We start from the raw sequence: 121,279 nt of genomic DNA, 5'->3' as shown, positions 1-121,279 counted from the left end.
TTCTTAAATTTATTATCTTTACTGTAGTCCTGATAAGAATGTTAAACTAATCAACGTTTTATCTATTAAAAAAAAGATACTGGTCAGTTCAGCGTTTTATATATATAAATTTCTTCAACTTAATCTTTCAGCAGTTAAGCGTTTTTATTAGGGCTATCATAAATTAGACTTTATTCGATAATAAATTTAAGAGACCGACCGTTTCAAAAAAAAATAGTATAAAATAAGTTTAAGATAGATCATTCTAATAAATTAGACCATATTTAGTAATAAATTTGAGGAACATACTATTTTAGTTTAAAAAAAATAAAAAATGTGTCTAATTCGGTCAAAAACTCTATTTTTTTGGCTCAAACTTCCAAAGTAAAATAAGATTATGTACTATTATTCAAAATATATATATATATATATATATATATGTTAACAAAGAAAGTGATTTAAATAAACTTATTTTTTTTAAATGAAAATTGTATTGACTTTCTTAGATTGTGGCTAGTGGTTTCTTTTCACAAATATACAACATTTTTCCAAAAATAATTAGAGGAATGAGAGTTTTCTCAAACTATTTTGATTAATAGATGAGTTATGACCTATGACTTGTCAGTATATCATCATTAAAAAAATATATCCTAGTTTATATTAAATAAGTGTATAAAATATACATAGGAAAAACCTCATAGCTTTATTAATTTATCGATTGAGATAGTAGTTAGCTACTTGTTATATTACACCAAACTTCCAGCCAAGTGGCCTTTTATTTTTATTAAATTATTAAAATTATTTATCTTTTAATTCAAGAGCAATTTGCGTTTACAGCTCAGAGTCTAAAAATAAAGTTATCCAAAGAGGTCGATAGATGTAATTTTATTTTCGCAGGGGGTATATTGTAAGAATATAAGATAAGTTTATTTGTATTACTTAACCCTCTTGTAGTTCTAACTTAATTATAACTAATTTATTTTATTTTAAATGTTTTAAGATGAGATAATATAAGATGTAAAATGGTTGAATGTATAGCAATTTTAATAGAAGATGATCGTTATCGGTAGTTTTATCAGAAAAAATAATAGAGCTATTAACGGACACAAATGAAAGTTGGAGGGGCCCGGTGGAATGTCACCTAACTTTAAGGAAAGTAAAATATATTTTCTACTTATGAAAGTTTTGGGTATTTGTTATGAATCAGATCTAGACTGTATCGGATGTAAGAAAATTATAAAAGTTTAGATGGAGATAGCCTTGTGAGGTAGGGTTCTAATGGCTCTGGTTTTACCTAAATCGAAGGCCGGGATGAAAAGATAAAAATAAAATAGTGGAGATAGGTCAGAGAGGGTTGAACGATAATTTTTGACGTTGTGACGGTCGTTGGAGGGTGGTGGACGACCAAAGTTGGCGGTGGGTGGGTGTGTAATAGGGTGGATGCTGGAGGTAGGAGATGGCTAGGGTTTGGATGCTTGAAAGGGATCTACGGCTACTATGAAGATAAAGATAATCTAACGACTAAGGTAAAAAAATAAAGAGGAAAATACTAACCGGCTAAACTCATATTTCTCCCAATGATCATTATCAACACACATGTACACCCCTATTTATAGGAGTAAAATCCTATTTATTTAAAATTAAAAATAATAAAATAAATCTAAATAACTAACTTGACTTGACTTAATACATATGATCGAATCATAACAATACCATTGTGAATTTCATAATATTCCACATACAAAAGATGAAGATTAGATAATAATTGTAGAAAAGAAACTAGAGGGAAGATACATATGCATGTGTAAATAGATTTGAAAAGATGGAAGGTAGTTGAAAGTGATTTTACCTAATTTTTCATATCTATATTTCTTCCTCATCAATAGAATTGTATACTAATGCTCAAAAGTTTAATACAACTACTTAGATAAAAAGTAATTTTAATTTGTAAAAGAACCTCAAACAACATCCTCCTCTTCTTCCAATACCTCCTTGCCACTAGAAGTTTCCCTTCTCTCTCCTCTCCTTCCTTGCATTGCAGTTTACTACTAAGTTCTCATGGGGCCTAGCCTTTTCAAGATGAACATGATGGCCAAATGCTCAAAGGGAGCTTCTGTTCCTCGGCAACCTCTAGCTTGAGCATGTCTAGGATGTGTCTAAGAGATTATCGTATACTTAAGAGTGCCTCAAACCTCCTGAAGAATGGCATTTCGACATTTATAAGTAAGTTTCTTGTGAGCCTAATCCCCCGGTTTATATATATATATAATGGATAATGATTATTTTACATATAATTAATGATTAGTTAAACAAAAGCAAGAATCACCGAATAATTATTAATTAGATTTTGTTTATAAATCATATATGTAGCACCGCTGTATATTTTATATAGAAAAAAAGATTAAGTATTATATGCATACTCTATAATTAATAAACTAGGATTCTTAATAAATGAATATAATTTGTAATAATAGCATATTAATATTATTATAATTAAATATATCATATGAATCTAGTTAATTTTAAACCTAATAAACTATTATATTTTGCACAAACGAATTCTAATTGGAAAAACAATACTATTTAAATATTTTCATATGACCTTCTTTATTTGAGATCTTATGAACCTTGCTAACAATGAGTTGATCCTTGATTGACAAACGTAATGATGTGCATTTGTGTATTCTTATTAGACTATGAATACGCTTACCCCTAGACAATTCTCTTATATTATGATATATTATATAATTATATGATTACGGATTGTCATATTTTTATCATGCATTTATTAGAAAGATATTAGATATGAGTATACATATGATATATGAAGATGATTAAAGATGAATATATAATCTATATTTCTTTGTCAAGTTAATTTTTAGCACAAGTATACATATGATAAATACATGATTGAAGACTATATTGCATTTTTTTTTGACTTTCTTACCAACTAAATTTTTCAGTTGCATAATCTTTTATAATACTAAATAAATACATATGATTTATTATTTAGAAAAAATATATAAAATCTCATCGATATAATAGTTGATAGAAAGCATAAAAATACCCCAAGTAAGCGTAAGGATTAGGGCACACTTGGTGATTTATATATTAATCATTAGAGATGCAATCTTGTGAACTTACGTTCAACAGCAATAGTCAGTTTGTGTAGTAAACATTCAGCCATATGTCATTCGCTAGGGTATATATAGCTAGTTATACATATATGATTTCCATCAATTAAAAGTGTATTCAGTCTAAATGAATGTTGTCACACTTAGCAGATGAAAATGTATGATTATGATTAAAATCTCTTTTGTAGATAGTAGGGTATGCTTTGAATCTTCGGACATGATGAGATCGAGTGTTGAGTTTTGACCGCATAAGGTGATTTAGTATGATGATATTATTTATAATTGATATTGATGATTGAGAAATTCATTAATCCTCTCATATATTGACATATATGATCATCAAGTAGTCGTCATGCATCACTTGCTGATATATTTGACAAAATATAGTATGATTGTATCATTAAAGACATATATGGTTGATATATATGCTTATTTATGACATAACTTATTATTTATTTATATATTATTAAAGATATATTTATATGTACATTCATGACAAGATGTTCTTTCTAATTCATATAATCAAATACATTATTTACTTTCTATTTGACATTACTGATTCGGGATAAAGTCTATTTATTGAGCTTTTAGTTCATAATTTTATTTATTTTTTAACCCTCTCAGATATAAGGTACTTGATAGCGACTTGATATATTCTGAAGGGATAATTTAGAGCGAATATGAGGTGAGTTAGATGTGAGATAGTATCGAAGATAACTTATGTAGAAATTGAGTTGTGGTAATATTGTATATATTTGTATTACATTGTATTAGACAGTGATTTACATATTATAAGGTGTATTATATTTTACTTATATAATAGTTATATTAGTTGTATCTTGATTGTTTCTTGTAATCTGTGTAGATCTCATCAGATTATTTAATGGACGTTAAGAAAGAATGAGACCTCTTTGTTTTCATTAGACTTGTCACAATGTCAAATGTCATGTACAAACCAATTCCAAATAGACATTTATGATTTATACTCAATACATATTAATTAGTAGATAATAGCACTAAAAGAGCATCACACCATTACAACACAAGATTTACGTGGTTCACCCAAATTCGAGTTACATACGTGGTCTACCAACAAGCATATTCACTATCAATGGAAGAAAGCTTATAAAAAGGGGTATTTGAGGTTACCTCCATGGAGATTACAAAAATGAGAAGAGATTCCTCACTAAATGAGAAGATGCCACTATCTCTTCAATAGCGAAGCAATACCTTGAGCACTAATGATCTCTCTCTAACCCAAGTTCTCTTGCCATCTTTCTTTCTCTCTTGTGAAAACTCAAAAGCCCTAGAAGAGAAAAACCTCCCTCTTGAAGGAATGGGTTAGAAATCCCTATTACACTCTTTTGAGAATGGCCAAAGAGCCCTTAATGATGAATTATCTTGAGTACATGTTTATATCCATGTAACAACTTAGCTTATTATGTCACATGTGTTGCATGTACTGTGTGAACGCATGGGTGTACACGTTGTCACAGAGTTAACGTTTTTGAGCGTTTTGACAAGTTTGCGCAGCACTCTAACTTCTTTGCAAGATGAAATAAGCCTTAAACTAAAGTCAGTATAAAAGTAAAAAAAAGAAAAGACCTTCACTAACATTTAGAGAAAAGCTATTTCGATGAAATTTCAGTAATTTTATTTACTCAAACTTTATATATCTTACAGGTAGTGGGCTCAAGCTCTTATATAAGAAAAAAAAAAAACTTAGCTACTAAGTTACTCTAACAAATATCTTTTATAAATATTCAGAAGAAAATGGATAAGATCAAAGAAGTGTCACCTTTTGCCCTTACCGATTCAGTAGTAAATAAGCTTGAGACTTGTTCAGCAATAGATAAGATCGAGTCTAGCCTAAATACTGTAATGTTATTTAAGTTAGGCTTTGCTACTGCATTGCTGATGCCCTTAGACTGTCTTGATACTTCAGTTTCGACCAAAATTTAAACGAGGTGTCCCAACGTACCCACAGGGCAAAGTGCATTTCACTTACACCATTAAGGAGGCCTTACTCTCCCTCCGCAACTAGATAGGTCCCCTCTACCATGTCCACTGAGATTCCTCCCCACACCTTGGACTGTGCTCACTACTATTGTAGACATTACTCTCTTGCTCTTGTCATCTCCTTTGACACATTTTTCATTGGGTGCTAAAATACACATAAAGAAGAAAGAAAGATATCAATAATAGATTAGGATGTCACCTGTTAGAATCTTATTTACATCTAATTAATTACGTCTTAATTAAACAAAAAGAAAAACCTCTAATTAAACTGTGTTTGTATTATGAACGACTCATTTATGTTAACATAGTAAATCGTGTGGAATAATGCAGATTCATTGATTTTGTTTCGTGCTGCCTAACTTACAGACTTAAATGAATAAATTCCATTTGGGTAATAGATTCAAATTGAAATAAATAAATGCGCATATGTTTCATATAATTATGAGATCCTTGTTGTTCAGAAATTTTATATTGTAAGGAAAATAAATTATTGAATTGAAGATAGCTAAAGAGGAGTATTGCCTATGTCTGATATTACCTATGAATTCGAAAGGTTAATACATGAAATCTTCATCAATTCAACGTCTAGTCTTCTAGGGAAAAAAAACTGAATTGGTTCAACAAGAGTGACTTGGTAAGTGTAGAAGTCTCTTGAGAGTCTTAGTTATAATTGTGACTCAATCTTGAGATTGTGACATGAATTATTTCACCTCACTGACTTAGATACGAGATATGCTAACCGCTACTCAATCATCTTGCCGTATTGCATCGCTCGGTAACCCTAACTAGGGGTGGCAAAAGTTGACCTCATTCAGTAACTTGACATGAAGACTCGATTTTTTTTTAAATGAGTTTAAATTTTAATCTAATCAAACTATGTCATAAATTATCTGATTGAATTATAAAATAGACCATGTTCAATTTTACCATCTTAACCTGATTAATCTGTTTATGATCCGACCCGTTAACTCGTTTATGACCTGACTAATTTGTTTGTGACCCGATTAAATTATTTATAATATAACAATAATATGTTTATAACATAAATAAACTCATTTACAACTCAAATAAATATATTTATAGTTAGAATAACTTATAAAAACTTAAATAACTCGACACTCAATAAACATTTTATGATCGATGTAACTCATTTAATAAACGGATCGTATTCCTATGTAAAAATTCTACCACGTTTAATAAATAGATCAATAAATAGATCGTATTCATATTTACATTATTACGACCCGACCTTAGCCCAAGAAATCTAAGGCAAGATTGCCACCACCCCTAACTCCAACTCATGGATGCATTAAAGTTTTTGGAAGTGAACTCTCATAGATAACTTACAACAGATGGATTAATCCAATCTTAGATCTAAGATATGGGCCTCCTAGTTTATTAATCAAGCTCAAACTTGGATAGAATTAAATATACATATAATATATATGAACATATAAAATTGCAAATATAACATAATTTTTGTTTATGTTTTTTAAACAAAGAGTTTTTATCACAATAGATACACATAGGGTTGTTCGGTGGTGGATAAAATAGTAGTTTATTCCAAGAAAGTGTTATCCTAAATCTTAATCTTTTTTGTGGGGAGTTATTTGATTGGAAAAATAATAATATATTAGAGTTATTTAAGATTATATTGGAATAATAATAATATATTGGATAAAATAAAAAAGATATTTATAATTTATTTTACATATAAAACATTATTACACTATTTATTCATAGTTAGTTTTGGAATTAATCCAGCCTAAAATAATGTCTGGATTCACTATAATTTATATCATATATATACTGTCATAGAGAATTCATATCAAACTATTTTCCTTTATTATAAAATAGTATTATTAAGTATATTATAGTGTTATAATATTATAATATTTCAACATCATGCCTCCAAAATGTAGCCACACAAATAATATATAAATAAATAGAGAATAGCTCACCTATTTATCTCATTTTTGTTCTTATTTATTATATATTTAAGAATATTTGCGTATAACACCCTATATTTTAAGAAATAATACGATTTGTAAAAAATTTACGTAAATGGTACTAACTAAAATAAATATTTTTGGAGGACTAATTTGGTAAATAAATAAAAGAGGGCTTAAAATATTACCCCATTTATCCCGGCAACTAGACAACGCCGTACTCCTTTTTCTGTTAATAATATATAATATAAAAAAGTTGGAGAAAAATCCTCCCATTGGGCAGACAGTGGAAAAGAAAGCTATAAACTCTTTAACCAGAATTATATATAGGAGAGATTAATGGCGTCCGGGGCCCACCTCCCAGCACGAATCAAAATCCGGGCTTCCACCGCCCCTCACCTGCCGCCGGGCCCACACGGACCCTTCTAGAAGAAAGATCGTATCGATTCGTTTTACCCGAACTAACCCTCGCAGGGAACCCTCAGAACCCTACGCTCGCGGGGGGGCGTTTTCGTCATCCGAAATTAACGCCCGGTGACGTCCGTCGCCTTCTGGAACCATCGGAAGACGTAGTATGGAAGATATCAGCGGGCTCCAAAAGACGTACCCCAAAACTCTGTACGTCATTACGATTCCGTAATATTATAAGGATGAAACTGTAAATAGGAGCTTAAAAAATTTATAATACACATATGTGACGTGGCAATTTATCATTGGGCGGCGTTCACTTTGGTAGTTCGTCGTCGCGATGCTGATCAGCCAAATCCGTTGGTCGGGAGAATCCTGATAGGCTGGGCGGCGGTGAGCCGGTGACCAAACCTTGATCTGGTGTCCCGCGATACACTCTACGCCTAATCTAGTCGACGGCAGTCTGCTAGTGGGGGGCAAAAGTGTAAATATACTTAATAATGGAAGGGAGTGGGGGATGGTTAGGATTAGGACTTTGGAGATGAAATTTAAAATGCAAACTATGGTTAAATCTCTGTAACAAATATATTAAAAAATTAATTTGGAAAATTCATATAATATCCAGTACCTTTGTTTGAAAAATATGGAAGGTAGTGGAGTGGGGATGGGTAGTCTAGTAGTAACTTCTCCCTCTGTTTCTAAATTCATGTTGAATTATAAGCATTTGTCTTTTTCTTGTGAAGGTGCTCAATTGTTTGTGTTATTACTCATAAATTAGAATAATTTCTTTAAAGAGTTGATTGGAGAAAGAACTCCCTACAAATACTAGACTCCACCATTTATGCCAAGTGGGAGGAATCAATTAATCTGTTTTTGAATTTAGAATTGATTTAATTTGAAGTTAATAATTAAAGGAATTTAAAAGTCAAACATTATAAGAATTTTAAAAGTTTTGTAACGGGCATAATGATTATAAGAATTTATTTGGAGGTTATAAGTCTCTGAGAAATTTAAAAAGCATCTAACACTTATAAATATCTTTTTTGTTTATGAAAAAATATCATCATAAAATTCTAATTTGAATATAAAGTTTAGCTACTTTTTTTTTCAATTTTTTTTCTTATACATTATTTTCATCGGATTAGAGAAGTACTATTCTCACAAAGAAGCTGAATGTTTGTACTATCTAGTGACACAGAAATAAAGTTTTAAATTATGCATTGGAGAAAAGATAGGTAGATAAATTTGCATGGAGGATGTCACTTTTTTTATAGCAGTTATTTTTTAATGTGCCTACTAAGGTAGAGTTTTTTAAAATTAAATTTATTCTGTACATAAATTATTTTATGTTAATTTAGTAATAAAAAACTAACGATCATCTCCTCTTTTGGTGTCAAAGAGCTACTGAGTTTTGTAATAAGCTAGCACATCGTGCATAGTTGAGCTCTAACTATCATAAATCTTGGTTGGATAGAGATTGGATAAAAGAAAATTTTAAAAAAAAACTAGCTAAAAATGCTACGAGACTGATTAAAATTATAGTTGCCTCTTATATGTGGCACTTTGTAAGACTAGAGATGAGTTGCTCTTTTAGCAAACACATATTTTCAACAAACATATTATGCATAAGACATTTGTCTATGCCATGAAAATTTACTAAAACTCTCAAATTAACTCATAAAAGCTTAACGCTTAATAAATACACCTACAGTTGGCAGGCGCCCCCAATTGGGTTTGTGGAAGTTAACTTTGATATTGAATTTTCTCCTCTGGATAAGCTTTATTGTTCAAAATTTGGATGGTCCACCTATCGTCATAAGGTCTCGCCATCTTTGACTTTTGATCTTTGCATTTTGAAGCAGAAGTTTTCAAATTTATTTTATTTATCATCTAAAATCTCAACATGTCTAATATTGGTTGAGTTTTACTTCGGAATCTCGATTAAGTTGTCTTGTAATAAGAACGTAAGACATTAGAATTGATGGCATACAACTCTTGTCATTTATTATCATTTATTTTTTATTTATTTTGTTTTGTTTTCTCATTATTTTAGAGGCTAACTACATTATTGCTTAGTTGGCTCACCTAGAATAGGCCCAAAGTTTCTTTTCAATTTGTGTCAATTCCGTCTCTACTCTTATTTTAGATTTACTAAAATAAGAACAAATTGGGGGTTATCTTAAATATCTGATGTATTTTTCTAAGAATATAATTACATGTTTAACAAGAAAAACTAAATGATAGTTTATATCATATACTTACTATAAAAATAAAAATTATAATTTAGAAAGAAACAAACAATATATATATGTTTATGGCTTCGTTAGTGTTATCCAACTATAGATTTAAGTTAATATTTTTAGGAAATTAACCTCGAAAAGTTTAAATCATGCGCATGCAGTGGTTTGATATAAAATCTATTAGAAGAAGTTCGGTTATAGAATAATTTTTAAACTAGTTAGGATATTACAAGGCAACCAAGACAGTGATTTGATAATTACAACTAACGGGACATAAAAATAATAAATTTACAAAATAATTTAACAAATTACTAAAATATATTTTACAGTGGTGAACATAAAAATATTAGATGAAAGAAGAAAGGAGAGATAAATATGTACCAGTAAACTAGCATTGTCAAAGTTAATATTTAATTACTATACTAATATAGATCTCATTATGTTAGAATACACTTAGTATTATTACATGACAAAATGGGCCCTTAAATATTGATCCGAAACGACCATAGTAATCAAATATATGATCTCATAGTGAATGTTAGTTTAGTTAAAAGTATAATATAGAATAATAATGTCTGACACTATATAGTAGACATGGCAATTTGCATGAAAAGAACATTTTATTTATGGTGTTGGAAGTTTTGGGCTCCTCAATTTTAACCTATTTGATCTCTTTAATCAATTTAGTCCTAACAAAAATAATTATTATATTCTAAAACTAGGTAAAGATTTAAATTTAATAAAAATAACAATAAAATAAGAATAATTATTTCTAAAATAAAGGCCTTATTTTGAAAATAATAAAAACCAATAACTATAAGTGCCCATTTGCAAAAAAATCCCAATTAGCAATTTTACTGGGAAACATTGTCGATATATCCGCTCGGACAGGCGTAAGTGGACCACATTTGCTCCCGCTGATCCGCGGTCTTCGTTGCTGCCGTGCTGTACTATACTTTTCTACGACTAAACTACCCTCGGTCTCCCCCCATGACCTAACGTGGGTCGGCCGAGATTTCTATAACCGGGCAAGGGTAAATACGTAATGTCGGCCAATTTGGTGGTGGAATCGACAACGAAAAGATTGAAACGCCCCGTCGGAAATGTCAAGGATCGGAAAAGGATATGGGGATTATTTAATGCTTGATATTCTCACCCCTACCCCACTCCTAAATTATACCCTCGCGGCCGGCTTCACCCGGTCACCGCGGACGCGACGGCCGTTATAACGGTCCTCGTTCGGGTCAAAGTTAGGCTGCTAGGGTTTCTTAACTTCTTTTTCCTTAATGGTTTATTTTTTTTACACCGGATTTGACATGGCTATAGGCCCCATTTGATAGCTGCCCGAGAGTCCGGTAGCGCACTGGATTCGCGGACTTCACTTCGGATTCCAATCGAGTGCAATTCCCGAGACACGAGGGCCGCACCTCGCCTCCCGTCGTTATCCGGTCACCGACCGCCAATAGCATTTTAAGTCGTTTTTCTACTTTTTACATTTTCAGTCAGAAAAAGTGATTTTTTTTGCATTTCAAATCCGACCTACTTTGTTGTCTTATCCCGTTTAATATCTATATTCGTACTGCTTGCAAATTAAAAAAATGCTTAGAGAATGGCATGATTTTTAAATTATAAATTATATATATAATAATTAATAGTGGTAATTTATTTTTAATATTGTTAGTGTGTATAGGTTTAAGATAAATTGGAGCCATAGATAGGGTGTAAAATGATATATTTCCCATTAAAATAAACCCACCTATTCCCGCTTCTCTACCGGCTTAACCGGTCACTGGAGAGTTTTGAATTTGGGACTGGGATTTGGGGGTGAATCTCGAGTACATTTCATTTCGACAGCGTGGTAGAAAAAGTAGAACCCTTGCAGACTCCCAGGGTTAAATTTACCGTCATTTGTCTCTCATTTGGCAAGTTTCATTTCATTTCTACTTTGGAGAAGGCGTTAGAATCTAGAAGCCCACCGCCCCTTTCCTCTCCTTCTCCTCCTCCTCCTCCTCGCCGTCCTCCCCGGTCTCCGATTCTTCCAGATCGCTGATCTGCTCACCCGTCGCTGGCGGATGCTCTGATGGGTCCTCGTCTTCTCCTCTCCGATCGTCGATCTTTCGATGGGATCGAGTCGTCTTCCTCTCGCTGGTGAAGAAGGTCGGGGCTTTTTGACCTGATTTGAGCTGCTCTAATGGCGATTCTTCTCATTTGTTAGCTTGTGTTTCTCGATGAGCTTCCTAAAGTTGGTAAGCCAGTTTGATCTCTTCTGCCTTTTCTCCTTCTGGCATTTTAACAAGTAGTTTCTCGAGCTTTTCTAGAGGTCGTTCGTTCGATTCTCCTCTCAAAGCCGAAGTTTGATGGGTTTGAAATGGATAAATCTGTCGACTGGTTTAGGTTTTTCTTGTAATTATTGCAAAAGTCGTCGCCTCGGAGGAAAAACCCAGGGGATATTGTGATCTTCATGTTTTCTTTGTTGACCCCTGTTGGGGATTCTTTTAGTAGATATTGATAGTTTTAACATTTTTTTCCTTCATATTGCTGCTTTCGACGTGCTTCCTTGAGCCGGTTAGCCAGTTTGATCTTTTCCCTTTCTTTTCATTTAGACATTTTAATCAATGCTTTTGAGCTATTACTACAAGTCGTTCCGTTGCTTCTCTTCCTAAATCTCGAAGCTTGATGATTTACTAGGGACAATCTCTCAAGCCTTAATGTTTTTTTTATCACCAAAATCTCGGCCTTGGTAGAAACACGGAGAACTAATTGTGAAATCGATCTTCCCTGTGACCTCTGATATAGGAGATTTGTGTTAGATTTGAATTAATTTCTGCAAATTACACCTTTAATTTTTTTTCTTCGATCCCTTGCTTATATTCGTTTTGACATTCCAACGAATGCTTTTGGAGCGTTTTAGGCGCCGTTTGCTCCTCTCTAAAGAAGCTTGATGGTTTTAAAGTGGATAAATCTTCAAGTACTTGGATTTCCTTTTCTTTTGGCTGAGATTATTTCCGAAGATGCGACCTCAGCCAAAAAAAAGAAAAAAAAAAGAAAGAAAAAAAAAGAAGAAAATCCGAGAAAAAAAATCGTGATCCCAATCTTAATTGTTTCTCCGGTAATGAAGGTTGTATTGATACGAAACTGTAAAATTTGCTGTTTCTGTTTTCTTCAGGGCAAATTCCACCTATCCAAAGCATGTAATGCTTGAAACCCTAGTAAGAAAGCCATCAAATCTCCAGCATCTAAGAAGCAATGAATAGCCACCTTAGCATCGAAACTGATGACTCCTTTGCTAGCCTGCTTGAGCTAGCTGCAAATGATGATGTAGATGGATTCCGTCACTTTCTTGAGCAGGACCCTGCGGCTGCTGATGAGGTTGGCCTCTGGTACGGTCGCAAGAAGGTGTTTGAACAACGTACCCCCCTCATGGTTGCTGCCACTTATGGCAGCCTTGAAGTGCTAGGCTTAATCTTATCCTTACCATCTGTTGATGTCAACCGATGCGGCAATGATGGCACCACTGCACTCCATTGTGCTGCTTCTGGTGGTTCCACAGATGCTGTCAATGCTGTTAAGATGCTTCTTGCTGCCGGTGCGGATATTGATGTCACAGATGTGAATGGGCATCGTCCGACCGACGTGATTGTTGTCCCGCCGATGCTGCCCAACTCAAAAATTGCTCTCCAAGAGCTTCTTGGTAGCTCAAGCATTTCTGGTGGCCGCATCCTTCGTGTGACTACCAGCTCATCAAACTCCAATTCACCACCTTTGTCTTCATCTCCTAATGAGGATGGATCACCTTCCTCAGATTCTACTTCGTCACCGATGATGACGACTGTAAAGGTTGCTGAAAAGAAAGAGTATCCAGTTGACCCATCGCTGCCGGATATTAAGAATAGTATCTATGCAACTGATGAGTTCCGCATGTTCTCATTCAAGGTCCGGCCTTGCTCACGGGCATACTCACATGATTGGACTGAGTGCCCATTTGTCCACCCAGGTGAGAATGCCCGACGCCGGGATCCAAGGAAGTACCACTATAGCTGTGTCCCCTGTCCGGACTTCCGGAAGGGTGCATGTAGGAGGGGAGATATGTGTGAATATGCGCATGGGGTGTTTGAGTGCTGGCTCCACCCGGCGCAGTACCGCACAAGGCTCTGCAAGGATGGGACAAGCTGTGCACGTAGGATATGCTTCTTTGCCCACACAAATGAGGAGCTCCGCCCGCTGTATGTATCCACTGGCTCGGCGGTGCCATCGCCGCGGTCGGCCACCTCTGCAGCAATGGAGATGGCTGCCGCTGTTGGTCTGATGCCTGGTTCCCCCTCATCAGTTTCAGCAGTCATGTCGCCTTTCACACCACCAATGTCTCCTTCAGCTAATGGGATGGGCCACTCTGGTGTGGGATGGCCACAGCCTAATGTGCCAATGCTGCATCTTCCAGGGAGCAATCTCCAGTCGAGCAGGTTGCGCACCTCGCTCAGTGCAAGGGATATGCCAGTTGATGACTTCTCCTTGTTGCCAGATTTTGATGTCCAGATGCTCAATGATCTGTTATACTCCCGACTGGGCTCATCAGCTGGGAATCGTTCTGCTCGGACCAAGACTCTGACCCCTTCTAACCTTGATGATCTTTTCTCAGCTGAGATTGCCTCTTCTCCAAGGTACAACTCTGACCAAGGGGCTATCTTCTCGCCTTCCCATAGAAATGCCATCCTCAACCAGTTCCAGCAGCAGCAGCAAAGCTTGCTTTCGCCGATCAACACTAATGTGTTCTCACCAAAAACGATGGATTCCCAGCAGCTGCCTGGACACTCATCTCTTTTGCAGGCTTCACTTGGGGTGTCCTCACCTGGCAGGATGTCACCCCGAGGGGTGGAGCCGGTTTCTCCCATGAGCTCTCGCATGGCTGCCCTCGCCCAGAGGGAGAAACAGCAGCAGACACTGCGGAGCCTTAGTTCTCGGGATCTTGGTTCCAATACCTCATTAATGGTGGGCTCTCCTGTGAACTCATTTTCTAAGTGGGAGTCACCCTCAGGCACAGTGGACTGGGGTGTGAATTCTGAAGAATTGGGCCAACTCAGGCGGTCATCGTCCTTTGAGCTACGATCCGGTGGCGAAGAACCTGACTTATCTTGGGTCCATTCACTGGTGAAGGAATCCCCTCCTGAGAAGTTAATGGGCACAGCAGCAGCAATAACTTCTGCTGGACCATCACCACTGATGCCTACTGGTGGTGGAGATGCCGATGGTCTGAATTCGAATTCTCAGATGGAACTGCGCGATCAACTTGGGGCATGGCTTGAGAAGATGAAGATGGACCAGATATTACATTAGTATCTGAAAGGAGAGAGAGCAAGAATTCTACTGAGCCTCAGGAAGAGGTATAACTAGTAGCTCGTGACTCGTAGTAAATAATTTTATTCTTGGTTAGGTAAGGAGGGAGGAATAGCTGAAAGGTGGCGATATTCGGAGATTCATTTCTTTAGAAATTTATTATTACGTCAAGAGGAGTTCAGATAGTTAAAAAGGAAAAAAAAAAGGAAAAAAAAAGAAAGTAGAGTGGATTGATCTGGGTTATTCCAAGGCAAACCCAGGTAAATTTGCTCATGTAGCTTGGATTCTTTCTTTCTTGTTGAGCTCTAGCTTCTTCCTGTTGTCCTTTACTTCAAACAATCTCTGTTTGTTAATGATGATACTCTTATCCTGCTTTTGCCAAAGTGGTATTGAATAGAAATATTAAGAGCGAGGAGAACCTTGAAGAGCAATCTTCTTTGACCTGGTCTCTTACATGAGCTTATGTGCTGAAGACTATCATCTTTTAAAAGTTTTGCTGACTTGCCCCCAGTTTGGGATTTGAACAGGTTGTCTAATTTAGGTGGGACCTTAATTCTGGATCAGATGGTGCCTTGGTCCCTAAGGTCTCTGTATGATGTAACGCTGTATTAAACTTTAATAATTGCTGTTATCCCAAATTTTATTAATATATTCTTTCATGCACTTTTGTTACCATCTTTTATCTGTTGGGGTTACATTTGTTTTATTGCTTGCCATATGATTTCTTTTGTTTATCATTGTCTTGTGCTCTGAACAAGTGGTGGTGGTGGATCTCAATGCAATTTAAGAGTTGTTTGCGGGTATTGTGATTATTTATTGCAACAGGGTACACATGATCTGTAATATATTAGACCCTCATGTCTTGTTCTTCAGTTCTTATGCTACTCTTTGAGAATCTTGTGCACAATTATGGGTTGGATTAGGAGACCTACCCGAGTACTTAATTACTTCCTTGACCAACAGATAACAGCAGGAAGTATTATGTGTATTATATATATATATATATTGTGTTTAGATTATAAATATATGGATAGGATTCATGCTTTAATCTTTTACCTTCAAGGATAAGTCTGTCTATACCATTCCTTTTTGTGCACTTAGTTTTATATGCAAAATCAAAACATTAAATATAATTAAATCATGAAAGTTTTTTTAAATATTATTTTTGTTTTGATTTTTTTCTTTCCTCCTGTCTAAATTTTTGTAGTTGATTGAATTAACTTATCATATTACAAAACATCATTATCCTCTTAGAACAATGAGCTAATTTTATAATTGGGTGACTTATCCATAGATCTGATGACTAAGGTAGGGAAAAATTCTCTGGAACCTTTTTATCTCCAAGATCTTGTTCCTGATTTTGTTCCTCAACCATGGCGAAGTAGAACACTAACCCAAGATGCTCTATTCTCTGAAGAGAAACTTATAGAAGAAATGCAACATTTAGAAGAAAAATACATGATGGTAAATAATCCACTAGATGACTATTTAGATTGATGAAGAATCTTTAAGCCTATTTTATCTATAGAGAATATTGCATGGTGGGCCATGCAACTTTGTTCAACCAAATTACTACAGAATAATTTCTAAAAGATGCCATTTGAAAACAATCCAAAAAATGAGACTTTTAAATATAATTTTCTTCCTTTTTTTTATAATATTGTTTATATTGAAATTGATTGGGAGTGGAGAAAGCATCGAATTAGCCTACAGTTTGCATGTTATGGACCTAACCTACTTAAATTAAAGAGATTTTTATACAATTGTCACTAAATTTTTTTAAAATATTAAGTGCCATTCCATTAATTAAATCTAACTAAGTATAATAAAACACAACTTAGCTTAGAAAAGTTATATTAAACTCCCATAAATCTAATATAAATAATACCATACCACACTATAATATATCTTATTTTATGTAAAATAAAAAATTGACAAATAATTTTCACTAGGCATCTCTTAGTTATTTATATATGTTTGGTAATTCTAAAAGAGTCAAAAGATTAGTGACAATGCTGATATTTTAAATAATGTGGCGATAATTATGGTATTTTAAAAGTTTTTAGTAGGAATAATGTGAAATCCAATTAAATAAGACTACATACTTTTTAATAGGAGGTGGGTGTTTGCCTAAATTTATTTTGACATTGAACTGTGTGTCTGTTTGGTGGACAAAGAAGTCAAGGACCAGAAATTGCAAAGCAGTTGGAAAACATTGGGCCATTTCAACTAACTTGCCAAAATTAAGCCTTTGGTTGCAACTACAAACTATGTAGGTCTTTTATGAGCTTTCGTAATTTAATTAAAATAACTAAAATATTCTTAGTATGATTTGTTTGAGAGTATTATTGTAATTTTATCAGTATAGTTAATTTAACCTAAAAGTTGAGTTAAGTTTAACTACCGGACCTAACAGCAAGATGTTACCTTTTTTAACTTTATACCTATGACTAAATATGCTATAGTCTTGGCCTCTTGGGTGACAAGAAGGCTTAGATATGAAAATTATACTAAAAACAAGAAGAGATCTTATCTGAAAGTTTGGTGATGAGATGTTAAACATAAAATTGTTGGGTACCATTAAAAGATGTTCTTAAAGAAAAAGGAGACAAAAAATAACAATGAGGATGAGGATTTTATTCTGAAAGTGCAATGAGAAGATAAAAAGAACAAGTTCGATGCGATCTCTTGTTGCAAAGCTTGTTTTCTACGATGAGGTGACAAAAGTGGCACATCTTTTTCATTTATTTGTTCTTTATTTTTCTTTCTCTTGATAAAAGAAGGCATAGCGTGACAAAAGGTTATAACATGAAGATGATTCCAGCGTTGAGCACTCCGATTGAAATGAAAGGACCCAAAACTCTTATCTATGCGTTATCACAGCTAATTGTTTAGCAGCAGTAGCAAACTTTCAGTATGAGTATGAACAAAATAAATAATGCCATGAATTATAAGAGGACAAACAGAATGTCTCAGACGATCAAATATTAAATAGCTCTTCACGAAGAGCTCGGAGTAGTTAATATATGGTAAGCCTGGAGGAGTCACTGTACGATGAAGCATTTGCCTCTCGAGTCCTCACCATGAGCAAAAGAACCATTAGAGGTTACTTTGAGAGAACCCAATGGAAGGGGGAGCCATCTAATCAGTGAATCAAGCAACTCAGACTATTGGGGGGTGAGACCTGCCTACCACAAGAGTAGAGAGAGCCCCAATAGAAGATGACAGTTAAGAAGGGATTTTCCTATCGAAAGCAAGAAGCATTGCAACTTTTCTATAGTTAGGTACTCTTTACTCTTGCTCATTAGGAAGACCTTTCCCTTCGAGAATCCATGAGGATGAGAGCTAGTCACCCTTCAAGAAGGACAAACAAGTACCTAAAGCTGACATGAATAAATCTCAAAAAGCACGAGTTGGCAGACATGAAATGTTGATAAGTCGAGCTACCGATCGACTTAGAGCCTCGTTGAATTTCTATGTTGAGAAAAGTGGGCTTCAGGCTCAAGTAAGTGCTGAAGACCTAAAGGGGCCGTGCAGGATGGTAATGAGCTTGTCCTTCAGAGACTACCGAGTGTAATAGGAGCATCCGTCGACAAAAGGATAACCCTAAGATGATCATCTCATGGCTATTGAGAACGAATCAAATCAAATCAAATCAAATGGTTATATTTCTCAATCTTTCTGACTTGCTCCTACAGAACCGAGGTCGAAAGGATTGAAAAATTCAGTCATTCACAACCACCGACGAAGGATTTCTCGAAAAGTTAAGAATTAGTAATCCTTTTTAGACATTGAATGGATTCGGTCTTATACATACGCGGGAAAAGAAAAAAAAGAGATGAGTTCTTTCTTTCATCACTTAGGATCGACAATACATTTGGTGAACCCACTTTAAAGAGAGGCATAGAGTAAAGAATATATGTTTATACTTGGGAGAGTCTCCTTGACAGTCTCTTGGGCCGCTAGAGATGTAGATGCCCACAATTCTTGATCATAAAGGTGGCCTACCGGGACTAGTCTAATTTGAAAAGATGAAGGAGCTTGCGGCCCATGACGGTGAGTCTTGCATAATGCATTTCTCTTACGTCCAGAATCTACCAAATATCAACCGGAGATAATTCAAACTTTAAAGTATCTATAAACTCTATCATAGACCAAACGGATTCAACCATTGTATTAAGGCTTAGCAAACTATATCAATCGGTTTTCATGTCTTATGATTTTCTTATAAGACTACCTAATTGTTCGTTCTAGGGACTGACGACTTACCTATTTAATGACTTTGCCGCTGGACGTTCTCAGAACGGGTACTATCAGGTCGAGTAAATTAGAGAATACACAGCCGTCTGTTGGCATTTCTTCCCTTTTAGGGCCTGTCCTAGAGAGAATCAAGTTAAAATCAACAGATTGATAGATGGAAAACAGTTAAAAGAAGAAAAAAGGGTATTGCCAACATAATAATTACTAGTTGATTTGGCTTGAAAACTAGTACAAAAGTACACACATTCTTTTCTTCTGTAGCCATATTGGGCCACCTCTTTGTGCACCAGGAAATGGGCCACATTTCATCTACCTAAAGATTAAAAAAAAAGTAGCAAAAAAGTCTCTTTCAAACAAGTCCAGGTCAGAGTTTTTTTTTTTGAGAAAACTAACCCTCTTTTAAACTTTTTTTTATACCAAATTAGATCATTTCTCCAACTTCGCTATGGCCGTCAGTAAAATACTAAAATTATTATTATATATTTTATTTAAAAAGAAAAAAATATTGATAGCCGTCTTCGAAACTGATCAGTATTTTATGTGTGAAAATAATAATAATAATATCTAAAAAAGTATAAATAAATAGCTGATAAGTTTAGTATTTCACACATAAAAGAATGATTTATCTACATTTGACTAGCAATTACATAGTTAAAAAAGATTCAATTTTGTATTAAGTTTGGTGCGGTCTATTTTAGTAAAAAAAAGCTTGGACAAGGCTAGTTTGGTCAAAAACTCGTCCAGGAAGTGGCCCACAACTCCCCCTCTCGTTATAATGATAGTGCTCACTTGTTGAGTTAGTCAGGACCACTACAATTGGGTTGTTTCCATCGACACTTTTGGAAACTCATCAGTGGAACCAAAAGTGGTGTTCTTGGCAAATAACTACCTACGTTTTAACCTTATTCTAAATACACCATTGCCAATCTACTTCTCGTTTGCCTATATATATATATATATATATATATATATATGAAATTAAGGGAATTTTTAAACAATACCCTACATTTTTATTATTTTTTACTAACCCTTTGTCTTTGAGGATGTTATAACCTAGGCCTCTCTTTTTTTTCCCTATAATTATAATATAATACCCTACTATCATTAAATCTAATCTATGGTTTATGTAACTCTATTAATTAAATTATTAAATTACCCTTAGAAAATTTCTAATCTTAACCTACCCCTTTTAAGCAATATCTCACTCTGGCCCACCACAGCAAAATAAATTAGGTATTAAGAATTATAAAATATTTCTTAGTTGATACTTTGTCTCTGTAAAGATACGTTTCCATTTGAAAATAGTTAGGTTTTAGTTAACTTAGGGTGCCATATAAAAATTATAGAAAAATATGAGGGTTAAGTTATAAAAATTTTAAAGACAAGAGTCAGCGAGAAAATAAATGAAAAGTAGGGTGTTATTTGAAAATTTCCCATGAAAATAATTAATACTTTCCTCCCTCACCCGGCAAATAAAACCTCTCGATGAACATTTTCATTTTTTTTTTTGAAAAACACCCCTAAAGAGGTGTTCTTTTACAAATATACCCATCAGATGGGAGGAGGCTTTTTCTCAATAAATTCAAAATGTAGGTGATTATTCGCAAAAAGAGCCATATATATATATATATATATGCATAACCTAACATTCCCACGGATAGTATGAGGGAGACGAAGGCATCAATCGAGCTTTTAGTGCTCATTTCCAGTAGTGGGTTTAAAGCGAGATAAGAGGTCTTAAAAACTTTCTCTAGGCTCTCATTGCCCACTTCTCCTACGTACAAAACTTGCCCATTTGGATCCAACTGATGCCATGGCAACTACTCATTGGTGGGCTCCCTACGACCCCCACAGAGGTAACCACCCACGGCACGACACGTCATCGAGCAGCACTTTGGGCCACAGCTAGACTCTTACGTACGTGGATCTTCTTTGGGGTGGGTGCTTATAAAGTCCCGAGAGGAAGGTGGCGAGATATTTCATTAATAAGAGTGGAGAAAGGAAGAAGAAGAAGAAGAAGAAGAAGAAGAAGAAGAAGAAGAAGTCTACAGTCTACAGTCTACAGTCTACAGTCTACAGTCTACACCTGGAGGAAATTAGAGGTATGCTGTTCGTTCCCTGGAGATGAGCATATATACCTCTCTAATTCACCTCATTGGTGGCTAAAGATCTCATGCATTAGTAGTTATAGTCAATGTTGAAGTTATTTATATATATAAAAAAAGGGTCTTTGGACCGTTTTGCAGGTTAAGTGTCAGAAAGAAAGATGTTATGAATTTTAGACTAGCTAGCTACACATAGGAGATATATATCACTATATTTTTTAATCAGAAAAAATGTTTTAACTTAGTGTGTATGTTTCAAAAGATAGAGAGACTTATCAATTCGTAATAGGAGGTTAGTGAATTAATTTCTATTTGTAACTTTTATAATTTAATATTATTTATTTTAGGGAGAGAGAAGGGTTAGTCTATCTGATTAGCTTAATTGCTCCTTATCAATGAAAAGAAAGAGAGAAAACTAGGGTAGAGAGATGCACTATATATACTAAGTTTGGTAGACTTTGGTCTCATATTTTAGTGCAGGCATCGTGGACGTGCATGCATGCATGCGTCAAAGGGGGGCGATGTCATCCACTACTTTTAGATAGCCACCTTTTCTTTTTCTTAGTGTAGAGGTTTAATGTGGCGAAGAGGTGAGTGGAGTTAAATTAATTAGCATCTCTGTAAGTTGGATGCATGATGAGCACTATGAGTGTAGATGGATTGGTGATGATACAAGTGGAGAGCATATGGAAAATGGATTCAAATATTGAAAGTGAAATCATTAATTTTTTAATTAAATAACATTAAAATAATTAAAATATTTTAATCGTGTTTGTTATATAAGACAGGTAAATTTTTTTTGTTTTATATACTTCTTTTTTGGTTGTATTTATTATTTTTATTGTGAAGAAAATATTCTTATGCGGTTCATAAAAATAACCTCGTCGGCTCATCGTCCTCTTTCCCTTTTCGGAAGAGAGGAGAGGTGGGCCGAAAAATAAAAGACGGTCTTTTATGTCCTATTTCCATTCATCTTCGTCGATCCATTTCGTACCTCCCTCCCTTCTTCTCGGCTCATCAAATTGGAACTATGGAGCCCTTCTTCTCGCAAAGCTACAGTTTTTTCGACGTTTATCTGGATCGAATCCAGGAACCCACCTCTCGTTTCGCGCCGCTACGCGTTGTATCAGTACATCTCGTCGTAGCTCGCTCGAAGGAAGTGGAGAGATGCGATCTTGGGTTCCAAACCCATCTACCACCTCGCGCTCTCATCTGGGGAAGGTGGCTTTGTTCTGTTTCGTCATCAGATTCCGAAAAGAAGGCGGCATGAGTCTTCCTTTTGCCGTTGAGGCCTCGTGGGAACTGCTAGCTCTTGTCTCGTCCTTTGGACTCGCGTTCAAATTCTTTATGTATTCTGGTCTTCCGCGAACTTTGTTTTCCATCCCTTTTGGAACCTAATTGTTGTACTTTATAATTCTCTCACACGACGACGACATGGGCAGATGGCAAATGTAATAGAGAATGGAGATGGCACGATAAGTGCGGTCAGTTAGCGTTACCTGGGGAGGTGGATTTAAGGAAGGCCTCATGGAATCATTGTGGAGTAGGCCATGGGCCCATGAAGTTCTCTAGGTAGTATTACTTCAAAGCTACCGTCTTTTACTACGCTCTACTCTAGGCGGGCAGTTCTGCATTTAAACTAGCTCTCAGGAGCTTCACTTGTACATTTTTGGCTCTCTTCTCTCTTCTCTCTCTCAGCCAACTACAGTTGCTGGGATTGATTTGTTTTTGTTTAGATTCCTTTCTGCTTGCTCTTGCTCATTTCAGGTGAAGCATTTGCTGGTATTGGAGTGCTGTTTCATGTGTAGACGGCAAAACAACTTTATACTGATCAATTTTGTCCTGCACATTCAATGTGTCAAACTTGCAGGATTCGCTGGATTCTCATTGCATGTTTCTCTGATACACGTCTGCTTTGGGGAGGCATTTTAAGTTGGGTGCCGTTGTTGCTACCTAGATAGGTGATAGGCGATAGGTTCTTGTTTCTATCAATGGAAGTGTCTTCTCATGCTTCTGAGGAGCAAACCAGTAACTTAGACCCTTTGAAGAAAGATATGAGTTTCATAGATGTACCAAAGCAGGGAATGGCTGGTGAAGGGACAAACCAAGAGGAGGACTTGTCGCTGCCGGTGACTGGGACACCGCAGAAGACAGGCCTTCATATATTTATTATGAACATCAGGTGAAATTTGTGTTTTGGGAAATTGATAAATGTAATATGTATTCTTCAAGTTAAACTGGTAGAAGCTAATACTATGATTGATTGATCAGGCATGTTTTCAAGCTTGATGATCTTGGATCAGAGACTTTGCGCATCGCTTTCCCTGCTGCATTGGCCTTAGCAGCTGATCCACTTGCTTCTCTTGTTGACACAGCATTCATCGGTCGGCTAGGTATTTCCATTTCTTTCTGGTTTCTTTTGCAGGATCATTTCCACCTTCTGGTTCCTCTAATTTATGTTCATCATGCTTATGAGCTTACCTGTCTAGGTTCCACCAAAAGGTGCTACTTGTGGATCAATGAGTTCCATAAATTCTTATAGATTACAATTGGTTTCATCAGGGGCTCCTTTACATATACCTTTAGTAGGAGCATCAATCACTTTTTAGCCATTTCATCTCTTATGGTGTTTGAGCAGGTGGTTCTTAAAAGACATAGCTACTAATCATACAAAACAAAAGTAGCCAATTCTAGGTAGTAATTAGTTGGTCAATAAATCTGTATAGCTCTGTTTACATTATGCATCCACCACATGTTTCCATGGTTCATTACACAAGTTTACAAGTTCTAATGGTATCTTGATATGCATACTTATGTAATCTTTCTTTCAGGCACTGATGAGTTAAATTTTGTTGTTTTGATCCCTGGAGTACAGGTTCAGTGGAAATTGCTGCTGTGGGGGTTTCTATTGCTATATTCAATCAAGTCTCAAAAGTTTGCATCTATCCTCTTGTTAGTGTTACAACATCTTTTGTGGCTGAGGAAGATGCTATTATTAGCAAGTGTATTAAAGAAGAAAAATGTGAAGACTTGGAAAAGGCTTCTCCTGTAGATGACCAAATGAACCAGTTGCCTTCTTGCAGTGGTATGCATTCCTGAGACATGCAAACTTTTATTTTTTTTTAAAATTTATAGTTCTTATACAGATCATTCTATTTCCCTTCCCTGGTTAACTTTTTACAGATTCTAAGAAGACAGGGTGTGAGGCATCATATCTTGCTAATGAATGTAGAAATGTATCCATATATGGATGTAAGAGAAAGTATATTCCATCAGTTTCATCAGCACTGATTGTTGGTGGAATTCTTGGAGTTCTTCAGACGATATTCCTGATTTTTGCAGCAAAACTGGTCCTAAGCATTATGGGTGTGAAGTCTGTGAGTATGAGAAGCTTGAATATGCTCTGATCTTATCCTTCTTTTCTTTTTCACGATTTGAGGATACTCATGTTCCTACATAGTTCATTATATCAAAAGATCCATATTTTCTAATAAAACAAGATAAACCATAACATAGAATATTACATGACATAAAGAAAAAAACTTTCTCCTTTTGCATGATGTATGGAATTTCATAAGTATGGCAGGCAGCCATGTACCTCTTAGTCTTCTATGTTCTAGCCAATTTATTCTTTTTTCTCTTTTGGGCAAAAAGATGATTTGGTTATCTAATATTCACTGAAGTAAAAGTTCAAAAGTCATTAAAAGAAGTGTTTGAGCTTTTGAATCATTGACACTGTTAGGTTTTCTCTTACTATCTATTTTATTTCTGTAAAACATAGGGTTCTCCTATGCTTAAACCAGCATTGCAATATTTGACATTGAGATCTCTTGGTGCTCCTGCTGTTCTCTTGTCTTTGGCCATGCAAGGTGTTTTTCGAGGATTTAAGGATACAAGAACTCCTTTATATGCTACGGGTGAGTATATATCTATTTGACTAGCATAGTTGCATGGTCACATTCATTTCTAGTTGTTAAGTGCTTTAAGACTATCACAATTTCTCATTTTCAGCAGACAGTTTGCTAATTTGAATTCGATATAATAATAGTTAGAGCTTAGAATTTAGAAAACCCTATATATATATATATGCACGTGCGCGTGACATTGGAACATGCAGAATATTCTGGGTAAGCATACACAATGCTGATAACTTAGTAACAGTTTTATTCAGAACTTTCCTTTTTTCACTGGAGTACCAGCGTGAACATGATGCAGAACTGTGTGAATTCTTTTGATGTACCATGGCAAGTACAAAAGTTGAGATGTACGCCTTCCATGTAAATACTACCAATTTACCATACACAAAAGGATACTTACTGAACAAGCGTGATTCTCAATTAAATGCATGTTCATCACCTTGTATTACAAGCGAGTCTTGAGGCATTTGGACAGTCTCACCTCAAGGCTTGAGGAAAGGTGATGATAAAACTAGTCTTTTTGGTTCTCAAATTTCTTTGACATCGTCAAAAATGCACCAAAACACTTTCTCAGGCAAAATCAGGAAAGATAGGTGTGGATATAGAAATTGTAATCCAGCTGGTGGCTGTAGTTGCCTACCTTTGTCAATAAAGTTTTTGCAAATGCAAGGAAGGAGCAACCCTCTCAATTTTCCCATAGGCATAAAGAGTATCGACGAATCAAGATATGACAACATTTGATAGAGGAAGTTCTCTTGCTTTGCAAGGCAATAAACAGGCAAAGAGACAATAAAAATATTAACAGTAAGTAGAAAATTTGCTATTAAATGATTTTCCCATGGATCAAACATCAATACATACAAAAATTCACAGAGGATTCCTTGATAAAACAATGTGAATTACATATGACTTATCTGTTGATGGTTGATTGAGTTGATTTAATTATTGGTACTTGGCCTTTTATGGTCTTCTATCTTTCTGATGTCTGGATTATTCTTTTTTTTTTTTCCTTTCCACATTACAGTGGCTGGAGACGTAACAAACATTATATTGGACCCAATTCTGATATTTGTATTTCGTATGGGTGTTAGTGGTGCAGCAATTGCCCATATTATTTCTCAGTAAGTTTCATCTTCTTCTTTCCTAGCTCCGTTGTTATGCTGCTATCTTATACTTCAGATGCCTTTGTTTGCATATTCACATGACACACTCTACTGCAGGTACCTTATAACATTGATATTGCTATGTAGACTTGTGCAGCAAGTTGATGTTGTGCCGCCTAGTATCAAAGCTCTGAAATTTAGTCGATTTCTTCGATGTGGTAAAATATTCATTCCTGAAAAAGTCAAAGATTTGCATCAGATTCTATGGAAATGGATTGTGTGGTAGAATTTATTTATTTTGTTCTGATGAAACAATAAATTTTCTACCTTATATTTATTCAATTTGAAGTTATGCATTATTGAAAAAGGTTAGGTTCTTAGGTATCACCTAAAAAATCTCTGAAACTATTTGGTGTCAGTTTGAGGCTTTGAGCTTAGTTTGGCTAGTTTAAATTGATTCTAGTCATTAGCTCTATGTTTTGATCTTATAATAACAGCTGACTGAGTTCAGTTGTGGCCTATGTGGGTGCGCCATATAGTAGTTTTACGAATTAGATATATGTTAGTTCTGGACGTCTGGTAAGAATTAGAATTGGCTTGTTATCAGTCATTTAGATGTATATATTTGATAGATATTACTTATAACTCTTCTGCTTTAAATCACTAAAGGATAAGAATTGGCTGACCTGCCTGCCTGCACCTAATTACTCCATGTCCATAATGTACTAGAGTAGGCCTCAGAGAGTTCTTAATTGCTGCAATAGGCAAAGTACATCAGGCTGGCCTAGAACTGCCTCATTTCAGTGAAAGGAAGTTGTGGAGAAAGTTAATAGAAGCTCAAGTATTGAGAAACCATAACATACAATTAGCTGACTGCTTCCCCTATTATCATGTCATGTCATTCATTTGGGAGCTGTTTTTTTCCTTTTTATTTATTACTTCTTGTTCAGCATGTTGCAAAGTATAGATGTTCTCTCCTGTTTGGGTTTTTTAATGTAGTTGCAACTAGTATTCCAGTATTTGTTTTTCTTAAATGCGTGAATATTTCTTGTTCTCATTGACATTGCTTTTATTATTCAATCTGGAAATTAGGATTCCTGCTACTGGCAAGGGTGATAGCAGTAACATTCTGTGTTACTCTAGCCACATCATTGGCTGCTCACCATGGACCAACCATTATGGCGGGTTTCCAGATCTGCTTGCAGCTTTGGTTGGCGACATCTCTTCTTGCTGATGGTCTGGCTGTTGCTGGACAGGTTAGTATCTAGTACCAAGAGAGGATTTCTTGCTTGCATGTTTGGTTTGTTACTGTGTTAAAATGATTCTAACTTTTTAACCTTAGATTGTATTATAATAAGATAAGCCAGAACCATATGAAATTCTATTTGATGTCTGATGTTACATTATCTTTATCCTGTCATGTTCGTAGCCTCATAGTTCAAAGTTTTTGTCCCTGAAAAATGAAACATTTCAGTGTTTTGGTCTGTTTTGGAGTTTCATTTTTTTTTTTTTTTTGGTTTCAGTCTTTTTTCAATAGTAAAAATTAAAATACTCTAGGAAATTCTAAAACCAATTTAGAAGAAAACTAAAGAAAAATATTAATTTTTTAAAGAAAATTACAGGAATTAAGACATAATGAAAAAGATATATTACTCACATGTTATAAAGAAACAAATCATGACTGACAGAGAAGGGCTACAGTTTGGAGAGAGAAAGAGAGTGGGAGAGAGAGAGAGAGAGAGAGGGGGAGAGAGAAACCATCAGTTCAGAGAGCTCTCAATCTCTTTCATGAGAATTGAGAGGTTTTAATGGCTCTAAAAGCTCTCTATAGTTCATGGGAAAGGAGGGAGATGATGGGAATTGGAAAGGACTCAAAGAAGGAGATGATGGGAATTGATAATCAATGAAAAAGACAGAGCCCACATCTTTTATGCTGGCAGTCATAAGAATTCAAGTCAATTGAATTTGGGCTAGTGGGTTATGGTTGCAAAAGCAGAGACCCACATTGTGCATTGTGATTTTTTTTTCATTTTTTCATTACCATGAAAACTGCATGGTTGGCAGATTCTGCTATAAGTTATTTTTCGAAAAAATTGACTATGAATATCTGTAGGCAATACTTGCCAGTGCATTTGCTAAGAAGGATTATCACAAGGTTGTTACTGCCACTGCTCGTGTATTGCAGGTATCTGACATTCTAAGTAGAATTCTTCCCTTGCATTTCTCAATCAAATTTTAAGAACTTGAATTCTCATGTTGCAGTTAAGCATTGTTTTGGGGATAGGTCTCACAGTTTTACTTGGAGTTGGAATGCAGTTTGGGTCTGGTATTTTTACAAAGGAGGTCGATGTGATAAAAATAATTCACAAAGGCATTCCGGTAATATTATCTTGGTATCGAGTCTTGCTGATAGCATAACATCATATTTCACCTCTCATGAATTTGAAAGTGATATCTGTTTTTTTAACTTAGTTTGTCTCTGGTACGCAAGCAATCAACTCCTTGGCCTTTGTTTTTGATGGCGTCAACTTTGGAGCATCTGATTACACATTTGCTGCATATTCAATGGCAAGTGCTCTATTCATAACGTACTTCTGAATTTAGAAAACAACTTCTTTTTTATCTAATATAAATCCCATCTGATACTCTAATTGATCAAAGGATTATCAAGCTGATGAATTTTATTATTCATTCTTCAGGTCGCAGTGGCTGTTGTTAGCGTTCCTAGCCTGATATATCTCTCCTCACATCTCGGATTTATTGGAATATGGATCGCCTTGACAGTCTACATGACCTTAAGGACTACTGCTAGCATTTGGAGGTAGGATTACTGATTTGCATCTCTGTGGTAATGCCATTCTTTTAGTTCCTTTTAATTGTCTTCTAAAGTTAAAGTCTAGTATTATTGTGATGTGACCAAAGTCTCTATGATATGAAAAGAAAGGCCAAAAACTACTAGAGGCCTGAAGATAAAGAACATTGTGATCATAAAGTTAATTGACTTAACATCTGAAATCTCTCTCTCTCTCTCTCTCTCTCTCTCTCTCTCTCTCTCTCTCTCTCTCTCTCTCTCTCTCTCTCTCTCTCTGTACCAATGTTGAGCAAAACACCTTAACAATGACAGTAAATCTATCTCTGGACAAACACCACGTCCGTTTGATTTGAGGAAAACCAACCATTAGTTCGTTTGTCCCCTCTTGTTCCCCAAACTTTTCTTTTTCTTTGGATAAATATAAAACTCATCTTCTTCTCTTTTATTCAATCAAATTTTCAGTAACTTTCGCGTGAAAAAACTTGATACTCTTAATTTCTTCGAAACTTGTTTGTGAACCAAATGACTGATATTATTCTCTTGGACACTGAGTGGTTACAATCCTCTTTCCTTTTATTTCTTTGGCAGGATGGGAGCAGCAAGAGGGCCCTGGGCATTTCTGCAGAGATGAATTTTGACCTTCTGAACTTATCGTTCGAATCGAATAGTGGGCAGTTATATATATTATATATATAGAAATGTAATAAACTCATTAGCATTACATTTACATTAATTTGGTATTAAACTACTGTAGAGAATGCTAGTGGACTCTTGCTTCTCATAATGCCATTTACCTACTCCTCTTTTTATAGTGAATCAAGAGAACAACATTACTTCTGATGTTACCATAATTTGATGAAGAAAGTGGCCCTGATCAATCCAAACAGCCATACTAGCATGAAATATATGAACAGATGCCTTCACCCTCTTCAGAAAGTAAGAGCATGATTGATTGATCTGTAGATAGAGAGAATTCTCAGTGATTAATCTTCATGCCAGCTTAGCTAAAAGGTTTCCTTCTCTCCAGTAGACTTGTGGGGTTTCCTGGCTTACCTGTCTCTGATCCACAGGATATGATAGATATGGAGATGAGATAGAACTAAAATAATTAACAATAATCTTTGGGTTAACTACATTTAGATCTTCCTTGAATTATTTTTTCTTTTGTGACATATAAATTTAATGAACTATTAAAAATATCTCATCAAACACTCTTTCCGTTAGATTTTTATTATCTTATTCATCCCTAAGCTGTCACTTGCAAGTTAAGAAAACAACTATATGATATATTTATTTATATTTTGTAGGAAAAAAAGAGAGAGGGAGAAATAAGTATCTACCAAAATACCCTCATCTTCTTAAGGGGTATTTTAGTCTTTCACTTTTTCCATCTAAGGATATTAGGAGGCGAGAAGTTTTCAATCTTTCAGGAGATTTATGTGTCGGGAAAATAAAATTTAGGGCGGGTATATAGAAAAGAGTAATAGTTCAGGAGGTCTAAGTATAATTATCTCGTAATACACTTTCATTCTCAACCAAATACTTACCATAACAAGAAAAAATAAAATAAAAGTAATTTACATTTTGCCTTATCATTAACACCCCCATCTTATCTTATGGATGTATGATTAGACCTTGCGTTTTAATGCCTCGAAGCATCATGATGGCAGTTTGTTAATGCCTCAAAACCTTATGATGCTAGATGATTAAATTAGATGCAAAATGACTTTAATACCTCTGAGAAAATTTATTAAGGTTAACGTAAAAATAGAAAAGGGGTCCAGTCATATAATTTTTATTCTAGTTTCACAATTAAAATATCCTCTATTTTGTTACTCATTGTTAGATTAAATTTAACTCGAGATATTTTTAAGTTATTAAAAGCTAAATAGAGAGGGTCGAATGATAAATACCATCAAGGCGGTTCTAATAATTATCCCTAACAACAATTATAAAAATATAGGAAAAGATTTTGACAATGTAAATAGATGATTAAATGATCAAATTTCTTTTAGTTGTATATGTAAGACATATGATAACAGTAGTGCTTCCAAGTAGTGATTATCACTAAAACAGTGGAACAAATAAGATGGCAGAAGCTACCAATCTCTGGTTCTAGAACTATGATTTGGTGATGAAATAACTAGTAGTTGTCTTGTTTAGGAAAACCCCTTTTCATGAGCCATCAACATAGCTTACATTTGAAGACAGTTGAAATTGCTAATGATAAGCGATAGAATGTGACAGGCAATAAATAGTGTCTTAGATTCTCTACTGTATCTTAGTATCTAGAATTGATATTGCCTGGACATTGTTAATGTCCAGAAACAATATTGCCAAACAAGGTTTATTGTATTTAGGGGTATTGATGAGAGACGAACATGAGCGAGTTAGGTTTTGCTCGTGTGAGCTTGAAATTAAATTCAGCGAACTCGAATGCAAGACAAGCTAGCTAAGTCAAGCTCATTTATAGCTTCGCTTAACTCTGGTTAGGGTTAAACTAATAAACTTATGGAACTAAAGATCTAACCATTAATTATCAATCTAATGGCTCAAATCAATTTTCAACCGTTATTATATATATATATATATATATAGAGTGAGCTACTACTCGTTTATATTTTGAGCTCAAATTTTCGAACAAAATTTTGAGTTGAACATGGATTGTTCGCTAACATGAGCTGAGCTAGATTGACAGCGCAACCTATACTGTGATCCAGTATCACGTTACATCCCAAAGAGTAAAAGCGTATAATTTATTCTGATACTATCTTAAATATTACATAATGCACCCTTTATAAGGTTATAGATTGCATTTTAAATAGTTTAGAAATAAATATTTATTTATTGAATTTTAGAGAAGTGATAATTTAATAATATTTTAGATGGTGTAAGTAAGATTTGCATTCGAAAATACTCGTAGAGTTCTATCCAATTAGCAATTGTATGTTTTTATTCTTCATAATATATATATATTCTATGTCTTAGAAAGCCTATTTTTGTCCATCAAGTAGTAGTGATAAGCAAATACACAAACACACACACACAAAGGATCGATACCATGTTAGACGGCCAATTATGGAAATTTTTATACCGTTAGGTAACGAACCGACAACTTATATGGTACCTTTTAACACAAGTATCATGGCTGTAGGAGATTACTACAGTAGTGGCTGCATAAAATTGCCCCCATCACAACTTACATGGGAATCAAATATTATATAAATGGCATCACCTAGATGATTGAAAAAAGAAGAAGACATCACTTATGGCTCAAGGCTCGACTCCGTTCAGCTTAGCGGCTCGACGATGTGTTAGCTTAGAGCAATAATTTGGTGGGCATTAACTTGGAGCAAGATGGCTTAGCCGTGTTCGATTTGGAGTAATGGCTCTATGATGTATCGGCTTGGAGCTTAGATTGGATGGCTTGATCGATATTTTGACTAAGCTTGATTAGCATACTTATGACTGGATTATTAGGAGGCTTGGCCCAGCTGTTCAACCCACTGTCTAATATGCTACAGAGCTTAATGCTTTATATTACTGATGCTGAGGGTGGCTTTTTGTCCAACTTATATACTTATATTGAAAAAAGAGAAAAAGAAATTGTTGTATAAATGAGGCACAAATATGATATGTGTAAGGATATCCATGCTTACACTACATGCAAAGGCTTGCATACTTATTACAAACATATATACTCTTCGTCTACAAACATATGATGGCAAGGGAGATTAAGAGAGGAGATTATGTGAACTCCAAGCAAATTAACAGACTTAGCTTCTTCATAAAACAATCTCTTCCTCTAGATCTCTTTCATCTTCTTACTCCTCCTCTCTCTCTTTCTCTTTCTCTCTCAGCCATGGCTCCTTGTGACTTGGGAGTGAAGAAAAATGCATCGAAAAGGACAAGAACTGGAGTCAAAGTCAAGAAGACTACCCTACTACTACTACTACTACTACTTCCTTCTCTCTCTATGTCTACTCTCTCTCTCTCTCTCTCTCTCTCTATCTACGTCTACGTATTTCTTTCTCTCTCTATACTACGTGGACACATCTAAGGTCCCCCTCCAAACCGTTTGCTGCTTGACCCAACAACAAACACAAGACATAGAAACTTCGCTACATCTCTCTCTCTCCAACTACTTCTCCAGTTTCTAAGCAAAGCTCACACCCATCACCATCATCATCATATCATCTTCTTCACCTTTTCTTTTCTTTTCTTATTTTTTTAAAGTTCAAATCGGTGTAACTGTATATATATATATATATATATATACATATTTCAGTTTGTTCCTCTGATCAAACCACTTGTAGAAGAGATCTATAGCCACCTAGCTCACAAGATCACAATGAGGAAGCCAGAGAGCAACTCAAGTGATCATAGCGGTATTAATGGGATGACAAACAAGCTAAGGAAAGGGTTGTGGTCTCCGGAGGAGGACGACAAGCTGATGAACTACATGCTCAGCAATGGTCAGGGGTGTTGGAGTGACGTCGCCAGGAACGCCGGCTTGCAGAGGTGCGGCAAGAGCTGCCGCCTTCGATGGATCAATTACCTGAGGCCTGATCTCAAGAGAGGTCCTTTCTCCCCTCAAGAAGAGGAGCTTATCATACACTTGCACTCCATTCTTGGCAACAGGTCTCTCTCTCTCTCTCTCTCTCTCTCTCTCTCTCTCTCTCTCTCTTTCCTCTTTTCTCTTCTAATTATATCACTTGGAAATGCATGCATATATACATACATATCTTTGTTTTTTTTTTTTGCTTACTGATTATCATGTTCAAATAGTTGATGGAAGGTTCAATCATATCGCTCAAGTATGGTGTGCATTTTAATTCTTAATCAGAAAAGAGAAGAGAAGAAAAGAAAACGTTGATTGAGCGAGCTTTTTACTAATCTTTCTAATATTAAACGATCATAGTCGACTATATGTATCGGTATCATCAGATGATTCACCAGCATGAAGAAATTTCTCGCAATGACAATGACATTAGTCATTTTCCTCCACCATACTAGTCCATGTTCATGCCCCAAAGCATGGTGTCGAAATCTTGACAGCCATCTTAATTGATAGCTAGCTAGCGTATTGTGTACTGCTACCCACTAATTATTCGATTTGATCTAATTGAAGTTGTATTAATTTAATCTGTTTACTGGTCTAGATGGTCGCAGATTGCCGCGCGTCTTCCTGGGCGCACCGACAACGAGATAAAGAATTTTTGGAACTCTACAATCAAAAAGAGGCTGAAGAACTCATCGTCGTCATCGTCTTCTCTCAACGACAGTGGATCTCCTGATTCTAAATCAGCGGTCGTCGAAGGGATCATGAAGGCAATGCACATGGACTCATCGTCTTCGTCATCGTCATTGTCATCAACAACAACGATGAGCAAAAGCTATGATTTATTTCCGTTGCCCGACGCCGTGGCCCGTGGGACGACGAGCTCGCTAACGCAACTCGCTAGTTTAGATGTCGGTTATAATTATTATGGGAGTCAAGGCATGATCATGGGTGGAAGTTTGATAGGAGGATCTCATGAGCTCTTTGTTCCACCCTTGGAGAGTATAAGTCTAGAAGAACATACTACTAGTAATAATCCAAGTACTACAAAGATGATTAGTGATCACAACTGCTACAAGAACAATAACAACAACAACAACAGTGGCAATGTTGGTGGAGAAGGGGTATATTGGGAGGGTGAAAACACTAGGATGGGGGAGTGGGACTTGGAGGACTTGATGAAGGATGTGTCTTCTTTCCCTTTCCTTGATTTCCAAGTTGAATGATTGGCCATTCCAAGGATATCAAACACGAGCTAGATCTCATGATTCCTTTCACCCACATCAACCTTTCACTACTTTAGCTTATAGCTCTTTTTATTACTCAGCAACTTGTTCAAGGACTTAGGCTCTTCAACTATTCTTTTTGGACATCTCCATCTTCTTCTTGATAGTGCATGTAATTAACTTGAAATAACCAAATTTAAAAGTGTAATCTCTCTCTCTCTCTCTCTCTCTCTCTCTCTTGTACTTGTCATGTATTGATGTAGATAGAATAAGTGCATGCCATGGTTGTAATTTTTTCCTGAGAAATTAAGGAACGAACGGGTTGGTTGGAAAAGCAAGCTCCTTGGTTCCTTCAAGTTGGGGTTAAATAGTAGTGGTCTAATTGGTTGTGGCATCTTTTTCCCATGATAATTTAGTTGCTACTTGTTAGCCATGATTCTTTTTTCAAATTATTAGAACATGCAAGATAACAATGGAGATGGAAAGTATCATGAGGGATTGGTTGGACTAGAAAGTGGTAATGGGGGTGGGCCTATAGATCTTGCTTTTGATACTTTTATTGATGGCAACGATCATTGTTCATTGAAAAGCTAGTAACGGCAGCATTAGGAAAGATCATTCTTTTTTTCCTTTGCTAAATATCTAAGGCTTGACCATGTAATGCTACCAAAACGAAAGATGGGACCACTTGTTAGAACATAATAATATTTATATTCTAAAACACTCTCTCGCTACTGGTAAGAAATTGACTTGATTTAAATGAGTAAAACATTGTATTTTAAATGACAGATAGCTCTAATAAAATATTAGTTATATCACATCCACCGACTGCTCTAAAAACTTAAACTTTTAGCAAATAATAGTTTTTTTATATTTTATATTCTACACTGAGAATCCATTTGTGGTTATTAATTTATAATTAATGTAGGATATGTTCTTTTGTTCATAAGTATATATATTCATCACATCTTCTAGTAATTATTAACTTAAAATTGGGCACCCTACTTTTAAGTAGAGTGAGTTGGGCTAGGTCGAGTTCGGACAGTGCCAAAATAGTCTAGCTTGTTACCGTCTACAAACCTGTGAGAGAGAGGGCTCAGGCTAGGCGGCCCCGGCTGAGCTTAACAAGCAGGTGGAGCGAGATGTTGAACAGGCCAATCCCTTCCCTTCCAAATTCAACCCACCTATCCTATCCCCACCACTCTCTTCTTCCCTCATGGTGCCTCATCTAACAACATCACTAGCTTTGACTTACGGAAACGCAGAGGTTATCGACGACATCTCCTCTGTCATTGATGCTACCACCTAGTCCACCACCTTTGCCAATCTCTTCGCCTCTACCATTGGTAACCCGTGACTCTAACTTCTATCTCCGATTTCTTCCCAATTACCCTCACCTCCACCTCTAGCCTCTTCTCCGCCACCGCCAATAACCCTATCGCCCTCACCTCCACCTTCACCTTCACCACCTCTTCCAACAAAACCATCAGCCTCCTCCCCACCGCCACTGGTGACTCCATCCCCAATTCCTCTGCCTTCGTTCTCTTCTCCACCACCACCATCGCCCTCAATGCCATCTGCGGGCTCTAGCTTCCCTATTGCCATCGATGAACCTATTGACTTTGCCTCCTCCACCTCACAGATCATCTTTCCCTCCAGGGGATCCTTCCACCTCAATGCTTTAGCCATGTCCTCATCGAAGCTAGTGGCATTAGATATGCTGGTGGCGAAGAAGCTCAGTGGTCATTATGTGGGGATGAGTCTACTACCATAGGGCATTTCACATTGGCTGTTAATGAATCGGGTTGGGCTCACAGACCTGGCTATAGTTAGGAAGATCTAGTTGAGCTTTCAGGTCGGGCTTCCAAGTCGAAAGGTTCAGCTTGTGCCGCCTATTGCTAGTTTGGACTTGGGTCATATTGGGTCCAAATTTGGTATGAGTTGGGTTTAGCCCAGTCTAGTTAGCCAATTGATCACTTCTACGTGTGAACTTTTAAGCTTTTGAACGGAAAAATGGGAAAGGGCTCTTCAATGTTGATAGTGTTCCAAACCGACACAGAGCCTTAATCTTTTTTCTTCTCTTTTTTTATCATTGTTTAGCTATGGCAAATCGAAAAACGTTGCAACAACATTCCCTTCAACAATCTGTGCGAATTCGATTATGTTATTTGGGACGTTCAACAACCCCTTGCTTATGAATACGGTAAAACAACCGTATCACAACCTTTATCGCATCCCTTGCTCCTCCAACCTTCTACTCATTCGTTGAAACTCCCCTACGTCGGTACATGTGATGATGAGCTAAGTGAGGCTGGGTTTCTACTTCGTTCCTCTCCTCTAGTGGTGCAACGATCCTACTTACTATACTTAGTTCGATTCCTAGCTATAGCTGAAATGATATATAATATAAGGTAAATATAGCTCGAATAGCAAATATAAGTAGTATATTAGACATGCATGCACGACTGAAACAATGAAGAATGCCAATTCACCCATTGGAATTCGCCCAAATCCAAACCCACCTCATCAAATCCCCTAAACCCCACCATATCGTCCTCAACTCCCTTCTCGGGAGAAACCTCTCCAGCTCCCAATGCCCGCAAAAATCCCTCCAAATCTACGCTCACATGGTCGGATCCCTAATCCCACAAGACCACTTCACCTACACCTACGTCCTCACGTCCTGCGCCGCCCTTCTCCACCGACCCCTCGGATTTCAAGTCCACGCCCGCCTCCTCAAGTCTGGCCACGTTTCCGACCTCTTCGCGCAGAACTCTCTCTTGAGATTCTACTCCGCCGCCGGCGATATCGCGGCAGCTCGCCGTGTCTTCGCTGGGATTTACAATCCCGACGTCGTCTCCTGGACCTCCCTCGTATCTGCTCTTGTAAGGAACGGTCGGGAGTGGGATGCCGTCGTCGCATTTGCTTCGATGGAGGTGAAATCGAATGAAATGACCCTTGTAAGCGTTCTTGGTGCTTGCTGTTGTGTGAATGCTCTCGACTTGGGGCGATCCCTTCATGGAATTTGCGTTAGGAGGTTTGGTGGTAATGTTATTCTGGACAATGCGATGCTTAATATGTATGTGAGATGTGGGGATATGGTTTCTGCCCGTCAGATGTTTGATGAAATCCCTCGCAGAGATGTGATTTCTTGGACTACTTTGATATCTGGGTATGCACGAAACGGGGAGTCTGAAGAGGCTGTGGAGGTGTTTCGAGAAATGCTGGTCAATGGAGAGGTCATGCCCAATGAGGCGACTGTGGTGAGCGTGCTGTGTGCATTAGCTTCGTTGGGGGCATTGGGTTTGGGGAAGTTGGTGCACTCATACATGATTAAGAGTCAGACTGGGGAAGATGGTATTGTGGGTAATGCTTTGATTAATATGTATGCTAAGTGTGGCGATGTTGGAGTAGCTTTTGAGGTTTTTAAAGGGCTTTCTTGCAAGGATTTGGTTTCTTGGTGCTCCATCGTCGGCGGAATGGCCATCAATGGAAGAGCTAAGCAAGCTCTGCAGCTTTTCTCTTTGATGATATGCCAGGGGGTTGTGCCAGATGGTGTTGCGTTTCTTGCCTTGCTCTCAGCTTGTTGTCACGCAGGATTGGTAGATCAAGCATCTGTGATATTTGATGCCATGAGTAAAGTCTACGGTATTATGCCAAAAAAGGAGCACTACACGTGCATGCTTGATGCCTATTGTCGAGCAGGACAATTTGAGAGAACCGAAAAGTTTGTGAAATCCATGCCTGATGATTGTAGCAGGTATGAATTGGGAGCCTTGCTAAGAGCTTCGAATGTGCATGGTGGTAACGAAACTATATGCAAGCACATTAAGGAATGGATTCTTGGAGGAGAGGTGGATGCTGGAGGGGGGGCATTTGCATTGTTGTCAAACATTCTTGCTGCTGCTGGGAGATGGGAGGATGCTGACACTGTTAGGGATCAAATGACAGCAAGGAAGATTGATAAGACTGTTGCAAGTAGTTGGATAAAATCATAGAAGTCTAAGGATCTGGAAAAGATTAGTAGATTACTATTCAGTCTATTTGGACAAACAGCTGGTTTTAGCTTGCAAATGGCTAAAGAGGATCTTGTAAAGACTAGACGAATAAAAATATCATAAATTATGATAGTGAAACAGGCCCATTTCAAGATTGTAATAGTGACAGTATGGCCCTGCCCTTTGAGAATGGACAACTCTTACATTCATATCATCTCACCTTCCAGTAGAGTGCCATGCACTGCATCTACCTCAGCTGGTGATAAGGTATTCTGTCTTGTTCTCACCTCCTCCAAAGTCAAGCTTATGTTTATAAATTGGATATTTTACCTACCTTCTGCAATCTTTGTGAGAAGAATGTTTCATAATTTTGATAGATAAAAATAACTTTCTTGATCTCCACCAACTTTGAGCCTAAACGTATTATGATATTGTTAATTGAACACTCCTATGTCTACAAACACTTTACAAATATTCTATAAAAAGATCATGTGGCATCTTATAGACCCTTGATTTTTCTCTATCCACAACGATTATCATGATCAATACACAGGATGATGATACATTGATTTCACAGTTGTACAAAATTGCTTGGTTTCAGTTAAGCTGAAGTATATGCAACTAATGTGGATGTTCTAGTTAGACTAAAAGCAAGCTATTCATATCAATGATCAGGAGCCATGGAATCACTTCCCAAGCACATAAATTTTCTACTCAAACAATTGCAGTTTCACCATTTTTCTTGTTGAAATGTGCAACTGACGATTAACTCCATCGCTTCTTTTTCACATATTTTATGCAACATTTTGAAATTTGAACATGACAATATTTGGTATTGATGCATGTACCTTGTTGTTTCATAATCCGGTTGAGTTGCTTTGGGGTCCTAATGTTGACTGATTTGCAGACAGCAATTTATACCTTTCTACTCAAAGTTAATTTAGGCCCAGCAAATGTCACCAAGCAGGAGAAGGATCAGCTCTTGCTGTTCTTGGACCACAGAAAGAGATCATACGTGCAGTAAAGTAGTCTATATCTGTCAAAACAGGTGAAAAAGCTACCATCCAACCATGCAAAAGAAATAGAAACCAATTATTGAGAAAGCACTGAGATTTGGTAATTATGTTCCTTAATTTCCACTTTCCTCTTAATAACTCTTTTGAGTGCCTAGTTTAACATCTTACGAATCCAAGTGAAAACTCATTCCATGCCAGGTAAATGCAATCTTCCACCTGGAAGAATTGATGTGGTTCAAGGCTTTTGATATTTTAGTGAGTGCTAAATTTATCCAACAAGGGCATTGCTAGTCTAATTACCTGTCAGGCTCAATTTACGAGCGCATGGAGGTCCAGCAATCCAGTCATTTCCAATACAATGAAGTAGTAAAGAAGCAGCAGATAGCATATGCTTATCTTTTAATCTGCTCAACCTCCTTCCACATATATGTTCATTGGTGATCTCTTATACATCCCTACAGGGTATGTAGCTTAGCCACTGAATCATATGCAGAAAGGAAAGATCCATCTCTAGTAGGGAAGCTGATTCCAAGTTCACAGCAATCAAAGGCTTTATTCTTTTTATTTATGTTTTTTATGGCATGACTTGTTATTAGAGCTCTTAATTTCCTTTGGGATTCCTTCTGGCATAACTACTTACTCTTTGGTCAGATATTGATTCATAAAATGAATGTCTATATCTAAGTCTGTAATGTATATAAGCTCCCAAATGTTGCTGCTTGTCGATTTAATTTATGGGTTACTTGATCACGCGACAATTGTATGACATTTTTAACTAGAAATATTAAACGGAAACATTTTAAATGTTTTATGTAGTATATATATATATTTTTTATAATAATCTCTTTGGATAGATAGAGGTTTTAGTTTCACATAGTTAAGAGAGTCAACTGTAGTATAAAAATTAAATTGAGGGTGTCTGTCAAGATATATGCAAGTTTAGGTATAACCCTAATGTATTCATACAAGGAATTAAAGATCTTGTATTCCAAGTGTTAGTATATTTAATTGGTTGGAGATATTTTTTGATCAAGCCAGCTAGTAAAATTCTGGGATAAATCCAGTAGTTTGAGAAAATATCATGACTTTCTCAAAAGTTTTTATATAGCTTAAATTACATATCGACATCCCATTAATAATAGCATAATAATATACTGACCTCTTGACCTAAAACTGGCAGGCAAAATAACATTTTAACCCATGATTATGTGGTACTGACTAATGTGATTAGCTATTGACTAATAAACATGTGCTTGTTTGAAGGGCCTTTTAATCAAATTAATTTTAATTAAAATAAGAAAGAAGGATAGTAGTGTCATGAAATATAAAAGACAAGGTCACGTGCTAAGCAAGTGAACAATTTTGGTCAAAATGCCTCACGACATTCTATCAGAAAATCTTTTTTAATTATTATTATTTTTTGGTTTAAGAGGTTATTATGCTCTATCATTCAGAGGGTGTCATTGTAATTTTCCCTTCTATATATACTAATATACATGAATTTTTTTTTGGCATTTATACTCCTAAAATTTTCTAATTTGTTTTATATATTCCTCAAAACCATCTTATTTGCAAGTCTATCAGTGATCCTCCATTAAATTTCTTAATCACAGCCTCATAGGTCATCTTATTCCTAGACTTTCTAAACCGTTGCCTATATTTTTTTTAAAAAAATTCGTTAAAAATAACATGCACATAATCAATTAAACTACTATTTAACTCTTATTCTAGATGACATAAAGAGAGTAACTACATTATTATTATTATTATTATTATTATTATTATTTTTATCACATCACCGACATCCTCGTCTTCTTCTACATCTCGAATCTACGCCGTTTAGTTTCTCCGACATCTCGAATCTTAACGTTGACGACGTGCTCTATCTTCTCTCACACTGTTGCAACTCTCTAGTATATATCCTCTAATGCAAATAAGATGGGTTTTGAGGGGCACTTAGAGTTAAAGCTTGTAAACGTATGTATGAATTAGATGTCAAGTAAAAGGTAAGGAAAGTAGTACGCTCGCTTACCACCGCAATTTTTGGTTCTCGTTTTGGTTTCGGATCCCTCTGGAAGGGTGTGATTAGGTTCGCGGGTCCATTTCACCACTTAAAAGACTTTCCGCTATCAAATCCACAAACACCATACGAAGCCTTCTCGTGTAGTCGTGCGTTGATTTCCATCCATCGAAGCCCCCCTCCCGTGTCTTCTCTACCTCTCTCACCTTGGAAGGAAAGAAAGAAAGAAGATTAGAAAGAGGAAGGAAGGAAGGAAGGATCCTTAGTTTGATTAGATTGGGATTCGGAGGAAGATCGAAGGAGGGGAGTTGGGATACTCGATGCTGGATTTGCTATTCGCGGTAGCGTTCTCGGCGGCGCCGTTGACGCTGTACCTGCCGCCGATGCGGAGCCTGAATCTATTCGTGGAGGCGATCGAGATGCTGGTGAGGGAGGCCGGCCCCTACCCGCGTCGGATCTACCTGCGGTTCCATCTCGGATTCAGCCGGATACTCGCCGCCCTTGCTCGATCCATTAGGTAGGAAGGGTAGAGAGACGGACAGAGAGAGAAAGAGAGAGAGGGGCAGTTTTAATGGAGGATAGAGAGGGATGTGTCGGAAAGGAAGGAGAAAGCGGTGGAGTTCGACGATAACTCTTTTTCTTTTCTTTTTTTCAAGTTTCCTTTTATTTTAAGCTACTTTTGTGCTACACTTTGTTTCAGGAACTTGGTAATAGAATGGGAAACTTTACTTTTGGACAGTTTGATTTCCTGAATGGGTGGTTTAAGGAAACACCAGGTAGGATAATTTGCTCCTGCTATTGTTAATAAACACAGGGAAGAATGATGCTTGGGGGTTTTCTCAATCACACGAGGTCTTGTTAATGATTATTATTCCAAATATAATCAAAGATTAAACTACTAAATGTGCCATAAATGTTAATCATCAACAACATTATTTGTTACGTAACTGATATATGAAGTACAATTTTGGTAGGAATTCTTTTGAAGATCTCGAAGCCAGAAGTAGACGAAATTAGCAACAAAATGTGCCTATATTTCTTGGTCTAAACAAAACGATAGAGCTTAATTTAGACCTTAGCAGAAGAGCTTGATGATGCTTTTAGAAAGAAAAGAAAGAGCTGAAAGGGAAATGTAATAGAAATTTTATGTACATACCAGACTCGATTGAAGCTTAAAACAAGGAGCTAAACAAAAATGGTAAGAGAGATGAAAAGCTACCTGCATCTCACTACATAAGAAGAATGATACTTACATAGATTCTAAGCTTGAATTTGATTTTAGGAGTACCGCAGAATTAGGAAGAAAAGTACTTTCAGTTCTTTTAGTCTGTGTCAGACTGTAGGGCAGGATCACTTAAGCAGCTGCTGCTGAATTCTGAAGTTTCAAAATAAGCTCGGTACTGAGTAGGTTTGCAAGTCCAACAAATGTAATAGTTTTGTGCCATGGAACAGCGAAAAATCTGGCAACAAGAAACTTTTCTAACCCATGCATCGAATTGGCATATCTACTTCAACCAGTAACTCTTCTCGAGCCAACGCCATAAACATGCTCCATCTCAATCAGTTGAAGTTGATGTATCTCTCATTTTAACTTATCAAAAACAACTCAATGAAGTTCGGATAAAATAATAGAATTCTCTGCACTCTAAGAGACAAGGATGACTTTTTGACATCCACATGTGCCTCTGTAAAGTACTCCTCTGCCTCCACCCGATGTTCAAACTTTCATGGAGCTTTCGCCATGTTCATTATCTTTCCAGATTCATTATCTTAACTGGCTTTCCAAGTTTTGACTTGTCCTCTAATTTAGCAATTTCTAAAGCTTTTGCACAGACAGGGAAGCTCATCTTGTCCCAGGAGTCCAGAATTATTCCTGATCCTATGCAGGTCTCATCACGGTAGAAGGCAGCAAACTGACCAGCAGCTAATCCCTGATCATCCTCAGACAGATGTACCACTAAGCAATGTCCATGAACATCTTCACTTAGAACTTCAGTTATAATGCATTCATAGAAACCAGGGCCATGGCGAACCTAAAACGAAGTATCTCTTAGTCATTAATGTGGGGCCAGTTAGCATAGAAAATTGTTATTATTTCCCTTTCTTTACCTTGCACTGAAGTTGATCATTCTTTGCAGGAGGTGAACCATCAAACCAACTTAGTGATCCAACAGAGAATGTGCGCCTCCTCTTATCCAATGAAAAGTAATTTCTTGATACAAACACAACATTATTCTCAACATCCTTTTCAACAACGTACCTGCATAATATAGGCAAGAAATTCTGTTTCAACGAACTACTTAATCAACTGACAATTGAAGGAGATGCCAACATGAAGCAGAAAATATGACCTTAGAAACAACATTTTGAAAAGTAAACATCTGTAAAGGACCTGAAATTGCATCCTATAATACTGACTCAACTGTAAGATTGACAAAATAGGAGCTAGATGTGTATTTAAAAAAAGAGAGTAAATACCAGGGTCCTCCAGGAAGGCGCAGGCCTTGGCGCTGACCAATAGTATAGAACCAAAAGCCACGATGCTTTCCTAGGTAATCTCCTGTCTCAGCTTCCAATAGTACTCCCTCCATCTCTCCTATATGCTCCGCAACAAACTCACTGAACTTGACCTATAAGTAAAGCTTGCTTAGCTCTGTTATATTGATTTGGAAGCAAATCTAGAGAAAGATGGCATTAACGACAAAATAATAACTATCAATAGAGGAAGCAACACTAAAAGGAACATTGATGAACACATATCAATGTATCATTTATCATATGATAATTAGAGGTACCATTATATTAGAGTTAAAAATATATTCAGGACACATCTAGAAAGCATCATTTGTGAAGATATGCAATATAAATTCATGAACGACATCCTGCATAATGCCATAACAAGAAAATAAGGAAAACAAAAAATATATCTGCCATCATTACAACTTAGGTTTACTTGGGCCACCGGAGAGCGGAGATAGAACTTTACCAAGAAAGAATTCAGAATGGAGATAGAGAATCACCATCTGATGCCCGCTGCATGAAGGGAAAAACCTAAATGTGTCTGTTTCCTAGCATAGTCAACAAAATGTAGAACAAACATTACAGAACCTAGTCACATACACATACAAATTAAATAGCCCATTACGTATTGCTTTCTTTTCTTCCTTCCATAAAAGTTTTCAAATAACAACATAATAAGAAACCACCATGTTGGTACACTTAACACTCTGCATAAAGCATGATGAATGTTGCTAATTCACTATCTACTCTAAAAGCTGAAACTAATAGAGAGAGCAATGCTTTATTATGTTATACTCTAACACTTCATTTTTGAGCTCGAGAGCTGGACTTGACTTAAATGAATGGAGCTTTATATTTAAAACAATAAATGAGTCTCGGCAAGATTTGAACTCAAGACCTTTTTGATACCCTGTTAACTCACCAATTAACAACTACTCTAAAAAACTTGAACTAATAGAGAACAAGAGTTTTATTATGTTATACTCCAACAGATTCTCTATGCAAAAAACATATTGAGCGTCCAGAATCAAAATGATAATCAGTAAGATGCTATTAATAAGAATTAGTTAAATAATATACCTTTCCAAGGAAGCATATTCCTTGAGAATCCTTCCTATCTTTGTTTGGAAGTTCCATTATAGTTGCTAGCCGACGCACTTCATCCTGCAGAGATTAGTTCAACCAAATTAAATTATATGTAATCAACAATAGTAAAGGTAATTTTCTTTCTAACCACTGATTAGAGTGTTATGCATAATTCCATCTAAAGAACCCAAAATGTCATTAACAGTACAGTGCAAAAAAAAAAAAAAAAAAGAAGTTAGCAGGATATAGCGATTATGTCAATAAAAACTCTCTTGCCAAACCTTTGGTAAACAACCAAGAGGGAAAAGAAGCCTTTTAAGCTGCAACTGCGATAAATGTGAGAGAAAATATGTTTGATCCTTGACCTGAAACAGTACAGTCAGAACAATTAATGCATGACATGAATATTTGATGGCTAATAATGTATGAAATGTTCCAAGATTTAACTTGGTTAATAGAAAATAAATAAATACATAAATAGAAAGTATGGCATTTAACATCTGCATTTCACTTTCTTAAATTTAACAAATAGATACATAGCATGGTGCCTGTAATTACTCTTATATATCACTGTTAGCCATTGAAATTGGAAGTCAAATCACAGGAACTTAGAAGATATAATTGGCCAGAGCAACTTAGAAGGGATATTTAGCAAATAAGTAAGTTGGCCAAAGTAAATATTTTTTTGCATGCAAATATCCACGTTCACTTACATAGTCCAGTATTTAGCAAATAGATACATAGCGTGGTGCCTGTAATTACTCTTATATATCACTGTTAGCCATTGAAATTGGAAGTCAAATCACAAGAACTTAGAAGATATAATTGGCCAGAGCAACTTAGAAGTGATATCTAGCAAATAAGTAAGTTGGCCAAAGTGATTTTTTTTTTTTGCATGCAAATATCCACGTTCACTTACATAGTCCAGTATTTAGCAAATAGATACATAGCGTGGTGTCTGTAATTACTCTTATATATCACTGTTAGCCATTGAAATTGGACGTCAAATCACAGGAACTTAGAAGATATAATTGGCCAGAGCAACTTAGAAGTGATATTTAGCAACTTGGAAGTGATATTTAGCAAATAAGTAAGTTGGCCAAAGTGATTATTTTTTTGCATGCAAATATCCACGTTCACTTACATAGTCCAGTATTTAGCAAATAGATACATAGCGTGGTGCCTGTAATTACTCTTATATATCACTGTTAGCCATTGAAATTGGAAGTCAAATCACAGGAACTTAGAAGATATAATTGACCAGAGCAATTTAGAAGTGATATTTAGCAAATAAGTAAGTTGGCCAAAGTGATTATTTTTTTTGCATGCAAATATCCACGTTCACTTACATAGTCCAGTATTGGCATGCAAGGTTTTAGGTTTCAGTCAAAAGGTATTGGCTTCAATCAAAACTAATCTTAAACTGCCTGAATTTCCAAAGTTTCAACAGTTTAGATGGTTACGATTTTCAATATTTATGCAGATGTTGCAAAATTTCAGCCAGTTTTACCAGAAATTTATGAGTTTCAATAGATTAAAGACAGATTCTATTTTGTATTTGAGTTATTGGGGAACTCTTAATGGACCCACACATTTGGGCTTCTCTTTATATATATAAGTCATAAAAAGAAGAGCACAGCCAAGAAATTTCTCATTTTCTATAATGAGAAGAATGACTCACAGCATGTATGTTCTCAATGATGTTTATACTTCAGAGTAGAATAATCCACTTGAGAAAGTTTTCAGACAGAAGGAACACATTAACAAGAGGAACATGTTCAGCATGTATCTCAACTCTACATGTTGTAGAAGTTGGTACTGGTTAGTAATCTAAACAAGCTGTCACATAGTAAGTTAATCTATGCATAATTCTCATTCATATATGCTTTATTTTTTTATGACTTAAAATTTGAAGAATCTAAAAGGAACCAAAGGAAATGAGTGAAAGATGAACAAATTAGTTACCGCATCTTTTGATAGTTTTAGCATGGATGGCCCATCTGCTTGCTCTAAAGGTGAGTGTACAACACGCGCATAGTGTCCGGAAGCAACATAATCGAACTCCATACAGTCGATGGCTTGCAAAAAAGCACCTAAAGCAGGAAAAAAAGGAAACAATTACACAAGCAAAAACTAAGCGGAAACAATATCATCTATCAGATAATATCATTTAACGTACCAAACTTGATTCTCGTATTACAGAGAACATCAGGATTTGGAGTCCGCCCACTACGATACTCACTAATAATATGAGATACCTAAGAAATCATATTAAAGAAGATCTGTTGAATAGGTTTACTGTTAGTGGAATAACAAGTTTGTGAAGATTTTTTTTCCCACTCCATTTAGGATTCCCTTAGAAGAGAATATACTAATCAGCAAGGTTATGATAAAAACTTATTAGAGATTCTTACCACATTTTTCCAGTATTCATCTGATAGATGGACAACCTCCAAAGGCACATCAATCTATAAAAAAGAAAACATTACATAAATCAATTATAGTTCATCCTCACTTTATTCAATGGACTATGGTAATAGGAAACTCTATCAGTCTTGCATGATTTTATTATTATAAGTTTAAGAAAAGTAATTCAATTGACACAGAAAATAAATGGACAAACAAATAGAGCAAGACAAGTACATACATAAGAAAATTGAACGGAATTCTCCAAAAGTTACACAATATAAAAGTCTAATGCCCAATGTAACGAAGCTAACTACATGGGTCAATAATCAGTGATTTGTCACATATAACTGTATCATTGTAATTATCCAAGTAAACAAAAAGACTCAAGTGATCTAGAAATTTCCCAAGTAGACAACCAATTCCCTTTATGTAGTGTCCAATAAAGGAGTTCAAACAAGCAGAACTCAGCTAAACTTAAAACTGCAAGGATCATAACTCAAGATCAACTGAGGATCCAGATGAGCTGAACCAAGCTGGCTTGAGCTCAGTTCCAAACAAGCTGAATGCAAGCTGGCTCGATCTTGGTTCTATATAATACCGAGCCAGCTCAAGTTTGGTTGGTTAAAAAATTGCAGAATGAAGGGTTTGAAGTAACCAATAACTGCCCAACTCAAAGAGCTTTGAGGTCTCTTACCAAGTTGAGTAACTACCACTTTTAGTTATAAGGAAATTCGCTTAAAGAAAAGAAGCTAGTGTGTTGATAGATATAGAATATAAATGTATATAATGAGCTAATTCAATGAGAGCTCGAGTGAGCCAAATTATGTTTGAGTTCAACATGTGGGAAACTAGTTGAGCTGAAAGCTGATGAGTTTGTTAAACACCCAATACCAAAACATGCAAATCCATCACATAGGAGGAAAGAAAATAACCAGCTTATGTCAGATAATCTAATCAATATGATTAGATTACATCAAAGCAAGCTCAGAACAAAGAAAAGTAGATAATTCATTAATTTAGTATTTTACTGCTATTTCTACTTTAAACAGGTTCAAATTTGAAAGACATGCATAAACATCTACGAATTAAATTAACTCAATATACTTACACTGGAGCAGGCTCTGGTCATTGGGGCTGATTGTGAAAACATATTATAGCATATCTCAAATTATTTTCATGAAAATAGGAAAAGACAAAATTAATAGATGAATTTGGACTGATTGTATCATTGTATGCGATTGCTTATCTAAGTAGGAGACACTATCCTTCATAGGGGGCATCACTGGTTTGTGTCCTGCTGAAGCAAGTTGTGAGCAGAATCTCACATTAAAGGGAAAAAAAGAAAATAATTTCCATTATGTTAAATGACAAGATATTGATGAATCTGCACTCTCATTGGGTACTGTTTCACCTCTTCTCAAGTTGCTGCTATAAGTTGTGAGGAGGATAAATAAACCAAAAGAAAGTGAAGAAGTAATAAAAGCCAATTAAATGTCAAACTTGCTCTAAAAGGCCTCACACCCATTTGATTTCATAGTCCGAGGTGTTTCTATATATTTGGATTCCAACATTATTCAAGAGGAGTTTCACCTGCTGGAGGGTGACTTTGCCTATCTTTATTCCGATCCACTTCTTTCTGTTCAATCCATTGTTTGTGATATTTTAGTACCGAGAGAAGAGTGGCAAGGAAATATGATACCTAATGCAAAGTTGACTCATGTAGCACGAATGTTATATCTTATCTGTCTCCATAATGTTACACCGAAGACTTAACACTCTAGTGTAAATCATGATCGGGCATTTCTTCTGCACGCTATGTTTACTGATGTCTCTATTGACATTGCATCAGTTATGTATGACAGTATTGAGTCTGCAACATTAAAAGAGGCTCCTCGTGAGGGTTTACCTTTGAAATCTTCATTACCAAATTATGCATGCAGAGTGGTGTTAGGTTGATCCAACTGAACCGTGTCAAATCGTAGAAACTTTTGGATCAGATAACCGTGAAGAAGAGTCAAACTCATGATTCTCTATTTCTGCTAAAAGCAAGTTCTTCAGCCACTGAACCAAGTGCCTTCCATGAAATTTCTTCTGAGGTGAGTTCCGATGATGACTCTTATGAACCGAAGGGAGAGTTTCAGTTTATGTACGAGCGTTTTGATCAACTCAACGACCAAATCAATTATGTGAAATCGGAAGTGGTTGGGTTTTCTAACATTGCGGCAGAGATACGAGCTGAGCAAGCTCATCAGGATACTGTGCTTGACAATGTTCTCTCCTTTCTCCATCGCAACATTCCTCCTCTTGCATAGTCTTTGTCAATTTGCGCCAAAAATGGAGAGAGTGATTTAGAGGGTCTTTAGAGAGTCGAGTCTTAGGAGCTAGAAGTTTAAGGGGAGTGAATCTTATTTGCTTTGTTGATATATTAAATACTAAACTGTGTTTGAATGATCTATATCTCCAGTATGCTGTTTGAAGTGATACTTATTGATATTTAGTTCATATATGATCATTTTAACTTCATGATACCTTTATTTGATCTTGGATTGGTATATTACTTTTGCAGACTTGAGTTTTACATACTTCAGACTTATTGAATGCTCATTTACTATTCTTTATAATTTTTGTAAATCTAGATATTTTGTCACAAATTACTAAAGGAAGAGATTGTTAGATTTTTTATTTTGGCAATTGTGTATAAAATAATCTAAGTGTTTTTACACATATACATGAGCATTCATACAAGTTTCGAAAGTATTCGAACTGAAAATTTTCAAGATCTTGAGGTGACAAGTCAAGGCGTTCGCACCACATTTGCATCGCGCTCGAACGTAGACTCAGGCGTTCACACATATAGAGAACGTATTTTGGTCGTTCGAACGCGGAATCAAGCGTTTACACATACAGAGAATACACTTTGGCCGTTCAAACACAACCTGTATGTGTTCACAGCGCGTTGGCACATAAAAAGATGGAGTATTGGCCGTTCGAAGGCATCCTGCATGTGTTCATAGGGCGTTCACAGCGCATGGAAAAATAAGTCATCGCGTTCAAACACATTTATGTAATTTGAACTTTCAAGAGTTCTATTTTGACTTGGATTTAGCTTTATCTTGTTAATTTATATAAGAGTTGAAATGCTCTAATCCTATGGAGGTTGGTGATTACTTTTAAAAAGAAATACTTGGAGTTACAACGTTCTTCCACTAACATGGTCCATTTTTTTCTTCTACGCTTTAAGTTTTCGTCTTAAAAGTCATTTAGATGAAAAATCAATCTCGAGAGCTACTGAGATTAGAGATCAATTACGGAAAGCGGTGAATCACGGGTCTTAGCGAGCAAAACTAAGAAAAACAAAATCATGAAGATTGACAGGTTGCTTTGTAAGTTAGTCTTATAACTGTTACAAATTTAGTAATTAGTTTTGATCTGCGTTTGGATCCGTAGTTTTTTCTCATTTTAGTTTTTCTACGTAAAAATTTTAGTGTTCATTTTTTATTTACTTTTTTATATTTATTTCTCATTTATTTAAGCAAAGAGTTGATATCATTGCTTAAGATTTAAATACATACGCGTGTCTAAGTTTTTTCATTTTCTTTTTTCCCAATTCATGAGAAGAGAAATCATTCTCCGGACAAGCCACTCCAGGTGGAATTCATACTACTTCCATGTACAAAATACTCCAAACTAGAAGCTCTTAGTGCAAACATATCCTACTTCAGTCAGTCCAATACATACGGAACATATCAAACCCAATAGACTGAGCTTAAGAAACAGCAAACACTAAATTAACTGTCTACATTACATACCTCAGGACAAATAGTTTGCTTCCAGTATTTCAGATCAAATATATCATTATATCTATGTATCAATAAGAGGACCATCCAGCCAAGTATGCATTCTTTCTCTGCTGAGGTGATGATGATATGTCTGGAATCCAACTCGATCTCAAATAATGTGACGCTTATATCTTAAAGATCATATGAAAGACAGAATCAACCAAGTCTTTCATATCAGAGGCCTTCTACAAATTCAAGAGCACCAAGTTTATCCTTCCCTTGGCCATTTTTCTATTTCATGCCCTCCAATTTCCACCGTCTATGCTTTGTCTACCTTATTGATAAAGGTGAATAGGATTATAGATATTTGATGTCGTCAACATATGTAAGAACAAAACATAACATTTCTAGGGGCCAAAATGAGTCATATGACTGTAGAGAATAGAAGCCAACCAAGTGAATTGAAAAATTAATCTACCAATTTGAGCACTCCATTAGGAAACAATGTCCAAATATATTTCTTAAAACCCAAAACTAGATCAATTGCACATGCAATCTACATTTAGTGTTGAAAGGACATGGCTCAAACTGGCATTACAATTTAAGATAGTTAAAAATAGATAACAAGCATTAAACCTGATCGCAGACAGCTTTGGCATATTTCAAATCTTCATCCCATGGGCATTCCGACCAGAAGTTTCTAAAGTCTTCCTACAAGGGTTCAATTAAGTAGCAGTCGTTATGTATCTATCAAGTCAAAGCACTGATCAAAATACAGAAAATGAAAAGGAAAAGTAGAAGTTAAGTAAAAGAAGAAAAGATCCACTCGTGATTTTGGCATGTTAACATCTCATACGTCCTTTATAGCAACATACTTAAGGCACACTCCAGTTTTAGATTTATAGAAAATACATAGACGAACTTGATAGGAAAGTCTCTGAAGCACTATTGCATCACAGAGCTGAAAATAATATAAGAGATGAGTCACTAGATTGTGCGAGCTCTCAAAATCTGCACACATAGACTTTCTGGAATTCAAATTGTTGGGAGGAAAAAAATAACAGGAAGTGAAACATTAGTTTCTGCCTGAACAACCAAAACCTATCAACAATCCCAAGTTTCAGGTTATCAGATTAAACTCCAGCAGATAAACAAACCTATACGGCTAAAAAATAAAATGAACAAAACTACATTTTTCCTGAAGCAAACATATATCTAAGATATCTGAAAGAAATTCATCACACTACTTAGTGACTAGTTCTACAATAAAAATCAAACAACATCGATGAGAAAAACTTTAAATTTAGGCAATGAGAAAAGAAAAATCAACACTCCTACGCAACAGAAACACAAAAGGCTTTCAAGAGATAAAGACCTGGAACCAAATCTTAAGGTAAAAGGCGGTGCAATCGTGGCCGGCTGCGTGGAGGAGGCGAAGGGCGACGCTGCTATCGACTCCGCCGCTGAGGAGGATGGCAACCTTGAGGCGCCTCCCAGGCATCGAGCAGCCGAGGTAGGATTTGAGATCGACGACGCCATTAGAAGGGCTCGAAGGTAATAAAAAGGGAGGAGGAGGAGGAAGAGGAGACGAGGAGAGCAATGGACCGGAAGAAGTCGAGGAAGAGGAAGTGGTGAGCGATCTCTGGGAAGCCAGAGGAGATCGAATTACCGTTCGAGGAGAATGGAAGGGGGAGGAGAAGCGGGGTAGTTGTGGGGATAGTATTTTAGAAGCGAAAGGATTAGGTTTTGGGAGGGAGAGGAAGAGGGGGAGAGCTGCCATGGCGGACCGCATGCCGTCTCACTCTCACCCCCCCACAACTTTTACGAAATAAAACCAACGGAAATTTGCATTTAACTCCCTGTCTTCTGGACTTGTCATATTTAATTTGCATTTTAGTACCAAATCTTAAATCGTAGGTTATGGTATGGTAGAGTCTACCTGGTAAAAATAATTAAAAAAAAACTGAGGAGTTTTTTTACTAAAGTATTGCTGCAGTAAAAAATATTTCTTAACGTATCGCTTTTCTAAATTACTTTACTGTTTAAATTAATTTTCGAATTAGTACAACAATAAAATTATTGTTCATATAACGATTTTTAGTGAATTAATTAATTTCTAATGTACTGGAAAACTGTTAGACAAATTGGTACAACCGTGAAATTACTGTTCATCTAGTGATTTGTAGTGAATTAATTAATATTTTAATATATTGGAAAATTGTTAGACAAATTATTGTCTATTTGACCGTTCTTTTATATAAAAGAAAGTGATTTTTATATTAAACGCTTTTATGGAAAGCAATTTATAAACTACTATATAACACATTTGAAATTAAAATTTAGAGTAATTAAAGTTTTTATTTTACTCTTCCGAGGGAAATTATTACATTATTTCATCTTTTAGATATTTTTTATATTTTCATAGCGATATATTTTATGATTTAAACGAATAATTCAACGTAAAGTTACGATGATTTAATTGTATTTAATTTATAATAATAAACTGTACATCGTATGTATAAATTATATATACACTCTATTATAATAAAATATATATTAAAAATAGACACTCAATTATATGCTAAATCGAAAAGCTAAAAACAATTAAATTGCAAAGGCCTCGGATAGTGTGTTACTGAGACGTTAAGAATAGAGGGATCGTTTTGGATATAAGCAATAAACAAGAAGGAAATGTAATAAGTCCAAAAAAATTAAATATAAATCCCCCAAAAGCAGCAAACTATCGCTTTATCTTTTATAACTTGTAGAGACTCAGAATATTCTCCGCATGTTTCTATGTAGATGGTCTGACAAACATGAAAATTGCACTCACATTTAAGACCAATCACATACATCATCACATCAGAAGAATAAATAGATGGTAATTTAGAAAACGTAAGGATGAGATGCTAATTTGAAACTAATACAAAGATCCTATTTATTCTAATACAAAATTGGGATATAAATTGGATAAAATGTTAGCAGTCACATATAGTACATTGAGTCTGAGTTGAACTTTGGTGCAAAATGAAGCTGGACGTAGCTCGAGAGTGAAATATAGCAGAAATCATACACATTGCTTTCCTTTGTAGAGACCCAAAATTTCCATTTACTTGTCATTAAATATACAAGTAAGGCTTCAGCTACTGGATGAACTTTGCTGTTCACATGTTTATGTTAGTAGAACAGAGAAGTTGAAAGGTGATAGATACATGGTTGTTCGATTGACTCTGGCCATAGCTCCAGAAAAAGGTGTATTTTCCAATCAAGTTGCAAAAACCAGTTTACCAGTAGCTCCAGAATTTTGTGCATTGCCTTCCGTAGATTTACCTGAATGAAACAAGATGAGAAGCTGACGATTAGCATGGGATGAGTTGAAATAGATTTTAAAAAAAAAGTGTAAGAGGAAAGATATTTTAAATAAAATTCATAATCAGATATGTGGATCATCATCATTAATACAATCTATAATTAGCACAATCATCATCATCTTCTTCCTTTTCTTTTAAGCCTTTGACAGTTCAAATTAAAGAGGACGAGTTTTACAATTGGCAATAAGCCTAATGTCAGCCCTTTAATAGTAGGTGTCAAGTTCCCGTCCAAAGAAAAATTAGATAACAGGTGCCGTAAACTCCATAAGGCTAATTTGCTGCTAGAACAGTCTACGGTCTACCTGTTTTGGTTGCAATTTTGGCTCATGCAACCCAACAGCAATCTGCCTAAAAGTGCTTGAGACATAAGTCTAGATAAAGGAGAAAAAATGACAAGTTTTGATTTAGAGATATGTTTTTTTATCTCTGAAGTACAGATAAGCCAAAGAGAAATGCAGATTAATCCCAACTCTCATATGTAGGATAGACTTGTTCAAATTATAAAGAGCAATACCAAGAAAAGAAAACACAATACAAAGAAAAGAAAATTTTTATGAATTATCACCCCAGAGACCCTTAAATATTTCCTATTTGACTTTCAAAATCTTGTTCCACGATTGGAGGAACTCACACCTATAAACTGCTCCAACATAGCCATCTTAACCACCAAGTCTAGTTTATCAATTACTAGTTGATAAAGACTAAGCACAACATTCTTTTTCTTTCTTTTCATTATCTTTAGCCATAAGCTACTTTAGTCTGCACAAAGTGGAAGAACTTGAGAATGAACATCCTTTGTCTACTATCTGTACATGCAACCTCCTAACTTATAGCTGATACTTGTAACCACCAATAGCATATATATCAGTTGTTTTATAGTCTGTTACAATTTGGAATCCTCTTAAGTGAACTATACTGGCTGGAACTTGTTGTCAATAAGTTGTTGAAAACTAAGGCCAACACTTGCTGAAAACTAAGTTGAAACCAGCAAGACACGAACTATACCGGCTGGAACTTATTGTAAGTTTTGATCTTTGCTTCAGATCACTATCCCCCCAAATTTTCTAAATGAAACACGACCAAAAATTCAAGCCATGTAATTAATACATCAGTCCTTGCGCTGCAGACATCAGTGTTCCTTTGTTGTACTATTATCTTTGTTCTATGCTAGCAAATGTAGATTGCAGAAAACCTTAGAGGAATTGATACTATAATAGACCATCTCACCTTCCTTATCTGCTCTTCTTCTACTACGCCATAGAAGACGGATAGGAGTACCAGGAAACCCAGCATCAGATCGTAATTGCTTTTCCATATAACGACGATATGTCTCAGGGAAAAGCTTTGCGTCATTGACAAAGAAAACAAAAGTAGGCGGGCAAACAGCAGCCTGCAAGTGCCAAGATACCAGCTTTTACATATCCATATAAAAGGCATAAGAGACATAAAAGGATTTCTAAGGTTATTAAAGTAAAATAATTGTATCCTCTTAGTTCAAAACAAAGTAAATTCTACATGAACATCTACCCAGAAACTTTCATACAGTTAACAAGTTATAAATTAGTTAATTGCCTCTCTGAATTAGCAAGAATTATAGATATAATAATACATCTTACGTTCTTAACTACCAGCAGAAAGCAATAATGACGTTTTAAAGTAGTTAAGTTTAATAGAGTCGTGAGATGAAATCAGTCACTTCATAGTAGTCCGACATATTATGGTTTTGATACATCCAACAGAGAAGATATGGATATTACAGACAGAAGCAAGTGTTGAAAACTTAGAAACTCGTTGCTCTTCCATAGAACAAACTATTCATAAAAGGATGTTCTAAACTTCAATGCATATGACTCCTCCCAACTCGAGGTCAGAGGACACACTGACAAGGTGCACTAGTACAGTTACCCTTACCCTCTGTTAATGGAGAGTCTGTTTCTGTGAATCGAGCTTGTGTCACAGGGAGCCAGAAAATCCCAGAACATCTTTGGATCACCCTTTTAACTTTCTATAGTAATGTACAGATTCAACATGCAAAAAGAGTAAAAAGTGCAACTAGAATATGGTCCTACATATTTGTGATTCCCATAGTATAGGGAATTTCATTCAAAATTTATTTCATTAAGTCTGTAATGCTGCATTTTTCATGATTACAGGCTACACAGCATTTGAGTATTTACACAAAAAATAATTTATGAGGTATGTGCAGAACAGAAGTCCTAAAGGAAAATTATTAAGTTATGCAAATGCAAGTATGACTAGCCCTTATCTTACCTGAGTACAATAGTAGACACGGCCTCTCTTCCCACCTCTTGTTCGTGGTGGTGGTTTAAAGGCCAATGCTTCCTGCACCACCTGATTGAGAACAGATGTACCAAGCCTTCTAGATCTCTCTTTTTCAACCATACTAGCAGCAGCAATAATCCTAAGGATAAAAATCCAGCAACCACAATAACATATCATAATGACAAACTTATGAACAGGGCAATATCACTCTCAGAGAGGCTTAGGCAATAAAGGAGGTGTATATAGTATATCTGAGCAAGGAAGCACAATAGCAGTCAAAAAGAAAAGGTGCCACGTCATTCATATTTTCAGCATAAATGAAATGACCAAGGCAGCAAAGGTATTCTTATTCAGGGCATGAAGCAGATACGATCATATGAAGCGGAACACAAAATCATACTGATTACTGAAAAAGGTAAAGAAACATGTCAGGTGTCTCCATTGTCATTATTCTTATACAATGATACTCCCATTGCAATTGAATACCATATTCTACCTTAATCAGGGAGATCTCCCCATAGTTCACACCTGTGAATGCCAATTTCTTACAAGAAAAGGCAAAGTTAACACTTTGCTGTCTAAGCACTGCACTATTAGCTCATAAACAAGCAAATTTTAAGGATTTCAAACAATCTCCATTTTGGGTATTCTGTCAGAATGAAATTTGGGACTTCTAAAATGTTACCAATACCACAATGTAGTTGTCTTCATGAACCTTAATCTCCAGATTTAAGTAAATATATTAGACATTTCCTCCTAATTTATTTCCTATTGCTCTATTTGCTTCACCTTGCTATTCATCTGATTAATATTGCATTAATATTTGGATCTAAAAAGAGATAAAGTCTAGCTAACATTGCAACTATCTTGCTTGATCAAAAGAGAGTTCTAACTTCTAAGTTCATATCTTCTTGCCAGAGTTAGCTATTCCACAGATAAGATAGACAGTTCTCATGTCACTCTCCTGAATAAAGTTTTTGGCACCTCAATCTTTTCCTCCATACTATATACTAGTGATTGCACACATGCTATATGCTCAGGCCCATCATCAGTGTCTAGGAAACAACGGATACTTGTGAAAGCTGATCAGCACTTGTCATGCCAGCAGTTTGGTGGTACACATCAAGTGGGAATTATTGGCATCATCATCTATATTCTTTTTATGTATTTGATGATCACCTAGTGGAGGTCAAACTACAAGCGTTTGGTACTTATTTTCCTTTGCAAGGAAAGGTGGTGATTTGGTAAACTTTGCTCCTTACAAGCAGGTTCAAGATCCAATTCACTTTCTTTTTCTGTTCTAACTCCAAAGTTAGAACAATACAATTTAATAGGCAGAAAAAAGCTTTGTCTTGGTGATTTTAGTCTCAGAATTTTATTAACTAATAAAAAACTTAAAACTAAAGCAGAAAAGTACTATTATACAAAAATAAAGAGAGAATAGACATTGTGATCAGAATCGCAAACACCAAAAAAAAAACAAAAATGATCTAAAATGATTCAGAAGAATCATTACAGACAGGTCAGACTTCTCAAAAAAAATTCTAGATCAACAGAAAGATTAAAATAAATTCAAGGAACAAAAGGAATGTACTTTTCAACGCTATGCCCATTTGTTGCAGTTGAGTAAACAATTGGTGCCCAATCGAGCACACGAAGCTTCTCCCTTACATCTTGTTCATAGTATGTTGTGGTCTGCTGGTTCTTGTTTGGTATTGTATCCCACTTATTTACAACAATAACACACCCTTTTCCTTCTTTCTCAATTCTTTCAGCAATTTTGAAATCCTTGGAAACATGAAAACATGGTTAACTTAGATCAGAATGAAATTTTTTAAAAATAGTAGATAACTAATGGTATATAGCCAAGTGCAACAAAAACCAAAAGGTAGTAAGTCAAAACAACACATTTTAAAGTTTAAACTAGGATAAAACAGGAAACTGAACTGCCTAAAGACATATTAGCAATTGACCTAAATGAATAGTTTCTTAAATCCAGGAAAATACTTGCAATAATTATTTTCTACATCTATCCAAAACTCAAAATTTTCTATCCATTCTTCTGAAGTGTTATTCTTAACTAGACACTTTGTACAGGTGTCAACAATCCAACTTCTGAAGTATACAACATGTTGGCCTTAAAGCCTTAATGAATGTAGGCTGTGGCGCTGTGCTATGTCAAAGGGGGCACCTTGGCCAAAAGTGGACCAATGGATGGTTTATCATTAATGGATATTGAATAATGCCCTTAAATACAGACTAATGCTGCATTCAGCATATCTAACAAGTTTTACTTATTGTACAAGTGATGGCGTCATGATCAATAACTGATGGGACTTATAGAATAAGTGTCTAAGACTTGCACTTCATTTGCATGTAGGAAAGTTGAAAATATAGAGTGAACTCTTTAAACTTAATAATGTGTCATCTATGGGACACCCTAAATATGCCAAGTTCCAAGCTTTCAGCCAGCATCATCGTGGGACTTAATAACAGATGTCAAGAGATACTATGTCAGAAGTACTAAGAAGTGTAAATAGACAACAGTTATTCTGGACATCTGAACTGCTGAAGTCTCTAGTAACATATTTCAGTAGTTACATTTTCTTACATACACAACTATATAAAGAAATTGATAGATAGAAAGACAGATGTACTTGTTCTGTAACACATGTCAAAGCTTCAATAACAAGAGCCACCACATCTGAACGACGAATTGCGCGAAATGCTCGATTTACTGATAGAGCCTCAGTTGTGCTACCAGCAGAAGCAACTGCTGCCCTTCGTCGAATGCCAGCAGTGTCAATAAGTTTGTACTTCTGCAAAACACTGTACAATCAATATACAATTTGAGAGTGCTAGAGTATTACCTAAAAAATAACTAAAGAAGAAATGCCAAGAAAAAGGATGTCGGAGAGCAATCTCAAGCAAAAGAATTTCAGAAACAGCAGATAATAATGTCAGTACAGATCATTTTAGACCAAGACAATTATCGTATTTCTATTTGAATAAAATTTGTGGTATGTTCATTCTATATGTATATTTATCAACAAACACACTACGACCACAATGGATCTTCAGTTTATCATATACAATAATTAAAACTCAGTCGAATAAACATAATAGGCTGGTAAGACATATCAACAGACGAGGACTAACAAAGCAAGTAGAAACCACTAGCATAATAAATTGGTAATTGGTAACAAACCTGCCCATCTGGTCCAAGAAATTCAGTATCAATGGCATCACGAGTTGTTCCACTAATTGGGCTAACGATAGTTCTGTCCTCTCCAACCAATGCATTCAAAATACTACTCTTTCCAACATTAGGTCTTCCAACAATGGAAATGGAGGGGATATAGCTTTCTTCTAATTCCTTGCTATCCAAAGCCTGCACGTTCACATGCATGAATACTTATTAAACCTCAGCATATAAAATAAAAGCACATACGCATAAGGAGAAAAAAGAAGTGAGATAATAACAACTGGTTTGAACTTTGAAGAGAGATTTGGTACTTTAGCTTTCCAAATGAATGAAATAGATCTACCCAAAGGATATCCGGCAAGGTAGATAGCTGATGACATCTAATTTATTTAATGCAAAGCCTTCTAACAAATCATTTAAGTTCAAAAAAGAAAGTTGATTGTCTCAAGCATATTTTGGTCTTGGACATAAGGGTGACAATCAGGTTGGAGTAGCGGGTTAGGGTCAGGCCAAGGTAAAGCAAACACGAACACAACCGTGTTTATTAAATGGGTCATAAACAGGTTATCTAGTGATACGAATTATTTAAAATTTACATAAGTTATTCAGGTTATAAAAAGATTTTTTGTGTTATAAACAAATTTCTTTTTATGCTATAGATGGGTTATTCGGATGATAAACGGTTAATTCGAGTCATAATCAAACTTATCATGTCATAAATGGGATGGCCGGTCAAAGTGGATTGAGATAATAAACATGAACACGACCTATTTAAAAGTTGGGTTAGGTGGGTTAACTCATTTATGACCCAAACCTGATTATATTAAACCTAAACCCATTTAAGGCCTTCAAATTCATGTCGGGTCGGTGCAAATTGCCATCCCTACCTGGATATGAGAAATTCTGTTTTGGAATTTTTCAAAGCATTTAGCTATGCTAAACATGATCATTTTAGTCAAAAAGATATGTATGTCTTTATATGCAGAGGAAAGTAAGAAGTAAAACCAGTCAAACTATCCAACATCTACCAGCAAAGAAGACACCTTTATCATCAATACCTCAGTGCTTTTCAGCTCTGAACAAACAAGATTAAGAAGCTCTCCAGTTCCAGTGCCAGAAACAGCAGATATCGCTAAAGGAGAAAACCTGGCAACAAGTCAAATGACTATAATATGATACTAGATTCAACAAACACGAGAATATAAGAAAAGGACATTCATATTTGTGTCTAGACTCTAGAGCACATACACTTGAACTAGTCATTTCATTGAGAGCAGAGCCACAAGTGTTTGTAATTCAAAGGACATGCAAAGTCTGAACAAAATTGTCCTGAAAATTTTGGAAAAGACTGATGTCTATCTCTTCCATCGTTAAGAGTTCTGTTGCCATTGGTATGAACAAAAAAGCTAACAATTAATATACATTTGTGTTTATGTAGTGTCATGTGTGTATGTAGATTCCTGTAAATATGTAATTATTAATTTCGTATTACTATTTCACAAAAACTTCACATGTTTGGGCATCGATAAAGCGTTACTGGCTCCTAATTTACATGATTTTATAAGAATTGCTCTTTTCAGTTTAAAATTTATACATCATTACTTAAGATTTGGCATCTCAATTTCACTGAGCCTATACTTCTCAATGCCAAGCCAACAGAACATGCTGTCAAAACAAAAATGTTGTAGCAATATATATCTCACCCCAAGGACCAAAACTCTGATGTTTGCATTAGTCCTTTGCGTGGAGACTCACACTTGTTTACAGCAAGAATAATACTCTTGTGTGAGTATCTCTTGCGTAACCAGTCTGCAATTTCCACATCTGCTGTCATCAGGCCAGCCTGCTCAAATGTTGCTTCTTTAAATTAGAAAGAACAAACAATCTAACAATTGTACAGAGCTACAGAGCTATATGTAAATGGAAATAAGAAATATCATAAATTCCATAAGCTTACTCAAAGTGCTGAAATCTGAAGTTAGCAATTACTAAATCATATGCACATTTAGCAAACAGTATATAATGGTAGAGGAAACCAAATAAAGAGTATGGAAGCAAATATTAGGAGATCTGACACAATATACACAATCAGGAAGAAATTTGTCACTGACTTCCAAGCATCAATGTAAAAGAATGGATATTATACTTGATAAAGAAATTTTCACATAAGCTCTAGAGTTCGTTTTGTTCTTTTTCATTCTACAATAGTAAGGTACCACAAGTTGCTTCAATGATTAAACTAAGCATAAGCAAATGAAAAAAGACAAATAGCAATACCAAGACATATTCTGCTTCAGTGTACCTGGCCATCCACAAGGAATATAATAATGGCTGCTTCTTCCACAGCAGCAGCAGCTTGTCTCTCGATCATTGAGGGCATCCTAGCAACAGCTGCCTCCCTAGAAGCAAGAGGAATCGCATCCATACCAATTGTTGTTGTAATTGCAAGTTCTTCCATAACATCTACTTGTGATTTTGAAAATGTCATAACTCCACCAGTATCTACAACCATAAATTCATTATCACCCCAAAAGGATCGACCATACAAGCGATCTCTAGTTACACCAGGCTCGTCAACAACAATAGCCTTATTCCCCTGAAAATATTTCAAACTTTATGTACCACAAACCTTATCTCACAGGATTAGTTAAGAAAAGTATTCAAATTAAAATGCTCAGGCTGCTATGAAGAGATGCTGAATCATACCCCAACAAGTCGATTAAATAATGCTGATTTGCCAACATTTGGTCTTCCAACAATCGCTACCTTTGGAAGAAGATGGTCAGGTACCTGGATTTGATCATTCTCAAGAATGTAAGTTAAACAATTCAACTTGTATAACCAAGAAATTATAAATGGAAGGATGTAAATTCTGTAAACAAGTTAGGCAAGAAACAGAGAATTTCATGAAATAGGAAACAAAGCTGTGTATGAATGTAGTCATGCACATAAATTTTGTAGTTTATAGTTTGTGCTGAAAGGATTAATCATGGTTCAAAATCAATGTACTAAAAGGTTGTCGTGGCTGGCGGGAGGTCACTCCAATGCCTAGCCCTAGGCGGAAGGCGAGTACCAAGGCTATCTAGCATATTTAATATATAAAAATAAAAATAATCATATATATAATATATAAGATAACTAAATTACTAATATAGTATATATATATATTTAATAGTACATCATACACAGATACTAAATAACATGATGACAATTCACAAGTCACAACCATAGTAACAAATTCACACCATAACAGATTAACAGTAATTACTAATTAGCAATTTTTTTAGGACAGTGAAATAAATCTATATTTTAGAGTTCAAGATAGTGAAAGAAAACAAAATTGGGGTCATTGGGCAATTCACAAACTAATTAGCAAATAATTTACAAACTACATTTCACAAACTAATTAGCAATTAACTGATTAATTCCTCTATTATGCTACATAACAGAATACATACTAACAGTAATTAGGAAACTAATTAGAGAAAGGGAACCTATTGTAGCATTGAAGAAAGAGAAGAGAAGAAAGCCGAGAGTGAAAGGGAAGAAGAGAAAAAAATAGAGGAGTGAAAAGGGTTTGAGGGTTAACGTCACTTGCCCCTATTGTCCGCCGCCACTGTCGATCTCTTACCACTGCCTGGAAATGATCGAGAGAGAGGGAGAGCGACGATTTTAGCTTTTTAGGGCTCAGATTGAGAGAATGCAGGAGAGAGGAGAATGATGGGGTTTTTTTAATGGGTTAATTTCTCTCACCTGTTAGTAAGCCCAACCCGTTAAGATGCTGACATGCTCCAATGTTAAGGAGGGCCAACCTGCCCAAATGCTATAGTGGGCCGCCTAGATAGCCATGCAACTTGGGCACCTGCATGGTAAGAGGTGGCCACTTTCTTCTTAGTGCGGCCGCGGGTGAGCCGCCTTGCTGAGGTGGCTGCCAACGTCCAGAACACTATTCAAAATTTGCTTAAATATCAATCGTTACACTTTCCAGCTAAAAACCTAGAAACCATAATCTTTTCCAGCTACTTTTGAAGAGAGTCAAAACACATGTCGGGTTTGGCTGTTCAACATGCTTCTCGGTTTCTATATTGCATAAGAGAAACCTTAATTCTCCTAAACTAGACAATCAAGGCAACAATGCCTTGATTTTTTCCCCCAGATTTCGGAGTGACAACTCTATTCCTCGTCTAACTATAAATTCCAAAATTATAGAACTTCTGGTATTACTAGAGTCCGTAATACTTTATTATGACAAACTAGGTAATACTTTATCCTAATATCAACAACCTACTTGTTTAATTATTGTAGCAGGAAACTTGCTACTGTTCCACTTCCTCATTATAAATTTCTCCAAAAAGCCTCCTAAATTCAGATAATCAAAACTACTGTTTCTCAAGCAGAGTCAAATATTCAGGTGCAAACCTGTTGCCCATCAGAAGACAAAAACTGTCATCAAGTTTCTATCATCTACATTTTCTTTTCCTGTAAAAGGATATGCTTGTGTAATTAATATCGAAGAAATATTTAAATTTATCTAATGTAAATAGGACATTTGAATAGGACATTACAAGCACATTCATACATCTTTATGATTAGTTTCAGAAACATACTGACTTGTCTAGTTGGACTTCTTGCTGGTTTTCGCTTCACAGTGCTTTTCTTTTTCTCATGGATATCCTTCTCTGAGAGCATTAAAAGCATTTAATAAGAAAACAAAGAATTAGATCACTATGTGTTGAAACATAAAGAAACTGCTAACACATGAAGCAATGTAATTGGTTTACATCCCCTATGGGACTCTTGAAGAGTATTCAGATAGAATTTAAAGTGATGCCTAATGAGTTCTGAATTGTCATATGTGAACAGAAAAATAGTAAGCAACCCCACATTGAGAAATTAAAGTCATAAAAGCATTTTATTAACTAGGTAGTAGAAGCAGCAATAAATAAGAAAATACCAAAGTCAAAGAAGCTGGCTACCTCTCAGTTAACCAAGGAGCACTTTATAATGCTCAAGAAATTTTGACTAACCAGGGGAATGAGTGAAAATCTAATGCAACCATAATACTATTTGTAATCAGAATGGCAGCAAAATTCATAATTACAAGATGTGTGAGCGGAGAAAAAGTTAAGTAAGCCAATACTGATGCTAATTTGCAGTTGAGAGAAAGAGAGGGAGTAGTCACTGATGACATCCCTTGCATCTCTCTGCATAGATTCAAGATCAATCTATCAAGAGGTCCAAGATGCATGAGCAAAGGAAAGGTTAAATAAGCCAATACTGATGCTGATTTACAGTAGAGAGAAAGAGAGGGAGTAGTCCCTGATGACATCCCTCACATCTCTCTGCATAGATTCAAAATCAATCTATTAAGAGGTCATCATCCCTTATGTAACCATCAACTAGATACTGCATTTGTAGTAAGGAGCTCTATTTATCTGTTGCATCCCACCTGAACCATCTTTTAAACATTTATCTCTACTCTTATTTTATTAAGTTTCAAGGGGTATGTAAGAGTTCCCCAGGTTACACTTGACGAAGGTGCCAATGCAGAATATTCTTCTCCCTAAAGGGCCTGTATAATAAATTGTCCATAGCCAAGAATATTGCACCAATTCGACTAACCACAGACCTAGCTTTTACTATGATATATTCTCAATATCACAGCTTAATCCCTAAAGAGTACACTACCAAGATGGAAAATAACTAGATTACAAAGATCAGTCAAAGTAATGAAAACTTGAAATCGTACTAAGTGAGAGAAAAAAAATACTTAATATCACTACTTTTATGCAAGCTTATAACTTAAGATATTCAATGTTCAATTCTAATACAAACTTACTAAATCCACCAATTTAAATTTTATTTTATATGTAAGAGAAATAATCTTCCAATACCTATGACCAATTCACGAGAAAGAGAGCGCGCGTACTCTCTGGCGACATCCCTCGCCTCTCTTTCCATCAATTCAAGGTCCATCTGTGAGAAATCATCATCCCCATCCCCACCTTCTTCTTCTTCTTCCTCCTCCTCCTCCTCCTCCTCGTCGTCGCCATCGAAGTCTTCCTTCATTTCCTCCCGGTGCACAGCGCTGAAACGCCAGAGACGGCATCGAAAGAGGGGTTTACGGAGAGTTAGGGTTGAAGTGGGAGAAGAGGCGGCGAGGAGGCGAGGATTAGGGCTTCTGCGGAGAGATGGGAAGAGAGGAAGATGTGAACGAGAGGAGAAAATGGCGGAGAAGGTAGAAAGCGTCGGGGTGTGGAGAGAGAGAGGAGACGACGCCATTGAGAAGGAGGTGAAGAAATGAAAGCAGAAGGATGGAGTTCAGGTAGATAGAGTGGTTATAATGTTATATTATCCGTTCACCCGGTAAGAAGCGGGAGATCTTTATAAGAATCTTTTGCATATAACCTCCTCTATTTTTTAATATTATTCATTTGGCATAATTGCAAATCAACTCCTAATTTTCAGTATATTTGCAAATAACCACCCCTTAATCATCATTTCATTCATATTATGGTGTCTAACTCTACAATATAAAATAAATAGGGTAAATGTTAAACTTTAAATAATTATCCCCTAATTATCATTCATATTAAGGTGTCTTACTAAAATTCAAATTCAGGAATACTCTACAATATATAAAAAAAAATAAGGTAAATTTCAAATTTATTTCTCTCCCCCTGTTAATTATATATAAAATTAAACTACTATATGAACTTTCATCTGTGTTATTTTGCCTCTCCTATGGTTTAGACTTTAAAAAGGTCAATTTACAAACATTGTATGATAAGACTAACATGTAGGCAGTGATATGCAATGGGAAAAAAAAAACCTAGTTAAGTAACAAGAATAATAATAACAGAAGTTATATATTCCATGCCCAAACTAAAAGTAATTGATCTTTTAATTAATGTCAAGCTTGAGAAAAAAAACACTAATTCTTCGCCTCTTCCGTCTAAGCTCTTTAGGTTTGAGATAGTTTCCACGAAGCGGATTGGGTTTGACTCCCTCATTAAGTACCTTAGAAAGCATATTCATGGTTAGTGCCTCTCCTACAATATTATCTAATCAAGTTTGTTTTTTAAAAAATTAAGATTAAGAAATATGACTAACTAATCGAGTTTAAAGTTTAGCTTTAAACTAAACAAGGCTTTATGTTTCACAAGGCGAAATTTTTCTCGGAGATTCATACCCTAGATCGAGTTGGCCCTATTCTTAGGTAAAGATTTTACGAGAAAGAGATCATCTCAAAGCACATCATTGCAAAATCTTCCTTAGGGATGTGATCCTTTGGCGACAAAGTTTACGACAAACCTAGTTGTTGGAAGGTGATAGGGATGGTAAATTTTTTCGCAAATATACAAATGGACATTGAAGAAGGAACTATATTTTATAGATCATGGTCAATGATCAGGAAATATCTTGCCAACATGAGATTTACTTAAATCACTTCAGGAAAAAGTTTAAATTTATAAAACTAATCAATTGCCATTTTGCTTGATAACCTCATCATTCCCTCCTAATCTAGCTTCATCAAGGGCAGGCATATTCTAAAAACTTTTGCCACCACTCATGAATTCATTCATTTGATGGCTCAGAAGCATAATGAAGATTACATCGTCAAACTAAATTTTAGCAAAGCCTTTGATTGTGTTACAGGATAGTAAAATATATTTAACTCAAAAGAGAAAAAAAAAAACCTATTGAACCTTCACTTCAAAGCTCTTTCGGTGGCTAATTTCATCCTAGTAGTATCTGGCCTTTGGAGGAAATGGTGGAAAGGCTCACTTTCCTTTGCAATTTTCAAACATTTGTAATGTTTGGGCAATGCCCTTTTCACTCAAAAAATGTCATACTTCAACCAGACACTGCTGAAAAGTTTTGAAGTTTGAAACTGTCTCCATGCTCTAACACATTCTCAGAAGCTGGCTCTGACAACCAAGCTTTAACTTGTGCAAGCTTGAGCCATTTCAAGCTTGTTTTGTTTTCATACACAGCCATAAGAAGCATTGAGATGGCTTGTTTTTGGTAACCAACCAGAATGGAACAGTCAAATTAAGGTTCAATTCTCTTCTCCTATCGTAATAAAACAAAAGAGAATGAACCTAATGAAAAAAATTAATAATAACAATAATCAGATTCTTGGGCATGAGAACTTTCAGCCTGTTTACAGTTAAAAATAACGTGTCAAAGTCGCTTGTCCAACACTTTCAAACATCAATAGACATGATGCTTTACAAGTGCTCTACAAATCTCGCAATCTTTCCCCCGTCAAAAAAATAGACACAAGAGTTAACAGATATTTGTCAGATACTTGTCTACTTCCATCAGAATATGAATCAGCAGATCCAATCTTCCATAATGGTGCTATTTATTTTTAACATCACTACTGCCGCTGAAAAGAATAAATCTCTCTTTCCCTATTTTCTCTTGATTGGGCAGATCAACGAATCATTCTTAGTATTTATCTCCTTTGTACAGCACTTCAATGGGTTCTTCTTATACAAGCCTTTGGCAAGCCAGACTCTCTTTGTTGCATGACTTGTTGCCTCCAAGGATCATTATGCAATTTATAATGCAATACCTGTGTGAAGTACACCTGATTAGACTGTAACTACGAAGCGACAGAGTTACTACTGTATACACTTAAGCGCAAGCAAATTCTAGCTGAATGTAATCTCACATAAGAAGGAAGAGAAGTACATATACATATGCCAATGCATCCTAAAGAATTTATACACCACAGTGTAGCTTTAAGATGAGAGATACAGAACAGATAATGAGTATATATGAACCGCGGAGTTCATTGAATTAGTGAAATCCTACCTGCCTGCCATTAAATGGCAACTTTAAAATACGATATTAGACATCAGTGACAATTGTAAACATTGTGTCCAATAAGAAAATAAAGGAAACATGGTAAAATTATACGTACTGTTAAGACTTAAGAGGGCTATGAAACAACAAGCTGTTCTAGTGCAGGGAGTGCAAGAATAAAACTTGGAGTATGCCCTATTTACACTACTGCACAAGATGAACTTTAATTTTGTGCAGTCTATACTTGTTATAGCAAGGATGGATTCCAAGCTATATGGTGTATTGAGACAACTTGAAAATAGAGGGGCCGCCAAGCCCACCATTTCTCCTCCATTAAGTGTTAAGGTCTGACCAATCCAATCCATCCTATGTTATATTGCTTTAACCAATGATTGTCGTTAAACTACTAATACCAGTATGACACAATGCTTAGTTAGTTTGCAAAAACTTGTGTACTCTCCCTAGTCCTAGCCTTTAGTTTTAGAATATTTTACCAAAACAGTGATGCACCATTAACTCGGTTCATGACACACGGCAAGCTACGAAAGACCAAAGTATATGAAAGGTAACAGTTAATAGCTTAGTTGAAAGACATCTGAGCACTGAGGGTCAGGGAAATGTCTTGAGAACAATCATACTACCTGTATGAATGTGGAAAAGACATCATTTTCTCCTAGTTTTGAGAACTCTACCGCCCAGCCTTCCTCTTCAGAGAACAATTTCTTTTGTCTCTGTGCCTCGAGCAAAATAGAGTCGCGATATAAGAACCTCTGCCAGATCTGGCGTACATTTGCCAACATGAACTCTATTTCTGTTTCATTAATCCCCTGGATAAAACAACAAGAAGATGCAGAGACTCCATAACTAGAATCCACAAGAGTTAGCAGAAAGATCCATACTTACCTGAAGAATTCTAATTAAGTTTGGAATATCATCTTCTGCTATTCGAACTGCAAAACTTTTGTACTCAAGTACATTTTCATATGGAAGGAAGATTCCATCCTGCAACCAAGGTATCAAGTAACACTAGTGAACACAGGAATGCTTCCAGTAAGAATGTTAAAATGCATAGGAGAATCAAGACATGAAGAAGAATCTCAAAAGCACAAACAATTATTCACTTATATAAAGCAAAATAGTGAGGATAATTAAGATATTAACTATATACCATTCATGTAAAACTTCTTTTTAAAGACAATTTGTATCCTAAACTCCAGGAAAATTAAGATCGTTGATCTAGACATCTTCCTCATGTATTATATGAAAAAAGAAAAATCGAGTTACCTACTAAAGCATGATTCTACTAGCCATTAAAGGAAATGAGACACCACATAAATAAGAAAATCTACCTGAATTATCACAGGGATACATCCTTGCAAAATGCTGTCTTCTATGCGGCCACTCCAACCATCCCCAGGTAAAACACCACAGAAAAGAGAACTAGCAATTTCTTCATGATACTTGGACGATTTCAGTGGAGTTACTGTTACATTAGCTGTATGCTGTCTACCAAGCTTTCCCTCCTTGTTAGGTGTTGAGCCAAATTCTTCGGCCAATTTCTGCCTAATACCCATACTATACCTGGCACCATATTAAAAGTTGTAGCAAAGTTAATGACTAGAAAATTAAAGACTAAACATATGGAACAACATAACCATGCTGTGCTTGAGGCAAATGCAGATACACACGTGTCTTCTGGTCGACCATCTTCATAGGCAGGTCCTAGATTACCATTGAAATAAAAGAGTGTTGTACGGTCCTTGCGCAGCCTACAGACATTATCAGTTGCAAATGAAACAAAATCACGGTAGGGTTGCATGAGTTTATGTTGGGAAATCCTTTTTATTGTACCTGGCCCACAGCTTTAACCATATTGCACCTGGTTCAGGCCTTTTCCATGCTGGAAGCACCAGATCCTTCTCTGGATCGAAGCAAGGATGATGACCTCTTCTATGAGAAGGAATCCGGTCCCATTGGTCAGCCCAATAAGCTGTTGTTGAGTTTTTATGCTTCAAGTTTGTATTCCCCCAGTGAACTAGCATCATGCTATTCCAAATTTCTGTTGGAGCATAGCATGCACCTTCATCCCACGAAAAGAACTGCTTTAAGGTAGGGGTGTCATAATTAGATGCACAGTGAGATTCTAAAAAAAATTAAAAAGAAAAAGAAGAAAAGAAAATATCCCCTAAAATCATATAGTATCTCTATCTCACCCACCCATATGTGGTCTCTTCCAGAAGAACGGTTCCAGTAAGGATACTGCTCAACTATATGATCATAAGCCTTCTTGTATAAGTCTAGAGTCAGAAAGCTTCTCAGACCCATGTGTTTCTGAATTTACAAATCAGAAAACTGCTCATTACAGCAACCAAAATTAAAGGTGGTGGTCACCGTAAATATATTTATAATGGAGGGTAGAAAGGATGGCTATCAATTTATACCTGCATACGAAAGTGTGGCGCATCATCCGCTCGCGTTATTATACATGAATCAAGAACAGGAACATAGAAATAATCTGCTTCTTCACCATTTAATGTTCGGTAAGGACTAGCTAGAATGCTCTCATAGAGTGCCACCTACAAAATGGATAACGAAAACAAGATAGTAAAAATTTTAGAACAGTTAATAGGGATCTGACACTAACCGAACTAGTAACACCTGCGCCCCATACAATTGTCCAGTCCACAAAGTTCTGTTCTTTTCAGTGTATATTCTGTTAACACATTGTAACTTATAATGTCGTCCCTGTAAAGAAATGAAGTAATAGGTCAAAGCCTGTATTAATGTGCTCTCAAGTTCCAACAACTGAAAGATTGTGACACAGGATTTTACTTCTAGAAGATGACTGTTGAACTCTGGTGGCAGATCATAAACATAGATGAGCGGCCTTCTCTTTTTAAGAGTCACTTTAATGTTCACGTCACCACCAACCAACCTAGTCATATCTGGTACATCAATTGTTGATGGTCGAAGCCATGTGGGGAGATCTTGTACAAGCGACAATGCAGATGGGATGCTGCAATCAATCCCATAATATCCACTATCACACTGAAAAAAGAAAGAACATGTCAACTAGCATAAAGTGGCATGATTGCACAAGGAATGAAAGATTTACATGTCCAAAAAGGAAGTATATTGGTATAGCGCACTATATTGGTATAGTACATGAAACTTGAAACCCACAAATAGATGTTCCAGTCATATACCTGACAAAACCCACCACGGCAATGTCCATGCCCCGTGCACTGGTTGAGACAACTGCATTGTGTGGGTATCTCACAAAACTGCCCCCAAAGACAATCATATTTACAATCACATTCCTCTTTAAATTGCACTCTCGAAGAATATGCATCCTTGGGGTCTACATTGCACCAGCCTGGTTTACTACTATTGGTTGTAAAAATATTCTCAAGGTCAGCTTTTGTCCAATCAGTAAGCTTAGGGCCACCAGGTACAGAAGGTAATCTGAAGTAAATGATTTAGGAAAAACACAGGTAAACCATAAGTACCTTGTCAGAAAATAGTTGAAATGAGTCCATCCCAATTGGTTACCTTATTTTAAAACCACAAGACTCTGCCACAGGACGGTCTGGATACCTCGTTCCTTGGCCACAGAAGCACATTGCTCTAGTTGTGTCACAATGAGCTGGGCATATGGAAACTATCCACGGTCCAAATGGTCTTTCTGGAGAAGCTGGAAGGTTACAGTCCAATTGCAGCGCCTCCTCACATCCATTTCCTGTTCATAAAGTTTGAACTTTATTAAAGGTAGCTTAACAAAGCACAACTGAAAGCAATTAAAGATCAATAGATCATAGTGAAAAGTTGCCAATTGAACTTACTGGTATCTTACTCCTAGCACAGAGCACCTTTTCTTCTAATACTTAATTTTGACATGCAAGTCTTATGGATATGTAAAAAAACAAAATTATCAGGAAGAAGTCATTCCTACAAGGTACCCGTAGCCAGCAAAGTTGTTACACCACCTCGTTGGTGGAAGCAGATGAACTGATTAGATATTTGGTAAAGAAGTATATCAGCACCATATGCATTATCCTCCATTTCTCCTCAATCAATGTTCCAGTTCCTTCTAGTTTCTCTGTCTCTTGATTCTTTCACAACTTATAAGTCATCTTATTACCATGTACCAATTTCCACATGTCAATACTTTGTAATTAATGATGTAAAGCTGTCAGCTTCAATCCACTGGCATTAGTTGATGACCAAGGGACTTAGGAAATGCTTTTCAATACTAAATGTTTGGAGAAGTACGACTATGGATGTGAATAATTATACTAGAATGAGGATTTTCCCCTCTTCTACTTTCTAACACATATCATCCCCATAACAATATGATATAAAAGTGAGCAACATCATAAATACTCACTTATATTTTAGTCAATTGATGATTACTAGGAACAGGTAACATACAGCTCTCCTCATGCAATTAAAACTGCTTTTTGAATCATTGCTATATAAATATATGTTAAAAAGGAACATGAAATTTAACCAAAAGCACACTTGAAAGAAGGTCACCGCTAAATCTCAATTTTTTCCCTTATACTTACAATCATTACTGACCTGTATTTACTTAAATATCTTAATCATATTGAACACTACAAAATAAAAATAACTGACCTGCAAATCCATGAAAGCACCTGCATTGTCCCAATTCCTGATTGCAAACACCATGCCCACTACAATTGCTCTTGCAGCTTTTGCCGCTTATTTTCTGCCAAAATAGCAACTCCTTAAAACAATTCTACACATCAGGCTACCAAAAGAGAACATACAAGGAAGGACTTATATCTTGCACCAAGTACCTCAACAACATCAACTTCAGACACGACCGAATCACAACCAGAAAGCCACTTTCCAATCTCCGCCTTCCATGGCGCACCCCGATAAGTCACTGCACCATGAGAATCAGTGGGGAACAGGACATTCAAACGAGGATCCAATTGTGAATTGTCATCCAAATTTTCACTCTTTCCACTGATTGACGAATTAGCCGGCAAACAAGAACTCTGCCGAGTGGCAAAGTAGTCGAGGGAAGTAGGAAATAGTGGCGTGAAGAGGATATGGACGACAGAAATCAATGCCACCAGAGAGGCGACGGTGGCCACCAATGACGACGAGCACTTCCATGAGGAACACAGCAACATCTGACTCAGTAGATAGTTTAACTTATCGCACAACAAACAGAAAAAAGATCTTTAAACAGAAGGCCAAGAAGCAAAACCCTAAAGAATATATTTCTATCACTATTAGGCGAAACCCAAGACCAGACTTTGATACAAAATCCGATGTGGGATGATTATAAATGGTTGGACATGCAAGAAAATGGAACGAAAGCGAGTCAGTTTGGAACCAAAAATAATCCAAATTTCAGCAGAAACCACTGATGAAAACCTCAACCAAAAGAAAAAAAAAAAAAAAACGAATTCTAGAAAGAGCGACCTCTAATTTCTCCTAACCGGAGTTCTCTCAGATAGGTCTCGCTCCGCATATCACACAACACCAAAACCTAACGAATAGATTGACATCACTTCTAGGTGAATGATTCAAACTGGCTGGATACGCAAGAATTGGTGGGAAAAGGAGTCAACTTCGAAAGAAATACCGCACGGAACCAGTGGCGAATACCTCAAACAACAGAGGAAACGAAATTTATAAGAAAACAACGATAAAACTTCAACGATTTAACTAACTTAATTGGGAGAAGAATTCGAAAAGCGTGTAGCTTCTGTGGATCTTGGAAGGAAGAGGGAGGAGGTTCTATCTTTGCGGCGTTAATAAAGTTTTAATTTCGCTCGATCAAAACGTCGCACTCCTCTTCGAAATCAAATATCCCGACCGTGCTTTCCTTCTCAACGTTGTTATTGGAAAGGATCAATTAAAGTAAGAACATAGAAAGGAGAAAATAGACGGCGCATTTGCAATAAAAGGCCATCTTTTTCTTTTTCTTTTCTCTCTCTTTTTATGGATTAAATTTCAAGCCCGTGGTTGTACTATAATTTATATAGATATTATTGTTAAAAATAATATGTATTTAATATAGAAAATAAATGAACTCAATTTTACAAGCCCAATCTTACTATCATCATTAATTAAAGAATTTCTTTTGATGCAAATAGCACTAATTTGTATCCCGTTTGGAAGTATTAAATTTATAAAATTCAAGTCAGCATATCAACTGGTATATGCTGTTTGGAATTTCAAATTCAGTAGAATTTAATTGATTTGGGATTCATTATTTGGAATCATTAATAAAATCCAATTAGAGTAAAGTGAATTTGGATTTTTCTTTTTTTGTCTTGAGAAAGAATCCGAAGATCTATTCACTGAACCAGAGGAAGATTAAAGTTAAAATTTGAGGGTGGGTCGAGCCACACCTTGCTAATGTGGTTAACTAGAGTATAACTAGCTAAACTATTATCTATAAAGTTATTTAGTCTACTTGTGTAGCAGATTCTGATCGAAGGGAGCGTCCTTCATCCACCTAAGGCAATCATATATTAGTGGAGCTAATTCCCAATGAAGTCGATGATCTCTTTTCTCATTAAGCATGTTTATTAGGGTTTGGCGGTCACTGAACAATCATACAGTACGCCCATTAGCTCTTATATAAACTTCTTAATTAAGCAAACGCATCGCTATCGTTTCGTTATGTTAGGCGTTTCAACAGTTTTCCAAGAGAACCGCTTTGCCCAAGCTAATATCCACAAGGAACTCCAACGTAGTGAGGCATGCATCTTCATTTGAGCCCCTTCAAGCGGCATCTGACTAGCCCACTAATAATTTACAGTCAAATATAGATTGAAAATATTTATCACTTAAATTAATTTTTCCGATTTCAAAAGATAACCCTTATTTTTATTACAAATCTCAAAGCTAAGTGTGGGTTAAACAATCATCATCAATGTTTACGTAGAAATCAAACTCATAGCCTCTGTTATAAATTAGTAGGATCCCAACAGCTGAGTTACAATATTGAATTAAGATCAAATTTCGGATGAAATTTATTTCTCAATTTACTTAATTTTCTGAAATCTTAAAATTAGTTTTTATTTTATTATGTTCTTACTAATGTCTGAGATTAAAATAGGAAAAAAAACATTATAAAATAAATTCCTATCTATTCTCTCTCTCAAAAAGAAATTCCCATCTCATTCCAACTAAAAAGATTACATAAATGTTATTTCACTTATACTATGTTCCAACAACAGAATTATATTTATGTTTCCAATAAAAATTTTAATTAAAATCTATCGATAGAAAGAAAATCAATTGAAGTCCATCCAAAATTTGTTACAAAGATATCCAAAAGGTAAACCAAAATAACATTTTGTTCTTTTTTATCAAAAAAAAAAAAGAAAAAAAGAGAAGAAGATTTGTTTGTTAAAAATAATTCAGTGAACTAACTGGTGGAGAACTATTTGGATATGAGTGCATTAAAACAGGTAACAAAGAAAGCTATCAATTTCCTTCTAAAACACTTCTCATGCCAGCAGTGTTCTTTCAAATATTTTTACAATTCAACTATTTTATTTTTAAAAGTAAATCTGTTTATGACTATGATGAGTAAGACTTAGACCGGAATTATATTTATTTTTTTCGGAACCGATCTTAAATTGAAGAACACAAAATGTGGTTACTTGTCGCACAACACTAAAAATAGGGTTGGCAATTTAGTTGAGTTAGCCGAGTTCGGAGCGAGTCTAGTTGGAATTTTTGTATTATTAATCGAGTTACGTGAGTAATAAGTATGTTATCATATGACATAAGTTATTCGTATTTATATAAATTACTTGGGTTATAAGCAGATTTTTATTTTATTTTTTTGTTATAAACTAATTTTTGTGCGTGTGTTATAATTATGTTATAAATAGGTTATTTGGGCCATAATAGGTCTATTCTGTCATAATTAAATTAAATGGGTTAAAATAATAAGCATAACTATTTAATAATTAAACTAGACAAGTTATAACTAAGACTCATGGCAAGAATTACAGGTAGACAATTTAGTGTAACCTGTGAACTCTTCTACAAGTTGACAAAATTTAGATCAGCAACTTTTTTTTCAAGAAAAACAAGAGCAAATGTCAACCAATATACATCAAATTAACACTTCGACTCATGGCAAGAATTACAGGTTGACAATTTAGTGTAACCTGTGAACTCTTCTACAAGTTTGACAAAATTTAGATCAGCAACCTTTTTCTCAAGAAAAACAAGAGCAAATGTCAACCAATATACATCAATTAACACTTTGACATCCCCTGTTTATTGCATTACAGCATGGATGTAACTCCTTACACCCTTGAATAAAAGAATCAACTATAATTGAAGAAAAAAACAATACAAAAGAATGAATCAATTAATTGGCCTATAGCATTCATTATGTTTCAGACCTACAGAAAGGGGAAAAAAAAACCTTTATTTTACTAGATAAGTGCAAGGCTTCAAGAACCAAAGCATATCCATTGCACTTCCTTCAGATTCAGCAGCCGCAGCACTACTACTACTACTAGTACTTTCATCATCCTTCGCAGCCAGAATTTTCCTCTCTTTGCTCTGCTCCACCTGAAGCAATCAATCAATTTGTAATCAAAATTGCGAGCCATTTACTACTCATTGCAGCTAATGAATCAAGTTTTCATAGGCAAAGATCTGGGATTGGGTTTGGATTCATGGCTTACTTGAGTTGCCAGAGATTTAGGAGGCTTTCTCAGAGGGGAGGGGGAGGTAGTAGTTGTTGTTGCAGTCCCCTTGGCATGCTTCAGACGATGCGCCGCCGCTGAGGCCGAAGGAGACGGAAACCGCTGCGGGGTAGGAGGAGATGCTCGGACTTCCTTCAGCGCTGCTGGTGATTTCTCCTTGTCAACCTTCACCACCATTCTGCTACTCTTTTTATCTAACCCGTTTCCGCTCCTATCAAAATGGGAAGAAACGAAGAACATACAAGTGATGCAATTAGAAGAGTTTCTTTCCACAATTTAATCATCAAAGTTTGCATTTTTATTTTATTGGTAGTTACTTGAGACTCTGCGCCATCTTCGTCTTCTTCTCCTCCTCTTCCTCCTCTTTTGAATCCGTCTTGCCTCCGACCGCCATCTTCTTGAGCTCACTGCAGAACTCTGAGATCTGGCCCAAGATATCCCTTCCGGAGAAGAGATTCCTCGCCGACAAGGTGCTTCTAAGCCGCGGCAGAGGCTTCTTCTGCGACACCAACTCCTCCCTCTCCTCCTCGTTCGCCTTCTTCTCCGCGCTCGACTTGATCAACTCCTTCAGGTTCTTCCCCCCTTTGGGAACACCGATCGGGCGGGTAGCAGGCGGCGGAGTAGGCATATTTGGGTCCCGGTTCTCCGCATCTTCTCGGAACTTCTTGGAAGCCGCCTTGGGTTTAAGTCCTTCCCGGAGAGGAGATGATGCTAGGACTGCGCCTCTTCTCTTGAAACCATTCGCATCCCTAAAAAGAAATGAAACAAGAATCACCTCACAAGCTCAAGAACAAGAAAAAGATACGAGTTTTTAGTGCGGTTATTACCTGAAGTTGGCATTCCTTTCACCAAGCGGCAACTTTTCCGAGCTGGACCTCATCAGCTTCCCCTACACGACAAAACATACAAACCGATCGAAATTAGATGAAGATTGAACGGATCCAGCTGACACCAAGCAAGAAACGGAAGCGTCTACGAACTTTGGGACTGATGGTTTTCCTCGGGAAATCTTCGAACGTCTTCGGGTGGCGGCAATCTGGAGGAAATCAAGGAGAGCAAGAGAGAGAGAGAGAGGTAAGCGCATAGTGTGCATAACTATTATGCGCGAGAGGTGTTTGACGGAATGGGTCTTTTTGTACCTGGTCGGCAGAACCAGGCCTCGTCGTCGACGGGAGAAGCGTCCGGGCAGGCGAGATCGACCCATTTCGGCGCGTTTATGTTCTCGAACGCTTCGTCTCTCACGAAACGCCATTCCACGCGTTTCCAGTCTATGTCCGCCGGCTCCATGGCTCGTAGAGAGAGTTTTCTATAGAGAGAGAGAGAGTTATCGAGAGACAGAAAGAGAGAGAGAGATGTAGAGAGAGACAGAGAGACGTTGGAGGTGGGGGTGGGAGAAAGGTGTATTGAAGAGGGCTGAGGTGAACGTTGAAGCTCGTATAAGTTTTTCGACCGTTAGAGGTCTTGTTGGTGGGGCCCAGTTTTTAAGTGGGGGAGAGTACTTTGACATTCCGTTAACGTTTCGTAGCCAGTGGGTGGGCAACTCGGGATCTCCTTAAAATTCTATAATAAAATTTAGATCGTGACACCCGAATTTTAATTTTAATTTTAATTTTTTGTGACAACCGGATCTTAACCAATATAATTAATGGAGAGTTGTATTCATGCATGTACGAAAGTGTTATGCTTCATTTTGTAATAGAAGGAGTATCATTATCAACAACATCAACTTCAGTAAATGAGCCTTTTATGTTCTTCTTTTGTCTTATCAGGGTTCTTATTTTAATTTCATGGATGTTCTCTGGTAAGGGCTCTCTCTCAGCTGTACATTGTGATGTAATTTTTTCTTAATTTTTTAAGAAAGGTAAATTGTAAATAGTTTGTCAATTTCTTGTCCCTAATTAAACAAGTACATCTCTGCTGCTAGTCCCCCTTTCCCAAGAGCATTTGTGCAGACTTGTTATTTATTTACAAGACATTGAGAAAAGGTGATTAATTGGATTTTGTTGGCATTGGATGGAAAGGAGAGGATAGTTTTGAGATAAGAGTATTGTTTGAATACTAAACCAGTATAATCCATACCATATTAGTTGAAGTTTATGCTTATTCTACATCCAAACAAGGCCTAGATGTTCAGAGCTGTTAGTAGTGCTACATTGCTTTCCAGTTAAATAAAAATAGCAGGTTATACAATTGAGACTCTAATGTGCACCAGACAATAGAAAGAACATCACATACCTATATCCGAATGAAACCAGAGAAAAATAGTCAAACTGCTAGGAGGTCATAATCCAGATTTGGAAACACAGAACTTAATCAGTCAAGTCAGCAGCTCTTAAACTCTGCAGAAAAGTATCTTCTCGGTCGGAAAGCAGACAAATGGAGCTGCAAATGTAGTAGATCTGACTAGCATACACCATTATTTCCAAGAAACCTGGACAGCAGCTTTGGTATGAGTTTCTCCGGACCAAAGTTTTAAAGCTGCTGTTAACAAAACTGATGAGTTAATGATTCATGAAGTCATGATGGTTGAGACAGTGACGAGGTCTTTAACCATAAGGGCCTCCCCAACATGGCATCCCGGTGAACGGCAAGATATGCAGCATTTAACCTAAAATGATTGATAAAAACGAGTAGATCAGGCATAACCAAGATACGTAATACCAAAAGGAATGGTGATATATGAAAACAGACGAACTTCTCAACATCAGGTATGGCCAATGGATCATAGGTTTCTTCCCTCTGCTCCATGCTCGGGTTGGAACTAACAGCATTTGTTGTTTCTGGTATCCCTTCTACCTAAATGGAGGAAAAGATGAAATATTTCAGACAAAGTTACACAACAATGGATGAAAGAAAACATACTACACATATATACAGATATATATATATATATATATATGAGAGAGAGAGAGAGAGACAGTAAGAGAACAAGAGAGAGAGAGAGAGGAACGAAGCTTCCTACATAAGCTGGTAGCTTCTCAGTGCAGGCTGAAAATCTCACCAAAGCATGTAGGGACCAAATCTAGCTTTCTTTAATGTGCAAGAGTTTACTTGTTCGATGCTTCCCAGCTCCGATCATTGTTTTGGCACTATCCGTAAAATTGAAAGTTTTGGCTTTGTTATGAATAGTCTTGTATCTAGTTAGCCTTGCTTGACATTTCACAAAATTTTTATTGCTAATACCCTCCTGAATCATGCCAATTCTGCTTTGTTTGGGTGGAATAAAGATAAAGTGGTCGTATTTTCCTTAAGCTTGCCAGTAATACTTCTATCTCCAAATCACAGAAAGAGGATCATCCATGTTTATTACACAGGTTTTAAGTTTTTGCACTGTAAGATTCAGTGGTTATATTTCTCACTGCAAATGCTATAAGTAGCAAAATATCATCTATGAAGATGGTAACAACAAAACAGAACCTTGAGAATGCCAGTATTTTAAAAGATAAGATGTTTCATACAGGAAGTTCATTTTAAAAACTATAACCGAGAATTATGATTCAATTCTAACAAATATATAATTAATGAATAATGAGAAGCAGAATAAAAACCTTTCCTTTGACTACTCCAAATCAAGAATTAAATTGATCAGTGACAACTCAAATATACTGGAGAAGTAAAAGTAATATTTACAAAATGAATATTCCTAAACGGACCAGATAAAAGTAAAGAACATAGTTCTGTCCTTACCTGATGAGGGTATTGCCCATAGCCAGCATAAGCACCGTAAGCATACAATGATGGATCTTGAGCCCCATATGCATATGCATCATACCCATAGCCATAATAAGCACCTTCCCATTGACTAGGATCTGATTGCTGGCCCCATGCAACAGACGGATCCTGCAATATGGTTGGAAGAGAATGAGAACAGGAAAATAACCTGCCGCACATTGTTCTCTGATTCCGATCTTTTATCATCACAAGTTAACACATAAGGGTTAAATCCAGATATCAAGACTGCAATGTGAAGAATACTAGGCTGCAAAACCCGGGCAAGTACTCCCCTAATGTGCTGATTGCTAGCAAATCCAGGGCCCCCAACGGCTCATTCCTTGCTGCCCTCTGCATTTTTATCTGATTTTTAACCCATTAAATTGCTTCGGTCTTAAACTCTATTTTTCTTATTTGAGCTGCAGAGGCTTGACAAATGACCAGAAAACTTTTTCCTTGATTGAGGCTTTCATTCCTCTTCTTTCACCATTGAAAATCGTAACTTCTCTAAAGCAGAGAGAAATGTGGTCCAAGGAGACAGTCATGCTTAGTGCATCAATAAATGAATCAACTGATTAAGAAATCAGCTGATTCATATGGCCCAGGCAATTCAGAACTGATCAGGCAAATGAACAAGGGCAGCATCCACATAGAATTGATGCATTAGATCATATGAGTCCAGATATTGATATGAGTGTGCATAACATACGATTTTTCACACTGTGTGATTATAACTGCTACTTTTGCAAATGCAAGATCTATAAAAAGGTACTCAGCAAACTGTCGTTTCTTTTTGTAGATCTCAACAACTTTCTCAGTTGTTGCTATTTTGGTACAGGGGCCATTATATTAACTCTTAATAATAACATTTCCACTGCTTAAAGGCTTAAAGTATAATCCTGTGATACAAATGGGAAGTTGCTTCTTGTATCAAATCTAGAATCCTAGATATCCTCTGAAAAGATTGAGTGCAACCAACTAAAGTGAAGCCTAGCATTATTTCACTCCATAAACTTTTGAAGATAGTATGTTGACAAAAGGTATTGTCGTTTCAATAATTACAACAAGCAAGACTCACTTCTTGAAGGGCTTTTAAGTTTTAATCTAGTGCATGCTTTTATAGCAAACAATGCATCCACTTGTCATATAAAATAAACCATTGGTACAGAAGTAATTCCTTTCAGATTCAATTGCTTTTCATAATCATTATCTTAGACTAGGAAGCAACCCTTCCATCAAAGAAAGATATATCAAAAAGATTTGGTCCAAGAAGATGGAAATCAAGGAAAGACATAATTGCAAACAGTCCAACTAGCATGAGAGCATCTTAGACTCATAAGTTGATTGCGAATCTAAATTATATACCTGCTTAGTTGCTGGACTTTGACCCCATGAAATGCTAACTGCTTGCTGACCAATGAGCGTGCCATGAAGCCTTCTTACTGCTTCTTCAGCAGCCGCTCTGCAGAGAAGACATAGGTTCAGTATAGAAAAGATAAAGTATCACTCATATAAACACTACAGACAGATCCAGTGAGCCAAAGGAAAGAGAATAAATAATCTAAAGTCCGAATCTCCAGACAATTAGCATACAATATGTCCACAAAGAGATAACCAGTAACTGAAATAAGAAGATTTAAACAATTAGAAGAAAGCCATGTCTCGTAACAGATTCATTAGACGAATAATTGATTGGGCTCATGTGAATTAAAAAAAAAAAAAAAGGCGTGTGTCCAAACTCCAAATAGCTTGAACAATCAATCATAGTGACTAACCAAAAGACAGGTAAGCTGTGTTCTATACATTATTGCTGATAGACAACATGAAGATACTCTCAACATATTTGCCATAAGGTTTTCCTAACAAATCCTTTCCAGAAAAAGAGATAATCAGCACTCACCGCTTTGATAAGAATGATCTACACAACAAAGGAAAAAAAAAAAGTTTCTCATTTACATCATACCTAGAGACAAATTGTATGAGGCCACACCCTTTTCCAACTGGAATCTGAACATAGGTAAGATCCCCAAACTGGGAAAAGATCTGCCTGAGCTCTTCCTCTGTGATTTTAGGATCCAAATTGCCAACATATATCTGCAATCACATATAAATAGGACAGATAAACAAGAGTAAAACAATGCACATGTCCAAAAGATATGGATAGCCTTACATTTGTATTTGTGACATCACTTTCTGGCAGAACTGGTGGGAGCTGAGGAGTTGTGTATGCCGTTGCCGGATATATCGCTGACATATTGGAGTACAACCACATTAGTGTTGCAATTTTTCCGAAGATAAAGAAATTCTATTTGGCTTTCCCAATACCTTCACTTTGATAAGTTCAGAAATGAAATCAACCCAACTATAGAATTGGTCAATACCTTCTATTATTATATCATGTCCAGTGTTTTGAATAACATTTAGCACATCTGAGGTATAGGATTCCAGAATAAAGCCTTTACAGAACAATTATCGATCCAAATTCATGAGGTCCAAACAATGCTAAGAATAAGAAGAAACTATATTTGGATGTTTTATTGTCAATAAGAAGCAAGAAAAAATTAGTGTAACAATATTATCAATTAAGGTAGTGTGTGAGTGAAAAAAAGGTCATAAAGAGAATAGGAGGTAGAAATATTAATCGTTGAACACCAAATTTATGCACAATAATAAGCAATTTGTCATCAATATAATCCTATGATGTAAATCTATATTGTCAGAAAAAGAAAGCAAGTAAGATATTGAACTTTATAAGTCAATCACATGACTCAATGAATTTCCAATGCATTGCACAATATTACCTTTGGCAGCTGGATACTGCAGCTGAACCCCAGTAGTTTTCTTAGGTGTAGCAGCACTGATGCGCATAGGCCTAGTTGAACAATACACACCATTCATCTCAGTCATTGCTCGATTCTTTTCAGTCTCATCAGCAAATTTAACAAAACCATATCCCTTTGAACACCCAGTATTTGGATCAGTCACAACCTTAGCCCCTCTAACTGATGGATAATGGGCTCGAAAGGTCTCCTGTAAAAGGTAGTCTGTGACATCAGGTGCTAAATCCCCAACAAAAATAGAATGATCTGGCCCAGCATCAGGTCGTCTTTCTCCAAGGCCAAAAGAGGCCCAATTCAATCTAAAAGTCTGCTCTGTTCCAGGCATTTGATATCCATTATATGTCTGCAAAATTCTTTCAGCAGCTTCGTGGGAAACAAATTCTATAAATCCATATCCTTCTGGAAGCCCAGTAATCTTGTTGCGAATTACTTTTATTGACAGAACCTGTAGTTGCCAGATATGTACATGATTAACTCCACCATCGCATGCTACAATAACTTACAATTGGCCAATTATAAATGTTTTATATTATGTCTTCTGAAACTGCTGCGAAAGATGAGTGCTAAAAGAAAAGATTGAAAAAACAAGTTCAAGCTTGGTAACACTAGACATCAATATTTCATTAGAAAAGGATAATGTATTAATGTGTGAGTTATCGACAAATGAAGCATGCTAGACAATAAGGACATGAAAAACATGACATCTTTTTTACCAATTGAGAAAAAGAATAGGCACCGATGGGCTGAGCATGAACTCCAGTGCCCCTACATTTTGTGTTCCATGCATTACATTTATACTTGAAGTATTAATTTTTAAGCTGCCTCAACTCCCAGACGCATAGCTATGTAGGCTATCCGGCTAAATATTTAGGCACTAAACGATCTTGAACTACCGGTCTACCACTACAGTCTTTTAAAATCATGATAACAAAAAGATTTCTAACGAAATATGTCGTCAATATACGATTAAGGAAGGGGACCACAACAAAGAAGTCCCAAAATAAGCTTCTACTATCATAATATGAAATTCTTTATACTCTTTTTTTTTTCAAATTCTATTTCGTAGAATCGAACCTAATCTTACTATTCAGATGATAAAACTAGCAAAATTCAAAAAAAAAATTATCAGGAACAGCATGGTCAGACTGCCAATATCCATGCCTAACACATCCCGTCTAAGTTTTCCAGCAATTTTAGTTGGTTTCCTCTAGTTCGGAAAACCCTAAGGAGGTAAACCCTAGAAAAGAGCAAGGGAAGAAGATGGTGGATACCTCTCCGGTGTGGGCGAAACAGCCGTTGAGGTAGCTCTCGTCGACCCAGTACTGGAGTCCGCCGATCCACAGCGTTCGGACCTCCTCGAGGGTGGTGGGTTGGTGGTGGGCTTGCATCGTCGCCTCCACCTGGAGTTCGAACTCGCGAAAGCGGCCTTACCCCGACTATATCTCTATCTATAGCGGAAAAGATGGAGGGTTTAAAGATTTGCAAATACGTCCTTAAAAAAGTGCCGGCTTATGCAATAAGACTAAAAGATAGGCGGCTACGTGCAAAAAGTTTCAAGAATTAAATATTTAAATTATAGGGAAATTTCTAAAAAAAACACCCTCCTATTACCATTATGATCGTTCCCTGCATGTTGCATTTAATGCTTTGATAAAACTGAGTTCATTTACCCTAAAAACAGCTAACAGATAAAGATTATTTCATCATTGCTGGTGATGTTCTCCAGAATACTACTGTGATACTTTTGATTCAAATTAGAGGCCTCACTAAAATCCAAGCGGATCTCTATTAGAATATAACATATAAAATCCATTGTTATCTTTCAGCTCAAGTTTTTAGAGTAATTAGTGAGTTAACATAGTATCAGAGTCAGAAGTCATAAGTTCAAATTTTAATATAAATAATAAAAGCCGTTGTACTCTAATAACTTAAACTTTTAGAATAATCTTTGAGCTAACAACTTTCTTTACGCCAATTAAAATAAAATATGCTTTGATAAAAAATATTATAGCATAGAAACTTAAAAAGATCGAAATACCCATTCTTTGAGAGTTCCTTATAGCTAAAAATCGTAATAACTCTACTTAAAATTACTAACATTTCAACTGACATCAACCTAGACGGTGGTATCAATAGACTCAAAAGTCTTGTTACCCGCTTTGCCCCACTCATTTAAATGCATTGCCACTTGTTGGTTATGCAACATGTCATACTTCTTTGAGATTGGTTAAAACTTTGCGAAACCTCTGAACATTGTAGTCTTTCAAATGTACTAAAGTTATAATTTTGTTAGAGATCATTTAATTCTAGACTCCTAGATTTATATTCACCTAACAAGTCAACTCATTTATGATCCGACTAATCCGTTTATAACCTAAAAAAAATTATTTATAATTTAAATAACTTAAATAAATTTAAATAACTCGTGCCATTTGATAACTTGTTTATAACCCGTATAATCCATTTAATAAATTACTCATGTTTGAAAATACTAATTTGTTTAATAAAAAAATAGTGTTCGTGTTTGTATTATCATGACCTGATCCAGCCCGAACTTTGCTAACTTAATTCGATTGCCGCCTCTAATTCAGAGGGTATAGCCCCTCTTCCAATTAGCCAATTTCGATCATCCCTATCAACCGAACTCGATTTTCGACTCAGCCTATGAGCACCCCTAATTTATACAAAACTATATGTACATTTGCATTGCATATTTGCATCTCCCTTTACAAATCAAACTCACTATTCTGTTATTCAACAATCAAATTATGCTGATGTTATGCTAGCATATACAATCATAAAACAAACAATAAAAATAAAAAGCATGGTTGCTCTCCCAACTCTATGTGCAACTCCATTTACAGCCTTGTCTTACTAACAAGTTACTTTCATGCCAATATTGACAAATTAAAACCTCACTTTCCTACCTATCACTACCAACCAAACAACTCAAAACTCAAAACTCAAACAGAGAGCATCATGGCTGGCCACCCTCCCACACTTGCAATTTGGTGAACCACCCAATGGCCAACTAAATACAAATATACTCATCTGGCAAATCAACACAAGGCAGCAGATCCTCTGCCACCCCAGCTGCAGGAATTTTATTGCAGTTGAACAACCTTGTGCCAAATCACCCTACTGCCTCCAATTTGTGTTGGAAAGGCCAAACTTCTAAAGTTAAACATTTAATTCAAGCATTGTAATTTTTTTAAAAAATAAATAAATAAATAAAGTAGAGATTCTAACATAATTAGAACTAAGCAAGAGACTATTTTATTCTTGTGTATATTGTTTAAAATAATAATATCATGATACAAGAAAACGAAATCTTAATTAGGAATATTCTATAAATATTTCTTAAGAAACTAATAATAATAATAAAATTAAAAATAATTTATAAAAGAAAACCACATCCAAGTACATCCGTACACTAGATTTCTATCAATTTGGGGTGTTATATGAAAAATTCTCAAAAGGATTACCTGCAATCCCAGGTATTCTAACCTGGCCAATTACGGACGACTCGTTCTTTATATTAATTATCTGCTCAGTGTTCAGAGCCCACGTCCTTGAGTGACTCTTACATTCACCGCAAGTGAGCGGATCCTAGAGAGAGCTAATATATTTTTACTCTAATAGGTCCGCGAGTCACCGCAACAACTCGAAGAGAAAAGGGGAGAGAGAGAGGGAGAGGAGATTTGTTCCCGAAAAGGACTCGCCTCCGCTCCAGTTGCCTCGTAAACCTCTTCTTCTCGGTGCCGTATAATAAACAAGTAATTTGGCTTACCAATCTTAACCACGTTCGTCGCAGTTGTGTCCGTGAGGACCCCCCTGAAGAAGCTCGAAGAATCTGATCGGGAAATTTCCAGCGGCGACTCAAGCGTTGCCTTTCTTCACTAGTTTCCGCTTGATCTCTCGAGGAAAAAAGGGTGCTTTATGGCGATCGCGCCGGCGCTTGTGGTGGTCCCTCTCGGCCTTCTCTTCCTCCTCTCCGGTTTGATCGTTAATATCATTCAGGTTGGGTTTTCTCTTTGATAACTTTTGCAGTTTTGGCTATATGGGTATTTCGAACTTTCGGTGGATTTATCCAATCTGGACTGGTTGCTTGCTTAGATTTGATTTCATGGAATGTGGTTTCAAATGAAAGTTCTTTCCTTTTGGGCATCGGGATCAGTTTTAGGTGTTGTGTTTTGAATCTGAGTTTTTGCCTATCTGCAATTTTGATGCCCTTGTTGTTATTTTGGATCAGATTTGATTGTAAAAGTAGAAGGTGAGTTTGTAATGTGCTTTCTTTTGACGCAGGCTGCTTGTTTTGCTTCGATAAGGCCATTCTCGAAGAGTCTATATAGGAGGATAAATAGATTTTTGGCTGAACTGTTGTGGCTTCAGCTTGTTTGGCTTGTTGATTGGTGGGCAGGCGTTAAGGTAACATTTAGGAAGAATAAAGTTGCAAAGAGCAATGTGCTTCTTCTTGCTTTGTTTAGTTGCATAGAGCAATGTGCTTCTTCTTGCTCTGTTTATCAGAGAGGATGATCATTCCCTTTTCTTTCTTTTTGATTATGTATACTTAGAAACCTTAAGATAAAACTTTTCAAAAAGTATTTGGATACTTCGTAGCTGTTGAATGTCCCAAAATAAAAAGAAAAGGAATCCTAATGTGGAGAGGGAAGTTATCTGCATTTACCATCTAGTGCACCTTTGTGTGTTGGGATCCAAAAGAGTCAAATCTTCCCTTAAAGGCTTTAATATTTTTGTTTTTGCCCCGCGATATGGTACTTGGATCTCAAGGTTCATTCAATGAGTTAAAAGTGTTTAGAATTTTTTTTTTCAAAGATTTGACATAAAATCCCTATTGTAGCCTATATATCTACTTTACGCATAAGTACTCATGCTGTATATTCTAACTCATAATGGAAAAGGTGGAGAAAAACTAAAAGCATGCTCATGAATGGGGATTCTAATGTTTCCAAGTGCAAGAGTACATTTCAAATTCATGCTCACGCCTATGTTTGATGGATTTCATGTACTCTGGTGGTCATCGCATTTCTTTATAACTATGATCCGTTGAGAATTACTTAATAAGTTGGGTGATGGAGTGAGGCTTTCGGACTTTCTAGGTTTGTTTATTATTCAAGAAATATAATAGAAGATGGAACTGATGTATAAAGATTGAGAAAAATAATGGATGATAATTTGCTGAATTTGGTTAACTGTACAATTAACCAAATGAGAGAGTTTTCGATAGTTCAATTCTCTGACCATCATTCTTTACTACAATGTCTCATGAATTGCCTATAATTGGATGCTGGAGTAAGGAATTACTCTCAGCGATGAGGAAAGTGACTAAGATGCAGGCATAAGTTTCTGGAATATTATATTATCATTCAAATATGATGGAATATGGAACTCAGTGATAACTATTGAGGAAAACTAGATAATAATTCGCTTGAATCGAATTATTATACAAATGGAGAGGAGATGTTGTTAGAACTGTCCTATTACAACACAATATATTATTTTATTGTTGCATTTTTGACACTATAAATTTGAATTTGGGAAATAGCATTCCTATTTTGAAGTTGATACCTCAATCTGCACAAAATATCATTAAGATAGCATGGCAACTGAATCATTTCTTCCCAATAAACGTAAAATCTCCATTTTTTTTATCGCTCTTATTTAGTAAGGATGAGCAATGTTCTCTTTTTGTGCCTTATTATGCCAATTTCCTTGTCATTGCCAAATTTAATTGTGTATCATGGTTTTGTTCAAAGCAAAGGTTATTATGGACATGCTCCTTACATGGAATTGGCCATTAGATTGTTGCTTATGCCCTGTTTCTTTCCAAATGTTCCGACTCTCAAGATACATTATGTACATTATGCTAAGGCAAATAAATGCACTATTCCCTGTTTCAGGTCCAAGTATATGCAGATTTAGAAACTTTCCAGTCAATGGGTAAGGACTCGAGTTTCAACTTGTTTCTTTTTGTCTTGCATAGGCTGTAATATTGGTCCCTATTTTTTATTTTCATTCTTCTGCATATTATGTTTTCATGCTCAAGCTTATCCTAAGCATATTATATAGGTAAAGAGCATGCACTTGTCATATCTAATCACAAAAGTGATATTGATTGGCTTGTTGGATGGATTTTAGCTCAGGTATCAATCTTTCTCTTCATGATTCATGAGAACATGAAGCTTATATGTTAAAGCATATCAACTTTCATTATTTACTTGGAATCCAAATTTCTTATGTCAGCGCTCAGGCTGCCTTGGTAGTGCCCTAGCTGTCATGAAGAAATCATCAAAGTTCCTTCCGGTGAGTTTTCTAGTATATATAATCTTGTTCTATTTTATAGTAGATGAGCTACTGCCTACTGGTAATCTAGAAGAACTATGTAACATGTAACTCTCTCAAAATGAATTGTTATGTTGATTAATTATTCCTCGTCCCTTTATTTCATCAGTGATTCATAATTTCATATCATGAACTCTATGCTTTTTGTAGGTGAAAATAAAATAAAGTGGTTAAATAAATTGAGTTGATATTTTCATTCAATAGGCCATTATTTTGATTTCTAAATGTTGAGCACTGGGAAGTAAATTTAAATGGGAATAGTCAAGATGACAATATTTAGAGAGATGAGGTTGCCAGCATACATGGTAAAGTAAGCAATGACCATATGTGCACCAAGTTGGCGGTTCCTAACAAGGACAAGATGTTGGAGATTATTTAAAAATTAACGCATTTTAGAGATATGTGTGGAGATACTTAGTGCACTTGTAAGGTGCAGTCAGAGTTTAAAGTTGTTATGTCAGTTTCTATTTGTTGGAAAATGAAATGTTTTCTGCTATTCTGTCCTGCTTCAATTTCTATATGTTTAATGTATCAAAACTTTGTACAATTAATAGAGATGTAAAAGTTATCTAACATTTTCAGAAAAAAATGATATAAAATTATGAAAAATGTTTATTGCTCATTTAAGAGGATAAAATTATGCAAGATTAAAATCACTATTTGGAAGAGTGCCTGCAATATCTTTGTCTGAATGGTGAGGTGCTTGAGGGGAGGAGAGCATAAGGTAAATGTGGATAATTTTGCTAATATGGATGGTAATGACGAATACTAGCATATTAGGAAATATAGAGGGAGTGCCTTCTTTTGTGACAACAAAATAACTAGGTTTTGTTTACAGCCTCGTTGAGTTGACTACAGGTCAGTTAGGAGCCAGAACTAGCTTTGTATTGATTGGTCTTGGCCAAAAGATCTTACACAAACTAGTTTAAACATATTCTTTTTATAAATATGTTGCATTTATATGATAGAATACAGGGTTAAATAAATGAAACCTTGGGTGCACTGACTCAGTTTAAGGGGAAGACCCTGAAAAAGGTACTAATATACCCCGCCAAAAAAAAAACTTGTGGACTAAAATATTGAGAAAGAAAATAAGGCAACCTTTTTGTTAACAGAGGGTGTTGCCTTAATATATAGTTGAATGAAGGAAAATGGTTCACTTAATCAACTCCACTTGATTAGTTTTGTTATCTTTGGAGCCTCAAGCACAAGGATGATTAAGATGTGCTACATTGCTACTTTGATAGTGTATTATTTCTTTTTACCTTACTGATGGAAAGTCGTGACAGCGGGTTTTCCAGGTCATCTAGTTGAGCACATATATATTCCTTGTTCTTAAAAGGTTCTGACTTGTGTAGGCCTGTGATCAATGTCTGTAGGTTATTGGTTGGTCCATGTGGTTTGCTGAATACCTATTCTTGGAGCGAAGTTGGGCCAAGGATGAGAGCACACTGAAGGTATCTTTTGTTTTTGATGGATATACATGTTTCTGGTGATTATTTGATTGAGTTCGGGGGACTGTAAACTGCAGTTGGGTCTACAAAGGTTAGAAGACTTCCCAAGACCATTTTGGTTGGCTCTTTTCGTTGAGGGGACTCGCTTCACTCCAGCAAAACTTTTAGCAGCTCAAGAATATGCTGCATCACAGGGTTTGCCTACCCCTAGAAACGTTCTAATTCCCCGTACCAAGGTTGGAATTTGTTGGTGATTCAACTAGCAATAAACAGATGTCACCTTCTTCTGCTTTATTTTCTTAGTCTCATTTTTACTGTTTGAGATTTTGCTCCATATGCTGCATTGTTTGTTTCCTATATGTTTCTATCATTAGCAAGTCTTTTTTTCAACTGGCAGTCTAACTTCATAAGTAGCTGATTCAACTTTTTGAGAAACCTCATGTCTGTAGCAGGTTACAGGTATACTTTTGTTAACTGCAATTGTGTGTTTAAGCACGGTGAACATTGGTATTTGCAGAAATTTCAACCTGTGATTGATTGGATCTTCTTGTTATACTTTTATACCTGGGATGGGCCTGAATTTTTTTTAAAAATTCTACAAAGTACAAACAGTCCATTTTGTCTATTGAAAGTTTGAAATGGATATGTTGGCTAACTTAGATTGTGTTGCTTATTGCTTTCAAGGAAAGGAAAAAAAAAATATCAATGAACTTAGGAATACACACATGAATTTACAGCTTTATGTATTTATGCACTGTGATGCATATGTACTTTTAGTTATCAATGAGAAAGAGACCACTATTGACATCTTTATTTGATTATTGGAAAAATAATTATGTAGTCTCAAGTCTCAACATCTTTATATCTAGTTAATTACCAACTTAGCAAATTATCTGTGGCAGTTTGTGTAAAATTCTTTGTTTGCAGCATCGACACAGAAGCCTGATACTGCCACATGATAGTCTCTCTCTCTCTCTCTCTCAGGTGATAGTCTGTTTAAGACTCTAATCCCAGATTATGCAAGAACGGCATGTGTTTGCCTGTAAAGGGGTCTAACTGATTAAGTCATTCTCCTGGAACATGGAAAGTGAAATATAATACAAGTTCAATTATCACTAAAGGATATTTGTAGGAAAGAGCTCCATTACCTTCTTGCTACAAAACCTGGCTTTGTTTTATCTAGTAAGTAGACCACATGATATGAGCAAATTGTGTATCTGTGATCATCCAGGAAATCCTAGGTATCTGCAATGGATTTGAGAAACATCTTACAGATTGGTCTAGTGACAAACTGTTTCTCAATAAATAGAACAAGGAGTATTTTATTATTTTGATGGCTTTGGGCGATGTAAATTACTTTCGTTTTGGTATTCAAGTGTTTTGGTCATGTAAATGTGATGTTGGGGATTATTGATTCAGATGCTATTTAATGTACCATAATTGTGATGGCCGAATTTTTCTCTGGGAACATTCAAGCTGTTCTGAGAACATATATCCGAACTTTAGACTTTGTCAGTAAATTTGTTTCTAATAAATATTTTCTGTGTTATTTGAAATTTGTAAATTCGAGTATGAAAAGCATACTTCAAAATGGAATTGTTGATATCCAAAACATTTGGTACGTTAGGTTTTTCCTTTTTTGAAATTCAGCTGATTATTTGGGACTGATTTTTGTGTAGGATATTCAGTTGCAAATCATAAAGCTTTGTGTTGACACTTTTCTTTTTCTGAATATTTCAGGGATTTGTTTCAGCTGTAAATATTATGCGCCCTTTTGTTCCAGCTATATATGATGTAACTGTAGCTATTCCTAAAGATCAACCTTCACCAACAATGCTCAGGATTTTGAGAGGGCAATCATCAGTTGTAAGCCTCATGTTGTCTGGAAATTAGTTTATGAGAAGTTATTTCCTTACTGATGTTTCAGTCATTTCACTTCCATACTACACCAACCCCCAATTTCTAAATTATGTTGCCAAGTGGAGGACAATTTGCAGATTGAAATTTAGGCCCATAAGGAAAGAGAAAACAAATTGCTTGACTTGATGGATCTCATTCTTTCATGCAAGGTTCCAAAAATCGGTATCGGGATCGGGATCGACCGTCCGAAAAAACGATACGTATCGGCTGTATCGGCCGTATCGGTCGTATCGGCTGCCTGTATCGGATCGGATTATTTTAATTAAATAAAATTCTAAATATTATTAAAAATGTTAGAGAAATTTCTAAAAATTTAGAAAAATTATAAGAAAATAAGAAATAATAATTACTCACATATAAAGCCTAAAAAGTAAAAATATCTTTTTCTCCTTCTCTTCTTTTCTATTCATTCTCTCCCACATTCTTTTTTTTATCTTTTTCTCTCTTTCTTTCTCACATTTTTTTTTAATCTTTCCCTCTCCCACACTCTCTCTTCCATTTTCTCTCTCTCATGCCCCATTTTTTTTAATCTTTCCTCTCTCTCTCACTCTCTCTCTTGCTCTTTCCCTCTCTCTCTCCTTTTCTCTCCCTTCCTCTCTCTCCCTCACTCTCTCTCTCCCTCTCTCTCTACTGCTGCTGACAGCAGCAGTTGTCAGCTGCTGCCTGCTGCAGCCACCTGCAGCAGGCCAGGTTTCGGCCTGGATCGGGATCGGCTATAGCCGAAACTCAAATCCTTGCTTTCATGCTTTTAGTTTGTGTAATGAAAATCAAAACAAAATATGTGCAGGATATTTCATAGTAGTATCTAGAGATTGAATTGTTATTTGTAGATATGAGCTCATTGCAATCTTTTTCTCATGTTTTCTTAAGAATGCATTATTTGTTTCTTAAATATGTTTTACTGATTTCATAAATTAGAGGGAGCAAGATAAGTAGATAACCACTTTACTGAAGTTTTGATCTAAACTTTTCCGTTTCTATCAATAATTTTTGGCTGAATCCTATGCTTCAGCACGGGTTTGTAAGTTTTACCATTATGTCTTCTACAGAAACATAGAATGGCTTGTAACTATCTCTCAAGTTTTAAGTGATTGTCTGGAGAGCTTGAGATTTCATATTAACAACAACCCAAATCTGCTATTTATCAGTTAGTGACAGGGTTGGGGTACTGACTGCTGATGGAAAGTTGTGATAGAGGATGTAGTCAGATATTATCATATTTTAAATAAAATTTGTCATCAGTTCCTATATCAAGTAATATATCATCAAAAGAACCTACTAACTTCCAGCATGACTTGACAGCACTTTGCTGAAAAGAAGCTTTCAAGGCTTTTCCTTCCAACACGTGTTTCATTGTTTAGCATGTATCAATCTTGAGGCTGATCCATGGAAGCTTAATATTCCACGACTGAATTCTTAACATGATTATAACTTTAAGTGAGTGCCTGATTTCTGGCCATCTATTGTCAGGTAAAGAGAGTGCCATGCGACCCACCAGTAAACTAATTGGTACCTAACTGCACTGCATATTCTATTAACCTTATCAATTAGAAGCTTAGGCATGCAGCCAAGGACCTTTATAGAATGTAAGTCTATAAGTCGATGATGGTCTACAGGAAGAGGGAAGGAAAGAGTTATGTTCATAACTTGATATTGCACAAAAAAGGCTGAGTAGTTAGGATAATAATAAACCCAGTTCTGATAATTTTTGGGCATATGACTGATTGCCGACTAACCATATCTGCATATATTTGATTTTACTGGAACTCAAGTGTATAAAGCAAGATTAGTTCCAAACTACATGGTAAATGTATAGTAAAATGTTGATGAAGAAGGAAGGTGGCGATTAAATATAAAAAATATGGTGCAAAAGCTATTTTTCACAAGAAACCAACTGATTAGCCTGGTGCTTCTTTTCCCTTGATATAACTTTACTAGATACTTAATGGCATGCTTCAATATAGTGCCAGTTGTACAAGATGATAGATCTTTTAAGCATGGTTTGTAACTTTTTCCAATTCCATCATATATTTAAAGTTACATATTATGGGTATTTAACTTTCATATTATTAACTATTTGAACAGGAGTAGGTACTGAAATAAGTAATTTGTGTCTGTTGGGTAATGTCAGATGGTTAAATTTGACATCAGTTCAGATGTATCTTTATGTTTGGTAGCAGATTTCGGGCTTCAGCATATTCACGTGAAGAAAGTTTGCTCTGAGTCAGAGATTTGTTTGTCCTTTATTGGAAAAATGATGGATTATTTTTCTGAACACCTTATCGAGTTTGATGAAATAAGCAGTTAGGCAAACAGTTAAAATGTCTGTAGAGGTGTAGATTCTCCTCTTATACTATGTGAAGAGTTAGAGTAATTTGGTGAATCTTTAGTTTAATTACTAAGGTTGAACTGATCTGACTGTTAGAATCAAATTGAACTCTCCGGGCTTGTGCGAGATTGTTTTTGCATGGAATTTTTAGTTGATGTTCATGTATTTGGGTACTGATTGTATGATAGAAATTTATCTACCATTAACCTACACACACTATCATCAACACCTTGGTTGTTTCATTTCTTTTACGGTAACTATATGACTGGTAAACTTCTCTGGATAGTGAAATAAGATAAACAGAACAGATTCTAATGCCACGTATACTTGTTTCTAATCTTGCTTTTCCCATTCTTTATATTTTTCTCAGGTACATGTCCGTGTGAAACGACATGCAATGAGTGATTTGCCTAAGACAGATGATGAAGTTTCACAATGGTGTAAAGACATATTTTTGGCAAAGGCATGTTACTGCGCTGCCCTACTAATCTTTGTTTTGAGTCTCTGAGGTGCTTTTGGTTGTAATGCACTCAAATATGTTCTATAAGCCATGTTTCTTGATTTGCAAATTTTCCTTGGAAATTTGTCTCAGTGCTGTATCTTTACTTTTTCCGTTGATGATATTAATATCAAGTGTCCTCTTGGTGACAGGATGCTCTACTGGATAAATATGTAGCAGAGGGTAATTTTGGTGATGAACTTAGACCAATTGGTCGGCCCATAAAGTCTTTGCTGGTAAGAAACTTCACAGTACTGGACATTTATACCAAACTTTTTGACAGGAAAGGTTTGCCAGTAGGTGCTGTAGCCTGTAGGTTATTCCCGACATTTATACCAAACTCTTGGTTATTCTTGATAGGAAAGGGTTTGCCAGCAGAGGGTAAATTTTTATTAGCACGTTATTTACTCATGATGTGCTCCTGAGACAAATTGACTTTTTGGATTGAGTAGAAGGAAGATTGGTTCCCTTTATTTTCAACCAAATGATTAAATAGAATTATTTGGGCACATGCCATTGGGAAACTTGTGTGTCTTTTCCCTTCCTGTCAGTTACATCTTGACCACTCCACAGGCCATCAGTCTTTTGCTTATTAATTTATAGATAGTCTTTTAGTGGATGTTCATCTTACATACCTGCTTCAGAATTTGTTGATTTACTCTTGTGTGAGAATCAGAAGTTCAGTATATCTACTATTTAGTATTGATTGAAAGCTTGTGATCTCCAATTAACTTATACATTGTGTTTTCATATTGAGTGATTGCAGATCCTCCTGTTAACTTTGTCAGGATAATCAGTACCTTTAGTGAATTTACATCCAAGCACAAAAAAATTGACAAGATGTACACTTCCTGTCTTTTATTGGATTACAGAAATTGAAATCTCAATATCTCATGAATAAAAGTGGGCCATATTTTTTTTTACAGTAGCTGGTTTTTCAGTCAATGCTAACACTGTAGAATACTTATTATCTGTTTTAAGATATTTTTCTTTTATAAATATGTAATCCATAGTTTTTGTGTGGCAACAGGTGGTTATGTTTTGGTCATGTCTCCTATCATATGCTGCATTCAGATTCTTCAAATGGTCTGCACTCTTGTCATCATGGAAAGGAGTCGCATTCTCAACTGCCGGGTTATTGCTAGTGACGATAGTTATGCACATCTTTATCCTATTTTCTCAATCAGAACGCTCGTCTTCCGCCAAAGCAGCGCGGAGCCGAGTTAAAAAAGAATAGGTAGGTGATCAACAAAGCCTACAATTCTATCAGCAGTCCAGAGGGAAATTACAGACAGTGCCCTGAATTGATTTTGGCAGAATTGGGGTCTGCACACTTCAATCATACAAGTTAGGATCTTTTTTTGTCACTACAATTGGAGAATTCTGGAGATATCACTGTTTTGCCCATTTCTTCTTTTGTTGTCAGTTTGCCGTTTATCCTTGGGAAATTTAACTTTGTAGCAGAATACGATTTTTTTTTTTCTTTTGGTTTATCAATTCATTAGACTTACCACGAACCAGGTCGGACAATTTTGCTGTGTTTCAAATTTGCCCAACATTCAATTGTGTCTTGGTGAATGGTAAACTTAATAGCTGTACTGAAATGCTAGCCACAGTACACTTCAGACAAAAGCTTATTTTTCTAGGAGCATGATCAGAAATGGGTAGTCTTGGTCCATCCCTGAATTAATCTTTTTCACAAAGTTTATTGTGAATTACTTTTTAGAGGATCTTTTAGACAATGTGGACATAATTGTAAAACTCCATGGTCATTTTATCCACTTTGTTATTTAATTCAATTATGTTCCTCTAATACTGCTTATCCAGATATTAGGAGATATCTCTGCATCCAGGTATAGTCTTACTGCTCTTAATATAGAATGTGGAGATAAGTGATGGATAAAGTTATTCATACAATCTGATGCAAATAAACAAGATCGAATTCATACTCATCTTCAGCTACAATTAGATGAGAAAATCTTAAATGCATAGCATGTATTTATGTGTTTTAGGATGCATTATCTATATTGTTAAATGTGTTTGAAATATTTACAAAATAATTATTATTTAATATATATACATAATTTGATTAGATAATGAATATGTATTCCAATTGAGGATATAATAACAGAAATTAATCTCTTTAGAGTATCTCCAACGGGCTCCAAATTTAGAAAATGGAGCCCAATTGAGCTTCAACCAACTCTAATTTTTTTAGATTTTATTTTAATTCAACAATTCTAATATCTTCTATATTCTTTATTAAATAATTTAGTTAGTTAAACTAAGTATATAATTAGTTTTACTAATTAGTTTTTAATAAAAATAGTACCGAAAAAGTCTTAGCGAGACATTTAAAATAAGTCTAATATAAATTACTTTTAAGTTAATTTAAAATTTAAAATTTTTATTGTTTATAAAATAAATATTTTATTATTATTTAAAATAGATGTCTTAAAATATAATGACTTAAAATTATTTTCTAATATAAGTACTAAATATTAAAATACATCATATATAAAATACAACCGATATGAAATACATCAAACATAAAATAGATCATGAAATATAAAAATTACATTAAAAATTATATTCATGCTTACCAAACTATTAAATATTTATTATTTTTATTATTAAATATTAATTTCTACTTATTTCGTGTAATATAATTTTGATATTTTTAGTAATAACGTAATATTTATTTTGATGTTTATTTCGTGTAATATAATTTTGATATATTTAATTAAAAAATTACCTATGAAACTATTGAATATTATTCTAATTTTAAAGATCTTGATGAAAATTTTCTTACTATATATTTTTTTATTAAAAAATAATAACACTAAGATGACCTATTAAATGATTTAAAATAGATAATGTACATATAAATATAAATAAATATATTATATTACTTTTTAAATAAATATAAAGCGAGGTGCAGTGGAGTGCAGCTGGCTAAGAAGCTCCGAATATAGAGCACTTTGTTGGAGGTGCTTAAGAATAAAGTGTAGAATAAAGTATACTAATAGGAGATAAGATTAAGAAGTACGCAGATTTAACTTGGAATTCATTTCAATCTGAAATTTGATTTCAAACTCAATTTATTTATATTTGAGCCGTCGAGCTTGTTGCTTATTTATTTTGACAGCCCTACTCTGAACCAGAAGCGATTGAGCTCGAAAAAATTAATTTAGAACTCAACTATTATTTTTTTTAAAAAAATAGCTCATGATCTATTGATCATGGAAAGTTGGAAAAAGTTTAGTCTAGAAATTTGGAAGTGTATCATGATATCTATCATCTCTTTATTTTATCCATATATTTCCCAAATTTTTAAACAGAAAGGTTATTTACTTATTATTTTTATTTATTATTCAGATAATAAAATTGTGCATCCCACGTCAGCACCTCGACCACTAAAGTCGTTATTAAGGTTTAAAGGGAAATCTCACTCGTCCCATCTCAGAGCCGGTCTCCTCTCCTCTCCTCTCCTCTCCTCTCCTCTTCGCTCCTACGAGGCGCGAAGGGTTTACGTCTCTCTCTAGATCGAGATGGAAATGGGAGACTGTTCGGCGAAGAAATCCCCCAAGCTTCCAATCCTCGGCCGCCGAAACATCCTAATCACGAGCGCCCTCCCTTACGTGAACAACGTCCCCCACCTCGGCAATATAATCGGATGTAATTCTATCTGTTTCTCGCTGGTTTCCTCTTCAAATTTGCGTTTTTTGTGATTTTTTGGTGCCACGATCGGAAAGAAGGAGAGCTGTTTGATTGTCTTTTTTTTTTTTTTTTTTCTTGCCCCCGCCTGAAGGTGTTCTTAGCGCCGATGTGTTCGCGCGGTACTGCCGACTTCGGGGATACAATGCTATATACATTTGTGGCACGGATGAGTATGGGACTGCCACCGAGACCAAGGCCATGGAGGAGAATTGTTCCCCAAAGGAAATCTGTGACAAGTTCGTACCTTTCTGTAATCCCTTCTTTTTTGATTTCATATTTTTGTTATAATTTCCTTTAAATGCTATGTCGAAGCTTTCACAACTTGATAAGCTACTTAATGTGGTAGAGCTTAATGGCCATGTATTTTGAGATATAAAAGTAAGTCAAATCTGGTAATGAATTGAACTAATATCAGTAGAATCTATAGTTGGGAATTTGATGCAAGTCATCGTGATGGGTTTGGAAAGTAGAAATTTTGAAGGAAAGGGGATGTTTAGAGTATGCTTTGTCAATTTACTAATAGGAACAGATAGGGTTTTTATCTTGTTTTTGAAGTAGTACTATAGTTGAAATTCTTATGGTTATGCTACTGCAAGTTCATTTCTTGTAATTGGTCGAATAAAACACTGTCTTCATTTTATCTTCCCTTATTGGATGAAGAAAGAAGATAAATAAAGAATAACAATGATGAAGAAGAGTTCATCTCGCATTTATAAAGATTAGAGTGAACTTATGTCTTGCTGTATGACAGTGTCTTTGCTGTCTTACAGATACCATTCTATTCACAAAGAGGTTTATAAGTGGTTTGACATAAGCTTCGACGAGTTTGGTCGAACATCTACCCCGCAGCAGACAGAAGTTTGCCAAATGATTTTTCACAGACTGATGGAGAATAATTGGCTTTCAGAGAACACCATGCAGCAGGTGGGTTGGTAACTGTTGTGTTATTGTTCTTATCGAGTATGCAAATTTTTTATCATAAATGCTAGAATTTGCAGTTTCTTATCCAATGCCTATGTTCACATTTCTTGCAGCTATACTGTGAAACATGCCCACGCTTCTTAGCTGATAGGCTTGTGGAAGGTACATGTCCTACGATGGGCTGTAATTACGAGTCTGCAAGAGGTGACCAGTGTGAAAAATGTGGAAAATTGTTAAATCCAACGGAACTCAGTGATCCAAAGTGCAAGGTATTTATTCACAAATTCTTTTGCCAGTTTATATCTGTTATACATATTTAGAGCTTTTGATACCAATAAACATCTCTCACTTTCCTCTGCCTTATTCTTTTGGTAGGTATGTCGAAATACTCCTCGCATTCGTGATACTGATCACTTGTTTTTAGAGCTTCCCTTACTGAGGAGTAAACTAGAAAAATATATCGATGAAATGTCTGTGGCTGGGGGTTGGAGTCAAAATGCTATTCAAGCAACAAATGCTTGGTTGAAGGAAGGACTAAAACCTCGCTGTATCACAAGGGACCTTAAATGGGGAGTTCCTGTTCCACATGACAAGTATAAGGATAAGGTCTGATAAGTCAGAGTGAAAGTTAATTTTGGCAGCATTTTTATAAATTCAGATTTTCCATGTCCATGAAACAAGAGATCTATCTGCTTCTTTAAATTGATGTATTAATTGCTGTCACCAGGTTTTCTATGTGTGGTTTGATGCTCCCATTGGATATATCTCAATCACTGCATGCTACACACCTGATTGGGAGAAGTGGTGGAAGGATCCTGATAACGTGGAATTATATCAGTTTATGGGCAAGGATAATGTTCCATTTCACACGGTAACAATACTATATCATAATTACAGCATTACAATTTGGTTCACATATACATTCCTTGATCTGGTATTCAGATATAGGCCCTGACCTTATCCTGCCTAACCATATTTCTATCTCAGTAAACTTGTAGTTGTACCCCATATTGTGTATGCAATTCCAGTACTTCATGATAAAATAAGTCTTCACTGCAGTCTAAAGAACATTTATCTATGTTTAGCTGCAAAATTGTTGCTGTTATTTTATGATAAACTAATTTCTTATTTTCATAATTGGAGCTATACAGAGTCACATTTTGAGGTATTCATGCACTATAACTGTAAGTGTGACTAGGCATTTACTGACAAACTTACCTTGTTCATGACTGATGGCTACTGTCTCAATTCCTTTTTCTTTTCTTTTTTTAAGAAAACAGAAATCTCACAACATATACACTTTCTTTAAGCTATTTCTTTCAGAGTTGCATTTTTGACCTTTAGAGTTCAGAATAGCTTGTACATTATGTAACCTTAGATCCATACCTTCAGTAACTTCATTCATGTTACCTTCCAGTTGTATTGTAATCTGGATGCTCCTTGCAAGAGTTACACCCTCTATCATGCTCATTTGGTATTAAGAACCACTCTTTTCCTGCTGATCGTTTCTCAACAAGAAAATGAGCCAGGTACTGTCAAGACTTGCTCATGCACAAGAATTTAAGTTTTACGTGATTGACTTACTGCACCCACTATGGACTTCTGACAGAATTAGAAACTCTGTTAGAATTGTAACCTCTCCTCTGTGTAAAGAGAGCCAGTCAAAAGTTTTGGGTTTTGTAGTATGAGAATTTATTTACATTGTCTACAACTGCTCTATTCTCTTAATTTTTGCAAACAATTATTTCCTTGTAATACCATACATTTCATATTTGATGCCAGGTTATGTTTCCTTCTACACTTCTTGGAACTGGTGAAAGTTGGACAATGATGAAGACAATTAGTGTTACTGAATACTTAAACTATGAAGCAGGTATTAATATCCATAAACTACAATCTTTGGTAGGAGTTATTTTCAGAATGTTCCGAAGCATGATTAATGATATTTGAATTATTGGCTTATTGCATATCTGTCTTTGTGTAATAATTTGTTCTTTGGTCCGTTACGAGAGACCTAAATGTTAAAACATTGGGCAGTGGGATTTGCGCACTATTGAGAAGCCCAATTATCTACCACGTACAAAAAGATATGCCCGAGCAAAGCCCAACAAGACAATTATTTTTTTTCATTTTAGTTGACTTATTTATTTTTTCATTTTATTTGGCTTTTTTTTTTTTTTTTTGGGTACACCTTTATTATTCGTATAGCTAGCAAATGCATTGACCCCGTGTGGCCCAAGGCTCGTGCACTTTGATGCCTTTATAGTCAGCACATGCACATTCAAGGAATGACAATATGCATACTCTAGACCATCCCTTGAGGGATTTAAATATATTCTAACATAGTCATTACATGAAGTAAGTACCATTGATGTTCATAATTGCATAACTCTATTCCCTGATACTTCTACATTTTTGCTTTTCCTATAGTCTATAACATCTCTTGAATCTTAATCATGGCTGAGATTTTGTCAATGCTAATCCGAAATTGATTTTGTTTTGATAGATTCAGCATTTTACTGCTTTGAACAATTTGAGTGTTGGTGGTTTCAGGTTTCAACAGTTCAATTTGGATGTTCTTGTTTAGTTGCAATCTGTTTCAACGAATTTTAACTGTTTTAGATCAGTTTTACAGTTGTCGTAAATGTTGCTCAATTTTAGGTTGTTGTAAAGATTTATAGGGAATGCTAATTAAGAAAGGTGACATTTTTTTCTTAAGCTTTTGTGTTTTCTGATGGATTGTGATAACTGAGGACTTACAATAGCTTATGCAAATTTATGGAAGTGAACTTATAAGCAAATTAATTATTGCAAGCTTATAAATAACCTGAATACCTGAATATATTTGATCTTTGACTCATTTGATTTAATGATATTATTCATATAGTATTTTTTTGTGTGGAAAGAAACATACTTGATATCAATTATTTCATTAGTTTCTAATTGTTCTATATATAGCTTAATGGATGTCAACTTGAAAATTGAATACTTTACTCAAAAGTTGAAACTCATAAAACATCACTTGATATACAAAATGCCATTTTGATTTTGATTTTATCTATTTCATGCTTTTTTTTCCTTGATCTGAGTATTTATAAACCACTTTGGTATGCTGTAGTTAAGGAATTAGGCTGATATTATAACTTTGGAATGATATGCGTTATTGTCATTGCTTTGTAACTTAATTCCTTGAAGGTTTGTAGAATCTATGTTTATTATCTTGACATTGTTGCTTCCTTGATTGACAGGAAAGTTTTCAAAAAGTAAAGGTATTGGAGTCTTTGGAAATGATGCAAAGGATACAAAGATTCCTTCAGAAGTATGGCGATACTACTTGCTCACTAATAGACCTGAGGTCAGTTTAGATGAAATTTAGTTTTATTTTAGGTCAGCATAAAATTTTCTTGCATATCTAGTTTTTTAGCTCTAATTTGAAGTGCTTTTTGTGACTTAGGTATCAGATACATTGTTCACGTGGGCAGATCTGCAGGCGAAACTGAATAACGAGTTGCTCAATAACTTGGGAAATTTTATTAATCGTGTATTGAGTTTCATTGCCAAACCAGCAGGTTAGTGAAGTCAACCATATGACTGTTGGGTATCCACTCCAAGCACATTGACTAATAGCTTCTGCATGTTAGTTAGAAACTTAGAAAAACATGCCTAACAATTGAGGCATGCAAATCAATTTTCTTATTCTGTTATGTTCTGTGTTTGAACTGTGAATCTCGATGATCTCCTCACTGTTTACTGGAATTACAAAGCGTTATCATAGAAAAATGTTAGCTCATTTTGGTCTACTGTTCATATATGAGAAGTCCCATTCTGAGTTAGTTGCAATTAGATTCATGTAGTGTCAATTTATACTGTACTTACAGGTTATCTTTTTCTGCAGGAGCTGGATATGATTCAATTATTCCAGATGCTCCTAATGCAGAATCACATCAGTTAACAAATTTGTTGGCAGACAATGTTGGTAAATTGATTGACCAGTATCTTGATGCCATGGAAAAGGTGATTTACTAACTTGTACTGTATGCTCATGCTACTTTATTACATTGAAACCTCCTTAATGAGTTGTTATTAGTGATCTGGAATCACTATGCTGCTGAATAATTGAAAAAAAAAAAAACTACTCATTGTATGACAGGTCAAACTAAAACAAGGTCTGAAAACTGCCATGAGCATTTCAAGTGTGGGAAATGCATATTTGCAAGTAAGTTTAGTATTGTTTGGCTCTCAATATGTTGGATTAAGAATTTCTTGATCTCATCATGGTTTGTTGTTTGCTTTTCTTCATTTGTTTGTAGGAGAGCCAGTTTTGGAGGCTTTTTAAAGAAGATCCATGTTCATGTGCCATTGTTATGAAGACTTCAGTTGGACTTGTGTATCTTCTTGCATGTTTGTTGGAACCTTTCATGCCTTCCTTTTCTAATGAAGTACCTTCTATATTCCTTTTTGTTTTCTTCTCTCATTAATGTTTTGACTACCAGATTCTTCTTCTATTCAACTTCATTCCTTTGCTGTGTCTCATTGCAAATTTGAATTGTCTTTTGTTGCACACAAGGTAATGAGGCAGATTAACGTACCTCCAGGATGTCTCTCTTTCTGTGAGGAGAAAGGAGAAATCAGTAAGGCAAAAAGACCTTGGGATTTTCTACCTCCTGGCCACAAAATAGGGAAACCTGAGCCACTATTTAAGGAACTGGTATGTTTACTCTATCATTTTCGTGTTGGCTCATTCTTGTCCATGTATATTGTCGTACTTTATATTGTCATTTTAACAAATATCTACAGAAAGACGAAGAAGTGGAATGTTTCAGACAGAAATTTGCTGGTAGTCAAGCTGATAGGCTTTTGAAAGCAGAAGCTGATGCCAAAATGATCGCGGAGCAACTGAAGACCACAAAGTTATCAGGTTTCTCTATTTCCATGTTTTTTGCAGTAGTATCCCTTTTCTTCTTTGAGCTTTCACTTATTGCCTACATGATAATTAGTTGAAACTTGATTAGAAAATCTTGGTTAAGTTGATCATTATGTGACATCATTTGTGTCTTCTTGGTGTCTTGGTCTTCTATATAACTTTAGACACTTAGATGTTCTCATAGTATCTTATCATGATCTACTTAACTGGAGGTGCTTTTGCAAAACTGAGTTTCCCACTGTTTGTCGTAGGAGTATACTTTGTGTTTGCCAGCCAGTGAAGATCTACCTGTTAGGTTTATCATAATTCTAAACATTAGTAGTGCTACCTAGGGGTGAAAACAAATCGGATACGGATCAGATAGTGCTCAACTTGTATCTAGATCTATATTTTTAATCTAGATATGGATATTGGACGAATAATATTTAAAATTATATCCTAACTAAATGAATATGGATAATTTTCAGATTGACGATCAGATCTTAAATGGATACGAATTGAATTTTAAACAAATTATGACATTTTTTTGGACACAATTAACACAAACTATTAAAAGTTTTAAAAAATTTCTTATATGTTAAATACATATAAAATTAACAAAATCAATCTTTACAAATAATATATAATACATCATTAGTGACAAATATCAGTAATCACCATTTAAATAAGCAAACTAAAATTTATAAATTATTCAAAAAATATGTGGGTAAACGTATATCCGATATCCAATATTCATATCTAAAAAATTATATCCAATCCGTATCTGTATCCATATTCGAATTCTTTAAGAAAATTATCCGTATCTAAATCCATATTCAGATTTTTGTTTTAGAAATCCTACCCGTATTCGGGTCAGAAAGAAATTTTTACTGAATCCGATTTGGATCAGGTTAGTTAGAGTTCATTTGACCTGTTTTCACCCCAAGTGCTACCATATGTACTTATTGTTCTTGCTGCTTTAGGGGCTATGTTCAGCAGACTATGATTTATGTTCAACTGAATATAACTACATAAATTCAATGGGTTATATTTCCTAGTATAACTAACATGAAGTTAATGTCAAAGGAGTTGAATTTTTATTTCCTGAGTGACTAGATAAAAATGTCCAGTTGGAAAAATATGAAAATCAGCTGTAATAGTAATTTTGTCATAAGTTCACAACTTTTTACTGTGTTCTGAATGGCACTTTTTGACTGCCACAAATGCTTCTTTTGGTAGAACTTGTTTAACTTTATTGCAGATGAAGTTTCTCTTATAAATGCATATAAACATTGGACATTATCTTCAACAGAAGGAAAGACGAAGAAACAAAGTGCTAAAGCAGTTGGTAGTACCAAAGCAAAGGCTTCTGAAGCAGAAATTTCAGTCTCCAAACTAGATATCCGTGTGGGTCTCATAAAGAAAGTTCAGAAGCATCCAGATGCTGATTCCCTTTATGTGGAAGAAATTGATGTGGGAGAAGATTCAACTAGAACAGTGGTTAGTGGGCTTGTTAAGTACATCCCACTGGAAGAAATGCAGGTTCACCCTTTGCCCTTTTCTCCTATTATAGAGATTGATTATCTTACACTTATTAATTCTTTTCTTGCTGCATACGTGCTGTTTCTCTACTGGCAGAATCGAAAAGTTTGTGTTCTCTGCAATCTAAAACCAGTGGCTATGCGTGGTATTAAATCACATGCGATGGTTTTGGCTGCATCCAGTGATGATCATACCAAGGTAACCCGTGATATCTTTTTGCCATTTTTGACAGTTTTATCTTACTTTATAAGACAACAGCTTGTTTGATATTCCTGCCTAATATCCTACATCATTTCCTGCATAAATTCCGTTGCTACTTGATACTCTTTAATAAATAAAAATAAAGGATCTGTCGATACTCTCTAGTGACTGTTTCCACCACCCAGTAAGAGCAAGTTTCTAGCTGAGGCTCTTGACAATTATGACATCTAGTAGTAGTATGAAAATGTTCTCTGCAGCTCTGCTCCTTGACGTGGAATTGGATCAAATGCAAGACATGATTTATATTATATGTACTCTGTAATTGAAGTGTATATATATCCAGAGGATAGGGCAACAAATCATTTTTTGGTGTCTATCGAAATATATGTAAAGAGTATCAAATCGGAACAAATTTATATGCTCTTGACACATTTGGAATTTAGGTGGAGTTGGTTGATCCTCCAGCATCTGCTGTGGTGGGAGAGCGAGTAACTTTTGCTGGATATTCAGGTGAGCCAGACACTGTGTTGAATGCCAAGAGCAAGGTCTGGGAGAAGGTGCAAGTTGACCTCCACACTGATGGAGAGCTTGTAGCATGTTACAAAGATGTGCCATTCACAACATCAGCTGGTGTTTGCAAGGTTTCATCCATTGCAAGTGGGGCAATTAGGTAGCGACCTTTGTCGTTGATCAGAACTTTCCAAAAGATTTACCTGATTTCTAACTTTTTATCATCACAATTTTTCTTGACCTCTTTATCTTGCTTGATCAAGCATCGGATTGCTAATGTAGTATATCCGTCAACGATTTGGACATTTCGGATGATGTTCTTCGTAGTTTGTTATGTTTGTACATGTAATACAGTTCTGAAAGAAGCACAGCCGTTTACCTATGAAGAGTGAATCAAACTACAGTTACCATTCATGGTAGCCATGATGATCTGTTTGTACCGCAATTATATGTGAGAGAACTGATATCCAGATGTCTTGAATTATTGCTTCTTTTTTTCTTCATGATTAGCCCATAAATTATTATTTGATTTGGAATGTAGTCGATTGCTAGAAAATGTAGCTCAATGATTAACGAAGTGACTCTGTTTAAAAAAAGTGAAGTTATTTTTGGTATGTATATTAGTCACTTTTTTAGTATTTTTTTTAACCAAACATCAAAAATAGAAGTTTTAAAATGCGACTATTTTATAATCACTTCCTTTTTTGTTAAGCTTCATTAAATTTTAACTAATTTATTAAACTGTCTTGTATAGGTTTTAAATCGTTTGTATCGTACGATGCTCAGAACTAACGTCTTCAGATATTGTTCTAAGTCGTCACGTTATCAAACTGCTCCTTTCAGCCAACTATATTGTCGAGCCATCAACTAAGCCAAGTCGTATAATATTCAAACCACCACCAATTTTGACCCTACAATCAATCTTCTTAGTTATAGCGATGGAAGGATATCTACCAATTCTACTATAGTTACTTTTTTAATCCATAACCACCAAAATCTCTCATGGACCGAAGTATGATTTCTAACAAATTTAATATATATATATATATACACACACAAAAAAAAAAAAATCTATTTTCAACGAGAATAATATGTTAAACTTTACGTTATAACTAAAGTATTAAACTCACCACTGCTTTTTATCTGATATTAAAGTTAATACTAAACTATATCTAAATCTCCCAAATTATAACTCGAAACAGAACCTTTCCAGCATTAAATATTTTAAACTCGCCTCGTTCTATTTACATAAAATAAATTAAAAACAAAAACAAAAACAAAAACAAATCTGAGACATTGCTAGTTTGCTGAAAAGCTCTTCTTCTTCTTCTTTTTTTTTTTTTTGATAATAAAAAAGCTCTTCTTTTCCCCCCACCCCAACAAAGCCATCCAAAAAGAGGCAATAATTCAATCCATCCAACCAACAAAAGGTTTTCGGACAGGCCAAGGACCCCATCACCACCCAAATCCTCCGCAGGGATAACGACACCACATCCTTATCCGATAAGGATAGATAGACAACATTACTAGCTAGTACTCTTTCTTCTTTCTCGATCACAGTGGATAAGAAAAGATAAATAAATAAAAGAAGAAGAAGATACATTCTCAAATAACACCTTATATTTTCATTATTTCCTGTCTTCTAGTCTTTTATACGGTAAGGCATAAAATGCATAGACTTTAAAAAGAAATAATAGAGTTGGTTATATAAACTATATATTATTTAACAGTAGTTAGTTATTAGGGTGTTGTTTGAAAAATAAGACGTGCATATTATTTAGACTAATTAACTGGAAAATATAATTACCGTAATTTTTTTATTGTTTATTTCGGCGAGGAAATTCTCTCCAATAATTTCTCTATTATTTTAGATTAAAAAAAAAAATGAAACTATTAATTTAAACTACAGAAAGCGTAAAGTAGTTTAATTTTGGACATAGTAAGCGGCAATTTGTAATTTACCCTATAAATATAACTAGAGGAGAAGGGGTTGATTTCTAAATATTTAAGAGTTAGGTGATTTTTTGTATAATGGATAAAAATAAATAGAGGTGCCTATTTGCAAAACATCCCAAGAGGAAAAAGGAGAGAAAAGGAGAGAAAAGGAGAGGAGGCGTCAAGAAACGGTTGTGGATGGCGACCGTTGCCTTTTGCTCGCGAGCGAGGAGGGAGCAATTAGCTCGCGAAGCCACCGGCGAATCCCAACTCTAAACCCAGCCCTAGTTGCTTCGATCGCTGGAGGCCTCCCGGGGAGGAAGGAGGAGATGAAGGGCCTCTTTAAGTCGAAGCCGAAGACTCCGGCTGAGGTCGTGCGGCAGACGAGGGAGCTACTTGTCTATGTCGATATCAGCTCGAAATCCCAAGAGCCCAAGCGGGAGGAGAAGGTGATCCGATTCCGCTGCTACTGGCGTCGAATTACTTGGTTTCTTTACTTTTTCCAGTCCAATTATGTCGAACTTTGATCTGGGTTCCTTCACTTTTTGGGATTTGATGGGTACTTTTGGCTGACATTGGAATCTTTTGGGCTCTCCGAGTTCGTTTTGTAATTTTCGGTTGGATTCGTGGATTTCTGTAGTATAATGTGCTTGTATAGAGAGGGTTTTCGGAATATTGTGATGTATGGTAACAAAGATATGAACTTGAGGTTTCTAGATTTACGAATTGGCATGGGATATTTGGAGATTTATGGATCCTACATTGTGCTTTATCTGGTGAACTGTAATTAAATATATTCCTACATTGTTCCTTTCTTCTGATGCCTAATATTTTTTTTTTAAAAAAAAAATTCTGTTGCTTCATATCTTGAATTCTAAATATGCAGATGGCCGAATTGTGCAAAAATATCCGGGAGTTGAAATATATTCTTTATGGCAGTGGTGAATCAGAGCCAGTCTCTGAAACTTGTACACAGTTGACCCAAGAGTTTTTTAGAGAGAACACGCTACGTCTACTAATTATTTGCCTTCCAAAATTGAACTTAGAGGTAGCTATCTGAATTGTTTGTTTAATTTGACGTTGGTTACTGTATGTCAGTTTAGTAATATATGTGAGGTTGGTTTCTTCCTTATGTATATATCTATGCTTAACTTGTTAACATGTGCAATACATGGCTTCTTGAGTGAATGCAGACTAGGAAAGATGCTACTCAAGTTGTTGCAAATTTGCAAAGGCAATTCGTCCAGTCGCGGTTAATTGCTTCTGACTATTTGGAAGCAAACAAAGATCTTTTGGATATTTTAGTATCTGGGTAAGATGCAAATTTTATAGCGTCCAAGTGTCATCGGCAATATAGAATTAAGTGTTATTTTCTTTTGAGATTCTCCATTTTGCACCCAACTATTGTGTTTATTACAGTTTACACCCTGTCTTTTCAATATTTTCTTACACAACTCTTTCCATGAGACACCTTTAGAAGTATTTTTTTGGGTGATTTGATAAAAATGCAGTTTACACCTTTAGTAATTTATGTAGTTGTCAAAATCGATACCAATTGAAATGGAAACCAAAACTTTGAACCATGCTGGCAGAATATATAACCCTCACCCTATATATTCTAGAAAACCTCATTCCAAGGTGAAAAGATTCGGAGCAAGTCCTCTGATACGTAGTAAGGCTTTTCTCTTTATTACAAGACACTATCTTTTACAGAAAGAAATGGTTTGCAGGACAATTTTCTGTTGAAGATGATTATTCCTTTGTCTAGATATTGCAGTAGGTAACATATTGGCTTTGCAGGTATGAGAACATGGACATTGCTTTACATTATGGTGCTATGTTGAGAGAGTGCATCCGTCATCAAAGTATCGCAAGGTAGCAATGCTGAATCTTATTACCTTTTACTTTAAGTTTGATGCTTTTCAGGTCAAAGTTTATAGTTAACAGTTTCTATAGTAGATGTATATTTCTTGTTGGTATAATAATATATCTTGCCAAAGGACACCAAATATATTGTAGCAATTTCCTATAAAATTGTCTGCTACGCTGCTTACTTTTTTCTTTATTGAGAAATAGTAGAGGTTTTCTTTGGCTGAGCGTCAATTCTTCTGTAGATAATGCATTAGATGTATTTGTAATTTTGTATAACACAAGTTATTTTTGGACGAACTCATGAAGTTCCCTCATTTCTTTGGGAAGCTAGCATTTATAGTTTTATACAATTGAGTGGCTATGCTGTTTCAAGCACAATTGAGTGGCTTTTACTACTATAATGCATACTAAATATGAACCAAATGTTTTATTTCATTGTACTGTAAATATTTCCAATAGTTGCAATTACAAATGTGTTCACAAGAAGTGCATAACTAATATCATCCATCAATACTCATGTGATCTCCTGGCTCTCGTTGGGATTTACTGATGCTGATTTGTTATTGCCTTATAGGACTTGTTGTCTATTATAGTACATCTCTAAATGCATATTAATTGGGATGAAAGGACTTACTCTTTCTAGATTAAGTGGGAAGAAGAAAATTCGGTACAGGTTGGATGCTTGTAAACAGTCCGCTGAATGAAAGAGATGTTCATCTGTAGCACATTTGTGCTAAAAAAATAGTTTGAGCGGTAGGAGGAAGGGCAAGTTAGTACAGTAAAAAGATGATGTGTTGTTCAAATGGCCAAAGAGTTCTTCATGATCTGTCTAATCACAGTTGCTTACTTTTAAGCTCAGTGATCCCAAGTTCTTCATGGTCTGCACAGGGCAAGATGTAGAGTAGCCCCAGTTGTGGGAGCTGCTCTCTCTGTCTCTCCCCTTTTGATTTATGGAGAGAAAGAATGTGGACAAAGGGAGGTAGTGCATGGGGAGCAGCAATGTGTCCTTTACTTGCTGCCCTGCAGCAATCAACGCAACTCTAGCCACTGCGTTCTCTGCCTCCCTCTCTCTCTCTCTCTCTCTCTCTCTCTCTCTCTCTCTCTCTCTCTCTCTCTCTCTCTCTCTCTCTCTCTCTCTGTGACTGTGTGTGTTTGTGTGCTTCCAATTTGCCTCATTATGGCACAGCAACTGTGTTGGGTACAAGACAACTTTAGCATGCATGCCTTGATTCTTCCCTACATGCAGTGATTCTTCAACTGTTAAGCAGTATACATTACATATGCCTATATTTGGATTCAGTTTAAAATTTGTCTTTTAGTGAACTTCTTGTTCATTTTGTTCAGTTAGTTGTTCACTTACAGGTATATTTTGGAGTCAGAGCACATGAAGAAGTTCTTTGTGTTTATACAACTTCCAAATTTTGACATAGCATCAGATGCCTTTGCAACTTTCAAGGTTAAATCATTCTTATTTTTAATTTCCTCTTCAACACTGTAAAAATTTAGTCTGTCTTTTGTTCATGGATTTTGTCTTTAATAAGTTACTGTAGTTACCTTTTCATGTTTTTGTAACCCAGCATTTTAGTCTTTATTTATTGTTCTTGCATATGTGAATACTAAACATGTTCCACTATATAATAAGGACAATCATTTGCAAGTTATGGTTCTCAAGTAATGGTATTGGCTGGTCAACCTGTAATATTGCTGGAAGTGGTAGTGCTGCGTGAGTCACTGCCAATCCAGTGTGGTAATTAGAAGGGGAATGACACTGATCTTTACTGATAGCATACGCCACAGGACAGACAGGATAGTGGATTAATTTGGAATCCTGTGAAGGGATATTTGAGGGGGGCAAAGCTAATGTTTAATAAAGAAAATGGGGAACTTATGAGAGGTAGAGTCCTTTCAGATCCTGTGGGCATCAAATTGTGCAACTGGATTTAGGAAATATATAAACTAATTAAATTTAGAATTTTAGGTTCTTGAGAAATTGAACGAATGATTTCAATTTTCATCTTCCTCAGTCTTTATTCTTTAAAATTCTTGGATGGCTGCCATATTTAATTGCTTAGTTTTCAGACATACTCCATTAAAAGTTGACATTTGAGTGATATATAAATAAACATATTCATGTTTCAGTTTTCAACCTTTCTTGGATGGGTTCTGTAATTAATCATATTTGGCAGATTGAGCATTCAGGGTATGGTTGGATGGTATATCTTATATGTTTTCAGACACATGAACTTCCTATTTTGGTTTCTTTTATATATTAGTGCACTTATCAGAACTTCCCTTAGACAATCCTCTGCTATTGTGGACTGAATTCACAAATATTCTTGGAGACTGACAGTTCTAAAGCAATCTAAATTGTGTGATACCCACATTCAGATCATTGAATCTTGGAGGCCATACTTGCTTCTTTTCTTGCATGGAGGTGTAAATAGCTGTCTTAAAATGTGCGTTTAGCCACAAGCTACAATCCGTGCTGCAAGTAGAGTAGATGGTATATAACTTCTATTGGGTGGATCACTAGACCTTGTAAGTTGCAAGCTCCAGACAACTCCATGCCAGTTCCAACAATATTAGATAGTCATCGACCTAAATGGGCAATTTATAATGGTGAGGATGATTTAGGACTGTCCTAGACTATCAGATCTGTCAGAAGCTGACTAGCATGTGCGTTATCTATACATATTGTCTCTAAATTTGTCTTTGTTCTAAATATTGCAAAATTGATGTTTGTTGTTCAAATATGTTATCTTTCATCTTCTTTCATATTGCTCTATTCTAATATGATAGACCAGTAGTCAATAGCAATACTTTTTATGCTATTTCCTTGTTACTATTAACCCACTAACTACTCTAAAATTTTAAGTTGTTAGAGCATAATAGTTTTATACTTTCTATTCTAACACCCCCATGTTAATTCACTGACTACACTAAAATTTTAAGTTGTTAGAGAATGGTAGTTTTTTTATATTTTATAATATAACACTCTTCACCTTTTGGCTTGAGATTTTTGATAGACCTAGAAGTAGATTTGAATTAAATGGTGCAGGTTTTATATTTTAAATAATGGATGTGCTTGACGGGATTCGAATCCAGAATCTCTGCTCTAATGCTATGTTAATTCATCCAAGATTTCAAATATCGAGATCAAAATAGAGATCGATCGCTTGAAAAAATAACACATATTCGACTGTATTAATAGTATCAGCTGTTTCGGTCCATTGTATCGGCTTTTCAAAATCAAGTTTTTTTTTAATTATATAAAATTCTAAAGATTATTTTAAAATACAAGAAAATCTTAAAAAATAGAAAAATATAAATTACTCATGTATAAATTTTAATTTAAAATAAAACACTCATATATTATCTCCCACACTCTCTTTTTTTCCTTTATCAATAGATAAAAAAAAAATTTCCGAAGCTCTCTCCTACTCACCCCCTTCTTCTCACACAAATAAAATGTATTGTTTCTCTCCCATTCACTCTCTTTTACCGTTTTTCTCCCTATCTCTCCACCCAATATTTTCCTTTTGTACTTTCCCACTCATCTCTATCTCTCTCTCTCTCTCTTTCTTCCTCCCTCTCTCTCTCACCCTTAGTAACAAAGAGAGAGAGGAAATATACACAAAAAGAGAGGCTAGAGAGAGAGTAATAGAGGGGTCTGAGAGAGAAAGATAGGGTGGGGATTTAGAGAGAGAGAGAGAGAGAGGAAAACAAAGAAGTTTCATACCCGGGGTTGTTGAAGTCAAGGGAGTCAGATATTTGGTGGAAGAGCTTGTCAGATGTTGATGGAGACCAGATTTGCATCGGATGTCGATGGGACTTTTTGAAGTATTTGGCTTGGAGATATTAATTATTTGATGTCCGCGGGTTGCACATGAGTCGGATCCCTCACAAATGCTACCCAATTAACTTTAAAAGACTTGTATCAGATCATTTCACACAATATCATACTGAAAACTAGTCACTAGACTAGTTTTGAGTTGGGATGCCATCATAGCCGATCCCCAATTGTTTTGGCTGATCAGTCTCGGGATTGACCAAATCCTTAAATTCATCAAATACTCTAAAACCTTTAAGTTCTTAGAAAACAATGATTTTTATATTTATATTTTAACAGTTAGTGTCAATTCCTTGTAGTTCTAATGGTGGCAAATTGTTTCTATATCAATAGCACATTGTATGGAAGAATTACTTTTCTATCATTACTTGGTGCATTCTCTAATTAATGCATGTGGTAACAACAATGTGTTGCTCTATAACAGGAACTCTTGACCAGGCATAAATCAACTGTAACTGAATTTCTTTCTAAAAACTATGACTGGGTAAGTGGTTTCTTCTTCTTTTTTCCTTTTGTGAGATTTATACCTTATTTTTGTTTTATATGAAATTATTCATATAGTGCAAATTCTGTGATGAACAAGAAAATCTTTCATTGTCCAATAAGTTTCTTTTAGTTACTATCATTGGAAATTTCTGAATGTTATTGACCTGTGAGGAACGTATTACATTCTTCAACAAATTTCTACATATTGAGCATAGAAATGGTCCTGAACTATTCCTGGATGAAGTATTCCTCGATAGATGATATCCAACTAATTTTAAAGGATTAAATTGTTGATGTTTACTCTATATAGAATAATCTAATAATAATGATCTAGTAAAATCTTTTGCATCCATCGTCTTTTGATTCTAATCTCATGGATGAATATTGAAGAGTACTCAATAATACAGAGCCTTTACATATCACTGTAAATATTAAGGATATTCTTCAGATACCATGAAGCTTGTAGGCATTTCTAATATTCATTGTTTTGTAAAGTTGAGCAGGAATTCTAGAATGCTGGTCTTCTTTCTAGTCCCCTTTTTTCTCTGGCATGATACAATCATATTCATAATTTTCTAGCTATTTTGTCTCCAGTTTTTTGCAGAATTTAACTTGAAGCTTCTATCTTCTGACAACTACATAACAAGAAGGCAAGCTATCAAGGTATAATTCATTGGGCACATGAGATTTTAATTCTTTTCCGATGCCAAATTACAACATTGAATAAATAGGAACTTATGCTTTGGTATATCGTATTCATGTAAAGGCCTATTAAACTAATCTCTAATCATTCTATTGCAAATGTCTCGAGGGGAAGACAGGGTATTTAGCCAAATTAGTTCATGATTCTCATTTATAACTCTGGATATCTTAGAAATCTGTCTTTGATTTTTTCGTTACAGCTTTTGGGAGACATGCTACTGGATAGATCAAATTCTGCAGTTATGGTGCAATATGTTAGTTCGAAGGACAATCTTATGATCCTGATGAACCTTCTTCGGGTATGTTGTACCCTGTTTATTATATGTTCAACCAAATTGGATACTGTGTTGGTTTCTTGTAGTATTGATAACTGAAATAGTTTCATTTTGCAACATATTTGTTATCTACCTTTTGACAGATAGATAATAGAGGAAATAGCATTATGTTAATTAGTTTCAGGCTTTCATCATCTTAAGAAGGGAACAGAAATTGAAATACTGTGCAAGTGCCTTGGGTTATAGCACCATTGGTATTGGCTTCAAAATCCAAAAGGATGATTCTCTGGCTTAGCTCTTACTGATGAGTGGAAATAATTGCTGAAGCTTCTATCATAGAATGAAGATTCTCACCTAGGAAGTTTGGATAGTTCACCTTAGAACACTGGTCCTTTGCAATAGAATATAAGCACCATAGTAGGATGTAGCTTCTATTAAAAATAAAAAAAAGATAGGTGGAAGATGTTATCGACAGGGCGGCAGTTGGTGTGACCATAAGGCTTGCCCCTTGCATCCAAATAGGTCGTGGTTTCAAATCTTGCAAAAGCATCTTCCTCGGAAAGGATTGCAAGGCTGTATATGTCTCTCTGCATACTCTGTGTAGGTGACACCCGCTTTATTAGGTAAAATATGTTACGTCTTGTAAAAACATCCTTCTCAGAAAAGAGAGCGAGGGTGTATAGTCTCCCTGCAAACCCTGCCTTGGTGGGAACCTCGTACCACTACCCCCTCTCGTTAGGTAAAAAAAATCATCATTTATAAACCCATGTAATTGATTAAAGATGACAGATACCTAGCTAAAAAGGACCTCCTTTAAAGTATAATTGATTAAAAAGCCTTTGTTATTGCTTCAAAAAAAAAAATTTCTTGAAAGATTGGTGGGCAGAGGAATATATGAAGTCATAGGAAAATGAGAGTAAGGGATGCATCAAAGCCATTAAAATATTGTTTATGTTTTAATACTAGGTTTTAAGAACGCATTTCACATTCTTGCTTAGGAACCCCAATTTATATTAACCGAGCCTTGCATGCCGTTAAATATGCACGGACATCTAATGCACTTCCATTTTCATGTTACATCTCAGAGATATATAACATTATAGCTGATACTTTTTCCTTTTCTTCTTTTACAGGAGTCAAGCAAGAACATTCAAGTAGATGCGTTCCATGTATTCAAGGCATGATTCACCATTGCTATGCTTTTGCTATGTATTATAATTTGTCTGCCTAAATCATAACTCTACTTCTCTTCGAATATTTCAGTTGTTTGCTGCTAATCAAAATAAACCACCTGAGATTGTAAGCATTCTAGTGACAAACAAAAGCAAGCTTCTGCGGTTTTTAACTGGCTTCCAGATAGATAAAGGTAATTTTTGCTATAATTAGACCCCTATTGAATTTCAATCTTTCCTATTGAAATTTTCATGGAAATTGCAGGACCAATATTCTTTTTACACATATTCTGTATGTATGTTCTCTATTTGCAAGTTCTTTCATGTATTACTTGCTGTTATATCAGCTTTACTTTCACGAGTTTCCATGGAGTACTCTTGTGGAAAAGATATTTATTCCCCTATTTAACTCCCACTAAATTTGTAACTCATCAAGGCGCATGTTTCTTTTTGTTCCAGAAGACGAACAGTTTGAAGCAGACAAAATCCAAGTGGTCAAAGAGATATCGGCTCTTTAGGAACCATAGCTCGAGTTGGTCTCACTAATATTTCGCTATCTAAGTGTAAATACAAAAGTATGAATTATACTGGTTCCAGAGTTCTCTCATATGCTTGTAGCGATATGCCTGTGGATGTATATCTACTAAAAGAACTAATTTGGGACATAAATCATATGGAAGATTTTGTTTTAATAAAATGTAATATTGTGTTTCTCTAATATGTTCATAACCACTTATTTCCATTATAAAAATTTGTTAGAAAAATCTAAACTCTAAGAGCTTGAGTTCAAGAGTTTCATCACTACTGATGTCATGCCATATTTCCATAAATTATCAATGAGTGATGATTTGGAAGGAGAGCTTCTGGGAGCATTAGGGCCTCTGCTAAATTTTCATGCTGAAACTTGTCTCAGGTAAGTAGCATATGCTGGTTCCTACATGAGCTTAATATCCATTTTCTTGTTCTATTGTTTGTTCTTTGTCAACATGATGAAAGAATTAGGTAGAAAGATTAAAAAGAAAATGTCAAATATAATCTTCTTATGAATGCAAGCAGAGAAAATGACTTGGAAGTGACATAGAAAAAATGATACTGCTGTTGATTTCAATCGTCTATGTAAGTATTTCAACCCCATCCTACTAGCTCGAAATATAGATTTTGAGTCTTATACATTGTACATCAATTAAAACTTAAAAGTCAGTGCAGAGATGCAGTTGTAGCATTAGAATGGATGATGGGACAAGATAAAGACCAGTAACTGTTCACTGGAACTTATTGATGAGCAATAGTGATAGCTCACACTTTAGAGTTTGACTTTTTCAATGAAGGGGCCATTTGATTTCATGCATTTCTTTAAAAAAAAAGTGATTTTTAACGAGAAAAAAAAAAGAAGAATATAATTTTTTTGGTTTATATTATTGAAATGCATGAATCCCAAAGGGCTCCGTGCTTCCTTTGAATTAGAACACTCTAGTTCTTCCAAATTCAAACATGGAGGTGAAGTGTTGGCAGATTAAGTTTACATCAATTAAAACTTAAATTTCTTGAGGTCATATTTGCAACAAGATTCTGATCCTCGAATAACTTACTTGAGGTGATTCAACCATCTAGATGGCAACGATGTCTCTCCATATCTTCTACGCTGATGATGTATGTGCTTACCAAGTTAGTGAAACAAAGTGTACAATTAGTCAAAGTTCACGTCTAGAAACTCTTATCTTTATACGTTGGTTTATTTTTCTTCATAGAATTTATTTCTCATCATAGCTTAGCAACAGGACTCATATAAATGAGATAACTTCT

General features: G+C 35.6%; 12 protein-coding genes across 17 annotated transcripts; 7 read left to right on the top strand and 5 right to left on the bottom strand.

Moving 5' to 3' along the window:
* The first annotated feature begins 11,635 nt into the window (after positions 1 to 11,635).
* LOC140773344 (zinc finger CCCH domain-containing protein 24) lies at positions 11,636 to 15,735 on the top strand. Its single transcript, XM_073115840.1, has 2 exons — positions 11,636 to 11,975; positions 12,896 to 15,735. The coding sequence occupies exon 2, from the start codon at positions 12,976 to 12,978 to the stop codon at positions 15,058 to 15,060; it is 2,085 nt and encodes a 694-aa protein (XP_072971941.1). The 5' UTR covers positions 11,636 to 11,975; positions 12,896 to 12,975; the 3' UTR covers positions 15,061 to 15,735.
* Positions 15,736 to 21,311: 5,576 nt separating this feature from the next.
* LOC140772965 (protein DETOXIFICATION 42) lies at positions 21,312 to 30,139 on the top strand. Of its 3 annotated transcripts, none has more exons than XM_073115241.1 (14): positions 21,312 to 21,422; positions 23,296 to 23,607; positions 23,697 to 23,818; positions 24,301 to 24,510; positions 24,609 to 24,802; positions 25,207 to 25,342; positions 26,367 to 26,463; positions 26,563 to 26,663; positions 27,538 to 27,701; positions 28,559 to 28,630; positions 28,708 to 28,824; positions 28,918 to 29,013; positions 29,145 to 29,266; positions 29,846 to 30,139. In XM_073115241.1, the coding sequence occupies exons 2-14, from the start codon at positions 23,417 to 23,419 to the stop codon at positions 29,886 to 29,888; spliced, it is 1,665 nt and encodes a 554-aa protein (XP_072971342.1). In that variant the 5' UTR covers positions 21,312 to 21,422; positions 23,296 to 23,416; the 3' UTR covers positions 29,889 to 30,139. The 3 variants fall into 3 exon arrangements, with proteins under 3 accessions (XP_072971342.1, XP_072971343.1, XP_072971344.1); XM_073115242.1 differs by lacking the exon at positions 21,312 to 21,422 and adding an exon at positions 22,351 to 22,997; XM_073115243.1 differs by lacking the exon at positions 21,312 to 21,422 and adding an exon at positions 23,049 to 23,192.
* Positions 30,140 to 33,565: 3,426 nt separating this feature from the next.
* LOC140774330 (transcription factor MYB83-like) lies at positions 33,566 to 35,373 on the top strand. The gene is made up of 2 exons (XM_073117287.1): positions 33,566 to 33,898; positions 34,420 to 35,373. Exons 1-2 carry the CDS (start codon positions 33,609 to 33,611, stop codon positions 35,042 to 35,044), a joined length of 915 nt encoding a protein of 304 aa, XP_072973388.1. The 5' UTR covers positions 33,566 to 33,608; the 3' UTR covers positions 35,045 to 35,373.
* Positions 35,374 to 37,411: 2,038 nt separating this feature from the next.
* Positions 37,412 to 40,768, top strand: LOC140773192 (putative pentatricopeptide repeat-containing protein At3g05240). 2 transcript variants are annotated; one of them, XM_073115632.1, is made up of 3 exons: positions 37,412 to 39,309; positions 39,950 to 40,158; positions 40,257 to 40,768. In XM_073115632.1, the coding sequence occupies exon 1, from the start codon at positions 37,525 to 37,527 to the stop codon at positions 39,040 to 39,042; it is 1,518 nt and encodes a 505-aa protein (XP_072971733.1). In that variant the 5' UTR covers positions 37,412 to 37,524; the 3' UTR covers positions 39,043 to 39,309; positions 39,950 to 40,158; positions 40,257 to 40,768. The 2 variants fall into 2 exon arrangements, with proteins under 2 accessions (XP_072971733.1, XP_072971732.1); XM_073115631.1 differs by having other exon boundaries at positions 39,950 to 40,768.
* Positions 40,769 to 43,190: 2,422 nt separating this feature from the next.
* Positions 43,191 to 53,678, bottom strand: LOC140773193 (uncharacterized). The gene is made up of 10 exons (XM_073115633.1): positions 53,248 to 53,678; positions 52,509 to 52,583; positions 48,099 to 48,152; positions 47,864 to 47,942; positions 47,650 to 47,777; positions 45,966 to 46,049; positions 45,679 to 45,762; positions 44,557 to 44,708; positions 44,188 to 44,338; positions 43,191 to 44,111 (listed from the first exon to the last, which is right to left on the bottom strand). The coding sequence occupies exons 1-10, from the start codon at positions 53,662 to 53,664 to the stop codon at positions 43,827 to 43,829; spliced, it is 1,509 nt and encodes a 502-aa protein (XP_072971734.1). The 5' UTR covers positions 53,665 to 53,678; the 3' UTR covers positions 43,191 to 43,826.
* Positions 53,679 to 54,734: 1,056 nt separating this feature from the next.
* On the bottom strand, positions 54,735 to 67,066 carry LOC140773509 (uncharacterized). Its single transcript, XM_073116112.1, has 12 exons — positions 66,626 to 67,066; positions 65,343 to 65,410; positions 63,438 to 63,521; positions 63,034 to 63,327; positions 62,435 to 62,574; positions 61,790 to 61,877; positions 60,735 to 60,917; positions 60,184 to 60,345; positions 59,121 to 59,314; positions 57,515 to 57,665; positions 56,471 to 56,633; positions 54,735 to 55,202 (listed from the first exon to the last, which is right to left on the bottom strand). Exons 1-12 carry the CDS (start codon positions 67,011 to 67,013, stop codon positions 55,138 to 55,140), a joined length of 1,980 nt encoding a protein of 659 aa, XP_072972213.1. The 5' UTR covers positions 67,014 to 67,066; the 3' UTR covers positions 54,735 to 55,137.
* A 1,765-nt stretch (positions 67,067 to 68,831) lies between these two features.
* LOC140774727 (uncharacterized) lies at positions 68,832 to 75,452 on the bottom strand. The gene is made up of 14 exons (XM_073117820.1): positions 74,372 to 75,452; positions 74,187 to 74,280; positions 73,101 to 73,287; positions 72,755 to 73,013; positions 72,381 to 72,596; positions 72,207 to 72,293; positions 71,990 to 72,124; positions 71,766 to 71,879; positions 71,400 to 71,647; positions 71,237 to 71,317; positions 70,898 to 71,129; positions 70,452 to 70,550; positions 70,190 to 70,375; positions 68,832 to 69,315 (listed from the first exon to the last, which is right to left on the bottom strand). The coding sequence occupies exons 1-14, from the start codon at positions 74,711 to 74,713 to the stop codon at positions 69,217 to 69,219; spliced, it is 2,379 nt and encodes a 792-aa protein (XP_072973921.1). The 5' UTR covers positions 74,714 to 75,452; the 3' UTR covers positions 68,832 to 69,216.
* A 2,228-nt stretch (positions 75,453 to 77,680) lies between these two features.
* On the bottom strand, positions 77,681 to 79,670 carry LOC140774335 (uncharacterized). Its single transcript, XM_073117292.1, has 6 exons — positions 79,411 to 79,670; positions 79,252 to 79,307; positions 79,099 to 79,160; positions 78,589 to 79,020; positions 78,251 to 78,482; positions 77,681 to 78,134 (listed from the first exon to the last, which is right to left on the bottom strand). The coding sequence occupies exons 1-6, from the start codon at positions 79,556 to 79,558 to the stop codon at positions 77,988 to 77,990; spliced, it is 1,077 nt and encodes a 358-aa protein (XP_072973393.1). The 5' UTR covers positions 79,559 to 79,670; the 3' UTR covers positions 77,681 to 77,987.
* A 632-nt stretch (positions 79,671 to 80,302) lies between these two features.
* Positions 80,303 to 86,266, bottom strand: LOC140774841 (polyadenylate-binding protein RBP47B'). The gene is made up of 8 exons (XM_073117987.1): positions 86,094 to 86,266; positions 84,784 to 85,267; positions 84,153 to 84,229; positions 83,946 to 84,076; positions 83,348 to 83,444; positions 81,959 to 82,111; positions 80,967 to 81,067; positions 80,303 to 80,879 (listed from the first exon to the last, which is right to left on the bottom strand). The coding sequence occupies exons 1-8, from the start codon at positions 86,208 to 86,210 to the stop codon at positions 80,789 to 80,791; spliced, it is 1,251 nt and encodes a 416-aa protein (XP_072974088.1). The 5' UTR covers positions 86,211 to 86,266; the 3' UTR covers positions 80,303 to 80,788.
* A 2,219-nt stretch (positions 86,267 to 88,485) lies between these two features.
* LOC140774871 (1-acyl-sn-glycerol-3-phosphate acyltransferase PLS1-like) lies at positions 88,486 to 99,169 on the top strand. Of its 2 annotated transcripts, XM_073118032.1 has the most exons (12): positions 88,486 to 88,562; positions 88,637 to 88,842; positions 89,128 to 89,250; positions 90,744 to 90,783; positions 90,913 to 90,986; positions 91,087 to 91,146; positions 92,565 to 92,642; positions 92,717 to 92,875; positions 94,380 to 94,505; positions 97,259 to 97,351; positions 97,540 to 97,623; positions 98,418 to 99,169. In XM_073118032.1, the coding sequence occupies exons 2-12, from the start codon at positions 88,762 to 88,764 to the stop codon at positions 98,622 to 98,624; spliced, it is 1,125 nt and encodes a 374-aa protein (XP_072974133.1). In that variant the 5' UTR covers positions 88,486 to 88,562; positions 88,637 to 88,761; the 3' UTR covers positions 98,625 to 99,169. The 2 variants fall into 2 exon arrangements, with proteins under 2 accessions (XP_072974133.1, XP_072974132.1); XM_073118031.1 differs by having other exon boundaries at positions 88,494 to 88,842.
* A 1,673-nt stretch (positions 99,170 to 100,842) lies between these two features.
* LOC140774634 (probable methionine--tRNA ligase) lies at positions 100,843 to 109,687 on the top strand. Its single transcript, XM_073117710.1, has 17 exons — positions 100,843 to 101,065; positions 101,199 to 101,343; positions 101,878 to 102,031; positions 102,142 to 102,297; positions 102,404 to 102,634; positions 102,756 to 102,899; positions 103,811 to 103,901; positions 105,277 to 105,383; positions 105,483 to 105,597; positions 105,924 to 106,042; positions 106,179 to 106,244; positions 106,339 to 106,467; positions 106,596 to 106,736; positions 106,826 to 106,946; positions 108,244 to 108,473; positions 108,570 to 108,671; positions 109,118 to 109,687. The coding sequence occupies exons 1-17, from the start codon at positions 100,939 to 100,941 to the stop codon at positions 109,346 to 109,348; spliced, it is 2,409 nt and encodes an 802-aa protein (XP_072973811.1). The 5' UTR covers positions 100,843 to 100,938; the 3' UTR covers positions 109,349 to 109,687.
* A 1,576-nt stretch (positions 109,688 to 111,263) lies between these two features.
* LOC140775050 (putative MO25-like protein At5g47540) lies at positions 111,264 to 120,252 on the top strand. Of its 2 annotated transcripts, none has more exons than XM_073118289.1 (11): positions 111,264 to 111,568; positions 112,006 to 112,167; positions 112,313 to 112,431; positions 112,920 to 112,994; positions 114,354 to 114,447; positions 117,266 to 117,325; positions 117,922 to 117,990; positions 118,230 to 118,328; positions 119,438 to 119,482; positions 119,568 to 119,670; positions 119,939 to 120,252. In XM_073118289.1, exons 1-11 carry the CDS (start codon positions 111,449 to 111,451, stop codon positions 119,992 to 119,994), a joined length of 1,002 nt encoding a protein of 333 aa, XP_072974390.1. In that variant the 5' UTR covers positions 111,264 to 111,448; the 3' UTR covers positions 119,995 to 120,252. The 2 variants fall into 2 exon arrangements, with proteins under 2 accessions (XP_072974390.1, XP_072974389.1); XM_073118288.1 differs by having other exon boundaries at positions 119,936 to 120,252.
* Positions 120,253 to 121,279: the final 1,027 nt, after the last annotated feature.

The sequence above is a fragment of the Typha angustifolia genome, chromosome 13 (assembly GCF_048772165.1).
Source record: "Typha angustifolia cultivar Huaian chromosome 13, ASM4877216v1, whole genome shotgun sequence".
Lineage (NCBI taxonomy): Eukaryota > Viridiplantae > Streptophyta > Magnoliopsida > Poales > Typhaceae > Typha > Typha angustifolia.
This window is presented reverse-complemented; position numbering and strand designations above follow the sequence as displayed.

What these genes read in the sequence shown, in the direction of transcription:
- LOC140773192 (XM_073115632.1), top strand. Translation starts at nt 37,525, where the DNA reads ATGCCAATTCACCCATTGGAATTCGCCCAAATCCAAACCCACCTCATC.
- LOC140773193 (XM_073115633.1), bottom strand. Translation starts at nt 53,664, where the DNA reads ATGCGGTCCGCCATGGCAGCTCTCCCCCTCTTCCTCTCCCTCCCAAAA. An exon ending in TAAAACTATCAAAAGATGCG is followed by an intron (nt 46,050 to 47,649) that starts GTAACTAATTTG and finishes GTACTGTTTCAG; the next exon opens with GTCAAGGATCAAACATATTT. An exon ending in CGCCTTCCTGGAGGACCCTG is followed by an intron (nt 44,339 to 44,556) that starts GTATTTACTCTC and finishes TATATTATGCAG; the next exon opens with GTACGTTGTTGAAAAGGATG.
- LOC140774841 (XM_073117987.1), bottom strand. Translation starts at nt 86,210, where the DNA reads ATGCAAGCCCACCACCAACCCACCACCCTCGAGGAGGTCCGAACGCTG. An exon ending in GCAGTATCCAGCTGCCAAAG is followed by an intron (nt 84,230 to 84,783) that starts GTAATATTGTGC and finishes CCAATATGTCAG; the next exon opens with CGATATATCCGGCAACGGCA. An exon ending in ATGGGCAATACCCTCATCAG is followed by an intron (nt 81,068 to 81,958) that starts GTAAGGACAGAA and finishes TCCTCCATTTAG; the next exon opens with GTAGAAGGGATACCAGAAAC.
- LOC140773509 (XM_073116112.1), bottom strand. Translation starts at nt 67,013, where the DNA reads ATGGCGTCGTCTCCTCTCTCTCTCCACACCCCGACGCTTTCTACCTTC. An exon ending in CAGAGCTGAAAAGCACTGAG is followed by an intron (nt 60,918 to 61,789) that starts GTATTGATGATA and finishes GTGAACGTGCAG; the next exon opens with GCTTTGGATAGCAAGGAATT. An exon ending in AATGGGCATAGCGTTGAAAA is followed by an intron (nt 57,666 to 59,120) that starts GTACATTCCTTT and finishes TTTTATCCTTAG; the next exon opens with GATTATTGCTGCTGCTAGTA.
- LOC140773344 (XM_073115840.1), top strand. Translation starts at nt 12,976, where the DNA reads ATGAATAGCCACCTTAGCATCGAAACTGATGACTCCTTTGCTAGCCTG.
- LOC140774330 (XM_073117287.1), top strand. Translation starts at nt 33,609, where the DNA reads ATGAGGAAGCCAGAGAGCAACTCAAGTGATCATAGCGGTATTAATGGG. An exon ending in CACTCCATTCTTGGCAACAG is followed by an intron (nt 33,899 to 34,419) that starts GTCTCTCTCTCT and finishes TTACTGGTCTAG; the next exon opens with ATGGTCGCAGATTGCCGCGC.
- LOC140772965 (XM_073115241.1), top strand. Translation starts at nt 23,417, where the DNA reads ATGGAAGTGTCTTCTCATGCTTCTGAGGAGCAAACCAGTAACTTAGAC. An exon ending in GCATTATGGGTGTGAAGTCT is followed by an intron (nt 24,803 to 25,206) that starts GTGAGTATGAGA and finishes TGTAAAACATAG; the next exon opens with GGTTCTCCTATGCTTAAACC. An exon ending in GTCTGGCTGTTGCTGGACAG is followed by an intron (nt 27,702 to 28,558) that starts GTTAGTATCTAG and finishes GAATATCTGTAG; the next exon opens with GCAATACTTGCCAGTGCATT.
- LOC140775050 (XM_073118288.1), top strand. Translation starts at nt 111,449, where the DNA reads ATGAAGGGCCTCTTTAAGTCGAAGCCGAAGACTCCGGCTGAGGTCGTG. An exon ending in TTTCTAAAAACTATGACTGG is followed by an intron (nt 117,326 to 117,921) that starts GTAAGTGGTTTC and finishes TTTTGTCTCCAG; the next exon opens with TTTTTTGCAGAATTTAACTT. An exon ending in TGGCTTCCAGATAGATAAAG is followed by an intron (nt 119,671 to 119,935) that starts GTAATTTTTGCT and finishes TTTTTGTTCCAG; the next exon opens with AAGACGAACAGTTTGAAGCA.
- LOC140774335 (XM_073117292.1), bottom strand. Translation starts at nt 79,558, where the DNA reads ATGGAGCCGGCGGACATAGACTGGAAACGCGTGGAATGGCGTTTCGTG. An exon ending in GGCCTGGTTCTGCCGACCAG is followed by an intron (nt 79,308 to 79,410) that starts GTACAAAAAGAC and finishes GATTTCCTCCAG; the next exon opens with ATTGCCGCCACCCGAAGACG. An exon ending in GGAAAACCATCAGTCCCAAA is followed by an intron (nt 79,161 to 79,251) that starts GTTCGTAGACGC and finishes TTTGTCGTGTAG; the next exon opens with GGGAAGCTGATGAGGTCCAG.
- LOC140774871 (XM_073118032.1), top strand. Translation starts at nt 88,762, where the DNA reads ATGGCGATCGCGCCGGCGCTTGTGGTGGTCCCTCTCGGCCTTCTCTTC. An exon ending in AGGATGAGAGCACACTGAAG is followed by an intron (nt 92,643 to 92,716) that starts GTATCTTTTGTT and finishes TGTAAACTGCAG; the next exon opens with TTGGGTCTACAAAGGTTAGA. An exon ending in TTCTAATTCCCCGTACCAAG is followed by an intron (nt 92,876 to 94,379) that starts GTTGGAATTTGT and finishes TGAATATTTCAG; the next exon opens with GGATTTGTTTCAGCTGTAAA.
- LOC140774634 (XM_073117710.1), top strand. Translation starts at nt 100,939, where the DNA reads ATGGAAATGGGAGACTGTTCGGCGAAGAAATCCCCCAAGCTTCCAATC. An exon ending in ATGACAAGTATAAGGATAAG is followed by an intron (nt 102,635 to 102,755) that starts GTCTGATAAGTC and finishes TGCTGTCACCAG; the next exon opens with GTTTTCTATGTGTGGTTTGA. An exon ending in TCCCACTGGAAGAAATGCAG is followed by an intron (nt 108,474 to 108,569) that starts GTTCACCCTTTG and finishes CTCTACTGGCAG; the next exon opens with AATCGAAAAGTTTGTGTTCT.
- LOC140774727 (XM_073117820.1), bottom strand. Translation starts at nt 74,713, where the DNA reads ATGTTGCTGTGTTCCTCATGGAAGTGCTCGTCGTCATTGGTGGCCACC. An exon ending in GCCGTGGTGGGTTTTGTCAG is followed by an intron (nt 72,597 to 72,754) that starts GTATATGACTGG and finishes TTCTTTTTTCAG; the next exon opens with TGTGATAGTGGATATTATGG. An exon ending in CTGGAAGAGACCACATATGG is followed by an intron (nt 71,648 to 71,765) that starts GTGGGTGAGATA and finishes ACCTTAAAGCAG; the next exon opens with TTCTTTTCGTGGGATGAAGG.